At 46.8% G+C, this 136,171-nt stretch overlaps 3 protein-coding genes and 1 long non-coding RNA gene across 8 annotated transcripts; 1 reads left to right on the top strand and 3 right to left on the bottom strand.

Moving 5' to 3' along the window:
• Positions 1-24,222: 24,222 nt before the first annotated feature.
• On the bottom strand, positions 24,223-32,314 carry POLL (DNA polymerase lambda). The gene is made up of 9 exons (XM_036264935.1): positions 32,286-32,314; positions 31,295-31,435; positions 30,256-30,550; positions 29,907-30,066; positions 29,205-29,522; positions 28,239-28,412; positions 27,547-27,675; positions 25,540-25,708; positions 24,223-25,120 (listed from the first exon to the last, which is right to left on the bottom strand). Exons 2-9 carry the CDS (start codon positions 31,407-31,409, stop codon positions 24,756-24,758), a joined length of 1,725 nt encoding a protein of 574 aa, XP_036120828.1. The 5' UTR covers positions 31,410-31,435; positions 32,286-32,314; the 3' UTR covers positions 24,223-24,755.
• An 87-nt stretch (positions 32,315-32,401) lies between these two features.
• On the top strand, positions 32,402-51,158 carry DPCD (deleted in primary ciliary dyskinesia homolog (mouse)). 3 transcript variants are annotated; one of them, XM_036264933.1, is made up of 6 exons: positions 32,402-32,491; positions 37,233-37,313; positions 43,158-43,282; positions 43,608-43,741; positions 50,353-50,455; positions 50,871-51,158. In XM_036264933.1, exons 1-6 carry the CDS (start codon positions 32,428-32,430, stop codon positions 50,973-50,975), a joined length of 612 nt encoding a protein of 203 aa, XP_036120826.1. In that variant the 5' UTR covers positions 32,402-32,427; the 3' UTR covers positions 50,976-51,158. The 3 variants fall into 3 exon arrangements, with proteins under 3 accessions (XP_036120826.1, XP_036120825.1, XP_036120827.1); XM_036264932.1 differs by having other exon boundaries at positions 32,402-32,530; XM_036264934.1 differs by lacking the exon at positions 32,402-32,491 and adding an exon at positions 36,583-36,615.
• Positions 51,159-51,861: 703 nt separating this feature from the next.
• Positions 51,862-134,669, bottom strand: FBXW4 (F-box and WD repeat domain containing 4). Of its 3 annotated transcripts, none has more exons than XM_036264928.1 (9): positions 133,817-134,669; positions 118,800-118,895; positions 116,207-116,392; positions 115,361-115,493; positions 109,382-109,476; positions 64,355-64,420; positions 53,435-53,575; positions 52,824-52,965; positions 51,862-52,626 (listed from the first exon to the last, which is right to left on the bottom strand). In XM_036264928.1, the coding sequence occupies exons 1-9, from the start codon at positions 134,602-134,604 to the stop codon at positions 52,507-52,509; spliced, it is 1,767 nt and encodes a 588-aa protein (XP_036120821.1). In that variant the 5' UTR covers positions 134,605-134,669; the 3' UTR covers positions 51,862-52,506. The 3 variants fall into 3 exon arrangements, with proteins under 3 accessions (XP_036120821.1, XP_036120824.1, XP_036120823.1); XM_036264931.1 differs by lacking the exon at positions 133,817-134,669 and adding an exon at positions 129,579-129,602 and having other exon boundaries at positions 51,881-52,626; XM_036264930.1 differs by lacking the exon at positions 133,817-134,669 and adding an exon at positions 121,945-122,018 and having other exon boundaries at positions 51,881-52,626.
• On the bottom strand, positions 99,337-101,485 carry LOC118632148. Its single transcript, XR_004959972.1, has 3 exons — positions 101,446-101,485; positions 100,542-100,748; positions 99,337-99,453 (listed from the first exon to the last, which is right to left on the bottom strand). It is a non-coding gene; the product is annotated as an uncharacterized LOC118632148 (long non-coding RNA).
• Positions 134,670-136,171: the final 1,502 nt, after the last annotated feature.

The following is a 136,171-nucleotide window of genomic DNA, read 5'->3' as shown; positions in this document are numbered from 1 at the left end:
TTTTCTCTGTTTCTGTCCCTCTTCCTCTTTCCACTCCCCTTCAACCTGTTTTTCTGCTCCACCTGAGAAGAACAAGTATGAAGAGAATGTCCTCAGTTAGCATGAGGCAAATCAGCTAGAAAATGCAACACTCGGGAGAGTTCAATGCTGTTCAGTCAAAATTTCAAACCGAGGTTTTTGCTGCAAGTGACCCTATATGACAACAACAGGTTCTCAGACACAGTGTTCATCATATTTACAACTTTTCTTCCTTCTTCTAACATCCCTCCCCAAAGTGGGGGAGCAGAAATTTCCTGGGCTTCATCAATGGCCACATCTTTTTTGGACTCAGCAGTCTCCTTGATTCCATGTAGAGTGTGGAAAGGAGTTGCTGATTGCATTTCCTCTCATTAACAATTAGATGTGTACTAAAAAGCATTGTACTTCATCTTAAATCACTGGTAAGGCTCAGCCTACAGAAAGGCTTGAAATGGCCAGATTGCTGGTGCATTCTGCAAAGTGGTTCACTTCTCTGATTTCCTCATCAGGCCTGTGAGCGCCCAGGCACCTGCCAAGACCATGATCAGAGTAGCTTAAGAGAGGTGGTCAGGAGTAAAATGTGATTTTTTTTTTTTCATTTAGGCCAGTAAATATCATTACTCAAAAATCAAGCTAATCATCTCAACCTTGCACTGCAGAATCTTCCTTCTGTTTTTCCCAGGCCTGGTATTTATAAAGGGCAAAGTTGCCAGAGAGAGCAGATCAGGGTGAAGTTTGGCACACAGGGTTTATTACTGGGCAGAAACTGCCTTCTCTTTCCTTTTTTTCCTCCTCCTAGTCTTATTTTACTTTCCACTCTCCCCCATCCAGTAAAATTTCTCTGGGAGTTGATTAATAACATAAACAGATGGACCTCAGCAAGGGCCAGGCTGACCTGGCCACTTGGAAGGCAGCTGTATGGGAATCAGGTGCAGGGCATGTGTGCCACCCAACCTAGGAGCACAGGGAATACCATCAGCATGTGTTCAGCTTGTTTCCTAGGGCGAGAGTAGACCTGCACCAGCCATTTCTGGTGGCATGGGCACACCCATCAAAAGCCTTGAAGCCTCAGTGCAGTCTCAGGTTTCCCTTGGAAGCTGAGCTATCCGGCCCATTCCTGATCAAAGCAGTTGAGCAAAAGAAAGCCCCTCTTTTTACTGGATGCTGCAAAAACAACAGAATGGGAGCCAGTTGCAAGTAACCTCAAAGCCAGGCCATCTTCACTCCTCTCTGATTGCAAAAGGGTGTCTGTCCTAATGTGCCCAGACTGAATGTTGTCAGTATATATGAGGAGGCAGGTTATGCGTATGCATTTTTTCTTTCCTGCCTTATGAGTGCTTTTAAGCTTTTAGTTCCAGGTTATATTCAGAAAATACTTCCCAGGGTAATGATATGACACTGCCTAGGAAATATTTCTTGGGTATAATTCCCTTCCCAACTACTCATATGCTACAGAGAAATGTTATCATTGTTCCTTGTCCATTGTATTAATTGTTAATGCTTTTGTGATTGGTTGAGGATTTTGCTACAGATGAGGCATAGGACCATCAGCCCTGAAAAACACACAGGTCAGGCATTAAAGAGGCATGGGTTTTAAGCTCTTTAAAAATATTTTCCAATAGCCATAACTTGACTAGCCCTTCTGTGATATGCTGCTGTTCTAAAGTGAGAGCTGTTGAATATTCACTGGTGCCCGGAGTTTTGCTCTCCCATCTAGGTTCAGTTGAAGGTAGATTGTTTCTGAGACTGTTCTGAAGCATGTCTAGTACATCATAAATGATACCAAGATGGGCCCTGCAGTCTGGAGCTGTTAGCTCCATCCCGGATATTCCCCAGTTGCCCTCTGCTGCTGATGGAGATGGGAATGAAATTAAGTGGTCTGAAAAACTTGAGTCAGTCACATTTCTCAGCTCGGGGGGTCATTTACCAGTTCATTGTAGAAGAAATAATCAGGTAAGTAGAAGTTCATTTCCAGAGAAGGTAAACCCCACTTACCATCTCTGCATGATTTCAGTGGGAATTGATTATCACTAATCCCCAACTGGGCTAAAAGAAATGTAAAGTTTGACCTTTTTAAAAAGAGAAACAAAGAAAATCTCAACACATTTAAAGGAATGGTAGAAGAGCTGAAGGTGTCTCTGGGCTCTGAAATGAAATGTCTCCATTGTAGATGAGTCTCTTCTCACTAAAATTCCAATGTGGGCCTGAAAGAAATGTTCCTTTAAGACAAGAGGAAGCCCCTTCAGAAATGATAAAGGAGCATGTTCATGTACCTGCACCTGGGAGCTGTGTGGGCATGTGCAAGCTTCTCCATTCACACGGGCTGCTTGGACAAAACCAGCATGCCTTGCTGCACATTATACTCATGTCTATTTCCACTGCTGAAAGTAGACATGAATTGTGAATGGGAAGCCTTTTACACTTGTCATTCAGCAAAATTCTTTCTGGTAACGTTTCACCAGAAACTTTAGAGGCAGGGACTCTGGAACTCTATTGACAAATAACAAAGTCTGCCCCTCAAAACTTGTTTATGAACTGGAAAAGACCCTAGGACCCCTAGATAATCTGTGTTCTGCTTGAGTAGGAAAAATCCTGTTTTATTTTTCTTTTGTAAAATCAGCGGAAGAGAAGAAAATATGCACTCTTCTCCTTTGCCATCTCTTGGTACCCATTGGTCTGAACACTGGGGTTGGTCTCCTTTCTTAGTACTTGATTGTGTTTGGAAACAAAGGGCTTGGGGTGGAGGGGTGGGGAATATTGGAAATAATGAGGGAAATTTTTTCTTTCCCAGAATTAAATGAGATATATTAGTATTGTTGACCTTCTTGGTGTCCTCCATTTACCTTAGATGGTAATACCTTCCTGCCTGAAGTGGGACCAGTCCAACCCAGAATAGTGCAGGCTTGATTATGGAGGAATCCAAGGTCGTTTTAGGTAGAAAAAGGGATGCTTAGATACCCACCACCTGTGACCATGACATTTTTGATGATTGGGTTTACCATTTGACTTTAATCCACACTTCTGATCTCCTTCCCCATTTGAATGAGTTCAACAGACTTTCCAAGAGCTGAAGAACACGAAAAGGTGCCCTTGACTCTTCCTTGCCTTCCTCTCTTCCCTCCTAGAGTAACTCTCACTTCTAACAGGTACCCAGAGCCTGCAGGCCGAGTCCTCCCTGTGTGGGCTCCGTCCACACAGCTGTCTCTTAGGGGAATACGACTGCTTCTTGTTATTTTTACCTATACATTTGTGACCTCAACATTCTTGGAACTGAGGAGAGAAACTGAAAGAGCATGATTTCAGGTGGAACTTAATGCATTGATATCCTGAAACCTCTTCTGTTGGAAGTTGAGTACCTATGATTAGGTACTAAAGTTTCCTGGAGGCAGATGACATCTATACTGCTCTACGGCACCCAGCCTGCCCTCTCAGCTCCTGATTGTCTGTGTGTGTAAGGGTGAGTGCAGTAAATGGCATTATAAAGTGTCACCACCTCCCCTCTATCCCTTTTCTTTCTTAAAGGAAAAGAACAACAAGGAGGCTCAGACCTCTGGGTACCAAGGAAACTAACACCTTCCCAAATAAGTGATCACTTAAACCCAGCCCAGACTGCTCTGAGGGATGTTCACTGGACTCCACCATGAGGCAGGCCTGGCAACAAATGTGAGCTTCCCTGAGAGCTTTTGGTTGGTTCAGCTCTTTGTTCGCTAGACTCTTAAGTACTGACTGCTTTGACTTTTGTGATTATGTTTTGGTGATGTATAGTCAATGTACCAATATGTTCACAACCTAGAATCATGGTAATATAGTGTGTTTTGGTTTTTTTAACTGTTCAGAAAAAAGTAACTTAAATTACAAATATAAGATTAAAGTAAATTTTCCAAGTGTCTTGTCTCTTTGCCCCAACACCAGTAGGACAGTGAGTTTTTAATATACAAATTGAAGGAATGCACAAATAACCTTTTAAGATAATCTGACATGAGAAAACAACACCGAGAGAAGTCAGGGCCCATGGTATGAATAAATATGGGGCCCCGAAATACAGTTAATGTTCCATGTTGAATTAAATTGAAGTCATTCTAATGTCTAATTTCGGAACTGGTCCCCATAGCCTCAGCCTACCACAACCCTACCTAACCCCAGAACTGTTAAGTTCTCTGTCTTTTGAGAGGGTAAGAATACTTGTAGACAGATGAGTTCACACTTGGAAGCGGTTTCTAGAGAGACTTCAACAAACCATAAAAATGGAGGGAGCATTGACCATCTGGAGGAAACCCACCTGCCTTCTTCCTTAAACCAAACCTGGGGAGATGGGTGCAAGGGTTGTACATCATCTCCCTCTTCTCCTCCCCTCCTAGACTCACAAGCAGGACCCTTGTCAAAACAAACCCATCCTTGTTTTACATCTGTGGGCTCTTAGTAGGAGTACCCTCCCTGCGTGACCAGGCTCCCTGGCCTGTCAGCTCTGTGGTCTCGGTGCCTGTGTACCTGGACCAACACTGGTCATGAGAGTAGTCTCAGACTGAGGCAGCAGGGCCCTAGTGCAGAGAGCTATTCCTGCTGGGACTGGTGGCATAGCAGAGTATCAGGCGCACCCAGCATTTTGTAGATGGGGAAAATTCATGGGGAAAGGGGGTCCCCATACTGCCCAAGACCATGCCAGATCTTCCTAACAACTAAAGAGGGAGTGGTTAGCAGTGACTACTCAGACCTCTGGCATCTAATCAGTTGTCACTCACCAGCTGGGCTCCTGAGCCAGTATTGAACAGAGCCTGGGTCAGGGGGGTTATGGTCTCACCTTCAAACCCAGTGTCAGCTTCCTCCAGGGCACATCCCTGGAAGACTCAATCCTGAAGTTACTGTTTCCCAAAGCCAGGCTCGGCCTGGAATCCCTCTCCCCTTGAAATCTATAGCTGCGCCACCATCAGCAATGACGAAGGGGAGGAGACCTCTTTTCTTCCTGATTGGCTCTTGCCAATTAAGAGCATTTTATTAGGCTGCTAATTAAAGGCACTTCGTTAGCAGCGGGAGAGGCCGGGTGGGTGCCTGGTGAGATGGAGCTGAAGCCAGGAGAAATCGTTTTCTTCCCCCCATGGAAGCAGAGCCTCTCAGGGAACCCTCTCAGTCCCCCCGCCTTTCCCGCTGCGCCTACCACACCCCTTGCTTTCAATTAGCAGCTCTGAGGGGAGTGAGGTCATTACCAAGCCCAGGTGGAAAGCCCTCCCCTGCTTCAGGCCACACAGGCCTTGATGGGGAGGGGTGTTCTGTCCTCAACACCTTTGGAGTATGAGCCGCCCAAGGGGTTGTGTTTGTTCTAGCTGAGGAATGGCCCGTGGGTCCCATCTCTGAGCCCATCACTAGCAGCCACCTAGTAAATAGGATGACCAGTCACTTGGTCACATGGTGTGAACCTCCATGTCCCCTCAGAACGAAAGGCTCACAATGTTATTAGGAAATGTGACCCTCCTACCAATCCCTTTGCAAGAGCTGAGTCCTCAGACCCTAGACCCCAAGTTGGTTCAGGAGGAGGAAGAGGAGCTGAGGAGGGGCTCATGGTTTTACAATCCCAGTCTCAGGGACCCTGAGACTCCAGAGCTCATCACACATTTGAGGCACTTCCCTGCGTGGTTCAAATGAGCCCCTGGCCAGTCCCCTTTCTCCAGCAAGAGAGGGGGCGCTGGCCATGACTTAGCAAGAAGGGGGCTGGCATCAGGGTCAGAGATAACCCCTCTCCAGAACGCTCCCTGTCCCATCTTGCTGCCCTCCTCGCCCCCTCACTTAACTGCAGAATTAGCACCAGTCCAGGCTGGGAGGGCAGATTTATGGCTAGGCCGGCCTCTCTCCATTTAACCTGAGGCCGGCCTGGGCTCCAGACACTAAATTAGATTTTTGACAATTAGAGAGACTAATGGGCACATAGCCATCCCCAGAGCCAGATATCCAGCAAGGCCGTCCTTTAATATCCACTGCTAGCTGGCCAGCCCCTCCCGACCGGCTTCCTCGGTGGGCATTTCTCTCCCATGGCCTGCTTGTCTCTGCCTGGGGCTTCTCTGGTGTCCTCTCCCTTGATTTCTTGCCCTTTCCTTCCCAGTCTTGCCCAAGGGCAGCTCTGCTCTAGGGCTCTGCCCCTCCTTGCCTTTCTTTCTTGTCCTTTAGCCCCCTCACCTTCCTGCCCCTTCTCCACCTCTCCCTTCCCCAGGGTCCATCCCTCTGTAACCTTTTCATCTGCCCCTAGCAGACTGCAAGCCCCTTGTGGGCAAGGGCTTGTGCCCTATCCCATCCTATGAGCTCAGCAAACAATGGGTACAAAATAAATGTCCTGAGCCTGCCTCCCTACCTCCTCCCTCTGAGCCTGAATTTCCAAGGCCTGCCCACGCTACCCTCTTGGCACCAGGCCCAGCCCTGGCTCTGACCTGGCTCTGCTCCAGTATGGGCTGGGTCCCTTTCCTGCAGCCCCTCAGCTCGGGTCGGTCTTGGGCTGGGTGGGTAATGAGATTGCAGTCAGTGGCGTTGGGGGCGGGGGGAAGCTGCTCACATTCACTCAGGCAGACTCATAGCTCTGTCAGGCTGATTGGTCCTGAGTGGAGGCACAAACGGCCCCCCATGGACATGCTGAGATTGGTTATAAAATTACAAGCATTTGTTCTGCTGTCAGTGGCCTTCCCTCCCTCCCCTCTGCCTGCTGCCTGGGCTCCCCACCACCCTCTTTTCAGCCCTCTCTCCCTAGGGGTCAGCCCACACACCCTGAAGGACCCTGGCCATGGGCCACCATGGCAGATGGGACCAAGAGGCCGAGGCCACCAAGCTCCCTATCTGGGCAGGCCTTCATGCCTTGGCCCTGGGACGGTCACAGCTCAGGCTGGCCTCAGAATGACCTGACCCTGTGCTCAGGGTTTCCTATTCCCTACGCATAGTGGGGATGGGGGCCCAGGGCAAACAGGCCTGGCATCCAGATGTGCAGATCCAAAGTGGAGGAAGATGTCCCGAACCCAGGCAACCCTGGGTAACCAGTGCCCACACCTTTGAGGGGTTCCTGGACAGCAGGTGGGATGAGGGCAGGAGGTGGCTGGGGCCTTCCCTGTTGAAGGAGGGCACTGCAGTAGCTAGGGCAGTGGGAGAAGCCCACCTCTAACCCCTTCATATGGCCAGTCCCCTGCCTTGTACCCTGACCCCCAGGACAAATCAGACCTTAGGAGAGTCCCTCACCACCTAGTCCCCAAAACCTGGGCCAGACCTAAAAGCCAATATGGCCCACCAGATCCCTGCTATGGTCGCCCTTTGTAGGCTGAGTCCCCTCAGCCTGGCCCCTGCACTCACTCTCTAAGCCCAAGGGTCAGTGGCCATCAGTCCCTCTGGCTTTTGCAGGTGCTCTGTTATCCCCCACACCCTAATCAGGGGCACTTTGAAGAACTGTTTTGTGCTCTAGTGATGCTCTCACAGAGATACCCACTCCTTCCTGGCCTGCCCCACCCCCCACCCTTGCCTGACAGACACACCAGCCCAGGCCCTCTTATCTGGCTTCTCGTCTTCATTCCCTCCCTCATTTCTCCAACAAGTATCCCTGCCCTGGGCCCTTGCCTGGCCCCTCAGCTCCAGCTTCTGTTCCTACCTGTATGCCACCATCCTGTCAGGAGGCACCAGGACACCCTGTAACCAGCTTGGGGGGCATGAGTGCTGAGGGGAGGGTTCCCCAACTAGGAGTGGAGAGCTTCAGGTAGCAGCTTCTCCTGGTTGCTGGCTACAAGGTGCCTTCCTGCCATCCGTCATTCATTCTCGGCCCAGAATGTATTTGCTGTAATTACATCTTTAATTAGGGTGGTGACGGCTCATTGTTCACCAACAATGATGGATCAGATCCTCCTGCTTGCCATCCTCCCTCTGTCCAGCACCCTCCAGGTCAGCTCTCCCCCAACTCTGGGCTCTCAGGTTGGGAAGGATACAGAGAACATGGTCTCTTCTCACTGAGTCCTGGGCACTGAGTCCTGGAGCAGCCATGAGCTCCATCCCAAGGGTGGTTATGTCCTTTTAGACCCCTGAGCTCCCAAGGGACTGGTTGGACCCTGCTGCCTCCACCCAGGGCTCCCTGCAAAAAGGCTGCAGATCTCCTGATGGCCACCAGATGTCTCCTTGGTCCAAACTGACCAGGTTTTTTGGGGGGGCGGGAGGTGTTGATGTTGCCCCATTCACACACATGCCACCATCACCACCCCCAGGCTGGTCCCTGGACCCTGGGCCATACACTCCTCATCTGAGGAGCAGACAAACTCAGAAAGCCTCACAACTTTACATTGTGGGGCAGGTGGGTGGATGGCCCTATGTCCGAGGTCTCCATTCCCATACACTGATGCCCACCCCAGCATAGGTCCAGGCCCAAGTGTGCACATGGTAGGTGTTCAATGACTCAGTGAGTGAACTAAGGTCGGTCAGGGAGATTTGCTACGGGAAGGTGGAAGCTATGGGCTGGTTGGAGGCCATGCTGAGCAGAGGGGCCAGAATGGGCAACCAAGGCCCAGGACCCTAGAGAAGGCCTTTTGGGGGTAACAGCCTTAATCTGGGTTAAAATCCCAGCCTGGCACCTGCTGGCAGCATGACATCAGTGAGTTCCCTAACCTACGTCTCAGTTTCCTCATTTACCAAATGGAGATGAGAGCAGTGACCTCCCTACCTCATCAGCTGGCTATAGAGTCACTGAGACAATGGCGCATTATACAAAGAGGCCAGGCTAAGGTGGTGGCAGCTGCAGGGAAAGGTGGCAGCTGAGCAGCTGTGGCGGACCATCTCTGCTGTGGCTGGCTAATGGCGCCAGGAGCTGGGAGGTAGTCTCCGCTGTAGTTTGAGGAAGGCCCTGCCCACTCCAGGCACCACTGGGCACAATGGTGGGGGTGGTAGGGCTGTGACAAAGCTGGTGCCAGATCAGGTGCATAGTAGTTGCACAGGACAAGCTTGGTGATAGGGAGTGGCTGACTTTTCAGAGCTGTAAGGGACTCTTCCTCAGTGTGGTCAGTATCTGTTGGATGGGGACCCTGGTAATGGAGACCACCATGCCCTGGCCTGGTACAGAGGGAGGGACTGGGAGGGAGAGCCAGGAGGTCCAGTAGGGAGTTTAGCCTGTACCTTATCTTTAAGGAGGCTGGGTTTCAGGAAGGATGGAGGGGGCAGGGGTGCATCCTCTGCCCTTTCTACCTTCCAGCTCTAAAATTCTGATGCCCCTCTCTCCGTGGGATGCTATAATCTCCCACAGAGTCTCCCTACTCCCAGAGGCAGCCCCCTCTGCATTCCCTCTTCCCAGTGACCCTCTCCACCCTGCAGGGGCTCCCCTCCCCAGAGTGACTCCAAGGCCCAGGCTGGAAGGATGAGCTGTACCTAGCGGTAAGTATGCGCAACATTACATATGTATATTGGAGAGTAAATAACCCCAAAAAGCGCCTTGTAAATAGACTCCGAGTTTATCCTTTATTAATGAGGCACCGAGTGCCCCGCTGTTTTAGAGCAGCGAGACTTTCATAATATCAAAACCTAAATTACACTTGCGTCTCTCATCCCAGGGACGCACATCTTTCGGCTCCGTTTGCAGAGTGAGTAAGCAGGGATCTCTCCTTGCCTGCCTGGGACTTGTTGACACCATTTTTTGACTAGGGGGAGAGCAGGAGGATGTAGGTGCATGCCTGTGTTCCAGTACACACCTGGGTCCCCAGAGAGCCCCACATCTAAGGCCTCAGGGTCCAGGGGGTGAGGGACGCCTGAGACGCTGCCTTTCATCCCATGTATGTCATTTACAGGATAATGGGTCGCCACGGGTTCTGACATTTGGAAGTGTGGGATGGGGCAGCGGACATTTACAAGCTCTGTGACCAAGTTACTTCCTGTCTCTCAACTTCAGTTTCCCCATGTATAAAATGGGTACAAACACCATCCTAGGATGGTTGTGAGAATTCCACGGGTCAGAAGTGGGATTGGTGCTGATAAGTGCTCATTAAATGTGAGCCATGATGGTAACGATGTAAATGATGATTAGCCGCCTTCCTTCTTGGGAATGGGACACCATTGTCTTCTCTTCAGTTCATGGAATAGACCACATGTGGGCCACAGCCCCATCCTGTCACCAAGGTCCTGGGCTGACAGGGCCCATCTCACCCCCAACAATCAAGACCTGACCTTCCAATGCCCCCCAACACTGCTCAGCCAGGGCAAAGAGCCTGGACCCTCTTAGTCCCTTGGTTCTCCAGGTCCAAGGCCACTCTCGGGCCCTTTGGGAATTTTGCCCACCCTACCCATACCTGGGCCAAGCCAGGATAGATGGGCAGGTGGGCAGGTGGGCACCATGTGAGCAGGATTTACAGCCTGACCAGCCAGGCTCCTGGTGCTCCGGTGGGCGTCATGTTGAATCTGTCCCATTATATGGACAGTTGAGTTTAATAGTCATTGTGTGCTCACTCGGAGCCCAGCAAACATTGCGGGGCGACACCCCCTCCATGCGAACCGCCCGCTCCCCAGCCACACGGCCCATCCGTACAGTAAATTAAAAATATGAATCACTTCTCCCCACTGCCTCCCCAAACGCTCATCTTGTCAGCCTCTATGTTGCCTTCATTTGTATTACCTTAATTTAATGTTAATTATGGTCTTCATTTACAAGGAACAAGCAAGCCCTACTCTGCCAGGGGACCTTCCCCTCCCCCTCCTCCTCAGCCCAGCAGAAAGAGGCTGGGGGAGAAGGGGAATTTGGGGGGCTACAAAGGAGTGAGGGAGGGTGTTAGGGGGAGGATGGGAGGGACTAGGAAGACACCTCCCACCTCCTCCACACACCCTATCTTCAATTACTTATTCATTCAACAATTATTTATTGAGCACCTAATATGTGCCAGACAACCAGGGACCAGAGAGATGGGGTGGGGCACTTCTTCCCTGATAAGGGCTAAAGTAGTTCTCTCTGCCATCCTGAAGAGAATGCATTCGATTGCAGCAGCAGGAAGACATATTATCCATGCCCCAAATGGGCAGGTACCTGATGCTGCCCAGAGGGCACAGGACATAAACAAGAGATCTTTTCTCCCTCCAAGCTCCCCTGTTGGCTACTAGCACCACCCCTACCCCTAACTGCCTCACACGCTTTCCAGGCAGGAAGTTCTTTCTTTAATCTCTCCTGAGTCCCTCATGCTGTACATCAGCCTAGGCTTAGAGCCTGAGTGGGGCCAGGAGTGGAAGGGTGACTCCCAGGCTACACTGTCTCTGGAGGGTTGAGAGGAAGGTTGTGGGGACCACCACCCCATAACCCCACTACCCAGTCCTGCTATCTTGCTCAAAGTCCTTGTGTCTGAGAGTTCTGGGTATGACCATTTGGCTGTCCCTGTGCTGCCACACTCTGCCAATGGGACACACAGTCATACACAAGCCTGTAGAGCCTGGGGTTGGGGAGGGCTCCATAAATGTTGGTGGCTGATGTCACATGTGTGCACACAGGGAGCTGGCAGAGGGCCACCTGCACTCAAACTGCCATTAACCACGAACACCAGCCCTTCCCCCCAGTGCAGGTTTCCTCAACTGGGGAAAGGACCTCCAGCTGGGAATATCTGCTTGACAGATGAGGCTGCTCTGTGTGTATGTCTGCATGTGTGTCCGTCTCCAGGGAGCCTTGATCCACACACAGGGACATGTGTCCCACAGGTTCAGCGTGCCCCCTCAGGTTCTGCGTGCCTGTTTATATGTGCATGAGCGTATGTCCAGCAGGCCCACATGCCTGTGTGCGCGCCTGTGCTCATGCACGTGACACCCCCCACCCCCGCCTGTCAGCGACGCTGATGACATTGGCGCAGAGGAAAGTGATGACAAATGCCCGTTATCAGCGAACGAGGCCGATGACAAATGGGCGGGCGCCCGAGCAGCCCCATTACGCTGTAATAACAGAAGATGGATGGCCTAGCGCCCCCCCTCACTACCCCCCTGCGCCGGTAACGGGAGCCTATCCGGCTCCACCCTCCCGGGAGGCAGCCAAGCCGCCCGCCCGCTGCCAGTCCGCCAATCACGATGGACCAAGCCGAGATGCCCAGGGAGCCTGGAGCCCACGCGGCCGCCTGCAGCCGGAGGAACAAAGCGGTGAGCTCAGCGGGAGCAGGGGGCGCACTGGGCGTCCTGCTTGCCTGAGGCGAGGACACGCAGCTGTGCACACACATGGCCTGCACACGCGCCAACCGCCTGTGTCCTTGCACGGTGCACCTGCAGCTCCTGTCCAGGCACAACCCCCATCTCACCGGACCACGGACACATGCTTTCCTGCCATGCATTGGCATACATCGGCCACCAGGTCTGGGTACATATCCATCAACAAATATCCACGCACAGAGCCATGCATACCCTTACACCTGCAATTTGTGCACACGTCTACAGAAACCACTTATGTCTGGGCACATGTATGTTCTCAACATGCCTGCACATGCATGGATAATATGTATACACATAAGCAGAAATGCTTGTGCATAGACACAAGCCCTTACACACAGCTCGGTGCACACAATTCTGGGCCTTCACACACAAAAGATACCAACAGCTGTATCAACAAATATTAACTGAGCCCCTACCATGCACATGTCAACTAGGTGCTGTGGAGTTACAATGATGAATATGACACTATCCCTGTCATCTAGAATTTTAAGTCTACTAGAGGGACCAGACAAATGACTATGAGTGAAGGCAGAAGATGATTTGCACTTTGACCCTAGTACATAGTTTGTGATGTGAGATTTCCAACTGGAAAATCAGAAGAGTTGGTGGCTAAAGGAAGAGTAAATTTTCTAAAGGAGTTGAATTTTGGGGGTAAGGGTATGAAATGGGCAAGAGTAGGAAGTGTTTGGGGCCGAGTCTAAGAAGCCAGAAGTCCAGGAGATTAGTGTTGGGAATGTGGTGGGAATGTGACCTAGACGATTGAGGCCAGGAGGCTGGAGCCAGCAAGTAGGCAGGTCCACATGAGAGACCCATGAGGTGGGAGCTAGCCCTGGACAGCAAAGGAGAGGACCATGAGGGCAATAAATGTGAAAATAAGCATGTGGCAGGTGCAGACAGTGCCAACTTTGAAGGTGTGTGATTTGTGCAGTCCATGGGACCCTGCATTTAGAAGGGCCCTGTGCTGGGTTTAATGCTGTCTTATATTTTTTATAATTTTATAATAAGGACCCTGTGTTTTCATGTGGCACTGGGCCCCAAAAATGATGTAGCCAGCCCTAGAGCCAGGGGTCTCTCAGGTTTCCAGGTTGGTTGAGTAAGACACTAGAAGGAGCAGGTGGAGGAGAGACGGTGAGTTTGGCTAAGGCCAGGAGTGTGTGAGAGTCTGGATGTGGAGAGAGGGGCTGAGGTGATGGGTGACGATTCAGTAACTCCATTCCCAGAGTGGGAGCTGGGGCCTCACATATGTCTCTGCCGTGCTCATTTCTACTCTACAGTGAGTCTACACATGGCTACACGCCACAGGGGTGCCTCCTAAAATATATTTATCCTATGTACTCCCCTTGCTAAAATATAAACTCCCCGATGTTGCCCATTTATCCCAGCACATGGCATATGTTTGCCACTCAATACCTGTTTGTTGAAGGAATAAGTGATACATGAATGAATGAGCATACATGAGTACACACATATACCACCATGAAGAGTACATGCATACCTGAATATGTTCCTCTAACCCAGCAATTTTCAACCAGTGTGCCCCAAGAATTTTTAAAACATGCAATACCTGACTGTTTAATCAGGGGCACTCACCTCTTTTCCCTCAGATTGTTTTTAAAAAAAATTATTTAATGACAACAGCAGACACAACAATAGCTGTTGGTGTGAATGAATCAAAATTATACCTTTTTATGTGGTCGTTGTTGTTAAATCAGCAAAAATATATAGTTTTTGGTGTGCTGCAGAAGTTTAGTAATTAGTTTATATGTGCCATCAGATGAAAAAGGTTAAAAATCGCTGCTCTAGCCCATTGCCACTGCACTATACTGCCTCCAGCCAGGGTTGTTCTGTCACCCAGTGTCTACTTTGAGGTAAGAATGCCCTTGCCTTAGTGGCCCCCACATTGGATATCTCCTTTGCAGACCAAGCTGGGCATGAGTTAAGGAGCAGCCTGCAGAAGGAGAAGCCCAGGAGCCTGGGTTGATGAGGCAGGAGAGGCTATGATTTGGAGCCAGAGGATCTGAACTCAAGTCTCAGCTCCTCTCTTTCTGCCAACTATCCCTCTCTGAGCTTCAACTTCATCCACAAACTGAGACTATAAGATGGAAACACATTTACACAGGTACCTTGATGCTAACAGAGATAATATATTTTGTCAAGTCAGGTATTGAGAGAGCTGCTTCCTTCTCCTCACTCTGGGTTCTCCGGGGTGCTGAAAATAGACTGGGCACCTGGGGACTACCTAGGTGACCTCAAAAAGAAGAGGGGGAGCTGGCAGACCTTGGATGAGGAGGCTTTGGTCCACTCTCAATAGGGCCAGATGATCTAGAAATTGAGACTGGGGCCCCCCACCTCCCACAATCCACCTGCCAGTAGGAACACAGGGCAAATATGAGGTGTCCCCACGACTAAAGTAAACACTCTGACTGCAGGTAGCTTGGGGTAGGGGTAGGCAGGGGGCACCTCCGGAGATGTAGGCTGGAGGAGGGAGCCTGGTGGGAGAGGCATGAAGAGGGGTAGAGCTCACCATGGTTTCTCCCTGTTTCTCTCCTATTTCTGCCTTCTGCCTGAAAGGAACTCCACCTGCTAACTTCTCAACATGTGACCTCCTGCTCCTGTGTACAGAATGGGAGGGAGACTTCTCAGGACCCTCACCTGTCTCCCTCACTCTCATGTGGCCTACTTTGGGTCTCTCCACTCTGTTCTGGTCCCTGTCTCCTCCCCCACTGTTTTAGCTGTGTGAACGATCCCCTTCTAGACCTGCAAGAGCCCTGCGGGGAAACCCCCAGCAAGGGGACTGCAGTGAGAGGCAGCAGGACTAGAGAGAAGACGCAGGGAGGAAAGGGACAGTCGGCTAGTGGGCCTCGTCCCTCCTTCCTCACCAGTTCACTTTTTCTGTAGCGTTATTGACCCGTCATTAGTTATCCGTCCAAGGTTGCCGGGCCTGGCCTGACCATAAATCATGGTGGCTGGAGGGCTCTCTGGGCAGAGCGATGGTTCCCGGGATAAGCGACAGCTGGGCCCCGCGCGGCGTCGTCGTCGGAGGCTCGAATGGCCCCATTCTCAGGAGAGCTTCCCCGAGGGTGCTGGGCCGCTCTTCTTGCCCACCACCCACCTGCCTCCCCTTCCTCCTCCTCTCCGCTCTCCTTCCAGTCGCATCACTCACTTATTTCTCCTTTCCCCATCCTTTTCTACCCCCAAGCTCGGCGTACGAGGCTGGGGCACTGGGGACATGCTCTAACCAACTGGGCTACTACCAGGCCAGGGCGAGAGAGCAGGTACATTGGGCCGGTTCACCCCACCTGGTCTCAGTGTGGAGCTTCCAGGAGCAGGAACAGAACTCAGCCAGGGTAAAACTGAAGCACACAGTTCAGACCAAAGGCGGGTCTGGGAAAGGGGTCCCACTCGATTCGGCATCAACATCACCAGTCCTGGATCCGCAGACCTTGCTCCTCTGCCGGGTGAGGGGAGGGTCACCCCACCCACGGCGGGGCGCGCTGGGCCACATCCCCATAGGCCGCCTCCTCCAGAGGAGCGAGGGGCCTCATTGCCACAGCGTAGTCCAGACCCTTCCAGACCCACTCCTCACCGCCCCCCCCCCGAGCTCAGAGAGGAGCCCCCAAGACAGTTCCTCGGCAGCACCTGCGCCCCCTCTACCGCACCCCATCCCCATCCCCGGCACGCTGCGGGACCTCTTTGCCGGTCCTCGCGCGCCCTCTGCTGGCGTTTCCCGGGAAGCGCGCTCGTCAACCTCAGTACCCGCCCCACTGCCCCGCGCGACACACTTGGCGCCCGCCGCCCACCGCAAGTTTCCGCCGGCCGGGGGATACCAGTTTGCGGCGACGCCCCTGCCCCCGATGATACCCCGTGGAACATTCCCCTGTTCCGCCATCCCCCTGCTTCGGAGCAGTCACTTCCACTCCAGATCCCAGAGAGGCCCATTAGTCTCTCCTATGGGGTAGAGGGAGTGCGATCCAGAAAGACAAAACTTGAAGCATGGAACTTGAAGCTTGCAGTGGAGAGAGTGTTGGGTTTTTTGTGTGTGTGTTTTTTAATTTTATTGATTGGTTTTAAGGGGCATGGGGGAGAGAGAGTGAGAATGTTGTTATGTTGTCCCACCCATCCATGCATTCACTGGTTGTTTCTTGTATGTGCCCTAACAGGGGATCAAACCCACAACCTTGGTGTATTGAGCCAATGCTCTAACCAATTGAGCTACTACCAGGCCAGGGCTAGAGAGCAGTTTTCTTGCCCATGGAGCCAGGTTCTGGAGGGGAATCTGCAGTCCACGAATATACTTCACAGGGCAGTAGGTGGGGTTCCTTCAGGCCATCCCCCTGGGGCCCTCCTTCATCACTTGGACCTGGGGCTTCCACAGGAACTTGGGTGGGGAAGGCTCAGGCAAGTCTTTAAGGTGGGGGATATTGGTTCTCAGAGCTCTGAGGTGGGGACTGCGTCCTTGGCCTCTGGGGTGGGCCACTGGGGCTGCCCGGAGCTCCAGGACTATTCTCTGGCAGGGAGAGGAAGGGCTTGGCCTCCAGGTCCTCACTCCAGGACCAGACCCTAAGGGTGCTGGGTTTTCTCCCCATTACACAACTTGAGAGGAAGGGGGGCAGGCAGGGAGTGATTCCTTTCCAAGAAGGTATCTGGCCTGGCAGGTAGGTAGGGTAGCCTGACCAGAGGTCCTTGTCAAACTGGCCCCAAAATGCTCCCATACAGTGCTGAGTTTAAGGTTATGGTGATGAGAGATGATTCCTCAGGGGAAGCCTGGAGGTGGGAGGGGGGAGGTGTCTTAGGCGAGGACCAATCAGATCCTGTGTGAAGTCCATGTGGCAACAAATCAGGCATGTTGGGGTGGTGAAAGTGGGGCCACGCACATGTATGGACATGTGTAGAGAATGAAAGAAAAGAGTCAGGTTTGTATAGGTTGTATAGGGATATGTGGGGGGAGGGGGAGTCAAAGGGGTCAGGTGAGGCATGTGTGGAGACATATGTAAGTTACAGAGCCAGGACCCTTGCCTCCAGTAGGGCTGGAGCTTAGGAATCTGTGCCCCACCCCCAACACACACACACACACACACACACACACACACACACACACTAATTCCCTAATAGAGGTGGGAGGTCAGGGCAAGTGGGCATTTGTTGATTCAACCCCTCCCCCCCCCAGGTTTCAGGGCTAGGAACTGTGCCCTTCAACATCAGCATTAGGACCCCACCACACACTCTGAAAAGCTCAGGATTCCGTGCTTTGCATACGTGGGAGAAGGAGGAAGAGAGGTTGGAGAGAAAACCTAGTTAGATCTGTATTGGAGATACTCCCAGAGGGGAGCCAAGGAAAATGGCTGGGCTTCCTGGGTCAAAGAGTCTAAACTGAAACCCAGCTCTGTTCTTCATGTATTGTGTGATTTAGCACAAGTAAATGAAACTTTCTGGGCCTCACTTTCCTCATTTGCAAAATGGAGATAATACAACTGTCCATAGGACTGTTGGGAAGGTTACATGATATCTTCCATGTGCAGAACTGGGTTAAGGGTGACTGACCAGGCTCAGGAGTCAATCAATAAACACTGCTTAAACCTCGCTGAAATAAACCAGAAATCTGGTGCAGCTAACCTGAGTCTCCTCACTGGAGACTCTTTCCATAACTTGCAAAATATCAATTGGTGTTCCTTGACCTCCAAAGACGTTGGTGCTTTCCAGTAGGAATCAAAACATCTTTTACCAGTACCCATGCAGGCCCCATGAATAATTTTTTTTTTTTTTTTAACTCTGGTTTGGGAAGGGGAGGAGAACTCTGGTTTGAAAGAATACCAAATTATCAGCTGGCCCGTAGTGCCCACGTCCTAGAAGGCTCTGCCCAGCCCAGTTCCATAGAAACTCCTCCTGTCAGGAGAGCTCACTGCTCCTCATCACCCAGGGGTCCAGATTCTGCCTGTCTGGAGTCATAAAGGTAAGTGCTTTACAAGGGTTTGGTCCCAAGGAAAACAACAGGGAGTGCCGAGGACTTTGACAACTGGGGAGCAGCTCCTGTCAGTTGTAGCCATGTGGGAATATGGAAGGAGGGACATGGCATTAGGATAGAGCCCCAGACCTCTCCTAGCTTCATCACCCCCCCCCATCAGTGGAGCCTCCTAAGACACCCTTCTGCTAAGTCCCATGTATTAGTTTTCTATTGCTGCATAACAAACTTAGCTCTTTAAAACGAGACCCATTTACTATCTCACAGTTCTGTAGGCCAGAAGTCCCTGCAGGCTCAGCTGAGTTCTCTTCTTAGGGCGTCACAAGGCTCAATTCAAGTTGTTGGCTGGGCTGAGCACTTATCTGGAAGTTCTGGGGAAGATCAGCACCCACGCTCATCTTTGTTGGTGGCAGAATGCAGGCACTGTGGTTGTAGTACTGAGGTCCCCATTTCCTTGCTGGCTGTCAGCTGGGGGCTGCTCTCAGTTCCTTGAGGACTCTCCCTGGTCCTTGCACAAGGCCCCCTCTGTCTGCAAAGCTGGCGAAGGCAGGGCAAATCCTCCTCATGCTTTGCCTCTCCCTGACTGCCCCTTCTGCTACTGGACAGAGAAAACTCTGCTTTTAAAGGGCTCATATGATTAGACTAGGTCTACCCAGATAAGCCCCCTTTTGCCATATGAGGTAACAGAACCACGGAGTAACATCTCCACATAGTTGAAAGGCTCCACTTACACTCAAAAGAAGGGGGGCGTTCTACAAGAGCAAGGGTCACTGGAGGTCTTTCTTAGAATCCTGCCCACCACACCCAGCCTCCAAGGTGGGGTGGAAGCACCCCTCACTTCTAGTCTCAGCCCCCCTAACTTCTATGAGACCTGGGGCCAGTCACCTCCCATCTCTGGTCCTCAGTTTTCTCATCTGTAAAATGGGGCAAGCACCTGGATGAAGCCTAAAGTTCCTTCCAGGTCTCACATATTAGTTAGGATGCAAGAAGACAGACCATTTTGATCTTTTGGACTCCGGAGGCCCCATTGCCCAGAGAAAGGCAGGACTGCATTATTCTCCCAGCAACACCCTCCCGCAGGCCTCCAAAAGGGCCTTACTAAGGAAGAGCAGTAGACGGCACAGTCGCACAGCACAGCCAAGATACCCAGTGCAAGGGGCCTGGCCATCCAGCTGGCCTGCACTGTGCAGAAGCAGAGAGACTACTTCTGTTGGTCAGAGATCATCAGTGCCCATGAGGCCCCACAGGTGAGGATGGGTCCCCCCTGGAGTCTGCAGAGGGCAAGACAACCTGCACTTGGTGGGGTAGTGGGGCAAAGACCAGGTCAGGTGGGAAACCAACCTCTCAACTTAAGCTAGACTTCAAAATTCATCTCCCAAATCCATTCTGTCTGCCCCGTCTCAGCCACTGAATCTCCAAAAGAGCCTTCTCAGCTCTTCCTGACCCTCCCCCCAGCCCTAGCTTGGCAGGGGTAGTTGATCCCAGCACCCGGGACTCTCTGGGCTGTCCCTGCCCAGGGAGAAACAGGGGCCTCAGGAGCCTCTACTCTGGGAGCCCCAGTCAGTCACCCCCACCCCCCAGAGAACAGCCACCTCTTCTCCCAGGCTCCCCCTAGACTTCCCCAGACTCCACTTTCTGTTCTGCACGCCAGCTCCCCTCAGGGTCCCCACCCATCAAGGCCTGGCAAAGGGTCTGGAAGGAGACCCTCCCCAACTCCATCCATGCGCGGGAGCTGGATAAGAGGTGGGGAAATGAATATTAATTTATCATGATTAGGCAAATCCGGCAGGGAGAGCCGATTCCGGAGGAGGCTAAAAAGATGAATTTCAGCAATAAAATTAAATAAGGACGGACGGGCAGCCCCTCCTCCCTCCCGCTTTGCTGATCTCTCTCTTTCTTACAATTTATGAGGCCAATTATGAAGATGAGGTTGGAAGTTCCTGGAACTTCACTAAATGCAAACGGCGGTCCCTGCTGTTCCCATCAAATTAATTAACCGCACGCTATTGATGGCCGCTCAAGGCTGACGCAGGCGGCCCGCCCTGCGGCCGCCTCCACGGACACAAGGACCCAGAGTCCAGAGCCCAGCTGGTGTTCCATCACCTTCTGCAATCCCTGCCTGGCATCACAGGGGACTCCAGGGACCCTCCTCCCAGCCCCCAGGCCTTGCCTGAGCCCTTGACAACATGCACACAGAGCTCTAGGTAGACATACTGACATATAGCCAGTTGCCCACACACATACGCAGATACAAAATCATGAACACGCAGCTCACACACAGGGCCTGGAAATGCACCGTAGGCACACAAACAAATGAACAGGCTCAAGCACAGTGACAGCCCAGCTGAGGGAACTGGAGCCCGCATGGGTGAGGGCAGTGGGGCTGAGGAGTCTCACTGAAAAAGGAACACTATGTGTGGGGCCCTGAGCCTGCTCCGTCAGGGCCGGGCAGAGGTTTCACTGTCACTCAAGCAGTGAGCAGTGACCCTTCACCTGGTGCCTGTTCAGTGGTCCCTCAGTATCCATGGGGGATTGGTTTCAGGACCTCCCATGGATACCAAAATCTGCAGATGTTCAAGTCCCTTATAAAATGGTGTAGCATTTGCATATAACTACACATCCTCTGGTATACTTTAAATCTCTCTAGATTACTTATAAGATCTAATACAATGAAATGCTTTGTGAATAGCTGTTATACTGTATTGTTTAGGGAATAACCACAAGGGGAAAAAGTCTGTACATGTTTATAGTAAGTTGCAACCATACACATCAGCAACAATGTAACTTTAAAAATATTTTTCATCTGCAGTTGAATAAATCTGCAGATGCAAAACCTGCAGATATGCAGGGTCAACTGTACTGTCTCCAGTGGCATCCTCAGAGCCCTTTCCAGTCTCTTAAGCCCTGGTCCTCTCCTCATCTTCTGGCCTTTTTCAGGACTGTTTCCTCTAGGTCTTTTCTGGCCTGCACTGACCTCCACTGTGGGGGACCAGGGCTTGCAGTGCCCCTAGTTCAAATGATGGGGATGAGGCTTTGCCGAGTCTCAGGCCAGCTTCGGGTTTTAGCTTGGGGGTCCCCCTGTCCCAGAACTCAGATACAGGATTGTCCTGTGGCTCAGGGATTCTGAAAAAACCAGCTGGCTGGTGCCTTGACTGAAGGGACAGTGGACATAGGGCTAAACCCATAGGGCTGAGCCCATTCTGGGCCTGGCACAGCTCCTGGATGTCTGTAGAGTGTGGGTAGCATTAGGTACCCCAACAGCTGTCATTTCCATGTGAAGTTGATCTCTGAGTGGTAGGGAGGGCCTGGAAAGGTGCTCTCCTTATGGGGGAGTGAAGAGTAAGTAAGGCCAATGTCTTCTCCAAGTTGTAATCCCTAGTCCTGCCAAGAGGCATCCCATTTCCACTTAAAGGAACAGGAATTCCATAACTCTCCTGGAGATGCAAGACAAAGGGCCGGTTTTCCATTCCCAGCCCTTAGATCCTGGAGGGCTGGACATGGCTGGGCTTGCCCACCTTGCCATGTCCACTCCAGACCAGGAAGGCCCCTGACCCTGTCCCTACAGCTGCTCCCCAATGAGCAGCCAGAACCCAGGCATAAACTTTGGCTTTATCTTGCTCCCCTTTCAGTGCAAGTCTTGGGCCAAGGTCAACGTCATCACCCCAGGCCTTGGGAAAAGATCAGGCTCCCAGTTTGGCAGGGTAGGGGCAGAGCAGCCCAGAGAGGATTGTATCTTGGACACAAAGTATGAGACAGAAACTGACATTAAGGGAGGTTCAAACTGGCAGGTGGGACCCAGGGCTTTACCTACCTACTGCATGACCCTCCCCTATTCCAGGCATATGAGGCTTCCTCCCCTTCCCCACACCCCACTGCACTTAGGGGGCCCTTCCACCTCACAGCAGGGCCTGCTCACTTCGTACAGGAGAAACCAAGACACCCGTCTACTTATTGGTCCTCTATTATTGCAGTAACAGATTGCCACATATTTAGTAGTTTAAAACAGTTATTCCCACAGTTGTTGTTTTGAAGCCTGACACTGGTCTCACTAGAATAAAATCAAGGTGTTGACAGCTGCATTCTATTATGAAGACTCTAGAGCAGAATGTTTCCTTGCCTCCTCCAGCTTCTAGAGGCCACCCACAGTCCTCAGCTGGTGGCCCCTTTCTCTATCATGGAAGCCAGAAACATTGCATTCTCTGACCTTTCTTTGTTGCATCTCTCTCTGACTATAGCCAGGAAATGTTCTTCACTTTTAAGGATTCATGATTAGATTGGGCCCCTGGATAATCCAGGATAATGTTTTCTCCAACCTTAAGCACATCTGCAAGGTCCCTTTCATCAGTAAGGTAACATATCCACAGGTATCAGGGATTAGAACATAAGACATCTTTGGGAGACCATTACTCTACCATACATGTGATCTGACCATGGACTTTGGCTCAGGGACAGAATGACAATGGCTGGACTAGGGGCAGGAAACAAGATTGTGATGCCTGTCTCATCTTCCTCAGGACAGGTGGTGATTGGATGGTGATTTTGGGGTGCTCAGTTGCTAGACAGAATGTCAGTTCCCACCAGTGCTCTGAATTCAGTCTCCCTTTCCAACAGGACAGGGCACTGGGCTGAAAACCAGGTTCAGGCTCTGAAGTGGCTGGGGAATCCCCCAATCACTCTGCTTAGTTTGGACTCAGAGAACCACCCTTCCCCCAAACCAGGCAGCCAAGAGTATGCTCCTCTCAGGATGGATCTCTCTGGAAGATATGGGCACTCTCCCTTTGTATCCCATGATTTCCTGTTGCCCTTGCCAGACAGTGGAACCAGGAGTTTCCTCTGAAAGTGGTCTCTGGAATTCTGGGTCTCCTATGGGACCGGGGTGGCAGGAATGAGGGCCCCTGGTTTCAGACAAAGAAGTCAGCACTATCCCTCCCTATGGCTCTGGGGACATCTTGTGTGTAGGAAGGGGTTAACTGGCCAAGTTCCCTCTTCTAGCCCTGGAGGCTCAGGAAGTGGGAAGTAAAAGGAGTGGAGAAGCAATGGCCACATTTGGATGCCAACACCCCAGGTTCTGAGCTTCTGCCAACTCCGTCCTTGCTGGGGATGAGGGCAGGCACCAAGGGCACAGTCCAGAGTAGAACTAGCAGACCTGGAGCAAGGACAAAAGCAGCTCTAACACCTGGGGGGGCCCAGGGATTTCCCAGTTCCTCTTGTCCACTCCAGGGCCTGGACAGCCACACCTCCCTGGGAGTAGCTGAGGGAGAGGCTCACGTCTTAGAGGTTTCCAGGATTTTGATGGTCAGTACTGAGCTGGGAAAGGGGCCCTCAGACTCCATGGGCTTTTGGTTCCTTCCCTGCATGACCCATGCAGACAAGGCCCCATCGCTTGGACTTCAGGGATCTGAACTAGAGTTAGGGGACCCATTCTAAGACTGCTGGGATCCTGACAAGCCACGCCACTGAAGGTCGGCTCTAGAATTCTGCTCTGCCTCAAAATCCCCCATATACTTCCACAGCCCTCACCCAATTCTCCATCCTGCAAGGTCCAGCCTCTGAAAATGATCTTGATGCCACTCGCTGGACTTGTTCCTATCTGCTCTATCAAAGTAGCCCTCAGCTTGACTCTCAGTCCTCCCAGCCCAGCCTTCTCCTGACACCAGCACACAGCAGCTCCTCCAAAGTGGGTTCCTTAGTTACCTCCAGAGCCTGCTTGCCCCTCGCAAACAGGCTACTTCCCTGCCAGCACGCCCCTCCCGTCCTCCAGGGAGCCTTCCCGACTGCCTCAGCCCTGTCGATGGCAGTCACCATTTAGTTGTTCTTAATGAGTCTTCGTCACTTCTGTTCATGTCCTCAGATAGCCTGTCCTAGGGCAGGGCCCAAAGATGCTGATGGGGAGACAGGCACTTCTAAATGCCTGACTCCATGAATTCTCCCTTTTAAAGTCCACCAGTGCCCTTCTGAGTTCAGGAGCTGACTCAGGCCTAGTCTACTTGGAGAGCAATTTACTGGCCTTTCTGGGCTCCCATTTAGCTCCCACCTCCACCCCGCCCAGGTGGAAGACAGGCAGGGGTTCATGGACACCAGGCAGGTTGAATGTCAAATGCACTTTACTGGGCCCCTGGGCCTTCCAATGCTGTCCTCGTGGAGCCTGGGGCACCCTCTCCCAACACCTCCAGCTGCACAGGAAGCGGGTGGGTGGAGGGCGTACATGGAGTGGCTCCTTCTCCTGCTCCACAGGATCTTGGGTAATGCTAGGCCATAGCTGCGGGCCTCTGCCCCTGCAGCCCCCACTCCACCCCCCGCAGCTAGACCCTCCTCAGGGTAGAGAAGGGGGATGCCTGGGCCTTCAGTACAGGAAGCCGGTTTCAAACCAGCCACCTGTCCCTGCTTCAAGTGAGGCAAGGGGCCGTGTGCCGAACTCTACCGGGAGCAGTTATGTAGAAGGAAAAGCAGCCTGCTCGTGTCAGAGGCTGGCCAGGCAGACCCAGGAGCCAGGCTGGCCCTTTTCCTCAGGCTCAGGGAGCTGCTGGTTGAAGTGGTGAGGTTTAGTCAGCTGAGGCTAGAGGGGCGGCCAGGTGGGGCAGCGGGTCCAGCTGGGTACCCCCTCCAACCCAACCATGGGTCACCAGTCCCGCTCAGCTGGTTCTCGGTAGGGGAGGCCCAGGAGCCTGAAGACATCTTTCTCAGTGGGAGTGGGAAGCACTCGGCCAGGCCCCACCTTGAGACCTCGGGTGTCCCGAACCACAGCTGTGCTGAGGGCATGCTCCGACAAGCTCATGCCCTTGGTCTTGGCCAGGGCCCGCATGGAGCGGTTGAAGTGGGCAGAGCCGGTGAAGTAGAGCAGGGCGCATGCAAACTCGCTGTAGGGCACAATGATGATGTCCAGTCGTCGGTGCCGCTGCCCTGGTCCTGGGAGCTGGCATACACCCAGGTACTTCTGCTGCTGACCATTCTCCTCCTGGCTCACCAGGTCATCAGTCAGGAACCCTGGCCCAACACAGGACAGCTGCTGAGAGGTCTAGGAGCCAGGCCTCGGGCCATCCCATCCTCCCAGCTCTCTTGATTGTCCTGGGTCATCTAGTCCCAGGTCACTCATTTACTTGCTGGGTGACCTTGCCCTCTCTGCACCTGTCTCCTTACCTATAAAATGTGTATAGACACTCCTCCCATCCCCACAGTGTCGCAGAAAGGTAAGATGAGACACTCAACATGCAGGTGGTACTGTGTGGTATGGGGCTGTCTCATCTCTTCCCTGAAATGTCTCTAATCACAAGGTGCGAGTCACGTGAAGCAAACTTCCCCTGCTTCCTGTCTAGAGATTTCAACTTTGAGGCTCTCCCTCTTGGGGGCCACCCAGATCTGCCCTGCCCCCTGCCAACCTGCTCACCCAGAGATGGAGCTTATACCTCTCTGCCGAAGGCTGTCAAGGAGGCGACTGAAGATGCCCTGGTGCGATCGGCCATCCGGGTGAGTGAGCAGCACATCCACATCACCACAGGTTGCCTTCCCCCGTCGGTAGGAGCCACATGCCACACACAGCAGCCCAGGGTTGATGGCCTGAGCTGATTCCCGGACCTGGGAGAGAGCAGTGAGGGCTGAGGGGCTGTGGACCTTAAGCCCCCAAGGAGTTCCTCTCCTGTATTAGCACAAGGGCCTTCCCTGGCCCAGGAACCCACCTCCCAGCTTATGCCCTAGACGTTCCCTGGAGTGTGATGAAGGCCTGAGGGCATGGGCCCCGGGAGCAGAGGCCGATCTCCCGGGAGCAGCAGTTCTCTAGCCTCACAGGGCAGAGGAGAAGAAAATGTGCTCGCACTGCGGAGGCCGCCTGAGAAGAGATGTAAGGAGTCTACTCTGATTCTGAGGGGAGGCGCTGATCTCCCCTCTAGGGCTCCTTCAAAGCAGAGACACACCTTCTCCTGGCCCTGCTCCAACCCTTGTGCCACGTCTGTCAAATTCCACCTAGGACAAAGGGCTGGATGCCTGAAAGTCCTCAGCCAGGCCTCAGCCCCAGGATTTGGTACTACAGGCAGAGTGTGTGAGTTGGGGTTTGAGGCCTGGTGGCTGGCAGGGTGCCCCAGGCCCAAGCCTGGGGGAAATGGAGCCCAGAAATATAACTACACCTGTGATGGTGAGAGGGGAGACGAGGGGAGAAGAGGGAAGGGGACAGGAGAGGAGGCGAGGGGAGGGGAGAGAGGAAGGCAAATCTAGCCAATGTCCAAATCCTTACTTGGAGGAATGGGGCTGCATGAGAAGCGAGCTGTGACAGAAACTGTCCGCTGAAGGGTCATCCCTCATTGAGAGGGATAAGCCCATTAGCCCCTATCCCAGAGACATTAGGCCTTTCATATGCAGATAGACTCCCGCCTCCACCCCAGGACACTGAGATTTCTGGGTCTCTGGATACCTTCAACCATGACACCTCAATTTTCCTGACAGGAGGCTCTGCTAATCCCCACACTCCTTTCTTGAGCCTCCCAAGAAGATGGGAGGAGGCCTAGGGTGAATAATCCCATCAAAAACCCCTAACACTGACACCCTTCAATGGGGGGAGCAGGCAAGGTGGGCAGGGGTCCTGGAGGCTCACTGGGGCATTATCCTTGCATGGACACCTTGGCTGAGTGATGGTGCCGTCACTAACAACACAGCCTGGTGACGGGTGAACAAAGGGGCCTGTTCATCCATCCTGCGCCAGCCTCAGATTCCTGTGGCTTGAAGAGCTGGAGGCTAATTTCAACTACGCTATCCATAGTTTCCGTGGAGTCCTACCCTATCCGAAACCTAGACCAAAGTGAGCAAACCTTGTCCATAGCAACCAGTCCCTAATCCTAACACCAATTATATGAACTTGATCCGTAACCCAACTCTAAACCAAACCCTAATCTTGGCCAAACCTATTTCTAGGACAACCGTGAATCTTAACTAAAAGCATCCAACACTAAGAGAACCCTACTCCTAATTCAGGCTTAACCTTAACTCACCTCTTGATCTATCCTTCCTCTAACCCCAAACTTAATCCTACCGGCACTGGGCTTCTTCGCCATCTCTCCAAACAGGTGGGCTTCAGAAAGCCCACGTGTCTGGAAAGAGATATAAAACTTTGTACATTTGTACAACTTCGGGAGAGAAAGAGTCCATAGTTTTCACCAGGTTCTCAAAGAAGTTTGTGAATCAAAAACTGTTAAGAATCTCTACCCTAACCCACCCAAACCTAGCCCAGTTCAAACTCCAATAGCCTTAAGTAGTACCCTACCAAAGCCACCTACCCCTCCTCTGGGCCCATAGCTTTAGTCTCGACTTGCTCTTTCCTCCCTGGTCCTAACCTCTGGTGGCCCATAGCTTCCTCTGCCTGCTAGGCTCCCCAGCTGAAGGATCAGGAGTTCTTGGCTCCTCACTGCTCTGAGACACCTGCTTACTGTCTGCTCGATCTTTGTAGCTTCCTCCCTGGGCATGCGTTCCAGAAAGTCATCATAGTGCTTTAGGCCGATGGCCTGCTGGGTAGTCAGGGAGGCCTGGTTGCGGATATCTTCTAGGCTCCGGAAACCCTGGAGAAAAGAGGCCAGTGGGGACACTATGAGGATCCAGGACCAATGAAGAGGCAGTGATGAGCATACACACAAGGCTTCCATCACCCCCAGCCTTCAAGGAAGGCCTGAGGCAGGACCTACCCCAGGAGCAGTTGGGTCTGTAATCAGTGGAACTCTGGAAAGGCAAGCGGCATGGAAGACAAGCCCCAATCCAGCCCTGCCACAATCCCAAAATACTGGTTCATGATTCCATCGGTCCAGGGGTGAATCTGGGCAAGCCAGATTTGGGAATCACTGCTCTGCGTACTCAGCCCTGAGGCCTGGTCTCTTCAGAAAGGCCCTTGCTGGTCTGGGAGACAGAGAAACATACTTCTCATCTCTGCCAGATTAGTGCCTCCACCATACCAAACAACAGGGCAGTTCTGGGAGCTAGGAGAGGGGTTTACATGAGCCCTGGGCCCTTTAAAAAATGGTCTCCCTATAGTCTGGGTTCATTCCTATGAGAGTGCAAGGTAAGAAAGTTGTAGGTCAGGAGTTCTGAGACACAGCAAAACGGAGAGGGGGATGGGCCAAGGTATGACCTGATGGTACCACATCTGGGCAGTCTTGGTTCCAGCTCCCCAAATATTAGAGAAGAGTTCCAAGACAGGCACACTATCGCTGATGTGGTCCAGCTTGCGCAGATGTCCACTCTCTAGGATCTCTACAATCTTCTCAGCCATCCGTTTCCCAATCCCAGGGATATTGCAGGCCTCCTAGAGGAAGGGGTTGGCAGAGGCATGAAAAAAGAGTGAGAAGATGGGAGAGGTAGGGCCAGAGTGTGGGGAAGCTGACTCTTTTAGCAGATGTCTGAGTAAAAACCAGCCTGGTCAGTTGGCAACTAATGGCTGTGTAATGGCCAGTTGGGCACAACTGAAGATGAGAAATTTGGATGGAATGGGCTGTTTAATTTGTCTTTTGCTTTCCAGAGGGATGGAGATCAGCACAGGAAGTAGAGAAAAGGCAGTAATGGTGATACTAGTGACCATCATCATCACAACAGCGAGAGCTAACATTTACTGAGGCCTTACTGTGTAGCAGGTCATACACTACAGAGATCATCTCATTTAGTCCTCATAAAACACTGAATTGTTACTATTCTTAGTCCCTTTTTACTGGTGAGGAAAACTGACGCTCAACGGTTTACGTACTTGCCTAAAGTCACACAATTAGTGAATAATGGAAACCAGAATTCAAACCTTGGTCTGTTGGCTTCCAGGGTCTGAATGTTTTAAAAACTTTATTATGGAAAAAAATTCCAAAGTAGAGAGAACAGTGTAACAAACTCCCAAGTATCTGTTACCCAGCTTCTATAATTATCAAAATTTTGCCAATCTGCTTTCATCAATCTCCCTATTTTTTTTTCTTTTGTGCAAGGATCAGACATCATAAAATCTTAACCATTCCACCTGAACCTCACTTGTGAATGGTGCCTCCACCAACCTCTAGCCAGTAAAGGGAAGACCACATCCCACCCCTCTGCATACCCTGTCCTGGCCCCCAGGTACCTGGTAGGAAGTGACAGGCTTGTGAAAGCTCTTGAGGGCATTGATGGCCTTGGCATAGCCCAGGGCCCTCCACTTGTCTCCCTGAACACTGTAGGCTTTGGCCAGCACTTCCAGCTTTTCTGTGATGTGGACATTGTGGTTGGTCACCTTCTGACTCGAAGGCTGTGCACAGACCCACTTATCCAGACCCTCAGGGGCTGGGCTAGGTTCACCATCTCCCTCAGGGGTGATGGGGTAGCGGCCACTGATCAGGGCTTCCAAATCAGCTGCGCTGATCTGGGTCTCTTCCCCATCACTGGTTTCATCATCGGAGCTGGACTTGAGGTAAGGAAGAAGAAGAGACAATAAATGCATGCCCCCCCGCCCCCAATGGATGCTCCTCGAAAGTAGGGGTTGAGTCTCCTAGTTAGACCCAAGAATTAGGCTTGGTCTTCTGCATCAGACTTGGGTTTCCTTAAGTGTGGGGCTTTGTTCCATTTGACTTCCTCAGTCCCAGCCCTAGGATGCCCAGTGACATTGGTAGATATGATCTGGGCAAAAATAGGAGTGATTAAGTATTGGGAAAAGCTAAATGGCTTCACAATAAAGAGAGCCCTCCTCTCTTCAGGGGCCTTGGACTTCCTGAATGACCACGAGGCCCTCCCTGTTTCTGTGATCTAGTTCCCAGGGAAAGGGAACTGTAGGGGCTGAAGGACTCCTCACCTGGGCTTGGGTGCTTGGAGCTTCTTCTGTCCTGTGAGGAGGAGACACAGGTCTAATGGGAGTAGGAAGAGGAGAGAGAGCTGTCCTGAGCTGAGCCTCACAGGATCCAGGAGTAGAAGAGTCTTGGTCTGCTTTACTGAGCTGTTGTTGGTCCAGGTACCTGGAGGGATGATGATGGGAAGTTAAGACTCCAAAGGTCTAACCCTATCTGTTCTCAATCCTTCTCTACTCAGACACCTTGGTTCTCTAACATATTCATTTAAGACAATGAGAGTTCTTTTTAATAACCCAAGGAAAGAGCTGAAGATGCTGCTGGAAAGCATTTGAGGAAAGACTGGGACCAGCCCACCTGTTGGGGATGAAGATCTTGAATCCTGCCGTGTCCACCAGCCTTCTTTCCTGCAGGCACAAACTCAGCCAAGATGACTTTACCAGCTGAGCACCTGGGGGCAGCTGGGGCAGTCTAAGGAGGTGGAGGGCTCGCTCACAGTCCATGCCATCATCCACCACAATGTGGGTGACCCCTGGGGCTTGGGCAGGGTATATCTGGCCGCCATGTTGGACAATCTGCTTCTCAAAGAGTTCTGCTCGGGCTCGCCCAATGCCAGTGGGCACAACATGGGCCCGCAGGGAGCTCAGCCACTCTGTGGAGGAGATACCACATGCCTATTGTTATAACTTTCAGACATGATTGGAATGATACTGTTATAGTCTCCTTCCCCCAAAACAATCCTTTTCCTTCTATTCAGACTACCTGCCTTCTGGGGGTTCCACCAGAAGCACACAGTTCATTTCCTCATGGGCCATCACTTGATGTAAGGAGCAAGGATTTTGATAAGTCCTGTTCCCTCATGTAAACTACAACAGTGTCTGGCACATTGTAGACATCCTACAAATCACTTTGTTTATTTACTCTTTCAATAAGTATTAATAGATACCTACAGTAGACCAGGCACAAGGCATACATGTCTTGGCATTATAGGCTGCACAGCCTAATAGATACTCCCTTCCCAACCGATGTAAACTTTTGTCATCTATTTGTTAATTTGGCTGCAAAATATCTTATAACTCTGGGGGCCTGAGATGGATTTCTGGACCCCAACCCCACTCCCCACTGCAGGTAACCTCCTGGAGAGCAAAGGATTCTGCTGGTCATTTCCTTAGGGATCAGGAAGTGTTTTCTGATTAATGGAGTCCCAGGGTAGGGTAGAAGATAACAGCAAGTGGTCTGTCAAAGACCTGGAACCAAGCCTAGTACAAGGCAGGCATAAACCAACCTGCAGGCCCTGAGTGGACAGAGTCAGCTCTAAGATCTGATTTTGGCCATGAACAACGTAGAAAGTCTAGAGGTTCGAGCACAAGAGGTTTCTGAGATTGCATCCACTCACCTCTCGCTCTTTTTCCATCTTCCCTCTTGGGAATCTTTGCAAGTGCTTTTGATGATGGATTGGTGTGAATTTTCTTCCGCTTGGGAAATGCCTTCAAGATGCCCCTGGGGTCCATTGATGTATGGCTGGATCCTGGCCTTTCTGAGGATTGATCAGGGCAGCTGTCATGTTGAAACCCAGAAATGAGGTTCCCCAACCCCTTTGCCTATGGAAGTGAGATCTCTACTGACCAGGCCTTGGGAGCAGTAGTTCAGTTCCCCAGGGTCTCTCAAAACTCATTTGAACTTCAGTGGTTTAGTCTAGCTCTACACTTACCAGCCTTTCAAAGTCAGAGTACTGGGGGAAAAAGGAGTGAAAATGGAACTACTGGGGGCACTTTTGACGGGTGAGACACGGTATCATTCCTCAGAGGGGTTGCTCTAAAGATTCAGTGTAGTATCTGCCCTGCTATATCCCAAAGGGGTTTACCAAAAGGGGATGCCAAGTTAGGAAATGGAGCTACATCTTTAGGAAGGGCTTGGGCTCCCAAGAGGAGTGGAGATTGGGTGGATCTGCACAAACTCCACCTAACCTTTTTGTATCCCCGTCACTGACCCACAGAGAAAAATCTGAGGGTGTGGGTTGGGAAGTGAGGGAGGCAGGGGGAACACCCTGCACCTGCCGTCCTTGAAGGCCTCGCGGCATGGGGGTGCTCAGGCCCGCAGCTGCGGGAAGATGGGGCAAGGCCACAGCAGGTGTCTGGCGCCTTCCGGTGCTGGGGGAGTCTCGGCCTCACAGCTGGGGGTGGAGAAGACTCCGGCAGGTGAGGGGCACCCACCGCGATCGCAGCTGGAGCGTGCTCGCGACTCCCAGCTGGAGGCCAAAGGAGGGGTGACGCGTCTGGACCCTGTCCTGTGGTCCCCCTCCCCCCTCCCCGCATTCCGTTCAGGGTAGGGTCAACTTCAGGCCCAGAAAGCCAACCGGGGCGTGAGCAAGAAAAACTGCTACTTACTTGGCGGAGCAGTCAATGAGTGCAGATGAAAGGGGGGATGGGGAAGGAAAATGACCGGAACAATTTCCGGGTCAGCCGGAAGTGACCCTAGGCAGGACGGTCGCCATGGTAGCGGTCGGGCGCGCGGCTGGGCGGAGGGAAGATGGTGGTGACAGGCTGGCTGGAGAGTCTGCGGGCGGCCGAGAAGACAGCACTGCTGCAGGACGGTAACTCGAGGCCCCGCGCGAGTTCCCTCCTTCCCCAGGGTACGCCCTGCGCGCCGGCGCCTCCGGGAAGGGCCTCAGAGCCTGGACCGCAGAGTGGAAGGGTCGCGGCCGCCGCCCAAGCCGGGTCCTGGTTTGCAGATGAGGAAACTGAGACCCAGAGAGATGACGTAACTGGAACACGCATCTCTGGACACCCCCTAGTTTCCTGTAGGCCACCTCGCTCCTCTTGGAGTTCTGCTACGTAATTCCTTTCACATTCATCATGTCATTTGCTCCTCATCAGAGTCCCGAAAGGCTGTTAATTTTCCACCCCGTTTTACAGAAGAGGAAACTGATCCAAGAAGGTTTTAGACCAGCTCCAGATCCCCCAACCAGACAGTGGTACAACTGCATCTTGACCTGGGATCTCACGAACCTCAGTTTTGGGGTTCTGTTGCTCAAGACAGCCTGGTGTCTTGGAAGGGAGGGAGATCTGGGTTCTAGTTAGGACTCTGCCATTAAATCACCAGGCTCTCCAGTCATTCTCTGTACTTGTTTGGACCTCACTTTTCTCACCTGTAAAATGAGCTGGATGGGCTCCCTGCTATCTCTGAGGTCCTTTCAAGCTGTGATATTGTTTGTAAGCGAACCTCTAAATGTTTCCTGGGTTTTCAGTGGAGACAGAGCAAGGGCCTGGGGCTGTGCCTGGAAAAGATGGGCACAGGGCTATGGAACCCTAACGTTCACTCTAGGATCGGCCAGTGTAGGCCCCTCCCTGTACTTCAAGGTCCCTTTGTGGACCCACTTGGCAGCCAGAATGAATTAGGTCTGAATTCCTGTAGCTTTTAGGATACCAATTAGGGACTCACATCTGCAGTCAGAGGCCAATCAGGGAAGCATGGAAATTAAAATCAGCTGCTCACTTGCTCATTCTTAAACACAGCATTTAGGAAGGCCTTACTATGTGCCAAGCTGTGTACTAGAGCAGAAAGAAAAAGACAACAACAACAACAAACAAACCAATATTAAATATATGGCTATGCTTTGGCAAACCTCCCCTGTAGATTTACCCACTTGGTGTATGTGTGGGTGCATTGGGGATGTCACCTCCTTCCCACCAAGAATTACTGCTGTTGGTAATGAAAACCCAATACACTTTATATTTTTCATACTGGAAATATGAAAAATAAATAAGTCACCTATATTCTTACCATCCAGAGATAGTCATAATTTATATTTTATACATAAACTTCTATATTTTTTCTTTAAATTTTTTTCTATGCATATACACTCATTTATTTTTTAACAAGTAGTCATACTAGTATACTTTAAAAGTTTTATATCTATGTACATACCTATATAACAAATACATTTTAAAATAAAGTATACACAGCCCTGGCCGGTTTCCCTCAGTGGTAAGAGCGTTGGCCTGCAGACCAAAGAGTCACAGGTTCAATTCCAGTCAAGGGCACATACCTCAGTTGCAGTTAGATCCCTGGCCCTGGTTGGGGTCGTGTGGGAGGCAACCAGTTGATGTGTCTCTCAGATCGATGTTTCTCTCTCTTCCTCCCTCCTTGCTTCCCTCGCCCTCTATCTGAAAAAAAAAAAAAAGGGGGGGGGGGATATATCCTCCGGTGAGGATTGAAATAAATAAATAAATAAAGTATAAGTAACTATTATATAATCTTTGGGTAAGGGAGGGTATTCTAAGTACAACTTCTGGGTAATAACCACAAAGAAAAAAAAAAAAACAGTTGACTATATAAAAAGTAAACACTTATTTGGGAAAACTCACTTTGCTTATTTATTTTTTTTATCCTCACCCAAGGACATCTTTTGATATTTTGTTCAGATAGAGTGAGAGGGAGAGAGAGAGAGAAACATCGACGTGAAAGGGACACATGGAGTGGTTGCCACCTGCATGACCCAACCAGGGGACAAACTGTAACCAAGGTACGTGCTCTTAGTGGGAACCGAACCCGGGTCTCTCTGGACCGCAGGCCAATGCTCTAACCGCTGAGCCAAACCAGCCAGGGTGGGAAAACTCACTTTAAACAAAATTAAAAGGCAATTGAAACAGGATATTTGTAGCGTATATGACACATGGTTAATATATACAAAGCTCAGTTAGATTAGTAAGAAAAAGATGAATACCCAAGTAAAATAGGCTAAGGCCTAAACAGATAATTCACTAGAAACAACCAGTAAACCCATGAAACAGTGTCAACCTTAGAAATATTTAAAGCCATACAAATTATCCTAGTATGGTTATTAGAGCATGAACGTAGGTATCAAGTGAATTTAAGCCTGGGCTCATCGTGTCCTAGGCTTTATGACCTTGAACAAGTTGTATGACCTTTAAGTCTCAGTTTTCCTTATTTGCGAAATACAGGTAATGGGAACACTTAGGATTATTGTGAAAATTAAATGCAATAAAACATGTAAAGTACCTGGCCAGTAGTAAGCACTGCATCCTGCCTGGACTCAAGACTGGACTCCAGGGGGAGAAAAGGGTCAGGCCAGACACCCTCAGCTACTCACAGGTGACACCTTGTACCCCATTCCTGACAGGAAAACCCCTTCCAGCTCTTTGAGCCATCCAGATGATTAAGGGTGGTGTGACTTAGGGGCCTGCTGAAAGACACACAAATTTGGCGGGTGAGTTTCCCCAGAATATATTATATTAGGAACAACTGTAGAGATCAATGTCCCAGAGGAGTGAATTGGACAGGGGGAAGGCCTAATAGATCGGATACAATTGCAAGTTTTGGCTAGTGGCACCATTAACCCTTTGGTTAAGGGCCTTGGAGGTTTTATTCATCAAATGTATGGTGGACTGACCTACTGGGCATTAGTCCTCTGTTATTAGTCTCACTGAGGAGCCTACCTGTATCCACTTACCTATCTGTAAAAATAGGGGAAATGGCATAGCCACTTTTTTTTTTATTCTCACCTGAGGACATTTTTGCATTTATCTTCAGATAAAGCGGGAAGGAGAGAGGGAGGAAGAGAGAGAGAGAAACATTGATGTGAGAGAGAGACATCGATTGGTTGCCACCCACACAACCCCAGCCAGGGCTGGAGACAAACTGCAACTGAGGTACATGCCCTTAGCGGCAATCGAACTCGGGACTCTCTGGTCCACGGGCTGAGGCTTTAACTGCTGAGCCAAACTGGCCAGGATGGCATAGCTACTTTTATGAAAATGCTTATGATTGTACTACATTGATGGAAGAGATGGGCTAGGATAGTCCCTTGTGTTCTTCCATTCTTTCAATGAAAGGTGAATCAATGTTCATCCATTCTTTCAATGAAAGGTGAATCAATGTTCATCCATTCTTTCTATCAGTACAGTCAGCCCTCGTTTATCATGGTTAATCAGTTCTAGACCCTACTGCGATAAATGAATTTCTGCAAAGTAGGATTTTTTATTTACACAGTCATCCCTCGCCATTTCGCGCTTCAACTTTCGGGGCTTCGCTCTATCGTGGTTTTTTCAAATACTACTGTTTAGCTGAGCTCCTAATATATGCCAGGTACTATGTTTGGTATTAGGGAAACCATAGGCAGGGAGATAAAACCCCTCTTAACTAGTAGAAGATTCAGGCAGTAATTAGTCACACAGATGCAAAATCATAACCAAAATAAATGCTATGAAGAAAACACATGGGGACTAACATCATGTGACTTTGTGATAGGAATGGCCTAAAGATGTGCAGAAGGCAGAATGATAACATGGCTAGAGGGAGTACTTAGTTGGGAAACCCAGTTTAATATCCTGAGAATATAAACTTGGTTTTAGGAACTTGGGAGAGAAAGATAACTGCTTTTATAAGGATCATACTCTGTGGTAAATGCTTCACTATGGATATGAATAAAGCATTAGAGAGGCACAGACAAGGAAGCAAATTTTGCTAAGGTGGCCTGTGGTAGTAGTTTGGGAATACTTCCCAGTGGAAGTGATATTTGAGCTGGTTTTTTTGTTGTTATTGCTAATCCTCACCTGAGGATATTTTTCCTTTAATTTTTAGACAGAGTGGAAGAGAGGGAGGGAAGGAGGGAGAGAGAGAAACATCGATGTGAGGGAGACACATCAACTGGTTCCTGCAGAACCTGACGGGCTGGGGATTGAACCTGCAACTCAGGTATGTGCCCTTGACCAAGAATAGAACCCAAGAACCTTTGGTACAAAGGCCGACACTTTAACCATTGAACCAAACTGGCCAGGGCTTGAGCTAGGGTTTTTTTTGTTTGTTTGTTTGTTTTTTCCTTTATTGATTTTAGAGAGAGAGGAAGGGAGAGGGAGGAGAGATGGAAACATCCATGAGAGAGAATATCGATTGGCCGCCTCCTGCATGCCCCCCTCTGGAGATCTGGCCCACAACCTGGGCATGTGCCCTGACCGGGAATCGAACCGGCGAAGAGGTGCGTGGATCGATGTTCAACCACTGAGCCACACTGGCCGGGCTTGAGCTAGGTTTTGAAGGGCGTGAAGGAGTTCAACAGATGGAAAGAAGTATGGAGTTATTGCTGGTAGAGGAAATAGCAGAGCAAAGAAAGATAATGTTGAAAGTTTTAGAAAGGAAGAGAGTCCGAGGGCATATCTTAAAGCAATGGTGGGCCATGGTTGGCAAGGAGTGGAGGCTCGGGAGTGTTTCTCAATACACCCAAGGCTGTTGGTGTTTCCCAGGTAAACCCCTTTATCTGCAAGGTACAGGCAAAAGGAGGTTTGGGGGTAAGGCACTCTCTGCTTTGTGCGTAGGGAGAAGAAAGGTGCACTATTTGTTCCCAGACGGGAAGGAAATGGCTGAAGAATATGATGAGAAGACAAGTGAACTACTTGGTAAGTGACTGAAGCTCCCAGTGGGCCCTTAGGAACACTTGGGATGACCTGAGCACACTCCTAGCCCAAGGCTTGAGGGAGGAACCCTGTACTAAATGTGGAAGCTAGGGCAGACTAAGGCCCTTGAAGCAAGATTGTTCCAGAGAATAATCAGAGGTCCAGTGCTGGACACCAGAGGTAGAGTGGGATTTGACCAGTAAATCCCATTGAACTCCCAAACAAATGAGAGTGAGTAGATTTTCTATGGTGGGAATAGGGATGTAGATAATCCACTGGGAAAAAATTTACAGAGAAGGTGGAATTGGAAGTGAGCCTTGTAGGCTGAATAGTGGTAAGGGCTGGCTTCCACTGCAGTTTTTTTTGAAGCCACACTAAAAACAAGCAAGTATCAGAGGCAGCACAATTTTTTTTTTTCAATCCTCACCTGAGGACATACTTAGAGAGAGAGAAAAACATTGATATGAGAAACATTGATCAGTTGCTCTCTATATGCTCTCCAACTGGGGATCAAACCCACAACCCAGGCATGTGCCCTGATCGAGAATTGAATCGGTAACCCGGTTGTGCACGGGACAACTCCCAACCTACTGGGCCACTCAGGCCAAGGAGAGGCAGCACTATTAAATATGACCTTTATCTTGGAGAATGTCTGAATCAAAGGCAGTAGGGGTAGAAATGGTAATTTTGTAGCATTGTCATTTGTGTTCCTGGCAGCTCTTTTCCTCTAAGAATAGGCTCATGAATAGGGGCTCCAGCTCATATTTCTGGGAATTATTTGATTTGTCCATTCTATGTTCCCAGGTCCACACATCAGCATTAACCGACTTCCCAGGGCTAGGTGGCTGGTTCTTTGACCCAGGGCCTGAGGCTGTCATCAATGGGAGTTAGTCTCTTTATTAAGTTCTACCTGAAATGCTAAGACCAATGATGGAATCATGGACTGGGTTATTTTCTTGTCATTATTCTTGACTTTAATTTCTTCCTGGGTCTGATCGGCAGGTAGTATTGGTGAGGGAATTTCTTTTCCCTTTTTCTGACAGCTCATAAATGTCCAGAACCGACAACACAGATTACACTGGTTTGCATTCTCTTAGTCTCCAGTCTTAAAATGTGTGTCTTGCGCATGTTCAGTCGCAGAGTGAAGTGTTGATCCCTCCTTATTATGAGCTGCTTGGGCTCTAGTCCCAATTGGTTTAGTCTGGTGCTATTAAAAATCTTGATGTGTTTAGCATATGACACTGATTTGGTGGAAACCAATACAGTAGTAATATCCTCACAATGCATTGTAATTTATAGCGTTCCCAGGGGGTGACAGCCTTGGAATGCCTAACAGGGGCAAGCTTATGAAAGCAGAGGTCACGTGGGCTAACCACCACCATCACCAGACCAGAGACTAGTTGCAGCTCCTCTCCCCCAGCCGCCAGTGTCACCTCTCTTCTCCACACAGAGCAAATCAAACAGCTGTAGCTGCCGTGCTATAAAATAAAACAAACAAACAAAACCTAGGCCTGTTAGTTGTGCTTGGACATGAAATTAAAATGAAAAAAGTCCCGGTTCCTTTATCTGTAGCATCCCATATTAACCTGTCACTTCTCTTGGCAGGTAGGGAACAGGCAGTGGCCTCCAAACTCCTGTTTATTTTTATATATTTTTTATTTTTCTTTTATTTTTTCTATCACTATTTATCTCCTCTTTCACCTCCATGCCCCCACCCTGCTAAACTCCTTTTTCTTAAAAGCACAAATGGAGGTTATTAGGAGAATATTGTTTGGCTAAAGTTTACCTAATAATGATATTAATACCATAACTTTTATTGGGCACCATGCTAAATGCTTTGTGCGAATTATCTCATGTAATCATCCTCACTACAACCTGATGAAGGAGGTACTATTGTCGCCATTTTACAGCTAAAAAGGGGGAGGGGCTCCAAGAGGTTAAGCACCTTCTTGAGAATCGCATAGCTGGTTAGTTTCTGAGCTAGGATTTAAATTAGGTCTGTCTGATTAAGAGCCCATGCTTTAGTCCACAACAACATACTGTTGGGAGTTGAGAATAGTTAATTCTGCTTTCTTTTCTTCATACTAAATTTTGTGCTCTTCAGAAGGACCTGTGTTGGGGCTGGTAGGAGCAGGACAGAGATGGCCAGACAGGACCGCCAGGCCCTTTGAGAAGCTGATCCTTTTCTTACCCATCTCTAGCCAGCCCCACTCCCGGCAGCTGCCCTTGCAAAATACTTTCATTATTAACTTTTAAATATAAATATTCCTAGGGCTTGAGCTGACTTTTACTTGTGCTTTCTGTGAAGTAAAATATGAACAGAGTTTTTGTAGCCATAAATGGGAATAGTTTCTGTTTTTTCAAGCTAATTACATAAATTTGATAATTGGCTAAACTGGTTTTCTGTTAGAAAAACCCAGAAAGTAATTTTCTGAGGAAGAGTTGCCAATAGTGCATCTGTCTAGGACGGAGTTCTTCCAGTTGGTGTTAATAAACATATTAGAGTCATATTTTTTTCTACCCTGTTTGTGTTATTCATTCCTACCCCCCACAATGAATGCTGTATGTATTCATAGAGGAAAAAACTGAAGGGCCCTATAACAATGATCGGAACATCAAACCAGCCCCAGAAGAACACAGCATGTCCAGGGGGGCAGAGGCTGAAGGGCAGGCCATCCCCCAGCGATTACATTGGGATTACCGGCCTAATCTGCTTTGGTATTTGACCGCCAGCCTAACCACCCCAGGCTGCATTTCGAGGATATTGAGCACTTTCATCCCCAAGCACTTCACCAGCTTTATAAATGACCCACTCGATTCCCTTCAGCCTCCTCAGGGATGGGACATGGCAGCTGTTTAATAGCCACATAGCAATGTTGCAGTGTTTTAGGGCAGAAAAGAAGAATCCTGCATCCAGTTTAAGCTGCAGGGAGTATTTAGGAAGGGGGAATGTAATTATCCACGTTGGAAATGGGCCAGGGCTTGGAGCTTCGGGGAAAGAGGCCTTTAGGACCTCCACTTTCCAGCCCACCTGAAAGATGGGGCCTCCTTTCAGCAAACAGTCTTGGACATCAGCCTGCTTCGTGCTGACTTAGGAAAAAGCCCCCAAGCACTGCTTTCGTCATGTATTCCCCATCAGACCCTCTACAGGGTCATTGAAAGTCTTTCCAAGGACTGGCCCTGGCTCAGCTGGGAAGATATGACAGCATCCCAGGGAGCTGCCTCGCACACACCAGTTTGGGTTTAACATATAATCAAATCAGAGTGACAGCAGGTGGAAACAGTCTTCTGTTGCCACAGGAGCTGTCCTTGAGTTCAGGAACAAAGACAGGACAAGAAAGACAAAGTGTGGATCTGCACATGTGCGTTCATGCCCACGTCCATGGGGAAAAAAATAACAAGGACTTCATCAAAATCATTTATTGAATCTTACAAGGGAATGAGTAGAGAGACTTTCTTCTGCATTCTATCAAAGAATTTAATCCCCAAATTGTTTATTTTTTAAAGAGGTGAAACAGCTAAGGATTCTAAGTTCCTGTGACCTGGGTGGCTTTTAAGGTTGGTGGTAATGAAAGGAGTAGCTGATTTTTCTTCTCCTTAGTGTGCTTCTTGGGAAGGCTTCTCTGCAAAACCCAAAAGTCCTTGGAGTAAAAGAATAGACAGAAAACCCTGGGGTTGGAATTGCCTCTCCTGACCACACTGGTATCAAGCTTTAGGACATGATTTAACAAGGCCCATGATTAGAGGAGCCCCAGATAGTTAGGTACTCCTCATACATTATATTTTCAAGTAACCAAAGCTTTTCTTTTAAAGGCTAAAATATAAAAAGAGAAGTAGAGCTACTTAAAAAAATAGAAATCTTTTACAGTATCATACATGCTTATTGAACATTTATAGAATATAATTTAGCCTTTTATTAATGATTCAAATTCTGGACTTGGAGTTAGGAGAACTGAATTTTATCTGTGGCTTTACAAATTTTATCTCTGAGCCTTGATCATTTCTTATACTCTGTCCCCTAGAGAGTGGTGGCAAGGGAAGAAATGCTATTTCTCATTTAAAAACCACAGGCATTGGACTAGCTGCTTTCTGAGGGAACCTCCACGTTTAAGATCTGTGATGACTGTATTTCATTATATAGCAATCCCCTCAGGGTTTAAGGGTGCTTATTTGTCCTCACACTGAATGATCCCAGGTGCTTTGTAGTTCTGACATTGCCCCTTGATGTGATCTGTCCCCTCATGCTATTGCCAATATGCCTTGGAAGACAATTAATTTACTTCTCTATTCTACATGTAGCATTTTATATACATAGTCTGAGTGAGAATCCAGGAGTGATCTTTCCTACATTATAGAGTGAGGTGTGTGGGTCTTGTCACAAAAAGCCACTACTTGGAGGCATTTGTCACTTCTGAGTTTGTGACTATGACAGAGGTCCCCAGAAGGCTGGCTTCTAGTTAAGCAAGGTGCTGTATTACATGATTAGATTTGGATATACTCCCGGTCACAGTCCATTCATTTAAAAGAGTAGAAGTATTTGTGGAAAAAAAAAAAAAAAAAGTTGCCTATAAAGCATATTTCCAAGTTTTACTCTTCCATATTAATTTTCATTATAAACTTGGAAATGTGTTTCAAGGGAGAATTTTTGGCCCTAAGATGTAATAAAATCATACTGCAGAATGCAGCAGACCTTATAAAAGCACATATTCAAGGGAAAATTCTAATTTTACAGCACACTTTTGTGTTCAACTTTTGTGCCTTACTTGGAGCAGTGAGGGTGTTTGGATTTGGCACAGCTGCTCCAAACATCTCAAAGAAACCCGCCGCTCCCCTGATTCAGAGAATCAGACTGCAGCTCTCATCCCCCAGCCCAGAAAAAGCAGCTAACTGGAATCCATGGCCCATTTTGGGTTGTTGAACTCCTAACAGCAGCTTTAGGAAGGCTGCTGGCCTTAAGCAGCACCTGGGCTGCCCAGGTTGGAGTATACCTCTGTGCAGCAGGAAGAGAAAGGAACAGAGAGGTTACAGCTCTGGAGGGTCTCTTGCAGTGATGGGCTGTCCCATGACCACAATTCCCTGATGATACATACAGCTGAGTGGGGTGCCTGGCAGAGCTTTTTAGATAATGTCCATTAAACTAGTTTTCTCCCTTATAATTCCCATAAGGTATGTTTGGCAAAAAAAATCTGGCTTGTAAAACAAAGTAAAATAGAGATAGTTGTTTGTATTATAAAAGGATGATTCTGCTTCACAAAAAAATTCACATTAGATCTTCTATAAATAATGAATTTAAAATATGGTGTGTACCTGTGTTTTGTTTGAATACAACTTTGAGGGCTGTTGTTTTAAGCCGGGTATACCTGAAGTGAGTGAATTTCTACATTTGGACTTTCTGATTCATGAGGCAAATCTGCCTATCAGCTTTCACCCTCAATTCATTTTTCCTTTATACATTTTTAGAGGGAAAAATGCATGTCAACTCACACATTTTGGGATCCAAATTTTCCCAATTACCAGTAGCTACCCTTTTCCTAACCCTCGCATCTTCCCCTTACTGGAAGCCACAACTGGGGGGTTCTTGTCTCCACTTGACTTCTTGCAGAGCTGTGTTCCAGTTCCTTTTGTCTGGGCACTCATGATATGGGCTTTATAAGTTGTCTAATATTGAAACGCTCAACTGAGATTTCAGAGTCTGAGAGGTCCCTGCTCAGATGGACAAAAAGCCAGTATAAAGGGGCCTGTAGCTCCCACTTTTATCCTATTCCACCTATTGATGTGAAGTCGATGATTCAACAGAAAAGAGCAAAGCCCCTTTCCCATAACCCCATTGCTTTTTTCTCTCCCCAGTAAGAAAATGGCGTGTAAAAAGTGCCCTGGGAGCGTTGGGCCAGTGGCAGATTGAGGTGGGAGAGCCAGCACCCCATGGAGCAGGGAATCTGGGGTGTGAACTCATCAAGGAAAGCAATGCCAACGTATGTTTATCTATCAGGTGTCTTGTGGAGGGGGTGCTAAGTGGGGAGCGGGCTCCTGGTCCTTGAGGAAAGGGACCATGTCTTGTTCACCTCTTCATCTCTAGTTTGCCCACCTGGATACAGTGCTCTAGAAAGTTTTGCCTGGAGTGGTCATCTCAGGGCAAGGGCTTCAGGCCTGGAATGTCACAGTGATAAAAGCATCAGAGGGAGCTGAGAAGAGCTGAGCATCTCCCATTGAGCCCATGGGCAGAGATTTGTGGCGGGGGAGCCATTCCTTTCTATTCCTCTCCAAGAACAGTCCTGGAGTTGGATTTGTCTTTTGCAGCCCATCTTCATGCGCAAGGACACCAAGATGTGTTTCCAGTGGCGGATTCGAAATCTCCCCTACCCTAAGGATGTCTATAATGTCTATGTGGACCAGCAGGAGCGCTGTGTTGTCGTCAGAACAACTAACAAAAAGTAAGTAGCGTGGGTGATAGTGGCCTGCTTATGTTTGAGCAGGGTGGGGGTGGGGTTGAACCTGAGTTAGGGCTCAGACTGCTACCTACCCTGGGTGGGTGGTGGTGGGGAGGGCAGAGAAGCCTCCTCTTCCAGCTCTGAGGGAGAGAAGGAAGAGGGCTTTACTAAAACCCAGTAGGTGATTAATGCTGAAAGGCTTCCTCCCTGCAGGACCAGCTATAATAATGTAATCAGCTCCATCAGGTCGGGGAAATTTGAAAAAGTGTCTGGTCTAATACCTGGCATATACTAGGGCTCAATAAATATTTTTTGAATGAATGAGGAGATGAGGGAATCACCAGGTTATTAACTTGTGATCTTAGGTGCTTCTGTTAAAAGGTTATTGTGACCTTGACCTCTGGATCCATGGGCTGGATCCAGTCCACGGTGAACTTAGCCTGGTGATACCACTGTTGGAGCTGGCAGGGAGCTAGGGCCTGGAAGGCACACCTGTCTGGGGTGGCAGTTACAGGACTTTCAAGTGCTGGTTTAGGAGTAGCAACCCTGACCCCTTCCTGAACTGAGGGACAGTGGGCAGGTGCTTTGGCCTCTTGAAAGTCTCTTGCATTATGTTTCAAAGGGCGCACTCCACTTCCCTTCTCTCTTCTCCTTGTGACATTTTGGTGGAGAGAGGCAAAATGAGGGGTTAAGGGGACAGAGGTAGCCAACATGGAGATTCGATCCTGGCAAGGCTGCTTCCAGGCTGACCGTCTTGGAAATGTATTGATCCTATTGGGTTTCTAGAGCTCTGACTAAGTACAGGAGGAAGAATAGCCCTGTAATGAATCAGTTTTACCATGGGCCAGAGGGATTGCAGTGTAGGGCCAACTCCTATGACATCGACTTGACATCGATTGAAATGGAAGATTTTATGAGTTACTGGTCCTGTGAAGCCACCCACGCTGGGTGCTAAGCTTAGTTTAGCTAACCTTACTGGTTTACATGCAGTAAGGAAGACCCAGCTCTTTGTCCATTTTCTTACATGGTGTGGTGCCAGCCTCCCCCCGCACCCCCCAGACCTCAGGTCCACCAGGCCCACAGGGAAGCAGCATGGTTCCCAGGCTCCCCCGGTGCAGCCCTGGGTCCTGCCTACTTCTTATGACCCTCCACCCCCCACTCTATCACTTCAGCAGTGTTAAGGGGACAGGGAAGGGGTAGAGATGAATGAATTAATTTCGGGATTATTGCTGTACATGCAGCCAGTAGCCCCTGCAGTGGGCCTTGTCTATAAATATAAAGTCATAATAATAAGGGTTTGCGTTTATAAAGCACTTTGAAGCCCTCAGACAAAAAGCACTTTATTCCTGTTATTGTTCTCATCATTAACAGGAGGCAGTGTCTAAAGTAGAATTTAGCAATTTCAGACAACAGAGAAATTGCCTTTAGGAAAACAAATTCCATACTTCAGCAAGCATTCCCTGGTGTAAGAGGCCTTGGGTCCAAACTGGGAACAAAAGTGCTTCTGATAGCACTTGAATCTGCAGCCCAGCAGTTTGTGGATCTGGCTGCTGCCTCCCTTTTGTCCCCCAGAGGTCACTGTCGAATACAGATATCAGGCAGAAATGTGATTACCAGGGAATGAGAGGAGAGAGACTAGCTAGCTCACCAAAAAATTCATCAGAGGGCAGATCCTCTGGGTCCTAGCTCTTGCACATATGCAGCCATAGGTGGCGCTGTTGGCCAGGAGCTCCATGGCTAGAGGCCCAGTTCAGGGCCCAAGGCAGGGGGGAGACATTTTTGAACTGATGGGTGAGGCCAGGAGGGATAGGAGTAGTGCCTTGGGATGGGGCAGGGCCAGGGATTGGAGGGGAGAGGATTTTGTCAGTACCACTTTGGAGCTAACACTGACCATCTGGTTCAGTGGCCCAGCCTAGCTCAACCCAGCTTTCCTCGGGCGCTTCTGCTGGGAGGTAGGCGAGAAGGGTCGCTAAACCCTTAATCCTGAGCTTAGTGGCATTTTCAACTTTTACCTGGAGTAGTAATGTGTCCTATACTTTTATTACCACTAATTAAACAGAACTTTATGGCTATTCCTTTGAGCAAGTTTAACTTTCTCAGAATACTTTAAAAATGTGTTTTCTGATTATCACTCCTCCAGAGGTGGGCAGGGTACATATCTTTATTCTTGTGTTATATAGTATTATATAAGTGTATCTGTAAAGTCAGCACAATGGACTGACTTGCCAAAGGTAAAGTTAGTGATGGTCTCAATGCCCAGGCATCTGCGGTTTCCACCACACCATGGCACTTCTGTCTGATTTTACTTCTTCACTCGCCTGGAAGTTCCGTGACTGCCCATTCGAATACGCTGGAATGTGGTTACTAATAAAAGCCAGAGTTCCTTTGTCCATACTTGCTTGTCCCTGAAGAACTGGGTTGGCTACTTTTCTTGAAGGAATTGATTCCAGTGTATCATGTCCTTGGCCTCAGGTATTAGTGAGGGAAGGAGGAAAGTCTTTTCCAAGATCCCAGTGTGGCACCATCTGTTCCTGTTAAGAGAGTTTGTGCAAAAAGAAAGTTCTTAGCCTCAGCCTAGAAGCTGGCAGCTGTAAGTGGAATGGGGTGCTGGGGTGGAAAGATGTCAGCTTAAATCTGGCCTCTCTCATGTATTAGTTGTAGTATTTTGATTTCTTTATTGATTTTAGAGAGAGAAAGAGAGAGATAGAGACATCGATTGGCCGCCTCCTGCATGCCCCCCACTGGGGGTTTGGCCCACAACCTGGGCATGTGCGCTGACCAGGAATCGAACTGACGACCTCTTGGTGCATGGGTTGACGCTCAACCACTGAGCCACATTGGCCGGGCTAGTTGTAATATTTTGGACAAGGCTTCCTCATCTACTACAGAATACTCATACCTACTTCACAGATTGGGGAATTTGATGAAATTGTATACATACAAATGGCCAGCCTTAAGCAGGTCTTCAACAATTCTTTGGAAATTAGAATGTGAAGGGAGGTTGGCTGATTTGGCATCAGTGATAAGTGACACTGTAGGAGGTGTTAATAGACATTGCTAGAAAAAAGTATTCTGTGTTCAAATAATTGTAGGAAACTGGATTAAAGGAGTTTCTCTTCAGGAGGACTTCTGAGAACCTTTAGTATGTGAGTGTGTATTGTGACTGTCTAGGAGGGCAGGGTGAACAGTTTTCCCAGAGCCTGATGTTTAAGAAAGAAGGAAGATTTGCCTACTTGTTTTCTAAGGGCTGGACTGGCTGGAGGCTTCTCTTGACTACTCTGGCCAACCCTGTGTGCCCCGTGGTGTGTGGAGCATGGCCCGTGCGACTGTCCACAGTGGTTCTGCTGCTACTTTCAGCCTTGTGTGTCTTTCTCTCTGAAGACCTGACTTCTGTGCCCTTTCTCAGTTGACTGCAAGGGAGAATGGGTTGGGAAAGGACTGGGAGTTGGGAAGGCGATACAGTGGGAAGACAGTGATGGGGTGTGGTAGGTCATTTCTGAGAGCCAAAATGAAGGAGCTGTCCTTTGGCACACATAGAGGAAAGTCAGCCTGCTCCGGCCTGTTGGACTGGCACCTGCAGACTTAAAGTTTATCTAGGACAGCCCCTTTATTTGAGGAGGAAACTGAGGCTCAAAGTTAAATGGCCTGTCCTACTGAGAGCCTTTGCTTCCACATGTCTTTTGAACACTTTTGAGGTTCAGAAAGAAAGACGACCATGTGTTAGAGAGAGTGCTGTGGAGACCTGCAGGGTGGCTAGATCCCTGAGGAGCCCACCTCCCATATCTGCCCCATCCTTGGACAGATGCAGGGAACGTAGACCAGGTGGTCTGTTACTTAGAAGTGAGAATGTAGAAAGATAGAGGGGTCAGGAGACTTGGGGAATTATCACTTGTTATTAGAGCATCACCATTTACCAGATTTGTGACTTGGGCAAGATCCCTAACTTTTCTGTGCCTGTTTCCTCTTCTGTAAAAGAGAGATAATAGAAGTAGTAACCAACCTGAGAAGGTTGTTTTGAGGAGTCAATGTGTAGAACAGCACCTGGCACAGAATAAGCATTAATAAATGTCACCTCTTGCTGTGTGGCTGAGACAGAGAGCAATGAAGGGAGATGAAAATAGGGGAGTGTTGGATATCTGCAAGAAGCCAGGAACCACCTGCTATGAGAGTTTAACTTTCAGCAGAGACACAACATGGTCTCCTAAGGCAGGGATATGGCCTTGTTTCCTCTTCATCCTTAAGTTCCGAGGCTCACAGCTCAAGGCCTGGGACACAGGTGATGCCTAAGAAATGTTTGCTGCCTACCTAAGGCTGCCTGAGGCTGAGTATTTTGGCTTCTCCGAAAGCACAGTGGGTCTCTCTCTAGTCCAGGTGCTGGTGAGAAAGTCAAGTGCAGTTCCTCTCAAGACAAACCCCAAGGTCAGGGAATGGCAGGGAGAGGGCTGCTTCCTGAAGAGAAATGGCCCATACTCCGTTGAACACTGCCCATCACGTGCTTCTGAGGAAAATTGTTTAACCTCAATAAACTAAACCCATTCAAATAGACTCAAAATAAAACTGCATCTCCAGACCCACTGCCTCCTTTCCTCTAACCTCATGAAAGATGGGATATAGGACAGAGGAGGCAAGCCACGCACCTCAAGCTCCCTTCAATCTTTTTTTTTGTGTGTGTGCGTACCCCTAGCGGAAACCGAACCCAGGACTCTCTGGTCCGCAGGCCAATGCTCAGTTGCTGAGCCGAACTGGCCAGGGCGCTCCCTTCAGTTTTGTTGCCATTTCCATAAGGCCAAGCTCCAGGATTCTTTTCCTCGTCCCACTGCCCCAGTCTGGGGAATGTGGCTTGAGAGTGCCCCTCTGAGGGTGCACAGGTATGTCCCTGTCCCTGCAGCACACAAGCCAGGTTGGCAGAAAGGCTGTCCCCATGCTCTACAGGGCAAAGCCTTACACAGACCCCTTGGGTTCAGCTGGGCTACAAGTGCCTGAGCTGCTTCTCTTCCAATTCTGCTTCTGTGTATATTTGCAAGGAAGATGTTAACACTTCCTAACAAGCCTTTGTGTTCATCTAATCTTTGCTGTTTAACCTTTGACTCCCCCCTATTATCAGTGTCTGCCACCTTTGCTGGCCAGACCAAGGGCCCCAGGAAAAGACCTCAGCCTGGGCTGCCTAGGAAGAGGATGAGGCCAGCATTCCACTCCAGTTTGCAGGCAGATGGATCACCTTTCCCTGGGGCAGAGCTTTGGAAAATAAAGCAAACCTGTAGTGCCATTAGGAACTCCCAGCCCCCACTCCTTTTGAACTGTCAGCCTTTAAGTAAACATTCTTTTCCTGCCATGGGTCCCAGCACCTTGGTGGGGAGTGGGAGACCTGGGAGGAGAGGGGCCCTGAAGAGCCTCTGCTGAACTAAGGGATTTGGGTAGGGAGAGCAGGGCAAAAGTGCTGCATTGATGTCAACTCTCTGAGTCCCCAGGGCATCAGGGCTTTTGAAGTGGACTCGAGGTAGCTGTCACCACAAGGACCAAGCTCCTCTGAAGTATTAAAAGCCCCATCCTCTCCAGCGCCTCACTTGAGTTGTTTGTACCTGCCTGCAGCGTTTCCCTTCCCAACCCACACATCCTCGGCAGCTGCAGTGATGCTCTGCCTGGGTGACAGGTCTGGCAGCCATTGATCAGAGTCTAGCTACACTTCCACCAAGGAAAATGCCATGCGGACCTATGGCTAGGGACAAGTAGGCCATTCTCTGTGCTCTGGTGTGATGAGAACCAGACAAGAAGCAAGGAACTTCAATCCTGACTTCATTGACACCAGGCAAGACATTTCACCTCTGAGCCCAAATTTCCTCTTTGGTAAAGGTCAAATTTCCTGCAAAACGAAGTCCAGTTATACACATTATGGTCTGGGTGGTACTGAGTTTTGCTTTTTGTTATTTTTACTAAAAGGGATCATTAATCTCTGGACTAGCACCTGCAGATGATAGTTGTGTGTGTGGTGTGTGAAAATAGAGGAGTGGGGCTCGGGGTCAGCAATGTAGTCCTGAGCCCCAGAGATCCAGCTTCCTTGATGAGTCACATGGTTCATCTTCTCGGGGAGTTTTCTCCTGTGGATGTACTTCCCTCTCTGGTCTACAAGTAGAGTCAGCTAATAAGGCCTTGAGAGATCCCAACAGAGGAAAAGGTAGCTGAGGTCTTCAGTGGAAGTCCCATGTAAATGTCAGCTGTCAGTCCCCAGCTTTGGGGGACAGCCCTAGATGTCCTTATTCTGCCCCTTGTTAGCACTTGGGGTAAAGAGGAGGTCTAGCTTGCTTGAGCTATCTGTGTATTCCATGTTTCTTCTACATGTCCTCGGTGGTCCCAAGCCTGAAGTATAAGTCATTCTAACCCATGGTCTAGTCAAGGAATCATGACCAATTCTGCTCTTCTACTGCTAGGCTGGTCATAAGGCCTTTCCTCTTTTTATTTCAGGGCCACTAAGCTCCAAAATAGTGGCTTCCCTTCTTCCTCTCTGGCTGTTGGAAGGTGTGAGAGAACTGTGCAGAAGCTTGGCAATACAGGGCCTGATGCCCAGTTGTTGGGGTAACCTTGTCAGGTGTCCCCATGATCCCTTTATGTCCCCACAGGTACTACAAGAAGTTCTCTATTACTGATCTGGAAAGATACCAGCTACCTCTGGATGATTCTTTGCTGAGCTTTGCTTATGCCAACTGCACCCTGATCATCTCCGTAAGATTCACACAGACTTCTTAGCCACTGCATCAGGGACAAGCTCCCTTTTTCCCTGCCCAATTCCCATTCCATGGAAGTCCCCAGTTGTAGCCCTAACCTCTGGGGTATACTTATCACAGAATAGGCATCTCTATTTCAGCATGGGGAGAGCAGAGTGGGGGCTCAGGGAGGAACCTGATCTTATGAATGACAGCTATTAGAGGATAGAGGGTAATGGGGTGGGGTGGAAATCATAGACTGGGGTTCTGGTTCAAGGGCTGCTCTTACCCAGCCATGTGACCTTGAGCAAATCATTCAACCCTGTAGGCCTCAGTTTCCTCACCTTTGAATAAAAGGATTAGAAGGGGCTGTAAATGTGGGGGGGGGGGGGTCAGATAACTGAATTATGTCCTCTTCCTGGCTCCATCTACAGTACCAGAAGCCAAAGGAGGTCCTGGTGGCTGAGTCGGAGCTGCAGAAGGAGCTAAAGAAGGTAAAGATGGCCCACAGCAGTGACAGGGACTGCAAGACCCAGTAGTGGACACCTGCACCTCTGGCTTGGAGGGTGGATAAGGCTCTTCCTGTCACCTGAAAGACTTTGCAGCCTGGGCCTTTCTGGCACCTCTTCTCTTCCAGGAGCTAACCAGGCTCTGTAAGAACTAAGACTCGGGGTACTCCGGCCTCCTGCATCATGGTCTTACCTCCTGAGTAAAGTCATTCTGAGTCACTGTGGGTAGACTTCCCTCTTATCCACTTCTGTGTGCTCCTGGGGAGGCAGGGTGCTGGAGTTGACATTCCCTTCTCTATCCTAGAGACCTTCCACATAAAGCTTCCATATAAAGGGAGGTATGGGCCTTCGATGGCAAAGGTGACGGGGGAACCCTGACCCCAGCTAGAGAGGGCCAGCATCTTCCCCAGCCTGTTTGCATAAACTCAGAAGACAACTAGGCTGGAAGGGGCCCTACACTACCTTAGCTTTCAGATGTGTCCCAGAGGAACTCCCTAAGTAAGATAGGGTGGGTGAGGGAGAAGTTTTTATTTAAAAATGCAGAAACCTTGGACACAGAGCCCAGGATGTGAAGACACTGTGGGTGAAAAGCCAGAATAAGGGTGGTAGCCTTGTGAAGAGTATGTGCATGTTGTGTTCGGGTGAGGAAGGGTCACTGCAGATGGACAGCAGCTTAGCCCCTGGCCACCTGGAGTCCTTTGATGGTCCCCTCCCCATACCCTCCAGATGACACCCACCCCACCACCAAAGGGGTAGGCGGGCAATGAGAGGGTTTCCTGAAGAAAAGAAACCTTTTGTTCTTCGGGACACTGGGCCGTGAGGCTGGTCTTACCCTTTCCCCAGCATGCACATCCCCAAATTTGCATCTGTTAGATTCAAATCCTCCCAAGACTCCTCAGCCAGTGAGAAACCAGACCTGTGAACAATCAAGCTTTATTTTTACAAAAAAGAACATTGTAGCATGTCTCAACAGCCGGCCTAAGGTTGGGCTGGCTGAGAACTCACTCAAAACTGCTGGGTTTCCTTTGTCCTTTCTTGGTTTCAAAGGGAGACAAGCCACAGTGCCTCAGAAATGAGTCCCCAGCCCCAAAAGCTTGGTCAGAGGTGGGATCTGACTTAGGAGGTAGGGGCTGGTGCCAGCAGGGGTATTGCCAGCCTCCCCTCCATCCAGGGAAAGGGCAGAAAGGGACCATTGGAAAGGCTGGAGCACGCACCTCACTCTACGCTGTCATGGCTCTACAAAGGGGTGGGGTGGAGGGCAGGGCCTCTCCAGGCCAGATCCTTGCTCTGGCCAACAGGAAAGCAAGCCCTGGTGGGTTCAGCTTCACTCTTCCAAAGCAGCAGGTCCCTTCTCTCCAACTGGTTCCTGGGAGGGACTGTGCCTCTAGGTAACCCAGATTCCCAGGAGTCAGCAGCCTTTAGCCTAAGGGCCTAAGCACTGTGGTCCCAGTTCTGAGAGCACAGGCACGGGGGTGGGGAGAAGTTATCACTGCACCCTCCAAGCAGGAGAGGTCCCTGAGTAGCTGGTTCCCTGGTCCACAGGCTAGGGTGACCCTGACTGTCACGGGTTTTGAAAGTCCAGGATGTGGAGGTTGTAAGACAGCGCAGCATAGAGATGCTTGGTGGTAAAGCGCAGGCAGTACACAGGACTGCTCAGGGGCGTCGACGTCAGCGGGAAGGCCTGCAAGGGAAGGCACAAGAATGACATGTGGCTCGAGTAAGATATGGCGGAGCCCGGACCCAGGATTTCCAGGCCCAGTGCAATAGGCCAGGCGCCATTGTGGGCTTCCTCCTACCTCTAGGCACACCCGCTCTCAGGTGCAGCCTGTAAAAATGAGTCCTGGCTTCCTAGGGGTGTGAGGTAGGCTGGATGCTTACGTGTAGGCAGGCCCTTTGGCGCCGATCCCACAGTCGCACAACACCATAGTAGGAGGAACCTGTGGCCAGCAAATGGTTCCCATCCGTCTGCAAGCAGTACAGGGTGCTGTCATGGGGCTCTTCCCACTCCATGACACACTTCCTGTCCAGGAAGAGGAGATGCAGGGGAGTTTCAGGGTGACCTCCACCTCCACCTCCACCCCCACTTCCGTATTCTAGCTGGGAGAGAAAGAAGCTGAATCATCAAATTCTCTATAAAACCAGCCTTAATGGGTAAAAGTCTCCTCAGTAAAGGTCTCTTTTTCATCAAGTCCCAGACCCCAGGGTGGATCTGTGTTTCACATGGCTGACTACATGTCATAGAACTTATAAGGCCTTGGGACAGGTAGAAAGGCCTCAAGAAAGACTGGGACAGAATGCTGAGGGGTGACACCCTGATGGTTCCCAAGGCTCTAATCGGCCTGGTGGCTACAGTCTCACAGGCCTCAGGGCCAAGACTGCCCAAGGTGGGGAATCTAAGCTTGATCTGACCTTGGCAGCTGCCCCCGACCAGTTCCTAACGTGGAATCACTGCACAGGTTTCCCACCACCTGTCCTGCCAACGCACTCACCTGACACTGGCTCGGAGGTCCCAGTATCGAACGTAGGTGTCATAGCCACAGGACAGGAGTGTGGAAGGGGACTCATACATCAGGTCCAGCACCCCAGCCCCTGGGGGAAAGTCACTGCCCAGGTGCGTCATCAGCTGCCCACTGGAGAGAGATGAGGTGCAGAGGATAAGCCATTGTCCCACATTGGCCAAACAGATTCTTTGAACTTCCAAATGGCATCAGTCCCTAAGGAAGTGCAGCTCTCCTTCCTGAGCTAGAAGTAGACTCCCTTAGGATGATGGGGCTGAGGGAGGAGATGGCCCAGACTCCCTCCCCTCGCATCCCAGTCCCTCCTCCCAGCTATAGGCCTCAATCAGCCACCATCAGCCCCTCCATCACACCTGCACGCTGGCCACCCGCCACCCAGCTCTCCTCAGGACGATGAATGGGCCTTGCTGAAGGGGTCGGGGACACACACACACACACACACACACACACACACACACACGGTTATTTTATACTCCTTGATCCTGCAGGTCATGCAGTTCTGAGCTGCCTGAGTCCAATGCCTTAATTCCCGCCTGTAATCTGGGGCTCAAACCTCATTGGGGATAAAGACCACACAAAGGGAGAAGGGGAGTCTCAGGAGATGTTAAAACAAGTAAACACCTTTGTGTCTGGGGAGAGAAATCGCTGAGAAAGCAGCTTAGCGGGCTGGTCCCTGGTGTTCCTGGCCAGGCTGGCCCCCAGCCCGGGGCGAGCACGCCTCTGTGATCACAGCCCCCAGCCTGCTGGGCTCCAGCTTGCTCCCCCACCCTCGCCCCTCCCGGTGGCCAAGAGCAGATTACTGAGAAGAACAATTTCTTTGTGACTGTGTAATTCCCTCCGTGACCGCGGCAGTGGGCAGACCCCTTGCCTGATGCCAGACCCCTAGCAACCATGTAGGGGGGCCTCCTGGCCCTAGCAACTACCCCTCAACATCAAGTGCACCAGCTAATCCCTGATGTTAGGGGACGGGTAGAAGCAGTGAGTTTGCAGAATGACGGGGAAATGAAGGAGAAGAGGGGCACCCTCCAGACTCCATTCCTTAGCACCCAAGAGATGCTGAATGCTGAGCTCTCCTCCATGTCATGACAGGAGAAACAAGGCCTTGGACACTTCACAGGGACACACAGGTAAGAGGCCTGGGCACAGAGTGGGGAGGACTCATGGTCACACCAGCCCAGCTTTGGCTGAAGCAGTGTTCATCAAAGAGCTTAAGGTAGACAAGGCTGCCAGTCACATGTGTGAATGTGGCCCTCAGTTCTAGTCCTTCCACCTCACACAGATGCTGATCCTCAACCTCTCTTCACCCCGGTGGCGCCTCCCTCTTCCCTGAAGGCTGAAGGAGTAAAGGAGGAGGCTGTGGGCTCCTTTCCCCTTGAGCCCTGGACAAGGAAGTGACCCTCAGTAAGGAACACTGTTGCTGTCTGGTAGGGGGTAGGCCCTAAGTCAGCACCCCTGCCCCCAACCTCCTTCCCAGGGCAGTGCCTGGGCCCCCAGGAAGCCCTGCTTCCCAGATGGGCCACCAGCCATGATTCCCCCACCCTGGGCAGGCCAGAGCCCTGAAAGCAGCTGGTCTCTCTCTTCCTCTCTCACAGTTACATGTGCGCACACTGGATAGGGGCTGTTTTGCTCCACAGTTCTCCCTCTCCTTCCAGATTGGGGGCCCTGCCCCCTCCATTAGTGAGGCCTTCAGGAATGACCGAGGCGCTCTCCCCTTTAATCTATAGAAGTAATTTCATGTTTGTCTGTTTGAAATAGAAGATGAAAGGCAGTGGGGTTGGGGGCGTGAAGCCCAGCATGGCTCTACCTGCCCACCCCTGGTCCCAGGGTTAAGAGGGAAGGAGAGCTGGGCATCCATGGCTAGGCAGGGTCAGCAGCATAAAGGCCACACCCAGCCGCTCAAAGCCTCTGTCCCAGCATCTGAGCCACCACTGTGAAGTGTCATGCCACAACATCTGTAATAAGAAATACAGAACTCTGGGGGAGACCCACGGTAAAAGAGAGCATCAGTCAGCCCCCCTGGGGGCCAAAACAAGTCCCAAAAGCTCCTCGTCTGCCAGCCTAGCCAGTGGCTGAGGGGTTTTCTTTCTGCTGCCCTGTTCTCTGATTCTCTGAAATGGCCACACACACTTTAAATGGGCCAGTAAAAAGATACAATTTCTCTTGCCTCTGGGCCCAGGACCTCGAGGCTCTGTTATGCAGTGCCCGTGAGGTTAAGTTTAGAGCATAAACTGACACACCATGCTCTGGGAACTGGCCGGTCTCTTCTAATAGCAGCCCAGCGGTGCCATAGGAGCCCTGCTGGGGTTTTGATTTGGGAAAACAAACAGAAATGGCACCATGGGCCCTTTGTGGACCCTACCCCAGGGCCAATTTAACTAGAAAACTCTAGCTCAACTGCTGTGGTGGAGGGAGAGAGACCTGCCCACAATAGCTCCAAACTTTGGGGGGAAGGGGGACAAAACAAGCTGTCTGTCTCCTCAGCCCCTCCTCTAAGCTGCTTTTCTTACTGCAAGTGTATTCTTGTAAAAAAACGATTAGATTGCAATTTGTATAACATGGTGACCCCCAAATTCAGACATTTCACCCCTTTTCTCTGGAAAGAATGTTAAGAATGCCTCTCGGCCTATCACTGTGGGGGGCGGGAGGGGGGCATTGCCTTGGCTGTCGAACAACTTGTGTGGGAACAGGGCTGCTGCTCAGAGCCCCGGGCCAAGACAGGAGCAAGGGCCGGGGCTGTCACTGTAGACTGCCAGACAAAAAGTCCATTCCCTTCCAACTCCTGCTCACAAAGCCCAGGCCTCCAGGAGCCGCTGAGGGCTGGGGGGGCCTCCACACCCAGCCTCCCCCAAGCATGACTCCAGCAATTCTCTCTTAACCCAGGGAAAGATAAAGACAGATGGGGCCGCCCCTGTGAGCTTGATGAATGCAACAGGCTGGAGGACAGCCTGAAGGAAATGTGTTCCCGCAGCCTGGTTATGTGGGGCCTCATCCCAGGGACCCTTGAAGAGGGAATCAGGTCTTCCTGCCCCAACCCACCCTGCTACCCAGGCAATTCCACTGATACTGTAGGGAAGTGGGAAGACAGAGAGGAACTTCCTGACAGGGAGAAGAAAAATTTAAATAAGACACTGACTACCACCCCCTGCCCCATGACCATCTTTATGGGGAACACTAACAGAAGGTAGGTGCTACCCCTGAAGACCCGGTTGTCTGACCTGGGCGAGGCTCTGAGTGCCATGCTGGAGTCGGACAGAGTGGGGCAGTCCCTGGCAGAAATAGGCCCTGAAGAGCCAGGAAGCCTGGTGCCCTGCTCCCCTCCCCCTGCCTGGCTTGCCTGAGCTTCCACCATAGCCATGGCCCATAGCAAGTCCTCCTGTGCTAAAGTGCCCTGAAATACCCCTGGCTCCCACCTCCCTGCCCACATCTAAAAATGCCTGTGGCCCACACACCATTTTACAGCCGTTGTTAACATACTGGGTTCCTGATGATGCTCCATGGAAACCCTATGGGTGCTCATTCCTGAATCTGTTTGGGTGTGAGGACACACCATCTTGCATGTGCTACCCCAAAACGCAAGAGTGGCTTTTGGGAGAGAGAATGGATGGGAGGGTGACAAACAGTTCACCTTTCTACATCTCTTCTGTTCCCAGGAGACAGATGGCCTGAAAGTATAAGCTGGGCCCAAAATGGTTTCTAAGAAAATGGGAGGTTTTTTCCCCTCCCTTCCTTTCTTCCTCTCCCTCCTTCCTCTCTGCCTTTCTTTGGCCAACAACCGCTTATTGAGCACCTTCTGTACACAAGACATTATGCTTAATAGAAACTTCAGAAAGATGTAAAGTGTGACTTTGAAGGAGATGATGTCCCTGTCCTCAAGGAGTTTGCAATCCAGTGAGGGAGAGAAGTTTGTCATGTATTCAACTAACAACACAAGGTATGACCTGGTGGGCACTAGAAAGAGATGAAAGAAAGTTTTATAAGGGCACAGATAAGAGAACATTTTTAGCTGCATTAAGCAATTATTCAGTGAGTGACAGGATTGTGACAAGCAATGACAGGAGGGGGGATAGCCCAGGTGAAGGCCCAGCAACAACGAAAGTGCAGAGCTGGGGCAACTAGTTGGCATTTGGGTTTAGTCAGAGGCTTGGGCCTTTGAGTGGAGCAAGTTGACATGACCTGGTTTCCAGACAATGGTGGGCACACTGCTCAGCTGGCATGAACTCTACGAGTGGCAGAGAGCTGCAAGGCTTTTGAGCAAGGAGTGGTGGTTGTGCTAGTCCAGCCCTCTGGTGGGGAGGGTGAGAGAATCAAGGAGGCAGACAGGTCCCAAATGTAACCACGAAGTGGTGGAGATGAGAAGCCCATGAAAGCTTCACCTGCCCCAGCCCTCCAGGTGAGAGAAGGGCCCTTGCCAAGCACACAGCCTCTCACATGCATGTGCGCGTGCATGCACGGCCCCCAGCATCACCCGTGCACACGTGTTCAGACACAGTGGCTCTAAGGCCAGCCAGTCCACTTTGTACTAACAAGGGGACGGTAATTACAGGAAGGGGCAGCCGGGCAGATAAAAGGATACAAAATTTCAACATCTGTTGCCATAAAGGGATAAGGAGAAGTGAAACGCAAAGTATCAGTTTGGTGTCAGTAGGCAGAGAGCCAATTTCAAAGAGTTCAGGGGGACAGAGGGGACAAGAAAGAAAAAGGAAAGAGGGGGGAGAAAGAAAGAAAGAAATTACAGGGTTCCTTAAAGAGGTAAAGAAAAAAGAAAATGAAAAAAGCTGTCAGTAATACTTTCAAAGGAGAAGGCAGGTACTTTAAAGAGGGGCAATTCCCATAATCAGCCTGACTGAGGGCCAGGCCCCCTGCCTGGGTGGAGGCGGAGGGCCTGGGGCAGAGACAAAGCCACACCTGGGCAGGATGGGCACTAATAGTGCCCTCAGAGCGACCCAGCCTGCACTCAGGACACCAGTTCCTCCTGCAGATGGTTAGATAGGCCGCAGCCAGGCGCCCTTGCCATTCCAAATGCCAGTAGATGCCTTGATATTCAGCCCCTGTGCTTAGTCCAGGGTCCCAAGACAAAGTTCCCGCTGGAGCGGGGAGCTACACCAGGCCATACAGTGGCTAACAAGGTGGCCCTTTGAGTGCTCTAAGAATCACCAACTCCAGCCACAGGAGTCAGGATCAGGGTGGACTTCATGATGGAGGTGCTCTTTATGCTGAAGTGTGAGCAGGGTTTCAGGAGGCAGAGAAGTGTTAATCCAGGCACAGGGATCAGGTGGAGCAAAGGCTCAGGGGAGAAAACAGAAGGTACCTGTCAGAATGTATGAGAAGCCTATCTGCCCAGTCCTCGTTGAGAAAGGAGACTTAGGGGCTTTAGGATGGAAATGGGAGAGTAATGGGGAACAGGGGATGACCCTGGCCAGAAGGGGAAGGGGAAATGAGAGAATGTGTGCAGGGGCTGTGCCTATGGTCACACACATATAGGGCAGCATAGTACCTAGCCAAGGACTCAAACCCTCAATGCCCTAGGAGTAGCCAGGTCATCAAAGCCCACCCCTACCCCCCCTTCCCTACCTGAGAGTCCCCAGGCTAACTGAGAGCTACAGCTGGACCCACTGTGATACCTCCAGGTCTGGGATCACAGGCCTGTTCATCCTGTTTCCCAGCTGCCCACCACCACCAAGGTGATAACTGTGCCCTGCTCTCAGGACACCAATGCCAGATGCAGCTCAAATGCTCCTTGGCAGGAAAGTAGAACCCACAGCAAGAATAAGCCCTGGGAACCCTGGCCGGTTTGGCTCAGCGGTTAGAGCATCGGCCTGGGATCTGGAGAGACCCGGGTTCGGTTCCCGCTAAGGGCATGTACCTTGGTTGCAGTTTGTCCCCGGCCCTGGTTGGGTTGTGCAGGTGGCAGCCACTCGATGTGTCCCTTTCATGTCGATGTTTCTCTCTTTCTTCCTCTCTCTCCCTCCCACTCTATCTGAACAAAAAAAATGGAAAAATGTCCTCGGGTGAGGATAAAAAAAATAAAATAAAATAAATACCCATGTTATCATTAATAAAAATAATATTAAAAATAAAGAAAGAAAGCATAAGCTCTGGGAGAGGGGTGTGTGTTATGTTAGGCCACTCAAACACCCTCCCCCAACAACCCCAGGCCTTCCAGCAGGTGAGAGGCAGTCCCCACACAGACAACACCTTCTCTGAGGTCTAGCCAAGGTCCCTGCTCAAATGTGGACAGAACACAAGACAGAACTTGATTCCTCTAGACCACAGGCTCAGGAACAGGATGGCTTTGGCATAGTATCTTGAGTCCTGATGGGACTCTAGGGCCTAGCTAAGGACACTTCAGTTGCTGGCTGTCAGCACTGTCAAGATGGAACCCTCGGGGGCTGAGGATTGGGCCTAAAGACCATCTACCCTCAGTAGCAGGTACACACTGGCACCTCCGGGTTAGATGAAGGATTCCATCTTCCTGCCTGGTTTGGACAGGTTAGAAATCCCATCCTTGAGCCTGCCTATGGTCCCCAGCTCCAGGCAGAAAGGCAGAAAAGGAGGAAGGGAGGGGTGGACAGCCAATTCCTTGACATCTAGGCAATGGCTGTGTGCCACAGCTGCCCTCTGACCTGTGTGCTCCAGCCAGGACCTCCCCTTTCCTAGCCCATGGGGAGAACAGAGTCTCCAGGGGCTCTTGATGGAATGAATGGCTGAGGGAATCATGGTGACCTTGAAAGGAGTCCCCAGGCATAAGTAGCCTAGGCTGCCTGAGGATGGGTACTGATAGACACATGTGGGTGAGGAAGCACTGATACTCAGCAGAGCGCCCACACTTCCAAGGTGTGTCCCAGACCCCCATCATCCTGAGGGAAGCCCCTGAAGGGGTGATGCTCAGAGCAAAACTGCTCCTCAGTGCTCCTCCCCTCAAGTCATTGCACACATAAAAGAGAAAATCTCAGTGCTCCTCAAGTTTCAGCGGTGACAGGTTAAAAGCAAAAGAATCCACCCAGCACCACACACCGCCCGGCTGCTGACTCCTACCGGAGATGTTGCTCCACCTTCCAGATTGGCCTGTCAGTCAGGCTTTGGCGTTATTGAAAGATCAAACTTTGTCCTGCCTGTTCATTACCTTAATCCTATTTTCTACATGGCTTTATTATCTGCTCAGGCTTCTCTGGGAAAGACAGCTACAGACAGTCGTCCTGTCCATCCATTTCCTCTCACCAAAAGCAGATGCCTCCACCAGGGCATCTTTCCCTCAAACCCTGCACCACTGGGTCCTCCAACCTCCCCTGGGGACAGGAGAGATGTTTAAACAAAGCCTGGCTCCTCTCAAAGCCTGATGAGGAGGGGAGTTATGGGGGGCTAGAGAGAAGGCAACACCAACTGGCACAAAGGGCAGCCCTGCCACAGGCTAGCCAGAGAGTGCAGTGGCTGTTTCTTGTCTGGATCGAGTGAGAATCGAGGCCATTAACTATCTTGTACCCACTCTCATTTGGGTTCTTTCTGGGTTTTGTAAAAACCATTTCTAGTGTTAGTGAGGTCTAGGAATTTCATAAGAGAATGCTGTTCAAGGATTGGCGCCTTAGAACTCTGTCCTGATCATAAATCTGTGCCCAGGCATCACCTACCAAGGCAACCACAGACAAAAGAAGATACACAAATGTGACTCAACCTTCAAGACAAAGCCAGACCACAGCGGTGCACCTCCCACCCTGCTGGCTTGTCCATCCTCCTGGGCTCAGGCCAGTGATGATGCCAAAGACCAGATCCTGCTACATGACTAAGTAAAACTGACCTTCAGCACAAATGTCCATTGTTGTGACTTACAGCCTTACTGTCAAGAGCCTTCTCTATGCCATGAAGTCAGCAGGTTCACCCTTCCCCCTCCACTGGTCACAGGCCACAGATATTTAGAGGATTGAAAGGATGAGCCTCCACAAACTCCATGGTACCAATGTGGAAGACAGATGTGGATGGGTAGGAAGAGAGGGAAGGAGACAGCTTAGAGTGGTTAACTGCCCCCAAGGTGACAGGCACTGTGTGGGTACTTCTTTTTTTTTTTTTTTTTTCTTATCCTCACCCGAGGACATTTTTCCATTTTCTTGTTCAGGTAGAGTGGGAGGGAGAGAGAGGAACAGAGAGAGAGAGAGAGAAACATCGATGTGAAAGGAACACATCGAGTGGCTGCCACCCGCACAACCGACCAGGGCTGGGGACAAACTGCAACCGAGGTACGTGCCCTTAGCGGGAACCGAACCCGGGTTTCTCAGGACCGCAGGTCGATGCTCTAACCGCTGAGCCAAACTGGCCAGGGCTGTACTTCTTGAAATTAATTTTTTTTCATACTGGTTCTGTTAGGTAGGGATAATTAAATCCCATTTATAAATGTGGGAACTGAGGCCAGAGAGGCCCCTCAGATCATAGAATTAATAAGCAGCAGTCAGTTCTAGAACTCACAGCCTGTGCTCCCTCTGTTGCTCCTCACAGCCTACCCATCACACACCAGAGGAGGGGCCCCTTCTTCCCCAGCCCCATTCAGATGCAAGAAGTTGCCAGTAGCAGGAGTCTGGCAGAACTAGCCATGGGAATAACTTTCACAGACTGCAGGACTCTGACATCCCAGGGGCTACAGAACAAAGGAGCTCTTGGAAGCTATGCTGGCAATAGTGTAATGCCATCGGCTACAGTAACGGAAGTAGATGATCTGGAATAAAGCAGTGACAGCACCTGCCACTCATCAGCCCACACTTGCTATGTCCAGTACTCAGCTGTGAACACTCCATTTCAAGAGGGATCAAACCAGAAAAATTAGAGAAACTTTCAGGTGAGAATGGTCCTGAAACCAGTGTGACACTATAGGTCACTGACTTAGCTATTCTTCACTTTCTTGTTGACCAAACCCTGATTATGTGCCTACTTCCACCTCCCCCATGGCCAATGCGCATGGTGGGAAGCTGAGCTCTTCCCCAGGCCCAGAAGGTGAATCTTGGCTGGTCATTCCATTTCCCTTGACAGAGTTTGGTTTAGGGTGAGTACTGAAATACATTTTTGTCTCACTAAATATAACAAGTCTGTCTGGGGGCTCCTAGGAAGGGCTTCCTCATCTTAAAAAGGGACCCCACGCAGGTACACGTCCTCTTCCTTCTTCCCTTTGGATATTGCCTTATGAGTTGGGAGGGCATCTGTAAACAAGCCTGTGAGTAAGGCAAAAGCCACCATGACTGGGGTGGCATAGCAGAAAACTGAGGAGAAAATAGGCTTTTCATGGTCTCATTGGGTTACTGAACCCATCAATCCTGGAACCAGCCAACAATACAACTTCTGGACTTCTTATCATGTAAGACAATAATAATAATGCCTTTATTGTTTGTTTGAGCCACTTTGAATTAGGTTGTCATTACTTACAGACAAAAGCACCCTAACTGATCTACTATGTTTATGAGCAACAACTAAAGGGCCTTAGACTTTTGGCCTGGAAAGGAGAAGACCCTGGAGGAGCAAGACCAAAGTTCCCTGAAATCTAAAAGGGCTGTCTTCGGAGGAGAAGTTCGACTTGCTTCTTGTCAGGACCACACCTCCAGGAAGCAGATAAACCCTCAGTGACGGGGAGGCACTCTAACTCTCAGAGCTGTCCAAAGATGTAATGTGGTATCTGGTGAAGTTGCCAGTTTCCTACCCCTGCAGTTAGATGATCATGGAGAGAATGTTGTAGAAAAAAACGTATTTAATTAAAATATCTTATGTATTATAAAAAAATATTTTGCAAAGACTGACAACACAATAGTTATTTCAGAAAAAAAGATATGGCTAACACTTTCCTGGGGAGATGGAGAGAAAAGGAGAAGATAAGCTAGAACAACTGAGGCTGGAGAAAGGCAAGTTGAGCACACCCTCATTGCTAATTATGGCACTGAAAACCAGAGTATAAGGTGCCTAGGGTGAGGTGAAAAGTTCCTAGACTTGATGCAAAAAAAAAGTGGTGACAATACCAAACGCCATTAAGGATTATATATATATATTTCATTTATATAATACTTACTTTCAAAATGGCAAAATTACAGAAATGAAGAACACAAGTGGTTGCCAGGACTTAGGGACAAGAGGGAGTGGAGTATGGGTAGGACTATAAAGGGTACATGAGGGATCTTTGTGCTGATGGAACAAACAGTTCTGTATCTCGATTGTGGTAGTGGTTACCTGAATCTACACACCTGATAAAACTGCAAAGAACTATACCTACACAAGCACGCACGCACACACGCACAGAAATGCAATCTGAATAAAGGTCTATGGACTATATCAATGGCAATTTCCTGGTTTTGATATTATATTATGTAAGATGTTACACAGGTACCTCGCTGTCCTATTTTTATAACTTCCTGTGAATCTACAATTATTTTGAAATAAAAAGTTTTTTTAAAAACCACACAATAGAATGGCAGATAATCAGAGGAGAATGTGTCAAGCCTGCCAAGGCAGAGAATTGTCAATAAAACCTGGGTGTATTTTAACTGTTCTGTATAACTCTGTATTTTAACTGTTCTGTATATCTCTGAGGATAGATGGAATTTTACATTGTCACATCATCAGGCATTCCTTGGGAAAAAAAAGTATTATAAATCCAAGTTGTTGTTATCATAAATTTTACATGAAATTATTTACCAATTATAAATTATTTCAGCAGTCTCCTCAAGCTAACAAAACAATTCCAAGTGAGAAGGTGCCACAGTAGAGGCTGTCAGTGGTTTTCGAGGCAGAGGTCCTTCCCAGACTCCTCCTGGACCACTAGGCAGCCAACTGAGGTAGGGGCTGGCTCAACCAGCGCTCTCCACTGCCTCCCTGGCAGCTCCAACCCCACCCCCACTGCAAGCCATGGTGGGCTCAGGAATCTCTTACCTGTTGAGGTCCCAGATTCTTAAGGGTGAGAAGTGCCCACAACAAGCCGTCCCTGTCACAAAAGAGCTGCCAAACAAAAGGAGAGCAGAGTCAGGTCTGGCTTGTCCAAACTTGTGGCGGAAATGGCTACTCAATTGAAGGTGCAGTGCTCATTCTCCAGGGGTTTCTGGGGTTAAGCCAGGATGAGAGAAGCAGCTAAGAGAGCCATCAGAGGAGTTGTGGGAAGACCAGTGGAAGCACGTAAGAGCTGTAACCTCCCAGAGCTGCCTGGCTAGAGAAGCCACAGGTTCAACAACGGCTGAGCTTGCTGCTCTGACCTAGTTGTATAGTCTCTGCCCACCATAAAAAACAGATCTCGAGGTGCACAACTCTGAGGCTAAAGGAGAGCAAGCCTGTCAGGCTTCAGTTATATGAAGTTCACAAGCCATGGCCCAGAAATGGTCTCCTAGGAATAGGCTGTTGAGTGCTGGAAGGTAGTGCCCTTCCAGAGCTGAGGGTGGCTGGGGGGCATTCCTGAAGGTTGTCAGAGCTCAGGGAATCTGGTAACATGGTACAAGCACAGTGCAGATATAAAGGCACCAATCTGAGAAAAAGAAAATGATGAGAGGTGGGTAACAACATGAAAAAATGAAATGGGCGGAGTGCTAGCTAGTATATGAAGGTGGGAGAGCAGGGAAGGTGAGGGGCCAGGTAGCCAGGGCTGCTGTGGGGTGGGATGGGAGTCAGGCAGAGTTTAGAATACAATGACAGACATCGCCAAGAGGCAGTTGAGAAGAAACACTCTAACCATATTTCTGAGTGTCTCTTAAATCCTTAAAAAGTTCAACAAGTACAATCTGCAGTTTCATTGTAACTGCAGGCACAAGCCAGGTTGGTTGTCGTGCTAGGACTAGAACTTGAACCTATGAGCCAGGCCACTCCTTTGTTAGAGGATTTGGCAGGGTTGGGGAGGGGAAGCCTACAGGAAAACCCAGGGCTTGAAAACCTAAACTGCAAGCAAGAGAGCTGAAAGCAGCTGTGCCACTCAGGAGCCCCGGGCAGGGAAGAACCATGTCCCTACATGTCAGGCATGGGGGGAGGGGGCTGGACATACTAATGACATGTTAGCAATGTGGGGCAGCAACCCATCTGCCCTGGCCCTGCCCAGCACCTGTGGCTCTCTGATCCCAAGCATGTCAGTGGGGAGATGGATTTCCACAGAGAGGGCTCTGAAGAAGCCAGGGGCTTTGCCTGGGGGGTGGGGGGGGTGGGAGTTGGCCTCCAAGTTACTGACTGGGGAGATGTTAGGGCAGGCATTGGCCAAGCCACTGATTTACAATCAAAATTGCAGGGCAGGTGTCTGCTTTTCAACCCCAGATGGACAAAATGGCTACGTGAGCCATCCTGTGGTTTCCATGCCTCAAGCCAAGACTTCCTCTAGGGACATGCTTCATCATCCTAGCTTCCTCTCAACCCACAGGAGTGCCAGCAGCCACTAAACTAGCATGGTGTGCCAAAACAGCCACTCTGTCATGTCCCAAGTGACTCACAGCCTGGGAAGTGGCCACTGGACAGTGAAACCCCAAACTATAAAGCCAGGAGGTGTTGTCCTCACCTTCCCCCAACATTTTTCTCTTGAGGGTAATCCATTAATAACTGGTAAAGCCAATTACCTTGGGTTGGAAACATAATAGCCACTTGGAAATCGTTCAAGCGGGCAATTGGGCTCTCCAGACTTTTGAGGATTTGGGGCCAGGTGAGGGGCTCCAGCAGACATATCTCTTAAGGAGACCTGCCACAGGCCTAAATTAGCATTAGGTAAGTCAGTAGAGAAGATGGTAGGCACCTGGAACCTGAATCCTGCCACTCCCACAGCTCTGACCTTCCAGCAGGCTGGGGTGGGGATGGAAACACCTTCCCCTGGGACTCCTGTGCTTCTCTATTCCTGCCCACCCACCCTCTTTGGCCCTGTCCATCTGCTACCAGGAGGGGTGCCTCTCACCTTCATACCCCACAGAGGCCTTCCTTAATTGCCTAGATAGGACACCCATGAACGTTTCTTTCCATAAGCTGATTTTCCCCTCACTTCACCATGTAAAGCAGGAAAGAAGAGAAGGAGGGGAAGTAGAAAGTCCCCCTGGCACTTATGAGGACCTAAGAGTTTAATCAAATTTGACACTCAGCAAAAAACCACATAAGCAACAGTCAAGCAGAGTTGGAGCCGGGTTTCACTGGGGACACTCACCAGGACTCAAACCCAAACCATGAAGACTACCAAGGACAGGGACAGCAGACCTGTGCCAAACAGGCAGAGGCAGAAGCTGCTGGCCCCCAGGTGGCTTGACCATGCTTCTTCTGAGTCCATATCACATTCTAATCTCACCTTCTTGGGACAAATTATATTTTGGGTGGTTATCTTCCCATGTTCCCTTTGAGATCATGAACCATCTGGTAGCTCTTGTGTATTCCAATGCCCAGCATAGTGCCTGACCCAGAAGAGGTGCTCAGGACAAATCTGTGGACTTGAACTGAAAGGGCCTTCCAGAGCTCACAGCCAACAAGGCTGAGAAGCTAGTCACATGGGCTGTGAAGGGGTCCCTCTTCTTCTTCTGTTTGTTGTTGTTGTTGTTGTCGTTCAGATAGAGTGGGAGGGAAAGAGAGGAAGAGACAGAGAGAGAAACATCGACGTGAAAGGGACACATTGAGTGGCTGCCACCCACACGACCCAACCAGGGCTGGGGACAAACTGCAACTGAGGTACGTGCCCTTAGCAGGAACCAAACCCGGGACTCTCTGTACCGCAGGCCAACGCTCTAACCGCTGAGCCAAACCGGCCAGGGCCCTCTTCTTCTTAAAGGAAAAATTCTCAAATCACCAGACTCAGACCTGAATGACACATGACACAGTCCTATGTTACTGGGGCTGTGAAGTCCCTCATAAGCACCACAACCAGATAATAGATGGGAAATATCAACAGTACCCAAAAATGAATGTTAAAACTCTCTCTCACGCTGACTGGTGTGGCTCAGCAATCAGACTGTGCACTGAAGGGTCGTGGATTCAATTTCTGGTCAAGGGCATGCACCTGGGTTGCAGGTTCGATTCCCCCCACCCTGGTAGGGTTCGTTCATGTGGGAGGCAACCAATCAATGTGTCTTTCTCACATCAATCTTTCGTTCTCTTTTTTTCTTTTCCTTTCTTTTCTTTTTTCTTTCCTTCCTTCCTTCCTCTTTTCTTTCTCTCCCTCCCTCCCTCCCTCCCTTCCACTCTCCCTCTAAAAAAAAAAAAAAAAAAATCCTTTGGTGAGGATTAACAAAAACAAAACAAAAAAAAAACTCTTCTCTTTCTCTCATCTCACACAAGTGCACAAACTCTCTCAGCTTGAGGGTCTAAAAGTCATTCTGACTCCATAAACTCAACTCTTTCTGGACAAGAAAGCCCTTACCAGAAGCCAGCCTTCTCATTCTGTGCCCAGATCCCCAACCTACCTTACTGGCCCCCTGGCCCCAGCTCAGGCAAACCTGGCATCACAGAAATCACTATTAGGCCCAAGCAGTAGATGTAGGAGCCCTCACATCCGAGAGAGACACCAGGAGAACTAGGGATCCTGTTATTTGTGTTGAGGAATAGAAAATAACAAAATATAGAAAAGAGAGGAAGGTAAGAAGAGAAATTAGGCCCCATTTTAATTATTATTTTAGGTCCTCTTAAGTACATGAGTAATTTATTGAGCACTTACTAGGTGCCAGGTTGTGAGCAAGTATTTCAAAAGCATCAGTCTGTCTAATCTTCATAACGCCATGGAGTAGGTTCTTCTTTCCCTATTTTACAGATGAGGAAACTGAGGCACACAGCAGTAATGTAAGTTGCTCTAGCTAACACAGGGAGCAACTAGGAGGACTGGAATTTGAACCCAGTCTTGATTCCAGAGCACAAGTGATTTTATATCCCTTGCCCCATAAGTTCTCTCCCCAGTACCTAGTATAATGCTTGACACATACTGAAAAATCAAATGCTTGTTGAATGAGAATGAATGGACAAATGAACAGAATGACTCCACCTGGAAGAAGAAAGGAGCGCTGGAGTGGCTCTGTGGAGGGGCAGCAGAAGTGGTGTGCTCAGCAGCTGTGCCCCGTGGCTGGCCCAGAGCCGCCCAGCTGGCCCAGTCCCCAGCCGCCTCTGAGCCGAGGCTGACACACTTTGGCAAGGGAGGCCACCAGAGCTGTCACATCATTCACCAACATGCCCATCAAGTGTATTCAGTTCTCTTCAACCCGCATTGGCATTTTAATTACTGTTGGGTAAACTAATTTGTACAAATGAAGGCTGGGCTGCCTAATAGAATATGCAAGCTCTCTGACCTCTGACAGGCACTGACACGAGATACAAAGGCCGCCGAGGAAGGCTTTTTATCTGAGCCTTATTACTCTCTATTACTCCAATTAGTCAGGCTCCAGTGCTCCTAATTGGAGGAAAAATTGCAATTAAATCAATTTTTGATGGGCTGCAAGTGGGCTCCTAAACCGCCCCGCTTGTGAAACACTGATATTATAGCAGCAAAGGTCACAGGCCTCATCAGCACCTGGGAGCCCCCCAAACCCAATTTCCCTTGGCCCCCTCCTAAAATGCTTCAAGGAAACTCATGGCCCTCCACAAGCTTGGCCAGCAAGGATGGGAAGGAGGGAGTCATTAGAACATGTCAGGTCTCATTGCTGCTGCCGCCATCTGCTAACCTGCACCACTGACATCATTGCAGCGGCTAAGTCCCAAAGCATGAATGCGGTGCGAAGGCCACACAAACCCACTCTGTGAGGGGAAGCCAGGAGCAGTAATGCAATGACAGTGCTGTGAGGAAGGGACCAGTGGAGTGGGAACAGGAGGTCAACAGAAGTCAGGAAGAAGAGAGACATAGGCCAGGGCAGGTGAGATGGCCAGTTTCCAACATCAGCCAACAGGGCACCCTGTGCCACCCAAGGGGACGGGAAATAAATGTGCAGGGGAAGAAAAAAAAAGAGAGGCAAAGAAATCTTGTTCTTTCCAACAAGTATCTGATCTTGAAGCTGGGGAAACAACCACCTGAATACAATACACAGACCAGAAGACTAAGAGGCACATCAGTGATGAGGGCAGGAGCAGACTTGTGGGGCCTGCCATCTACAGTACCATCTGCCTGTAAAGGTGGGGGATACTCAGAACAAAAGCTGTAAGACTAGGGAGGGGAAGGTAAACACAATTTTGTGCATCAAGCTAAAAGATAATAAGACCTTTATTATTATTTTTTTAAACAACAAAGGAGGCAAGAATATATAAGGGGGAAAGGATAGTCTCTTCAATAAAAGATGTTGGGAAAACTAGGCAGCCACATGCAAAAGAATGAAACTAGACTATTATCTTACACCATATGCAAAAATTAACTCACAATGAATTATAGACATGAATGTTAAGACCTGAAGCCATAAAACTCCTAGAAGAAACATAGGTGATAAAGTCCCAGACATCAATCTTGGCAATCATTTTTTTTTATCTGACTCTCAAAATGAAGGCAACAAAAGAAAAAATAATCAGGTAAGATTACATCAAACTACAAAGCTTTTGCAAAGCAAAGGAAACAATCAACAAAAATTAAAAAGCAACCTACTAAATGGGAAAAATATTTGCAAATCATATATCCAATAAGGGAATAATAAGGGGTTGTATCCAAAATATATAAAGAACTCATACAACTCAACAATAAAAACAAAAAACAAACAGACACCAAAAAATCTGATTAAAAAATGGGCAGAGAGCCCTGGCCGTTTTCTCAGTGGTTAGAGCATCAGCCCATGGACCAAAGAGTCACAGGTTTGATTCTGGTCAAGGGCACATACCTCAGTTATGGTTTGATCCCCTGTCCTGGTCAGGGTCATGCAGGAGGCAACCAATCGATGTATCTTTCACACATTGATCTCTCTCTCTCTCTCTCTCTCTGTCTCTCTGTCTCTCTTCCTCCCTCCCTCCCACTCTATCCAAAAATCAACAGGTAAGGATTTAAAAAAAAAAATTGGGGCAGAGGACTTGAGTAGATATTTTTTGAAAGAAGACATACAGATGGCCAACAGGCATATGAAAAGATACTCAACATCACATTCATCAGGGAAGTGCAAATCAAAACCACACTGAGATATCATCTCACACCTATTAGAATGGCTATATAGCATCAAAAAGACAAGAAATAACAGGTTTTGACAAGGATGTGGAGAAAAGGGAACCCTCATACATAGTTTGTGGGAATATAAATTGGTGTAGCTACTATGAAAAACAGTATGGAAGTTCCTAAAAAAATTAAAAATAGAACTACCATATGACCTAGCAATTCTACTTCTGGGTATTTATTTGAAGAAAACAAAAATGCTTACAAAAAGATATATGGCCCAGCCAGTGTGGCTCAGTGGTTGAGTGTAGACCCATGCACCAAGAGGTTGCTGGTTCGATCCCTGGTCAGGGCACATGCCCAGGTTGTGGGCCAAATCCCCAGCACAGGGCATGCAGGAGGCAGCCAATCAATGTTGTCTCTCAGCGATGTTTCTTTCTTCCTTTTTTTTTTTTAATTCTCACCTGAGGACATTTTTCAATATCTTGTTCAGATAGAGTGGGAGAGAGAGAGAGAGAGAGAGAGAGAGAGAGAGAGAGAGAGAGAGAGAAACATCGATGTGAAAGGGACACATCAAGTGGTTGCCACCCACACAACCCAACCAGGGCCGGGGACAAACTGCAACTGAGGTACGTGCCCTTAGCAGGAACCGAACCCAGGTCTCTCTGGACCACAGGCCGACGCTCTAACCGCTGAGCCAAACCGGCCAGGGCTCTCACCAATGTTTCTATCTCTCTCTCTCCTTTCCTTTCTCTCTAAAATAAATAAAGAAAATATATATCTTTTAAAAGATACACGCAGTCCCATGTTCACTGCAACATTCACAATAGCCAAATATGGAAACAACCTAATGTCCACAAATGGATGAATGGATAAAGAAGTTGTGGTACATATATATAATGTAATACTACTCACCCATTAAAAAAAAAAAAGAAATTTTGCCACTTGTAACAACATGGATTGGCCTTGAGGGCATATGCTAAGTGAAATAGGTGAGACCAAGAAAGAAAAACACTGTATGATTTCACTTATATGTGGAATATATATATTTATATAAAAAGATAAATGTTAGCTATAATACATATTGTTTTAAAATATAAAATGATGGCATCTTGGTATTGAAAAACTATGGTAGGTTTTTAAATAACTATTATAAGTTAAAAAACAAACTAAACTAAACTAATAAACAAGCTCATAAATACAGAGAACAGATTGGTGGCTGCTAGAGGTGAGGGGGGTTGGGAGTGAAGGATGTCAAAAGATACAAACTTCCAGTTATAAAATAAGTAAGTCATGGGGATATAATGTACATCATGGTGACTATAGTAAACAATACCACATTGCATATTTGAAAGTTGCTAAGAGAATAAATCTTAAAGGTTCTCATCAGAAGAAAAAAAATTTTGTTACTATTTATGGTAATGAATGGTAACTAGACTTATTGTGGTGATTATTTTGTAGTGTATACAAATATCAAATCATTATGTCATATACCTTAAACTAATATAAAGTTATATGTCATTAAAAAATATAGCCTGCACATAGAAAAGGAAAGAGTGGAAGAAAACATACTAAAATGCTAAAAGTGATTGTGTTTGGGCAATACAGTGATTAGCAATTCTTTCTTCTCTTAAACTTTCTTTTTTTTCCCAAATCTTCTTTAATGAGTGTGTGTTACTTTTTAAAGGAAAAAAACATTAATATCTTGTAGGAGAAAACAACAAAACTGGACACTCCTCTCCACTGACTCATGGCCAAGAGCAGGTGAACCCAATAATAAGCTGCCTGCTGGAGCAAGTGTCAGCAAAGGTGGCCCTGGCGCAACTTGGAATGTAGCTTTGGAACTGACCAGTAGCTTAAGACAGGAAATCCCAGATCACAAGAGAAGGGCTCTACTGGTCTCTTTCTCCCAACTAGTCACTGGCCAATAGGGAGCAAGACTGACTCCTGATCCCTACAACTGGCAGAGGCCTGAAGCACCTCTCCCAGTCATCCCTCTGTCTCTCTCTGTCTCTGTCTCTCTCTCTCTCTCACACACACACACACACACACACACACACACACACACACACACACACCAGGCCTCTCTCAGCCCAAGTGCATCAGGACAGGTTGATGTTAGTAGCCACCTAGATTAGACGGTCAGGCTCTGGAGAGAGTATCCTGAGGCTGAGGTCCCCAATGCTTACCCTTACACTGCAGCTCTAACAAACAAGGGCCAACAAAGCAGGATTTCTGCTTCCCCATAGAGGAGTGCAGTCCTAGAGTTGGGAAATGCCTCCACAGAAACACAAAATGGTTATTTTCCACTTTCACCAGTGGTAAAAAGTCAGCCTGGTCAAGACCCTGGTCCAGGCTAGATAAGAGGAGGCTTGAGGCAGATAGAGGTTGCTGTTCCCAAATGTACTCCGCTCAAGAAGCAGAAACTTAGAAACTTGGGGAATGGGAGAACAGAATTAATAGAGAGAAAAAAATTAAGTACATCAAAACAAAAACTCACAGTACAATGGAATAACATACATTTGTGCAATCTATTGAGTTTAACAAGAAATGTGTTGGGGCCGCAAGAGGAGGAGTTTCAACACTCTATTCTCCATCTACATGGCCTCTACACACAACAACAGCTTCATCCACTCCCAAGAGAAAGAAATGGTAATATGTTCCAGTGCTAAAGGAAAAACTGACCAGGTCAGACTTCCTGAGAAACGATGATGAGATATTCACAAAACTATGTACCCAACAAGAGGCATGGAAAAAGAAGAAATAAAAATGGTCGTTGCTTACACATAATATAATTATCTACCTAGAAAATCCAAAAGACTCAACTAAAACACTATTACAACAAATACCAGGGTTGGATGAGGTAGCTGGCATGCTGCGATGGATAGTGAAAGAAGTGCAGGCTCAGGGCTACTGGCTCTGCCACCTAGTGACTGTGATCTTGGATGAGTTATTCAACCTCTCTAAAGCCCCGTTTCTTTACCTGTAAAGCAGAATAATAAAAGGACCTATGCATAAGCTTGTTGTAAAAATTATATGAGAGAAGATGCTCAGAGAGAGAAGATGGAACACAGCAAATACCATAGAGGTTAGCTATTATGCACCAGGAATCACCAACCAAAATGTAATTAGAAATCAATTCACAAGGAAGAATGAAGAAACCGTAAAATAGCCAAGACTAATCCTAACAAAAACAACAAGACAGCCACAATGAAAAAAACTATAAAGTTTTACTAAAGGACAAAGAATTGCTGAATAAGCAGAGAAATATAGCATGTTACTGGATGTGAAGCCTCAAGATGATAAAATTGTCAGTTCTCCCCTAATTAATCCACAAATTCAGTACTGTCCATCCAAACAAGATTTTACTTAATCGGTTATAAAATTCATCTGGAAGACAAAATACACAAGAATAATCAAAAAATACATTTAAAAGAACAAAGAGAAAGAAGTTGCTTTATATCAAACATACTACAAAGCTGTATTATGATGGCATGCTGGAATAAACAAACAGATTAATGGATCAGAATCCAAAAGTCACACTCATATATTTGTAGGAAATTAGTAGATCCTAAATGTGGCCTTTAAAGACGATAGAGAATGACAGAGTCAATAAATGGTATAGGGACCATAGGACACACATTTTGGGGAAAAAATAAAATTAGAGCCCTAACTCACAGCAGACATCAATTCCAGATGGATTAAAGACATAAACATTTTTAAACTACACAAAATCCATTCAAGTATTAGAAGAAAATATAGAAAAATAGTTATAATCTTGGAGTATGAAAGACATTATTAAGACCAAATAATACTTTGAAGCCATAAAGGTGAAGATGAGAGAACTAATCTCCAAATAACAAAAACTTCTACACAACAGAAAACACTGTAAGCAACAAGCTAATAGGAACTACCAAAAATATGTATTAGTGAAAAGATGAATACCTAGCCCTAGCTGGTTTGGTTCAGCCAGTAGAGCATTGGCCTGAGGACCAAAAGGTTGTGGGTTCAATTCCCAGTCAAGGACACATATCTGGGTTGCAGGTTCTATCCCTGGCCCCAGTCAGGGTCATGTGGGAGGCAACCAATTAATGTGTCTCTCTCACATCAATGTTTCTCTCTCTTCCTCTCTCTCCCTCCCTTCCACTCTATCTAAAAATCCAAGGAAAAATATTCTCAGGTGAGGATTAACAACAATAACAAAAAGATTAATACCCAGAACATATTTAAAAGATCTTATAAATCACAGGGGGCGAGAAACTAGACCAATGAACAAAAAATTTCAATAAGAAATTTATAAAAATAAATATACATGGCCAAAAATTATATGCAGTAATGTTAAACTTCCAAGTACTGTTCTAAGTACTTCATATAGATTAATTCATTTTTCACTCTCAAAACATTCCTACATACTTGATGATACTTTTCTAGGTATGATAATAATATTATAAATATATTTTAAAAGCATCACTATCTGTCCAGCTGGTGTGGCTCAATGGTTGAGTGTCCACCCATGCACCAAGAGGTTACCAGTTTGATTCCTGGTCAGGGCATATGCCCAGGTTGTAGGCCAAATCCCCAGTGGGGGGCATGCAGGAGGTGGCCAATCGATGTTCTCTCTCATCGATGTTTCTATCTCTTTCTCCCTCTTCTTTCCTCTCTCTCTAAAATCAATAAAGAAAATAAATAAATAAAAATAAAAGCATTGCTATCTTTTAGAATATACACTGAAATATTTATTTATATGTCTGATATTTGCTACAAAATAATATGGAAGAAGAAAAGTATATGGACATTATTGAAGCAAAGTTGGCCAAGAGTTAATAATTATCCTACTTTAATATATTTTGTAATTTTCTATGATAAAATTTCCATGAGGAAATTGAGGAACAGAGAGGTCAAGTAACTCACCAAGGTCATACAGCTAGTAGTTGGGAGGGCTCATGAGTTGACCTCAGCTACTTAGGTTCCAGAATCCAGATCTTAATACTATTTTGCACTCACTCCCAAAATTATATATCATTTTTTACCCTTCAGAGAGGAAAAAAAAAAATTTTTTTAAGCTGATATTACCCAGGAGGACTGATAAGTGTAAGAAGAAATGGGTACTTGTATACGCTGTTTATAGGCATATAACCCGATACAGTTCAACTGGAGGGCAATTTGGCAGCATCTAAAAACTTTTAAATGCACTTACCACTCAATCCAGCAAGTCTTTTCTAAGTATCTCTCCTAGAAAAATACCTGACTATATGCACAAATACGCAAGTACACAGATGTATCCTGTGGCATTGTTCACAATAGCAAATCACTGGAAACTACCTAAGTGTCCATCAGTAGCAGGACAGCTAAGTGAACTATGGTGTATCCACCTTACTCTGAACTAGATACAGCAGTCAAAAGAATGTGGTAGAGATATGAGTTCTGACAGCAAAGGACCTCTGCACCACATGGGTAGAAGGAAAAATTCAAGTTCCAGAAAAAGTGTGTAATATGAGACTAAAAGAGAGCAAAACTCTACATTTGTGTGTAAATATACATACATACACACATATTCATAAAGTTATATATGTCTGAGATTTACTTCAAATTAAAAGATCTAGAGTGACACATACCAAACTTCCTACAAAAAGAAAGATGTGGAGAGGGGCCACAGGAAACTGAAGTGGATTTTTATTTTATATTCTATGTATTTTAAACTGTTTGAATTTTTTACAATTGAATATATTTATATATTACTTAGGAAAAAATATAAAACAAAATAGAGCCCTGGCCAGTTTGGCTCAGCGGTTAGAGCGTCGGCCTGTGGTCTAGAGAGACCCAGGTTTGGTTCCCGCTAAAGGCACGTACCTCGGTTGCAGTTTGTCCCCGGCCCTGGTTGGGTCGTGCGGGTGGCAGCCACTCGATGTGTCCCTTTCACGTCGATGTTTCTCACCTCCCTCCCACTCTATCTGAACAAAATATCAAAAAATGTTCTCAAGTGAGGATAAAAAAAAATAAAATAAAATAAAAAATGAGAAATTAAAAGAAAGATGGTAATAATATTTATTTTGAAGTTGCCTAAAATAAGGGTTGCATGTTGGTGGTACCCTAAATTCTGAATATCTGAATTCAGATTCTGAATTTCACACTAACCAAATAGTCAGATGGCTCCATCTTGAACCTGGCTGATGCCCCTGACATAGACCCTTCACCTGGAGGGCTTCTGAATGGTTAGGGCCTGGAGACAGTTGCCTATGAGAATTCCATAATTTCACCTTGCTCTTACAGTACTTTCCCCCTAAACTTCTGCTTCACAATCACTCTCTCTGTAAAGAGGTAAACAACAAGCTTTTTCAAACAGGTGAGCTTATGAACTCCACTGGAAGCCCAACAGAAGCCAAGGTGACAACTTACCCCACAACAGAGTCCTGTACATATTGGACACTCAAATGACTATTGCTGCTATGGCTACCTTCAGACTAAAGCACAAAATATTTCCAACTTCAAAACAAATCACTTTTTCCTGTTAGGTGGTCAATTTTGGCATTGTGGTAGTGGTCAGGACCAAGGTCTAGGCTACCATGCTGTTCACATCTCTTGGGCATGGGTGGCCCACATGGTCTGGTGATTACTGGGGAGACTAAGGCCACTGGTGTTTTTCTTCAGGTTTGCTGATGAACAAAAGTGGCTGGCATTGGACTAAAGGCATAAGATGGAAGGATGATAAGAACCATTAAAATCAACTGTGGCTCTAGTTTAGAGAAAGTGAAGCTCGACTGGCAAGCTGCACAGATAATCATTGATACCAACTTAACAAATTTATTTTAAAATTTGATTCTTATTTTATTTTATTTTTCTGAAAAGAGAGAGGAAGAAGGGTCAAATTTGGTTTTTTAAACATACCCGTAGCCCTGGACAGTTTGGCGCAGTGGCAGAGCATCGGCCTGCAGACCAATGAGCCCTGGGTTCGATTCCAGCCAAAGGCACATATCTCAGTTGCGGTTCATCCCCGGCCCTGGTCAGGGTTGTGCGGGAGGCAACCAGTCAATGTGTCCCTCTCACACTGATGTTTCTCTCTCTCTCCCTATCTCTCTCTCTCTCTTTACCTGAAGATAAATGGAAAAATATCCTCAGATGAGGATAAAAATAAAATAACATACTCACATTAACAAATCACAAAAGAACCTTGAGATTCAGACTTGATCTAGACTTAGGCAGGAGCAATAGGGAAGAGATGAAGACAGGTCAAAGAGAAATCACTGTGACCTATGATCCTGAGGTCCTACAGCCCTGACCCACTGAAACATTTAGGCCAGCAATGGAGTCCCTAAATATTGGTTGGCCTGGCTCTTATTTTTATTCTCAATGTTTCATAAGCACCAACATGGGGCAGTCATTTTCATGTGATAAGCATCAAAGTACAATCAAGACCTTATAGAAAGAGGTTCTCTCTGAGGAACCAAAGGACTGAAGAGCCCATCCAGACTGCTCACCACATAACTGCATGACCTTTCTCATCCACTGGCCTCCTAACTCCTGCCAAGCTTAAACTAAGACCCACCAATGAAAAGGAGGCCCATGGTGACATCCAGCAAGTTGAAAAAAAAGGGAGGCAGAGGGTGTGAGTGTCAACCTGATTCACCACCACCATGTATATCCCTGGACTGCTTCTCTTCCATTAAGACAGAGGAAGGAAAAGGCAAGGTGAAATTCTACACTCCTCAACCTGGTCCAATTGCTGCAGCATTTTCCACCATTACCCTGGAGGCTATTGCAGGGGATGAAGTGTGTTGAGGAGAGGAAAGGGGGTATTATAAAGGTTGGTAGACCAATAGAGCCTACTATGCATCATAAATTATACACAGCAGGGTTATAGATGTATAACCCATGACAAGAAGAAAAGAGAGGACTGTGTGTCTATATATATATGTGTGTGTGTGTATATAGACAGACAGACAGATAGTAGATAAAACCTATTCCTCAAGAAAAAGGTCTCCATTGTAGAGGAGAGCCAGCAGCAAACCTTGGTGTGTAAATCCAACCAATAACTCTTGTGTCAACTCCTTTCCTGCGATGGGAGACAACCAGGGCCCCAGAGTCCTCACATTGGCCACACAGATAGAAGCTTACATGACATTACAGGGGAAAGTGGAAAAATCATAAAGCTGGAGATAGTATAAAAGTGAGGGTACTGAGGTCCTTTTATAAAGCAAGACTTCCATCATAGGGCTTTTCAGGAAGGTGAAGTTCTGAGGAACTTACTTATTTCCAGATTAGTTAGCAGCACCAGGAATTTTGACCTTGAACTTTGTTCCTCCCCAAGATTTCTGGCCCTCTTGACAATGGCACTAAGAAGAGGCAAGAGTTTCTGTCTTCCATCCTGTTCCATGAGGTAAACTGTATTCTTAGAGTCTAATTCAGGCTGCCTGCTAGTCATTTTCCTCTGGAAGAGGACCAGCCAGGTCAGGACTTGGCTCCAGTCTCTCTTTGCCCCACTGGGAAGGGTCATGGGTTTGATTTTGGTCAAGGGCACGTACCTGGGTTGCAGGTTTGATCCCTGACCCTGGTTGGGGTCATGCAGGAGGCAACCAATCGATGTGTCTCTCTCACATCAATGTTTCTCTCTCTCTCTTCCCCTCCCTCCCTTCCACTCTATCTAAAAATTAATGGAAAAAAATGTCCTCGGGTGAGGATTACTGAAAAAGAAAAGAAAATAGTAAACCCTATTATTCTGTCTGCCCTACACTATCCCTCCATACATGTGATTCCTGAGAGTTCTTATACACTCTCCTCTCTCTGGACACAGTTAATTGATCAAAAGGTGGGCAGCTGACCCAAGATGGGCCGATTACTCTCTGCCCTGAGATTTTTGGAAGCCAGTTACTCTAAATGACTTAAGTGATGGGCTGCCAAACTCAGGAGCTCTTGGCAGCCTTTGGAATAAGCTGGTCAGCTGGGAAAAAGGAAGGAGCCAAGATCCAGGAAGAAAGACGGATGAACACCCCAGAAATACAAAGTCCTGGCAGCACTGTGGCTTTTGGGTCCAGTTACTCCTTAACCTAGCCGTATTTGTGTTCATCCTTTGATTTGGTTGCTTAGCTTTGCCCTTGGGTTCCATAAGCCAAACATTTCCAGTTTTATTTAAGTTAATGTGAATTTGGTTCTGTCACTTACAACCAATTTGTCTGGACCACTACAGTGCCTTGTTCAGTAGCTGATGGGTTTCTCATCCATTTTAATGTCCTCATTGACAGATGAGCAAAGGGCTTCATCTTGCACCTACTAGACACCTTGAGGCTTGGCTAAGAACAGACACCCCAACCGTGAAATCAATAGTTGGTGGGGTCTGCTAGAAAAGCAGGTAGAACTTCAAAAGGGGGATAAAGTGTTCTCCTACACCCAGGCCAGGAAAATAATCTACTCTCCCACTCCCAGTAGTTGGTGAGGAGTTGGTCTAGACAACAGCAGAAAACAAGGATGCTGCTAGAGGAATGGGATTCTGGTTTCTAAGGGAGAAAGCCCTGACCTTCAATGAGTTGATCTCTTGGATCCCTTTTTTTGCACACTGATGAGAGTGGAAGTTCAGCTGGAAACCACAAGTCTCACTCTGATGAGAAAGAGTTTGGTCCACTTTCAGACCCTTCTATTTTCAACAACAATAGTGCCAGGCATCTGAGAAATGGGTCCCTTAAAGATACTCTCCAGGTATGTATCTAGTTTGCATTAAGGACAAATAAAATAATTAAGATAGGGACGAAAACACAGGAGTTCATTTTACCATTTTCTCCTTATGCATGTTTAAGATTTTCAGAATTGAAAGTTTAAAAATAGTCCTGGCCAGTTTGGCTTAGCAGTTAGAGCATTGGCCTGTGGGCCAAAGAGTTGCATATTCGATTCTAGTCAAGGGCACGTACCTCAGTTGTGGTTTGGTCCTTGGCCCTAGTCAGGGTTGTGTGGGAGGCAACCAATCGATGTGTCCCTCTCACATCAATGTTTCTCTCTCTTTCTCTCTCTCTCCCCATCCCACTCTATCTGAAGATAAATGAAAAAAATGTCCTCGGATTTAAAAAAAAAGTTTAAAAATATACACATATACAGTTAAAACTTAATCCCAAGCAACTCCTTTGTTACAACTTCTTTTATCCCCTTCCTACCCTGACCCAGTAATAATGGCCCGAAAACCAAGGGAAAAATAAATCTGACCATATGAGCAAACTTGAATATTCCACTGCTGAATCCCTCTGTGTGATTCAGTAACACACAAGCAAAAATGCAGGAGGAATCAAAGAGAAAACTCACACATAGCATGTAAAATTTTGTTTTTCTTAAAAAAACAAAACAAAAGGCCCCACACAACCTAAAGCAGTCCCAAAAACCCTCTCACTCTCTTTTTTTAAATAAACCTGGCCCTAGGTCAGAAAGACATTTGAAGTAATAAATCAGAAATTAGGTGTAAGGAAACCAAGGCCCTCCCATACATGGAAAACCACATTCTGGAACATAAAATAAATGATATCATGTCATATAAAAACTCTATAAATATATCACTATATATCACATAAACAGACACTTATATGTATGTACCTACATATATTTAGATATATATAGATACATACATATAAAATAATTGAAACAAAACATGACAAGTATTTGAATTTTAGGTTCCTCTGAAGACTCAACTCCTTATACCACATGGAGCCTGCTACAGTGAGCTGCCCATTCCTGCTCCTCTCTGAGCTACTTCACACATACCCCTAAACTCCCAAATTCTAACCAGCTCTTGCACTCCATAAAACCTTACCTCCATGCTCCTGCTCAGGACTTTGTCAACAGCCCTCATCTCCCCACTGGCAGGCTGTAGGCAGCAAATTCTACCTCCTAAGGTCCCTTGGTAGGCAAATAACTTAGCATATTTGTTTTCTGGGAAAAGTCAACCCCTTGATGTTTAATTTCACCTCTTTGGAACATTGGAATAAAGGCCAAACACATAAGCCACAGGGAAGCACTGGGGCCAGGGCAGTGCCTGACTCAATGCTATGCCCACCATCAGAGCCACCAGGCCCTCCCCTAAAGTACCAAGACTTTGGGCAGGGTGAGGTGTGGTACTTATGCTACCTGTGATCTGTGGTGCGCATGTACATTCGTAAATGACCAAACTATAGACTTTTGATGCATAAATCTACCTTCCTCCCCACCACTCTCCCCAGATAAGATAAAATAAGATCAACCCTTCTTTCCAACCTGTACTTCTCCTCAGAAATTGGGGTGGGGGGCAGTGGGTATCAACTGAAGACTCTCATCATAAGGCCCTTGAGCCAAGCTACAAAGAAAACATCCCAGGCCACTGATTTCTTTTCTGCTGAGTCTCCACACCTCACCCCCACCCAAGCAACATAAGGAAGAACACTGTGAAGATTAGCATGTCCATCCATTACTTCCCCCAGATCATTCCTAGCCCAGGGCCAGTAGGTGGCTGCTGGCCATTTAGCCATTAGTTGCTGAATATCCCAGATGGGAAGCTATGCTATGACTCAACTCCTGGGTACTGGTACTGGGCTCCTGGGAGGAAAGAGTACATAGGCCCAGTCACAGCCTTGGGAAGAGGTGCATGCCCAACTGGGCTGTCTTGGCCTTGCCATCCTTTGCTAAGACACTGTAAGCAGGCACACACACACACAGCCTGTGTTTGTTCCTTTTGGTAAGGGGGCACCCAGGATGCCACACACATACTCACATAGATGCACCCACTGCTTGAGGAACAGAGGAAAGCAGGTCCGTGGGCACATGCACATCCCACACATACATGCCCACCTGTGTTGTGAGCACTGCACCCATAGGAGTCTCTTTCCCCAACCTTCCTGGGCAGTTGTAATTTTTAGTCAGCCCAGGTGTTGAGTCCCTGCCATTTTTCCCCACTTTGGCCTGTCTCTGTCCCTCCCTCTGCCCTCCCACAGTAAGTGCTTTCAGGCCACACAATGAGTGGGAGGAGGAGAAACACTTCTATTGAGGAAGGCGTTTTGTTGTTTCATCCCCAAGGAGGGGGGGGGGGGCTGAGGTAGGGAAGAAGGAGGGACCCACAAAATTTCTAATAAGCAGTTTCTCTCCTCAAAGCTAAAATGATTTTCTTTAATTGCTTAGTGGGAACAGTTTATTGTGGGGGTCTCTGCCGTCCCCCAGCCTAATTGACTTACTGAAGTTTAACAGGGGCTTTCACCTGGAGAGACTGCAATTACTCCCCCCATCCCACATTCGTACCTGGGCTCTCCCCACAGGGGACCTTTGTTCCCCCTAAATACAGCAGTGACACAAATGTCCTCAGCAGCAGGGGAACCCATGCAGGGAAGTGGTAATTTTCAGCCCAACGCAATTAGCTGAGGGCTTTTCAGCCTTCCCAGTGAATGGTGGGGAAACTTTGGCATGTGGGAACGGTGAGCTGGTGCTGCTCTGTGCAGGTCAAACAAAAGAGGCCTCTGAATTGGGCCCCGTGGTAAGCCAGACCAGGGCTGGTGGGGGCAGCTGGGACTGGGGCCTGGACGAGAGACCTACATCATCACCCACTCAATCTGTATCTTCCAATCAAGGCCAGTGGCCCCAAATAGTTTTATGGGAGGCTAGGCACACAAGACAACTGACAAACCTAGCACCCTAGCTCTGCATTTATGAAGCAAAGAATAGGTGGGACTGAGCTGGGGCAGGATGAGGGTGGCCAGAAGGTCACAGTGCTGTGTCGGTCTGGCTCTCCCCAGAGGACCTGGGGCTAGAGCTCACATGACAGTTTGGACCTTAACAGATACCTCTGAGTCGGGGAGCTTTACAGCAAGAGACTCTCCTGGGAGTTCAGGGACAGGGAGACCCAGGGTTCTAAACCTATTGTTGCCACCATAACAGCCTCTACCACCTAGCTAAGCAGAGGAAATAGAGTTCTCTGCTTAGGGATGGCTTTGAAGGAAGGGAGTCACAGGGTGAAAGCAGCAAATGGCTTATCTGGGGCCAGTGCTGAGGTGTCCAAAGGCAGCATTATGGGTTCCAGCAGTGGAAGCAATGTGGTTACTACCAGCCTCCCACAACTGGCCCCAGGAGAGCCCTGACCCCAGACCCAGGAGAGAAAGAGAAGCAGCTCTGCTGGAAATAATAAAAAAATTAAAATAAAAAACAGAAGGGCTGGTTGACAAACAGCCGTGCCCAGAGAGAGAGGATGAGGAGTTGAGATCACTGCCAGGTAAGAACACAGGCCAGGGCAGGCACCAAGGCAGCCAGCACTGGGTACACTATAGAGGTCCCGGAGCTGGGACTTGGCAGGCCAGTAGTTGGTGCCTGATGAGTTGCTCACAGGCTGTCTAACCTTGGGCAAGCCTGTAACCTCCTAGGCCTCACATTTTTTGTCTGTAAAATGGGAAATAGTTATACTAGAACAATGTTTTCTAACTTTTATTTTATTTTATTTAGAAAGAGAGGAAGGGAGAGGGAGAGAAACATCAATCAGTTGCCTCCTATATAGGCCCCAGCTGGGGATCACACCTGCAACCCTGGTATGTGCCCTGACCAGGAATCAAACCTACGACCCTTTGGTGCAGGGGACAATGCTCAACCAACTGAGCAACACTGCCAGGGCAATGTTTTCTAACTTTTAAAACAGCCACAGAAAACTTGTGAGCCAGAATCTCTAATAGATTTATAAAATAAGAACCAGGGGAGCTGTTCCAGTTAAGCAGAGGTGGGGTATGGAGGGTGAGCCCCACCCACATGGCCTCCTTTGATGCAGACCTTCAGATCTCTGCCTAGAAACCCCAGAGCCAGATACTCTCCAGGGCTACTTCACTACTAGCATTCCACTAACACGATGGCCCCGCAGAACCCGGGACTGATGAAAAGGAACAAAGCTGAGTTTCCCCTACTACAGGCCACTCTCTACAGCCCTGCCTCCTGGCTGCCCTCGTCACACCAACAGAAGTGGGATCACACCCCCATTTGTCATCAAAAACCTCACCACCCATGAGCCCAGGTGAATTATATTCAGGAGCAACTATGGCTGGGGGCATTTGAAGCAATTAGGCATACAGCTTGTAGGTGGCGGTCAGGTCAAACTTTTTGTCTGTTTATCCAACACTGAGATCTAGCCATAAAAATGACTGCAATATGATGTGCTACTCCACCCCGCTCCTTCACTGGCCTGTACTGTTGCAAAGAAGTTCTGTTCCCACCCTCACCCCCACCTCAAGTCCTGCCAAAAGAGATTCAAAGTGATTCTCTACAGAAGAGTCTACAAAGTAAAATGTGGCTATTCCAAACACCCACAGTTCAGAGATGTGAAAGCAGATCCTCTCCTCACACCCCACTGCTCCTGGAATAGCCTCGTCCTCCTGGGAGCAGCCCAGACCAATAACCTGCAGGGGACAAGCAGGCCTATCAGCTCAAAACAACTGGCTCAGCTCCAGTCACATCTGGCCTGCATTCTGTCTTCTCAGCTTTTGTTGCCCTTCCATCAGCCTTGTGTCCCCTCGGATGGAAGCTTCTGCTCTGGAACTAACCACCCTGCTCACAGAACAAGGTCTAGCCTGGGCATTTCCTGAGATGAGGCGGACAGAGGTGGGGGCCTCATTCCTTCAACAAGTACCTCAGGGGTATCCAAGCCAGCCCTGTGCTAGGTATTGGGGTGTTCGGAAAAAAACAAAACTTGCATAGGCTTGCCCTTAGGCAGCTTAAGGTTCAGCCAGAGAGTCTTCAATTCATTTTTTTTTTTTTTAAATTGGAAGCAATTCAAGACAATCAAGAAGTTCTAATCCCAAATAACAGTGAGATCACCCTGGGCCAAGAAAGCAGACAGTTTAGGACAGTAGTTAAAAAGCATACGTTCTGTAGTCAGATGCCAGGGCTCAAACCCTGGGTGTATCAATTACCAGATGTAACTTTGGACATGTCAATTAAACTCTCTTAGTCCTTCCTTGTAAATTGAGGGCAGTGACAGTACCTATTTGGGAAGATTAAGTCAAATATAAAGTGTTCAGCATAGTGTTTGGCATTTAGCTGGCACTCCGTAAGTGTTAGTCAGCCTCATCCTCGTCATTATCACCATCATTGATTAGGCAATAGAGAGGCACTAGGGCCTCTGATCAAGAAGGGGCCTAGTAAAAGAACCTATATTGTTCCTCTCCTGAAACTCCAAGAACTGGGTAAGAAGAGAGACCTCAGTTCCCTATCCCTATCCTTCAGAAAGCTACTGTCAGTGCTGATGACAGACAGGACAAATTTATCCTGGCCAAGGGCCACAGGAGATCCTGAGCCAACTAGGGGCCCTAAAGGGGCAGACTGGAATTTATGCCCCCTAAAACTGACCACAGCCCCCTTAGCCCTCTCCCACCCCTCACTCTACCATCAGCCTACTGGCTGGAATGCAGGGGCCCCTGTGCCAAAAGGCCCAAGCTAGACAGGAGGCCAAGAGGCACAGGTGGTTCTCAGAGGAGATCCCTGGGCTCCAGAAAGCATTTCCCCCACAGGCGCAACAAAACTGGGGCTTGTTGTTGGTCAAGGCGCCTTTGCTTGTTTGGGCTGCAGCCCAGACGGTGAGGCAGCCGGGGCAGGCCAGGGGACACAGAGCTGGGGTGGGGGGGGCAGTGGCAAGCCCTTTTGGCACCACTTTCCTCCTTCCCTGGGTTTCTCACTTTGTTCAGCGCAGCAACCCAAAGGAGGCTGGGGAAGCACTTTTCACTACCCAGCAAATACAGCCACAGGGAGAGGGAGAAGGATGAAAGGTGTGTGTGTGTGTGGCGGGGGGTAATTTGGTTTGGGGGTATTTAGGTGGTTTGAAAAAAATAATAAAAATAAGTTGTTTCTGTAATCCAATTAATTTCAGGCCCAGGATTCAGATTATAAACAGCCAACAGTGATCCCACAGCACCTAATACCTATTATCCCTCTTCTGAGACAAAGTCCTAGTAGAGCCAGAGTTGGTCATAAGAGGCCTGGTGGGATTTTTTTCTACCTCCTGGTGACAGTGGTTAAGAATGGGGCATAAGCATGGCTTCAGTCAGCCTAACCACAAAAGTCTAGGGCCTTAAGATCCCCAGGTCCACACAGACCCACGCAGTCCTGCTAGTCACAGACATGCATGGTTTTCCAAATGAAGGCTTGACACCAGAGGCTGCCAAAGCCCACTTCTTTCCAAGAACCATGTTCTCCAGGCCCTGGGCCTGGCCAAGGCCTCCTGCAATGGGCACAGGAGATTTTGATGATTAACTTATCTGTTTCCTTCATTATTTCCAGAAAAGGAGTCCCCACCCACAGGTAATTCTGCCTCTGTTGGTTAACTTCTACTGGGCTCCAGAGGACTCCAGACCTTCCGTGGTCCTACTACCTAAGAGAGGATGAGGGGAGGGACTCTTTTCACTAGGTCTTTGATATAGAAGAGGTTTCCACATAGGAGTTTAGGGCAATACTGGGCTTGGGAATCCCTTTCCTAAGCAGCTGCCTGCCATCCCATCCAATTAGTCAAGTTTAGCCCTACCACTCACAACATCCTCTCAATGCTTGCTTTGGAACAGATTTGTTCTGGTGGCATGGTTTGTCTGTGTGGTTTTCTTTGTTTCAATTTTTTAAAAATTTATTGTTGACAGTATTACAGATGTCCCGTTTCCCCTTTTGCCCCCCATCGCCCCGCTCCCACCCCACCCCAGGCCTTCACTGCACTATTGTCTGAGTCCATGGGCTATGCATATATACAAATGTTTTTTGGTTAATATCTTCCCATTCTCCTCTTTCCCCTCTGAGATCTGTCAGTCTATTAATTTTGTTCATTAGATCCCACATAAAACTGAGATCATGCGATATTTGTCTGGCTTATTTCGTTTAGCATAATAATCTCCAGGTCCATCCATACTGTAACAAAGAGTAAGAGATCCTTCTTTTTTTTTTTTAATCCTCACCCAAGGACATTTTTCCATTTTTTGCACAGATAGAGTGGGAGGGAGAGAGTGGGAGAGAGAGAGAGAGGGAAACATCGATGTGAAAGGGACACATCGAGTGGCTGCCACCCGCACAACCAACCAGGGCCGGGGACAAACTGCAACCGAGGTACATGCCCTTAGTGGGAACCAAACCCGGGTCTCTCCGGACCGCAGGTGGATGCTCTAACCGCTGAGCCAAACCGGCCAGGGCGAGATCCTTCTTTTTTTAGAGCTGCATAGTATTCCATTGTGTAAATGTAACACAGCTCTTTTATCCACTTATTTACTGATGGGCACTTGGGCTGTTTCCAGATCTTAGCTATTATAAATAATGCTGCTATGAACATACGGGTGCATATATTCTTTTTGACTGGTGTTTCGAAATTCTTAGGATATATTCCCAGAAATGGAATTGTTGGGTAAAACGGCAGTTCCATTTTTAATTTTTTGAGGAAACTCCATACTGTTTTCCATAGTGGCTGCACCAGTCTGCATTTCCCTGGTGGCATGTTTTTGTTAATGCATTTTTTGAAATCACAAAAACTATGAATTTCTCTCTGGAAAAACATTAGTATACCAACAAGGTCATTTGATTGGAAGTTTCCTTTCTTTACCACTAAGCCACTTGGGACAGAATACAAACTTTTTGGAAGAATAAAAAAAAAAAAAAATGACACAAATTTGCAAACACATTTGACAGTGGTGTGGGTCCCTGATTTACCGACTGGTGACCCACCCTGCTTTAGACTTTCATTGCTAAACAGTACCTGTGCCAAATATTGGACACTGTTAGCTGCTGACTTGAGGTATCCTCAAGAAGGTTTCTACAGAAAACCAACCCCCCCACCCCAAACTTCCTCAGTTTAGACCCTGATGATGAACCTGCTCAGAACCCGCAGGTCAGCTGCCATCTCACAGGTCTGAGCCCTCTGCCAACTCAACAATACCTGCCCTCGTCCATGCTGAGTCGACATTCTCCCATAGGGCCACGATCACCCACTGTGACTTGCTTGGAAGCACACACTTCTTTCAGAAAACAACATTTCCTTGCACTCCACCAATAAGAGTAAAATTCACAGGGAAGGGGAGCCCCAGGGAGAAGGCTGGGCAAGATAATCTAGAGAAGAAAAAAAGGACTTCAGGAAACAGTGTGATTGCCAGAAACTCAGTAACTAAGCTCTTAGCTCCTCCTTCATGCTCCAGGGAAAAAGAAACAAGGGCCCAGTAAGAATTCACATACATGCACACTCACTTACATTTGAGGATTCTTCTCAAAGGACTCTCTGTACCAGGAGAAGCAGTGACATCAACAAAAAGTAATGAAGGTAAAAAGCAGGGTCCCATGTAGGTCATCTCAGGAGAGGTTGTTCTTGCTTAGGGGGAGAGCACCCAGAGACCAAGGAACATGCCTGCCACCCTGACATACACAGATGCACAGGCTCTGAGACAGGTGACAGATACACACATTGTTCAGTTAATTTCCATGCTTCCTCTGATCATCTCTTCTCCTTTTCTTGGGGAAGTAGAAAGTACCCAGAGGAATAGAGGGGGAAAGAGGCAGATAAAATAAGCTGCCTCCTACAGGTGCTCAGTAAACTCATAAATCCCATGTTCACCCAATCACTAGGGAGGTCCCAGGCAAAGAACAGGATTGGGCTTCCATTAGGGATTAGGTCTACAACCACAGAAAGACATCTGTGTATTTAAAGTCCCAGGAACCTCAGGAGGTTTAGCTAAGAAAAGACTTGTGCTAAAAGCAAGGGATGTTGTAGGTAAGAGAAAGGAAAAAATCTAGGCCTTTGATGAAGTCACAACAAGCATTGATTCTAAATGAGATTCTATACCCCAGTCATGGAAGAAACTCTCCCATGACAAATCAGCACCTTTTCTTAGCTTCCTTGAGAATGAACACCAGATACACTCTGAATCAGTTTTCTTGGGACTGACTGACTTCAGACATGAGCCCTGATGGTAGCAGCAGGAAAAGGAGTCAGAACTGACAAAGAATACTGCATGGACAAGACCAGGCCTGGACAGAAGTTAGTATACATTCAACCAGGCTCAGTTAAAGGCCAGCCCAGCCCACTCCAGCCCTTCCCTGATCCCAGAGGTGAAAGTCTGGTGCATGCTGGGAAACAACAGTTGTCAGACCATTGTACTACATCTGAATCTCACCATTTTGTACTTTTTTTTTTTTTTTTTGCATTTATCTTTAGTCAGAGCAGGAGGAAGAGAGAGAAACATCGACCTCAACCGGGGCTGGGGACAAATTGCAACCGAGGTACATGCCCTTAGCGGGAACTGAACCCTGGACTCTCTGGCCGCAGGCCGACACTCTAACCGCTGAGCCAAACCGGCCACGGCAGTAATTTTAACATTTTTGGCCCTGGCCAGTTTGGCTCAGCGGTTAGAGCGTCGGCCTGCGGTCCTGAGAGACCCGGGTTCGGTTTCCGCTAAGGGCACGTACCTCGGTTGCAGTTTGTCCCTAGCCCTGGTTGGTTGTGTGGGTGGCAGCCACTCGATGTGTTCCTTTCACATCGATGTTTCTCTCTCTCTCTATGTTCCTCTCTCTCCCTCCCACTCTACCTGAACAAAAAATGGAAAAATGTCCTCGGGTGAGGATAAAAAACAAACAAACAAAAAAAAACACATTTTTGTTGTTGTTAATCCTCACCTGAGGATACTTTCCATTAATTTCTTAGATAGAGTAGAAGGGAGGGGGAGAGAGAGAGACATCGATGGTTGCCTCTGGCACGACCCTAACCGGGGCAGGGGATTGAACCTGCAACCCAAGTACATGCACTTGACCAGGAATGGAACCCCTGACCCTTAAGTCCATGGGCCAATGCTCTAACTGCTGAGCCAAACTGGCCAGGGCAACATTTTTTTGAGAAAAAAAAAAAAAATATATATATATATATATATATATACACACATACATAATTGATTTTAGAAAGAGAGAGGGAGAAAGAAAAACATCAGTCGGCTGCCTCCTGCACACCCCCTGCTGGGGATCAAGCCCACAACCCCGGGCATGTGCCCTGACCAGGAATGGAACCAGCAACCTCTTGGTGCACAGGACAATGCTCAAGCAACTGAGTACACACCATTTTGTACTTTTAATACAAAAATTTAAATGAGCAAATAATACCTGAAAACTATAATTTTATTAACCAATGTCACCTCAATTTTTTTTTTTTTGAAGGTAAAATATCAGGTCTCCCAGGAAGGCAGGGTTTCTGATCAACATTTTTATTGTCTGTCCAAATTCCTCAATCTTATTCCAGAAGTGAGGTTCCCCACCCCAACCAGGGCTTTTCCACTTCTTTTTCATTGTCAAGGAATGAGGGAACACCTCCAAACACCCTCCTCCCAATGGTCCATCTCTCCCTTCCTCTACCTTGCTCCAAGCTCTCCTTTAAATCCCGGGGTGCTCTGCAAAGTTACCAAGAGCAACTCCTGACTTTTCCTCCAACTAAATATAATTATGCTTTTAAAAGGGAAAAAAAACAGTCCAGGGAATCCCCAAAGAGGCCTGCTGTACTCTTCCCCTTGTAATGAAGCTTAATAATGAAATGCTCTGCACTCCAATGAGTAAGAAATGCTCTTCAGCTGAACAGCCCCTATTGATACATCTAGTTTGTTTCCATTATTCTTTCTTTCATCAAGTTTGCATTTAAAGGTTATAACCTGATATTTCCCTCCCTGCTCTAGCAGGATAGTCTCAGGGAGCAACAGTGTTTTCTTGGAGTTCCAACATGACCATCCCAACACCCCTTCCCTCCATTATCAATCACCTCCATACACATAAGCTCAGACTCTTCCAGGCTCTTTATGAGAATGGAAGAGAAGGGTAGGAAGAAACAGCATTTGGAAAAATTAAGTGAAAAGAACAGTAAAGAAAAAGGGGGGGTAGATATTGCTGGGAGTGAGTGCCTGTTTCTCAATGAGAGAAATGTTCTCTGCCACAGAGTGGCCCAAAGCAGAAGCTGCTCCTTACTGGTAGGCCCCTTTGGGACTCAGGACCCTCAAAGGCCTTAGAGCTCCAGCTTCTTTCCCCTCGTCAGGCCTGGCACTGGGACTGGCACCAATTCCTGAGACAGTCTGAAGGGTGCCAAAAGCAGCACAGAGGAGCCGCTGTGCTCTGGGTACCGTGGCGGGATGCCTCTCCAGGGCCACCTCATCTCAGTGGCCAGCTTTCATCTCTGCCTTCTGATCATGTGGAAAGTGAAGACACAGTCCCTTTCTAAAAACCGGATTCCTCAAACAAAGGCCCCACCCCAGCTCCTTGACTCACAGGTACCCCTGGGTTTCCCTCTCCCCAGAAGCAGAGCAGGCCACAACCAGACTGATGCTCCCAGTCTCCGTTTTCAAGTCACGCATATGCATCTTCTCTCTCGGCAAGACTAGGGGCCCAGAATGGGTCAAGGCTCTTTCCTCCAGCTCCTGGCATAAGACTAGAGTGCAGTGATGCAAATAATAAAGGCAGAAGTCATCCTGTTGGACAGTCCCTAGTGGGTCTACCTGAGGTGGGGCCCCAGTTTTCCTTACTAGGGAAAATGCCTCCCATTTTGTCCTAGTTTGTAAGGACTCTCCCCTCAACTGATGGAGATAAGCATTTGAGATTTGCCAATGCTTCCCCAGACATTTGCCTCTTTTCTCTCTGATCCTGTTCTCTTCTGACCCTTACTGATTGCTGGGTAGTCATATGTGGCAGACTTGTGCCCCCCAACACCCCTCCTGTCTGTCCACACCTCCTCCGAACCCCTGCAGACAAGGCCCTGCCCTGGCTCCCTGAAGCTCACAATCTGTGCTCCTGCCACACTCAGTCACAAGGAGGGTAACTCACTTCAAGCTGGCAGCCCTGTGTGGTAGAACTAACCGCCCCCTCAAGGGGGGTTGGGGGTGGGTGGAAGGCCAAACAAGCGTGTGCCTGCACATCCCAAGGTGCTCTTGTTTTCTGGGCACCCCACATGGTCTGTGACAGACGCATGGATGGGGGAATCCTCTGCCAGCCAGAATTGGCATCTCACCCTACCTCTCAAATCTGCCACTAGCCTCCAGGGCTGAAGACCCTCCAAGAAGAAGAGGCCCTGCAAGACAAAGACCTGAGGCCCCCCAGCCTGGCCCCCCAGCCCAACACAGGCCCGCATTAAAATCAACACTCCGTGAACACACAAAACTGACAGGGCAGAGGGGGAGCACACATCGGATACAAAGATCCGGCTCTCGGGAGACGCGGCCTGTCGGTCTCCCATGTTAGCTCCGAGTGACTAAGCTCAGGGTGGGAAATAACGCCGTCGCAGCAGCCGAAGCTTCCGCCTGGGATCCAGGTTCGGCAGCCTTTTCACAGGGAAGATGCTTCTGCCTGGAAAAAAATGCAAGCATTGTGTGGGGGCCATTAATGCATGCGCCTCTGCACATTCCTTCAAGAAGCAGGAGCACACTAGTCCCTGAGCCCCCGGCCCTGTGCCCCAGCGATTGTGCCGGCCCACAACACACTGCACATGCCACCTGGTCCTTCCCCCCAGGCCTCCGGCTCTATGAGCGGTGGGAAGGGGCCCCGCCAAACACCCTGGCTTCATTGTGCCCCAGAAAGAGGGGACTAATTACTTGCTTACACTCTGGAGCGCCCAGGGAGAAAACAGAGGCCAGTGAGGTGGAGAGGGTGGGAAATGGGGGGGCGGGGGGGTGAAGAAGAGAGAGAGAAAGCCACAGGATACATTTCAAAGTTTCTCTAGCAATTTGGGGGTGGAGGAAAGAAAGCCTGGTCCTGATGTGAAATCATACAGAGGTCAGAGCTGGGTCTCCCACCCTTGTGAGAAAGTAGTGAATCAGGGACGGTTTATCAAACGATCATTTTTTTCTTTTGAAACTGGGAGGCAGCAGCTTGGACAATTCTGCAGATGTGCTTGATGAGTTAGGGACAAAAATGGCCCTTCTCTGCCCCCCTCCTCCCCTCCTTCTATAAGGGCTCCCATCGGGGGTTGCTTCTCCCTCCACTGCCTCCAGGACCCTCCCCTCCCTTCTTCAGTGGTCAGCTGAGACCCCCACCCACTGCTTGCTTTTGTACTCTTGGCCTTTGGACATACTGACGGGGCCTTTATGAGACCCCAATCAAGACCCCCATGTCACAGGTACCTAGTAGAGACACCAGACCTTTTCAAACAAGGGACAACAAGGAAAATCGGCTAGCCCATTGTCTCTCCTCTGTGCTAAGTGAGATGAAAGGGGCCCGCGGCCCCCTCCCCACAGCCCGCCTGCCAATCACCTCTAGTTATTAAGGTCACAATGTGTAAATTCTTTTGACCTGCACCTAATCAAAGATTCACCGGCCCTTTCAAATCCGAATGGGGAGGAGGGGAGAGATTCCCTCCCATAAACCCAGCAAACTCTCCCTCAATAAAATTTCTCTCTCTGATTCCTTCTCAGCTTCCCATCTCCACCCCCTCGCTTCTCCTCACTCCGCCCTCCTTACCACTAGCTTCAAACACAAATGACAAGCCCAATGGAATTAATATCACCCCCAAAACAGAGGAAGATTTGTAAGTTTCTATTTAATTCTCTTTAAAAAAAAGTTTTCAGACAGGCACAGAGACCCAAGCAAGCTGAGAACCTGGGCAGCCCCTGTGGTTCTGGTGCCGAATCTCTCCAAATGGCAAAGTGGTCGGTTAGTTTTTTTCTCTCTCCTAAATCTGCTTCTCTTGCTCTCCCCTGATACCACTATACATACATAAAGAAAACTACTGGGATTAATGATACTCCTTCATTTAGCATCTCTAGCTCAGTTGCTGACCTTCCACTATACTAAGCTTATACTAAGTGGTTTTGTGAGCTGAAGGGAAAAAAAATTGCCAAGCCCAAAATAGGAAACGTTTGAGGAAAAAAATTAACCATAGAGTACAACAATAGAGAACAGAACAAGAGCCAGAGGAAAGAACTGGAGAGAAAGCAAAACTTGGCATTTATTGTAGTTTGAAAAGTACATAATGCTTAAATCAAGCAAGGAGAACAAAATGCTTGCAAATCTCCATGCATCACTATCAAGGTTGTGCACTATGATTTTACCTCTCTTATCATCACTTAGAATAGGGAGCAGGCCTAGCAAGCAAGCTAGTGATGAGTGAATATATGTAAGTTGTCTAAAGCCTAGTCTTACTAGATGCTATAATAGCACTTTTCGCCTCTTGGTTTCTTCTTGCCTGGATGTCTTTATTTCTTTCTCAGCTTTCATTTGGTGCTAATCCCTCATGTTATTTCAACTCTTGTCTCCATACTGATGCCTTCTGCATCCTGACCCCATGTCTGAGCTCCAGGCCACCTTCCTGGCGATCTCTGGCCATGGCTACATGACTGTGCCATCATGGACTCCAATAAAAATGTCAAAAACAGAACTCAGCTTTCTCAAAACTAGCGTCCCATTTATTTATTTATTTATTTAATCTTCATCCAAGGACATTTTCTCATTTATCTTCAGATAGAGTGGGAGGGGGGAGAGAGAGAGAAACATCGATGTGAGAGAGACACATGGTTTGGTTGCCTTCCACACGACCCCAACCAGGGCCCGGGACTGAAATGCAACCAAGGTACGTGCCCTTAACCAGAATTGAACCTGCAACTCTTTGGTCTGCGGGCCGACACTCTAATTGCCGAGCCAAACTGGCCAGGGCAAACCCAGCGTTCCCTTTAATCAGCAGGCTCATAGAACTCATGTGGGTCTCTTCCCTCTCTCCCTCAAGTGCAGTTATGACTGCCTACAGACAGTTCACTCTGTTTCTCCTGAATCCAGATTGTCTTCCCACTGTCTCTAGAAGTCCAGTTCCTTACTGCTAAGAAAGTGTACTCCCAGAAAAGACAAACAGCTTTAGTCTATATACCCTTCCAAAGTACACTATATACTATGCTACCACATAAACGGTTTAATGGCTTCAATCTGGCAAAAATCTTCTATCGTTCCCTATTATACTCAGGTTAAATTCACATTCTGCTCTTCAAAGCCTCCCAAAACTGGCCCCAAACCTCCACTCCAGACTCATTGCCCACCATGTCTTTATACAAACCCTCCACCCAGGCAGCCAAATTGTCTGCTCTGAACTCCCAAATTTACATTGAACTTCCCATCCCTTATGTGTTTCATACCCATCCCCTTGCCTCAACTTCCATTCTGCAATTTAAAGATAGCCATCCTTGAAGTTCCACTTCAAATTCCATGTCACTCAAGAAGCTCCCAATTTAACAAACAAAGGCCACTGCTTTCTTCTGATTTCCTGTCAATAATCCTGAGAATTGATGGCTCTCACACTGCATGTATACTGGAACAAATCTGAGGACGTGCAGATTTATTGAACTATAAGCCCCTAGATGGTGAAAATGGTCTCTTGTACTTCATACTCCCCTTGTGACCTTACACAACACAGCATTCTTGATACATCTATAAGGCAAGCACTCAGAAATTTGCATTACAAATAGAAAAATGTTTCTGAGTTTACATTGCCTCTTTAAACAAATTCCAGTAATTTATTTCTTTCCCCACAAAAGGTCCTAAGCATGGCCCTGGCCGGTTTGGCTCAGCGGTTAGAGCGTCGACCTGCGGTCCGGAGAGACCCGGGTTCGGTTCCCGCTAAGGGCACGTACCTTGGTTGCAGTTTGTCCCCAGCCCTGGTTGGGTCGTGTGGGTGGCAACCACTCGATGTGTCGCTTTCACGTCGATGTTTCTCTCTCTCTCTCTCCCTCTCACTCTATCTGAACAAAATATCGAAAAATGTCCTCGGGTGAGGATTAAAAAAAAAAAAAAAAAAAAAAGGTCCTAAGCATGAAACCATATTTAATGCTGCAAAAGTGAATGTAATGAAGGATCTTTTTAGGGTGATAGAAACACGCTATAGTGAATTGTAGTGATGTTTGCACAGCTCTGTAAATTTGCTAAAAATCATGGAATTGTATACTTAAAATGGGTGAATTTTATAGTATATAAATTATACTTCAATAACATTGTTTAAAATAAAAAGTAAATGTAGGTCCATGTATCCTTAATTTAAATAACTGTAAAAAAGAAAAAAGGATTCTCTATACAGCTGCATGATACTAAAATAGACATTTAAATGTAATTTATGTTTTTCTAATTATGAAAATAGGCTCATTATAAAAAATTTAAATACAAAAAAGTAAAAAGAAAGTAAATGTCAGCAGAAATCCACAACGTAAGATATAACTCTGATGAGATAGTCAAATAACTATCATACTATTTTGTGGCCCTTTTTTTTGCATTTATCTTCAGATAGAGTGCAAGGGAGAGAGGGAGGAAGAGAGAAAGAAACATGGATGTGAGAGAGATACATCGACTGGTCGCCACTCACACAACCCCAATCAGGGCTGGGGACAAACCACAACCGAGGTACGTGCCCTTATCGGGAATCGAACCCGGGCCTCTCTGGTCGGCGGGCTGACACTCTAACCGCTGAGCCAAACTGGCCAGGGCTTTGTGGCCTCTTTTCATTTAACAATATGTTATGACATGTTTGGGGATCAATAAATATAACATCTATATCACCCTTTTAATGACTATGTAGTATTCTATTGAATGAATGAACCATAAAATATTTAAAGACTCCTATTAATGGATATATATGTGTTCATAATAGAAGTCTTTTTTTTATATTCCTCACCCGAGGATATTTTTCTATTTATCATCAGATAGAGGGGAAGGGAGGGAGAGAGAGAGAGACAGAGAGAAACATCGACGTGATAGAGCCACATCAACTGGTTGCCTCCCACACCACCTGACCAGGGCTGGGGCCGAACCACAACTGAGGTATGTGCCCTTGACCGGAATCAAACCCACAACTCTTTGGTCCACAGGCCAACTGCTGAGCTAAGCTGGCCTGGGCCTTAATAGAAGTCTTTATACACATATCTTGCATACTCGTCTGGTTATTGCCTTAGGATACATTCTTAGAAATGGAATTTATGTGTCAAAAGATTTTCACATTTTGCCTGGTCAATGTGGCTCAGAGGACTGAGCATCGTCCCGTGGACTGAGAGATCGTGGTTGGATTTCTAGTCAGGGCACATGCCCAGGTTGCAGGCTCAATTCTCAGTAGGGGGAGTGCAAGAGGCAACCGATCCATGTTTCTCTCTCATATGGATGTTTCTATCTCTCTCTCCCTTCCTTTCTCTCTCTAAAAAAAAAAATTAATTAAAAAGAAAAGGTTTTCACATTTTTATTTTGATACTCCCAAACTAATACAATTTAATTATTATTATTTTGTTGTTGTTATTAATCCTCACCTGAGAATATTTTTCCATTGATTTTTTTTTTTAAGAGAGAGTAGAAGGGAGTGTGGGAGGGAGGGAGGAAGAGAGAAACATTGATGTGAGAGAGACATGACTGCTTGCCTCCAGCATGGGAGGGAGGGAGGAAGGGAGGGAGGGAGGGAGGGAGGGAGGGAGGGAGGAAGAGAGAGAGAAACATTGATGTGAGAGAGACATGACTGCTTGCCTCCCGCACAACCCTGACTAGGGTCAGGGATAGAACCTGCAACCCAGGTATGTGCCCTTGACTGGGAATCGAACCCACGATCCTTCAGTCCAAGGGCCAACACTTTTAACTGCTGAGCCAAACCAGCCAGGGCTCAAACTAATACAATCTTAAAACCCTAACTTTCCCTCTCCTTTTTCCTGGAGATAGCCCACCTTTACCACCTTTCCTGGAGATAGCCCACCTTTACCAGAGCAAAGAAGGATTTTCCTGGCCACAGACCTCTAACAAATGGAAGAATCCTTTGAACAACTTATATTTTTGTACTAATTTTTTGTTTTTATTCTCAACCACAGCTCACTTTGGATACTAGTGATATTCAAACTGGCCAGGAAAGTAGAGTGCTCCAAAAGCATTAATCCATGTGTCTCTCTCTCTTTGCAAAATGTTACAAATCTCACCCTTGTGCTCAGCTGACCTTTCTCTTAGGTCATTTACCATAGGACCTCACTCCAGTCACTCACTTGGTCTCCCTCCATTCAGACCCAAGAGGAAAAGAGGCCCAGGCTTGAGCAGGACAGCTAATGCTATAGCTGCAACGAGGCAGAAAATAACTGGAGAAAGAGAAATATCCTCTATGAGTCGTGTTCTCAGCAGAAAGAGACACAGTGGGTCATGTGCTCTGAGCCATACCATCTCCTCAGTCCCTGCAGCTGCAGTAAGTTCAGGGTGAGGAGCATGTGCTAGGTGATTGCTGATTAAATCTGGACAGCATGCAATAGGGAGATTGTGCTCCTGAGAATCCAGAGTTTTGACCAAGCACCATAGCAATGACCTGGGGAACTCAAGATAATCTCGCTTTCAAAATTCCCCAATCAATGAAGAAGGGAGGGAAAGACACTCATGGTGGCCCCGCCAGACAGGGGTTCATTTCCATTTACTCCAAACATCTCAGCCTTTCCTTCCCCATCTGTTCAGCTGGTGCATATCACATGTGCAACAGAGCCACACATAAAGGATGAGATGCAGCCCCCACAGCTGTATGGGGTCTCTACTACTAAGGCACATTTTTTCTTAAAAAGCTCTTCCTTCTATTCTAACCTTTGTGTCTTTCTGTCTAGTTCAGCTCCAAGAAAGAAGCCGGTCTGAAGCTTCTCACCTGACCCCTTACTATGCCACCATAATAAAAGTGGTGTCCATTCCCTACCTATCCCCACCTCCAGCACCACCAGAAGTAGAAAGCCACATTTCTCTAGATGGGGTAGATGAAGCATGGGGAATCAAGAAAGGAAAAAGGCCTGCTGGCCCCATATTCTGTTTCATCAAGCCTACCCACAGTGTAAAGAGGATCAGAGAAAGCATAAGATGAAGAGCCTTGCCTTTAATGCTGTCTATAAAAGCAGGCAAGCTCCTGCCTCAACATGCATGCTCTTCAGCCTGTACACAGTGGCTCCAGCTCCCAGGGCAAGTGTGCACATTTTCTAAAGTGTACTGACCTTAGATGGGGCTGCTCTTTCCAGCCTGCTGTGAAAATCAAAATACTATACCATGACCACATGGCCATTGTTCCAGAAGCTGGATTATGGCTTTGCTGTAGGAAGGAGCAAAGGAGGAAACAGCATGGTAAGCTGAGCAGGACTAGAGAGAAGTCTGGACACAAGAACATGGAAAAAGAGTGAGTGAGTGAGTGAGTGAGTGCGTGCGTGAGTGAGTCTGTGTATGGGGGGGTTATCACAGGAAAATATGATTTATAATTATTCTAATCACATAACAGGTTCTCTCTCATTACATGAAATTCCCATTTGCAAATTAAGACACTAGAAGATTTTGAATGTTATCACATCCCAAATGGCACTCCTCCTGCCCCTCCTATACTTTTTTGTTCCCCATCCATGGTTTAAATTTGCATTGCAAACTATGAAAAAGGAAAGCTTCTGTACAAAACAATTTCCTGGGCCAGCAGCTCTTGGACTAATATTCACTTTGCAATTACCATGGCTTCTGTATGCACATACACCCTTCCCTCCTCTCTCCACATCTCCCTCCCTTGCCAGCAACTTGTGCCCAAGTCAAACCTGTCTGTCAGATCATGTTATAAACTACCCCCTGTGAAAATGCCCTGGCCTGAGAGGAGCAAGAACCAGTTGCAGCAAGAAAAACAGCAAGAATCTTGGGTAGCCAGCTTAATAGGGCACCCCAGAGGCACAGGGGTTTCATCTGTAGCACACAGGCATGTAACTTTTACAAAAGATGGCAAATAAAATCCCTGCCCCCCCAAAGTTCACAATCTGAAACTTCAAGAGTCCTATTACTGCTAGAAGAAGTAACTGCTGGAGAGGCACAAGGATTAGCAGCTGTCCAATTCATAAAGCCAGAGATCTTCTAATACTGGTCTGAACAAAGAGCCAAATACATTTGTTGGCTTGCTGAGGCATAAATGTACCTCTATGGTCATTATACATAAAAACTCTAGTCAACGCAGAATTCAGAATCAACACAGACCTTTATGATTCATAGCATCTTTACAGCCAGTTTGCCATATCAATGGTGTCGACATATTCTATTGGTGGTATACATGGATGTCTATTCTCTTTCTTGATGGTGTGAGGATAATGTTCCAGCTCTTGGGTTCCAATCTCCTAACCCCTCAAATGGAACTACTATAATAAAGACACTTACTGAGACTCACTGATACAGGGAAATGGTCATGGGCAGCAGAATTCCTGTTCTTAGGTCTTAAGCCCATGACCAAGTAGAGCCATGTGTGACTGTCCTGAACTTGGAGAACAAAAAAAATATAGCTGACACTATGAATTGTCATCTGGAGATCCAAGGACAAGGACTCTGACCGATGAAAAGTAGGAAGCAAATTTTCAAAAAATTTGGCTTGAAATTAAAAAGAAAACAAGAAATTTAAGATTAGACTCCAAACTAAAATACTGAAATTTGCCCCAAATTGCCAGAGCCCCCCCTCTAATTGCAGGAGGATGGGGCAATCCCTCCACCTCTGACATGACCCCCAATACACAAACATACATTAATGCTACTGATCCAGCCACACCCCCACCATTGCCTTTTCCACTCAGGCCCATACCAACCCCCAGTCTACTTACAAGAGTAAGCTCCATGGCTCAAGAAACTAAAAACCCAGATATTTCATGAAGATCCCTCCTTTGACTGATCTGAGTGTTATAGCTAACAGGTGGGGAAATCTTCTTAAATATATGAGTATTATCATGACAGAGCCACTGGAACGGATCGGTGCCATAAGTCAGACAGGACTAGAAGTTTCCGCCCCACCATCAGGTTCCTCTTTAGCCTTGACAGATCAAACTTAAGCCGAAGCAGGCAACAGAGATCAGTTCAGTCTCCGAGCCAAAGGTCTTCACAGTGAGGGACCAAAGCTGCCCTGGCTGGGCCTCTGCCGGCCCGTGTGCCAGATTAATCACCACTAGGCAGGGCCTGGACACCAGGCTGCAATCTGAGCCCAGCAGCACCTGCACAGGGGTCACCCTGGCTCCTCCCTCACTCCCCTTGGGCAGGACTCCAGGGCATGAGGGTGTCCACCTGTTGACTAGGTTACCTGGAATAAGAGGGCAAGATACTCAGCCATCTTCAATCCTGCAGATAAGTCAGAAACTGTTTGAGTGAATTAGTGAAGGGAAAAAGAAAGATGTCGTGACTCAAAAAGTGAAGTCAAGGTTCCAAGAGAAAGAAAATTCTCAGCCTCTGAACAAAAAGAGAAAAAGGCCCAACGCCCCTCTCATTACTGTCTAGAGAAGAAAGCCAGCTCAACACCAAAAATGGGTGAACTAAACCCGCAGAGGTTATGAACTAACGAGATGCTTTGTGAGTGGTTTAGTGCACATTCTCATCATCTACAGAACAACGGGATGCTAAAGAGAAGCAGAGAGACCAGAGCAGGAATATCTTTTCAACTGCAACCCTTCCACAAATGCTGCCAGATATGCTAGTGTAAAGGGAGCTTAGAAACAAATTCATTCTGTGAGGTGTAGGAGAGCTTCCTGTGAATGCCAAGACCTGGGAAATGGTTTCCTCAAAGATCGCCTAAATCAGTATGCCATTTCACTCAGAGCTGACAACTCTGGTGTGTGCACACATGTCTGTCTATTCTAAAAGGCACTTTATAGGACCGAAGAGTCCTATTATATTGTAAATTCTTCTCAGATGGTAATCTCTTTTATATTGTTGCTTCTCTGAGTAGGAGGAAGTATTCTTGAGGCTCAGAAAAATAAATAAATAAAAAGGAGGAAGATAAGCATGAAGATCTGTATCTTAGAAGAATCTATCCCAGGCCCTAACCTGTGATATAAAGAGAAACCACTCATGGATGCACCCTTTCCCACATGCCGCATGGCCCCAGGGAAAGAAAGGTGGGGAGGGGTCAGAGTCAGATTGAAGTGTGTGTCCCTTAAAAGAGCAAAGAAAAGCACAAGTCAGATAAGAGGAGAAAGAGCTCCTACACAGTGCCATCATTTGAGGAGGAACACCCACATCCTGACTGTTACACCTTGTACCTCCAGAGCTCCATCTCCAGGAATTCCCTTTGAACTCCAGCTGCAACCCAGAGTTAGGATAGAGCAGTGGCTACAATTACACACTTGCTTGGAAAAAAGGGGGGGGGGGACACGCATGTGACAGGCCATGAAAGGTCCCTGCCTATAAAACAGACTGGAAAACAAACCCTTAATTTAAATGTTAATGAAAGTGCTGTGGAGACATCAGAGGCTTCCCGGCTGCTCAGAGAACAGCTACACCAGCCACAGAATTTATGGCTCCCCTTCACCCTCCCGCCTCCCTCTCTGCCTCATCACCCACTAAAGTTTAAAGAGTAAAAAAAAAAAAACAACAACTAATTTTAACATTAACTCCATGCTTCCACCTTGGGATGTGATTGCTAAATTATCTGTCGGCAGAACAGTGATCAAAGGTGGAAAAACACAGGCACATTGCACACACAACCCAGAAAAGTCATCCATAGCTGCAGCAGGAAAATTACCTTCTCTCTCTCTTCCTGATGCGAGAAGAGAAGAAACAGCGGTGCAGGCGGGGACTGGAGCCGGAAGGTGCAGGCAGTATGAAGAAGAGAAAGAAGATTCTGATCCCTCCAGTGTGCTCTGTTCCCCCATCTGAGAACTCAGCACACAGATTACCCATTTAACTGGTCTGTCTCTCCATCAGACTATGCTGTCTAGTTCACTGCTGTTTCCCCAGGGTCTAGCACATAATAATGTTTAAGTATCTGGAGAGAGAAAGATAAACTGGGGAAGGGCGGCAGGTGGGAGAAAGACAGAGACAAGAGACAGAGAAAGAAAGAACTGAAACGCTGAGACAGAGTGGAAATGTATCCCTGCTGGCAGGGACAGGGTCTCCATGCATGGACTCTGTCTCCAGCCTTATGCAGTAGCCTCTGTTTCTATTTGTGGTATTTTACTTAAGTCAGCTCTTGACAACTGAGCCAACCTTGCTGGCCAGGGAAGGAGTTGCTCCCACAAATGGGTTCTGGGCCAGCCAGGGCTGGCTGAGTGGCTGGTCTCAGGCCAGCAGCTCAGCACATGAGCCTCCCTGTGCCCATCCTGGCCTGGCTAGTGGCAGAAATCCAGAGTCTTGAGGAAATGAAACCCACCCCTGTCCCTGTGGCATTTCGTCCTTGCTAATGATGGATATACCCACCGGAGAGGCTTGGCTTAGCACAGGCAATGAACTCTAGGGTGGCGGGCACTGCCCTGAGATTCAGCAGGACCAGACTCTGATCCAACTGTATCGCCACACTGATCCTTTTCCAATTTTTGGTCATGTCAGGTTGGACTAAGGGGTCCAGCTAGCATTACCCAGAGCTTCCTTCTTTTTCTAGGTGTCATGCCTCCCCTTCCGGCTATGCCAGCCTCTGGCCCCTCCATGGTGCCTTTGTGTGTTGACTCTCTCATCTGGGGGCACCACATGCAGGAAGCTCCGTCCTGTGTGTTCTACAGCCTGGCAAAGGGGAACACTGAGCCTCCTCTTGTCTTAGGAAGGTCTCCCTTCCCCAAACAGGCCCCAGAGGAAGCTTCCCTCTTGCCCCAACTCTGGGAAGGAGCCTTCAGGAGAACCAATCACAATGTGAAACATGACAAAGTCAACCATCAGAATATTTTTTCAGGTTATCAAGGTTAAGGATCCTCTTCAAGACCCAGCTTTCCATTGCCAACCAGAAAAAGCAAAACTCAGAGGTACAACCATTAGTTTTGATTCGTCTTCTCCTAAAGCACTGAGTGAGTTATGAAGCTGACAGCCAAAGGGTTGCTGAACCACTAGGAACCAAAAGAATCCAAACTGAACGCTGGCTGCTTCTTTTTCCAATCTTTCAAACCTCTCTGTCAGGGAAAACTCCAGATGCAATTACCTTTCACTAAAGAAAGGTGCATTTCAGCAGGCTAGTGAATATGCATCTACCCCACACACAACACACAGTGAACCCTGTAGCCACTGGAACAAACACCCTGCTCTCCCAAGAAACCCACCCCCTTACCAAACAGTACACAGTGCCTGCTTTCCTTCCAGACTCTCCCTCACCTCTGGGAAAAATGAAGCAAGAAGGGGCAGCTGCTCCATCAAAACCCCCCAGAGGCCGCAACTCACTTTACGAATTTGAATCGGTACATTTCATGCAGACTTGGACTAATCCGCCAAAAAACAAACAGGCCACCACAGTGAGCAAAGTAACACAAAATTATATTGTATATTTAATAACACAGCTAAGTCATGTTTCTACACCTATACCACTCATATATTTCCCTAATGATAGAAACAAGAAAGAAGGGATTAAAACCCAAGTGTCCTGGGAAACCTTCCTGACCACACTCACTCACACGATAGCAAGCATTGTTTGGAGATGGAGAAAGGATTCTGTTGGGCACCTCCTTTTTCTTGAAGGGCAAGAAATATGGCATTTGTGGGCTCCTCTCTCTTTCTCTCCCAGGCAACCAAGGCAAGTAGGTCTACATATTTATTTCGCCGCCAGGACCCCCACAGCTGACTTAGAGTGAGTGGGTCCTGCAAACTGAAAATCTGTGAGCATCCACACTGCTGAACTGCGGCAAGCATTTACAACTACCTGCGTGAGCCCAGGCCTCGGCCACACACTTCCTTCCACCACCTCTCTCTATCTCAGCTCTAGCCTCCAGGAGACGAGAATGTTCCCCAGTCTCTACAGAGCCCTTCAAGGGTCACAGCTACTAGCCAAGATACTAGTGGTGAAAACATGGCAATGATCTAGGGCCTGCCTCGTGGTTCTCCCTCAGTCCACAGGGCATGCAACAGGCCAGAGACCTTGGCACCAACTGCTGCCTCTTCTGCCCCATCCCACATGTGCCCTAGATTGAATGTCTGTAAGCCTGGATTTCTCCCTCTGCTAGGAATGGCACCCCTCTTTCCCCACAATCAAAGTCAGCCTAGTTTCAGGCACTTAATATCGTCTGGCAACCATTACAGTTATGTACCCATCTTGTCCCCACCACTGAATAGGATCTTTGAGGGAGCTGCCTCATAGCAAGTTTTCAGTCAGTGCACAGGGAGAAAGGAAGAAAGAGAGAAAGAAAGGAAAAGATGGAAAGTAGAAGGAAATGAAATTAAGTCTTTAACAGTTCTGCATTTCCTCACCCTTGAGTATTTACTAACTTTATCCAGCTGGAAATAATTTTAAATGGCAACAAAACATAGTTCACATTTTTAAAACTCTGTTTTTCCGTGTTACTCATAGAAAAGTGCTCAGAATCCAGTGTGACCTCAGGAGGTTATATCTCTGAGACCACCTGGACTGAATGTACTCAGTCCCACAAATACACTCAGACGCATGCCCTTACACCCCAGGCATGCCTCCAGCATCTCACTTCTGTTCCATTTCCACCCACTCTTCTTTCACTCACTGACACTTCTTTCACTGAGCCTCCTCTACAAGAGGAGGGCTTCCTCTATAAAGTCATGAATTTTAAAAACAAGATTATTGCTATAAGAGCAAGAAGATGAGTAAGAGGGTAGAGTAAAAGGTCCTTTTCTGCTATCCTGCTGTGGAGACTACTAGTTTTCCTTCTGTGTTTTTTGAGTACCTAAACACAGCTCTTAGCACATAACTGGTGTTAAATATCATCTTCCATGACTGTTTACGAATCGAGAACTCCAGGTCATGGAAGGAAGAAAAGACGACATTTAGACATGGGAAAAAATACCAGCTTTCTTCTAGTCATGAGCACCTCAAAATAAGCCTAGTGCTTGAGGTTTCATGTTTCATGCCCCAAGTATCTAAAACACACATAAAGAAAGAAGACAGAAAAGCCCCAGCATCAGATAAATATGATAAATAACTCAGACATACTGTTTTAAATAGAATAAAGAGATTAATTAAGAGAAGGGATGTGCCAGGTCTCCTAACTGTCCAGGTAAACCAGGAGTATCTGCCCTAGAGGATAGCTGCTCCCCATGTTCCCCTCCCATGTTCTTCATGAGGGGTTCAGAGTCTCATCACATTAGTGACACTGATGACTATATTCAACAGGGAAGGTGGCAGGGAGGGGAACAGAAGGAAGCCATCAAGGGCAGGAACACTATAGGAGGAAAAGGAGAGGAAAGAGATATTCCTGCTGAGTCCCCACCTCAAGAAGACTGCAAAAGAGCAGTGTAACTCCACCAGGACCAGCCAAAGCCCCTGGCAAGGGTGGAGCTGTGAGAGCAGGTAAAGCCACTATACAAGTGCTATCCCAGAGAGGAGAGATTCTGGTTGGCATCATATTATAGCCCTTTCAGCTTTGCAGAATATTTTCTTATTCACTACTTCAGGTCATCTTCATAATAATCTGGAAAGGTCTATAAAGGAAATAGTATTTATATTTAATAGATGAGAAAACTGAGGCTCAGAGAAGGGAATGACTTACTTAAGGCTACTCTGTTGGCTGGTGGTAAAGCAGAATTTCAGTCTTCCAGAATAGTCCCCAAAGCTGAGAGGCAGAGTCTCCGAGACTGGGATAAATGGATGAGTTTATTGAAAGGTTCAACTTCATGGACACGGAGAGAAGAAATTGCTCTCATAATAAGATGAAAAGGTCGCTACCCCAGTATATTTGTAGATAAGAGAAAAAGAAGCAGAGATAACACCAACATATACCCTGGTCATCTACTGTAATGACAGAATCCTAAATGCAAGCTATTTTTAAAGAGTCTAAGATACCATCTGTGGAGTTGAGGAGAAGGTCATTTTAAATAACTGTGGGTGAGTTGAACAGCCAGCCAACTCTGAGTGAAAGACTCATCCCAGGGCCAAGAAAGTACACCAAGAGGACAAGAAGACTCTGAAGGAAAATGTAAAGAAAACACAAGACCCAGGTTTTCACCCAAGATGAGGCACATCAAGGACATAGCAGAGGGTCTGGCATAGAGCTAATGACTAATAAATGTTTGCTGCTAGTAGTAGTAGCAGTCATATAAGCAGTACAGTAATAGAAATCTAGGTCTTTCCTCAAAGTCAATCTCCAAATTATAGCCAAAAAAACCTCAAACCCAGTTAATTGTAATCAAAACTGAAACTTAATAGTGAGGGCAGACTCTATCAACCTCTTACTGGCACCATCTTCAACAGTTGTCATTAACAGGTAGCCTAACACACTCCAGAAGAGGTAGCTAGAGCAAAGGAATATGGGTGAGGGTGCTGGGAGAGCCTGTCTGTATTCTTTGGCTTAAACCCATGAGCAGGAAGCATGTGGACCATCTCCAGCCCTAAAGAACTCGCCCTACCACCAACCCCACCCCACCCTACCCTACTCCTGAAGCCAGCAGAAATCTACAGGTAACCACTAAGACAAAGTCACCAGCCCACCTGTCATCTTCCACAGGCTGTCCCCCCTTCTTCCAATCCTTACACATATTCAGCCCACAGACCCCAAAGCCCACATAACTGGCTTAAAAAGGGGCAGCACTAGGAAGGAACTGAAGAGGGGACAAAGCTCGATGGCTCCATTTTCCACCCTCCGCTCCCACACACTTAGGTCTCTCTACTCCCTGTTGGTCTTTCCTTTCCTTTTTCCTAGGATTGCTAGAATGATTTGTTCTGAACAGCGACAGGTTTATAGGTTAGCCGACACCTCCGCTCTGTGGAATTTTAATTAACTTCTCCCATCGTCAATATGCTAAGGAACGGGGTCTCCATTCTCTGGGGTCAGCAATGTGTTTCAGGTCCTGCTATATCAGCCGTCAAATTGAAGAATTAATGACGTGGCTAATCGGCTCTAATTCTTTAGGAAGAAAAAAATTTGAAAGGGAGTTGTAGAAGGGGGCGGGGGGGCGCAAGCTCCATGGGGTGAAGAGAAAAAGGGAAGGGGGCTGAGCAAAGGGGGGCACTGACTCTCTCATAAAACAAATGACTGACTCAAACCCAGTGTTGGAGGGTGGCAGCCCTACAGCTTTCCTATTGATCATTTGGAATGGAGAGTGAAGGGTAAAGGAAGTGGGGAAGACCCTAGGTAAACACTGTGATGGAGCAGGTGCAGGAGAGGGCATCAATGTACCCTGCTGAGGAGGAGAGAGGCTCTGCCTTAGTACAAGAGAGCCTAGAAAACAGAAGTCAGGATGCACAGCTCATTTATTGATAGATAAAGCTACAGAAATCCTAGTCACTCCAAAGGGTAGGGTAAAGCCATCATAAAAGATTTGGCACTTCTACAATGGTCAATGCATCTACTTCACATACACATCTTTGGATGAGGACCCAATGGTACACAGGCCCCAAGTCTAGTCTGATGACTCAACCCTGTAAGGGATACTCCAGAAGACATTTTCCAAGGGGAACAAACCTCTGATGTAAGTTGTGAGAAAAGTTTAGCTGGTGCTGTCACCTCCCGGGGGTGCTAAGAGGCCTCTGCTTTAGTAACAATCTGAAAAAGCATCTGTTCCGGAAAGGACACTCTTGTTTTTATTTTTGTTTTGTTTTGTTTTGTTTTTATCCTCACCCGAGGACATTTTTCCATTTTTTTGTTTAGATAGAGTGGGAGGGAGAGAGAGGTGGAGAGAGAGAGAAACATCGACATGAAAAGGACACATCGAGTGGCTGCCTCCCACATGACCCAACCAGGGCCAGGGACAAACTGCAACCAAGGTACGTGCCCTTATCGGGAACCGAACCCAGGTCTCTTCAAACCACAGGCTGATGCTCCAACCACTGAACCAAATCAACCAGGGCCAGAAGGGACACTCTTGTAACAGCTGGACTCAGTTACATTCTAACATAATATATTTTCCGTCACATTCCTAGGCTGGATGCTCAGGAAGTTGGCTCCCAGAATATATATCTCAACCCCATGCATATATGAAGTGAGCTTCAGACCTTAAGTCTCTGGGGGATTTCTAAAATCTCTAGGAGAATAACTCAAAGCAACCTAGAGTATACATGTAGAAGATTTTCTAGCCCACCTGACCTTGTAAAATAAAAGCATTATTATACAGGACAAAACCATATCCAAAAATGTCTACCTTACCTCAGTAATGGGCTGATGGCAATGGACCAGACTCGGTCTTCAGTCTGGATGGTGTGTAAGCACTGTCCAAGTCGGCCTGAGGACAAAGACCATACCTGAAAACAGGAAAGAAGATGCTCTCGTTGGCATTGCCTGGGATGGGGATGGAGGTGAAGGAAAGATGCACCAGGTGGGGTGACTGTCCTAGGGCAGGGAGGTGGGGCTGGGAATGGAGAATACTTTCTGTCCTGTATACAGAGCTCAGGGTATCAGCAGAGGGGCCTCTCTGGCTTCTGGACAGCCTACCACCCAAATAGACCCTGGCTCTCACTCCTAACCAACCTTTCTTACTTCCACCCGACAGGTCTTACTTCCCAGCCAATTTTATACCAGGGAATCAGAAATTCCGCATTCCTCAGCTGAGACTTGACTGAGACAAGTGAGTAGATGGGGCTTGCCTCTCTTAGCAATCTCCCCATGTTTGTGGATTTTCCTTTCTCCTATCTCTCACCAAGATTTTACTTTGGGGAGGGAGAAGGAGGGAGGAAGATCAAGGCACAGTATGGGAGGACAGAGATAGAATTAGAGTAGAACTAGGGAAAGGAGTAAAAAGAAAGATACAAGAGAAGGAAAGAATGGAAGAAGAAGAGAGATTTCAAGGTAGGAAGGTAGTGTGTTGTTGTTTGTTTGTTGATAGTGCCCAGGATCCAATGCTATTCATGTCAGCACGGAATTTAGCACCTAGTGTCACCAAAAGTAGCAGAAAAGCTTAACTCTTTTAAGCTTCCATATCTCCTACAAGTTAAAAATATTGCTTGGAGCACATTATCTGGTCCCTATCAGTCAGGAATGTACATTAGCAGCCACTCTGGGCTTAACTCTAATCAACACTCACAGAGCCCTCTCAGCAGTCAGGGCATTTAGAAATCTCCCATTAAGCACAAGGGCCCCCTACCTCACCCTATCCCAGATGACACACACAAGGAACTAAGCCCCTAACTAAACAGAAAGGAAACCTCAAATATACAGAGCTGTCCCCAGACAGCAGCCAAGGAGGGATCCTGAGGCAGCCAGATGGATCAATGACCTCTCAAGGTCCCTGCAGTGCTATAAGGGAAACACACAAGTCAGTTAGGACCTTAGATGGAAGAACTTTCAGAAAACATTCCTTGAGTTTAAGGGGTAGGTAATGGAGTGGGAGTGGTCCTGCCTCCTTAGAGTCATATGATTCCTCTTCCCTATAAAAGGAGAAAGTGTTTTAGATTTTGTGTGCATGATGAGGGAAAGGTATGAGTTACTTTTCTCAACATATGAAAAGAAAATAAATTTAACAAGAAGATCCTGAACAAGATCCTGAACAAAGGGCAGAAAACAAAGGTAAATACCACAAATTTCTTAGAGTGCCATGATTCTGGCTTACGCTTCTAGATCCGTAGTCAGGCCACTTCGGTAGTAATTAGATGCACTTCTAGTGTCCTCTTTAGCCAGCCAAGGATGGAAGAGATGTCTGCATTTTCCCTGATACAAACCCCCTAGAAGGCATGTTCTTGCATGGGTGATGAGAAGATACTAAGGACTCTCATTACAAAATCTATGGGGAAAGCCTAGGCCTGATTTCACTAGTACCCTCCAGGGAATGGGCTGGTGGATTCCTAGTTTATGCAAACCACAGAACAAGGTTCCTGGTCTCCAGAAGTGGCTCAGGCAGCACACTGTGAATTCTGAGCATCATCCTGGGAATGCAGCCCTCCTGACCTGCCCCAGCAGCACCGAAACATGAGTATGCTGATCATGTCTTCATCCTCAGTGGCCAAATCCAAAAAAGACCCATCCCTGGAGAAGATATAACAGTGGGAATGGACATTGATACAGTCCTTTTAAAAAGCAAGTGGCTGTATGTATCAAGACCTTCAAAATGACCAAGGCTTTGACTCAGTAATTCTATTGCTGAGACTCTATCCTAAGAAAATCCTAACCCTGGCTGGTGTTTCTCAGTGGTTACAGCATCAGGCCAAGTACACCTAAGGGTCGCAGGTTATATTCCAGTCAAGAGCACATACCTTGGTTGCAGGTTCAATCTCTGGCCCCAGTCAGGGTGTGTGCAGAAGGCAACCAACTGATGTGTCTCTTTCACATAGATGTTTCTTTCTCTTTCTCTCTCTTTCCCCTCTTCCTCCCTCCCTTCCACTCTCTAAAAATCAATGGAAAAAATATCCTGGAATGAGGATTAAAGGAAGGAAGGGAGGGAGGGAGGGAGGGAGGCAGACAGGCAGGCAGGCCTAAATGATAAAACTATTCCCTGCAGCAGCCTGTGGTAGAAGAAAGGTCATGCATGGGCTTTGGAATCAGACAAATCTTGGTTGAACACTAGTTGTTAATTATTATGTCTGATCTTATGGATGTTTCATAACTTCTTAGCCTCAGTTTCCTCATGTGTAAAATAGGATATAATAACTATCTTTCAGGGTTGCAGTATGGAAAAGTGAAGATAATGTATAAATTATCCAGCCCAGTAGCACAGTATTTGGTAGATATTAGGCATCAATAATGGTGGTTCTTAATACTGCAGGGAAAAAACTAGATATAAATATCCACCAGTAGGAAAAACAGTGAATAAATTATGGTAAGTCCATTGTGAAGCCATTAAATATGACACTAACAAATAATTTATAATAGTAATGGAAAACCTTATAAAATAAACTAGATACAGTAGTGTACATTGGATATCTAAAATATATTATAAGCATAATTATGTAGCAGAAATGACCCTAAAAGATAAAATAAGAAAATAAATAAATGTATAGTGCTTAACACAGTGCCTGGTTACTGTCTATTATATCATTACAAATCAAACAAGCAAACCTATGCATTGAGAAATAACTAAAAGAAAAAAAAAGTTCAAATGTTCCCTTTTCATAGTCTCCCCTTCCAAGCCAGATGTGATCCCTCCACCCTCTCAATTTTCTGGCCCTTTCTCTACAGCTTTACACTTCAGTTTTTGGCCACTTCTAATCACCTTCCTAGTGCACAGGTCTCAGCTCCCCTTAAAGCAGCGGTTCTCAACCTGGGGGTTGAATAACCCTTTCACAGGGGTCGCCTAAAACATAACAGTAGCAAAACTACAGTTATGAAATAGCAACGAAAATAATTTTATGGTTGGGGGTCACCACAACATGAGGAACTGTATTAAAGGGTTGCAGCATTAGGAAGGTTGAGAACTATTGCCTTAAGGGGAGAGGCTGTATCTTCCTCCCCTTTCAAGAGCCCCGGTGTCTTGTATAGACACATACCAGAAATGAATGAAAGAACAGAGAAAAAGGAAGAAATGAAAGGATGGTCAGTACCAGTCTAGGCCCACAAAGAACATAAGCAATCATCCTGTCACATCTGAGGGTGAGGCTGGCCCCACTATAGCCCAGAGAAGCAACACAAGCTAAGTCACAGAAAACTGGAAACTAGGGTTGGGGGAGGGGAAGGAAGAGGGCTCTCTGGGCAGTCCCTTGCTCAGCAGTCCTACAAAGAAAATGTTTTGACCCAGCTGGCTGGTGTGGCTCATTGGATTGAGCTACCTCCCATGGAATAAGAGGTCCCAGTTCAATTCCCAGTCAGGGCATATGCCTGGGTTGCAGGCTTGATCCCCATTAGGGGGCATGCAGGAGGCAGCCCATCGATGTAGCTCTTTCACATTGATGTTTCTTTCTCCCCTCCTCTCTCTCTAAAAAAATAAAATAAAATAAAAACTTTTTTTTAATGTTTTAGTTTCCTTTACTCTAGTAAAAAAAAAAAACCTCTTTCCTGAGATGCAGTACATATTTGGGGGAACTCCCTCAAAACAGGCTATAGATATTTACAGACAAACATGATAGTTCTTATGTAGGTTCAGGTGCATTAGAAGTCTGAAGAAGCAGCTGTAGAATTGAAAATGCCACCAAAAGAAAATGGAGAGTCAGTTACAAAAGACTAATTGTGTGCCCTGGCTGGTTTGGCTCAGCGGTTAGAGCACTGGCCTGTGGTCCAGAGAGACCCAGGTTCGGTTCCCACTAGGGGCGCATACCTCGGTTGCAGTTTGTTCCGGCCCTGGTTGGTCGTGCGGGTGGCAGCCACTTGATGTGTCCCTTTCACGCTGATGTTTCTCTCTCTCTCTCTCTCTCTCCCTCCCACTCTATCTGAACAAAAAATGGAAAAAAATGTCCTCAGGTGAGGATAAAAAAAAAAAAGACTAACTGTGGGTGCCCTGGCCAGTTAGGCTCAGCAGTTGAGCATTGGCCTGCGGACCAGAGTCCCAGGTTCGGTGCCCGCTAGGGGCAAGTACCACACACACAAAAAAAAAACTAACTGTGGGTAATGTCAAAATGGACCAGAAAGACAAAGGTGGCGAGATGCAAAGACAGCAACTGAAAGGAAGAAACGGAAGTAGCATCCAGAAAGCCAGAAAAGATGAGCTAGCCTGGACATCACTGGGAAGGCCCAAACAGTTGACTAGCTTTCTGAAGTTGAAGAACGAGGAAGGAGAATTCTGTCACTGACCTAAAAGAAATCCTCAAAAGGAACAGAATACACTGTAAAGACAATTTTAGAATTAAATATTACCTATTTCGATACTTTTTAAAAAAACTAAGTCACTATGTAGGGCTGAGTTGGTACTTAAAACATGACACTAACCCAGTGTCCCAGATAAAACTGCTATCATTCTTTGACTGTAAGCAGTCCATAACCTTGAATTGCTACGTCTGGTCACAAAGCTTAGTTTTATACTGCTCAGGGTATCAGAGCAGAGAACAGGATAGAAGAAAGGGATGTCACTGAAAAAGAAGAGCCAGGGGAAGCTTGAAGCTATGACAAGAACATGCCATGATGAGACGGGATGATCTAGGTCACATGTGCCACAAAAAATTTCTATGCAAATTGACTTCTAAGCAGTACAGCAACTTAAGGCCAGTCTCTTTGCAAGGAAATATACAAAGACAATAACCAATCAGAAATATGAAGTATAGGGTGGAAGAATGGGAAGCAGGTGATAGGAAATTCAGTTCCATTTTTCCATGAAGGAGTAGTCACCAGAGGGTATACAGAGTTAGAAAAGTCAGTGAGTAAAGACTGAAACTTCCCTCTCCTGAGTCTTCTCTCCCTATGTGTCTTAGAGGCCTGTTTGCTGACACGAACAAGTCTTTTGCTCCTGTTAACACCACAAAGTTTCAGATGCTGGGAAATAGACAGGCAAGATACTATCAGACCTCCTGCATCATCAGGTGAACTGTCAGCAAAGTTCCCCCCGCAGCCCCAAAGGACCAGGCATGTGTGGACCCTGCCTAGGGTTGCTAGACACAGGAATGGAGAAAGTTCTCTATCTCATGGGTAGGAGCCTATTTGACCCAAAAGTGGATGAGCTGAGTCCACAAAGCAGGGGTCACACTAACTACATATCAGTGACATTCTTTTAGGTCTTGGCAGATGTCTGACTGTAGACCAGGCAATTTGACAATGATGCAACAAATAACACCCTTTTCTTGTCCTCTTTCTACTGCTTACTGACCTCATCACTCTCCAGAGAAGCAGTAAAAAAAAACATTTTAATTATCAGCCTGATTGCTTACAAATAAGGTGGTGAAAAATTAACCTCCCTAAACAGAAAGCAAGTAAAAAGAGGAAGATTTTAAAATAAAATACTGGGGTCAGAACTCAACCCACAAACTTGAGGAAATTCAGCTCAGGGAGGAAAAGCTGGCCAGGCCCTCTGTTTTTGAGTTCACGCCACATTTCAAATGAATGGCAAGCTTCCCAGCCACTGTCCACTCCTTTCTCAGGCCAGCTGGCAAGGATACAACCTGGCATGGCAAGCTGCATGCCACAGGCACATAAGTGAGTCCTTTATTGTGTTATTTCCCCCGCCCTTACCCACTGCTCTCAGCCAATCCCGAGACTGAGGCCCTATCCACCCTCTCCCACCCCACTCCCTATAGACGGGGGGGATAACTGTATGTAACAGAGTGACCATCTCACCTTGGCTGTCCTGTCCCTGGAGCCACTCACAACGATGCCCCCTTTGCAATCCACACAGTTCACCTCCTGTTCATGAGCCGAATACTTGACAGTGAAGGTGCTGTGAATCTTATGAACACCAATCTTCCCATCTCTAGGAGAGAAATAAGGAGCCCATCCCCAACAACCAATTATTATCTCTGTAAGAAGAGAACACGTCTACAGAAACAGCCTAAGACTCCGATGACATCCAAATTTGCTAAGCTTTAGGCAATTCAGTCCAATAACCTTTACTTCTTCAGTATACTTGGGGCTGAACAGAGCTGAGAGACAAAACAAATCTCCCCCCCCCCCTCCTTGAGAGTATCAAGACCACCTTCACTTTTCATTAAAGGCTCTTCTTGTTTTCCTTCCCCAGCTAACCCTATTAGGTGCCTTCAGTAAATCTCTATGCTTTAAATGGGGGAGGGGAGGGACAGACTATACTCCTTCTTCTAGTCTCCCTCCTCATCCTTTTGGAGCTGAGACAAAAAAGTCAGAAACAGCCCTGGCCGGTTTGGCTCAGCGGTTAGAGCGTCAGCCTGCAGTCCACAGAGACCCGGGTTCGGTTCCCGCTAAGGGCATGTACCTTGGCTGCAGTTTGTCCCTGGCCCTGGTTGGGTCATGTGGGTGGCGGCCACTCGATGTGTCCCTTTCACATCGATGTTTCTCTCTCTTCCTCTCTCCTTCCTGCTCTATCTGAGTAAAAAATGGAAAAATGTCCTCGGGTAAGGATAAAAAAAAAAAAAAAAAAAAAAAAACTCAGAAACAGGCAGATGGTCCCTGAAAAATCCTAAGAGGGTAGATAGAGAAACCTGTAGCACTTACCCTCCTGCACTGATAATATGTGAGTTGGCCAACACAAAGTGGCAAACGTCCTCATCATGCCCAGCAAAGACTCCCAGGGGCCGACGGTTCAAGCTGGCACCATCTGGGCGGAACTGATAGGCCAGGATGAAATTAGCCTGGGATATGTACAGGGAATCACCCTCTAGCTGCATCCAGGGCATCTGACTACAGAAATGAAAAACAAAATTTAAGGATCATCAAGATACAGAATGAAAACCTAACTCCAGTCTTTGGAGAGGATGACCCATTCCCAACTTAGCAAGGATGACCTGCAAGGCTAAGTCCATACCTCGCTCTCCCCTTCTTCAAAATTACCTTAGACTACCCTCAGAAAACTAGAGTGAGTGAGCTTCATGATGACCTAACCATCTTTGGACTATCTAAAAGAGAGTGAGAATTAAAAGACCAATTAAATATCACTTTTAATTAGAGAATGCTTAAGACTTGATTTACTAGGTAGGCAGAGTTTAGACAATGTAATGATTGAGGGGGTGGAGAGGGGCAAAAAGAAACTTTCCACCCTGATGAAGTCATTTTTTTTCATTCTGTATCCTCACTAATTTGAAGCGTAAGTGGTAAGTTTTAAGGCTGCAAGATTCCCGTACATGCCTCTTTCCCAACAGATTGGTAAGGATATAGGATATGATAGAGAAAAGAGAAGAGTGATCCCACGAAAACTCTATTCCCTTGTCCTACTAGAGCAAAGGGGCCATTTATAAATGAAAGAAATAAAGCCCTTTAGGAAAGGATGCTAATAATATACTGATTAGATACCTAGATCCTCACAGGGGTATCTACATTTCTGTATGAGAGAGTACAGGGTAAGAGTAGCAATGAAAAAACAAATCTGTAAGGCAGTTTACAACAGTTCAGGGGCTACAGAGAAACAGCTCTCATAGGCAGCTGATAAAAGAAACCCACACATAGTTAAGATTCCCTCTCTAATCTGGCAGGAGAAATAAAGATTAGAAGCCACACACCAGTACCATGGCATGGAGTGAGCTTTAAGAAGAAAGAAGACTCTGCCAAACACCAGCTCTCTGATGGGGACTAAGCCCCTTTCCAAAGTGGACATCTCAGCAGCCTGTCCTACTCTACATAGGGGTTCTGGAGCTACCAGGTCCCAAGCAAAGCATAGGGACAGCTAATTCATCCCCATTTACAGAGACACCATCTCTCACTGCCAAGCTTGTCTGAGCAAACTGGACTGTTTCTTACCCAGACTCTTTAATACAGCGTCATGGGAATGTGGAAAAGTTCTGCAAATTGACTTGACGGACCATTAAATGCAGCTTGGACTTTGTAGTAACTGAGTTTCTATTCATGAGATTTTTACAAGTGTGTGCATATATTATATAGAACATGTGTAGAGTGTGTATAGATGCCTGCGTTCTCACTCATTATGCACATTCCTCTTCCATCCCCTTGCACCAGTTGGTGGCACACTCAAGTGGGCAGCAAGCAGAGGGGTTTGAAATTCATGTTAAGAAACATCTGGTAAACAGCCATTGCCTAGGACAAGAAACCAGGTTCACGCCAGGTGAACAGTGGAGAATCCTGGGGCAGCCTGGTAACTGTTTTGTGTGTTTATTTGCCAAACTGCTTTAAACCAGCCAAAAATAAAAAATAAAAATAAAAATGTCAGGGATAAAACCTTGATAGAGAAATAAACTCTACTTTCTGGCATTAAAAGACAAAAGTTGTAAGCAAAGGGTAAAGTCCTTAATCATAAAAACCCACATTTCTCCCCTGTAGTTTACCATCACTACTACCACATTAATTCAAAGCAACTGATGTCAATAAAACCAGTAGAAACTGGACACAAGCAAGAGAGAGAGGGTCATCAGATGAAGAAGCCTGCCTGAATCTATCAGCACAGGTATAGGTCAACCTTGAACAAAGAATCACGATATTCCCTATCCATTGCAACCAATCAACAAGGACCACTTTCTGGTAGGGAGTCATATTATAACTCCGAAATAATTTAGCACTGATAAAGCATAAAATCTGTGGCATTAGCAGTGCCAAAACCATTATCTAAATCTCCTGGCATTTATTCTAAGCTCTGCCTCTTGTAACATATATATCCAAACCTTTAGATTCTATTTTGCTTTTTAATAAATAGGGGAGATAACTATAGGAAGCCAGGAGTAAAGGTGTAACTAGAGTAGAAGATGTAAAGAAAAATAACTGTAAAACAAGATGCATTGAAAGATTGGCTTCATTTATTTCTTTTGATGAGATACATTAATAGTGGTTACCTGTGAGTGGTAGGATTATAAATTATATTTTCTTATTTAAACTTCTCTATTTTTTCAAATTTCTACAATAAACATTTATTATTTTTATAATAATAAAAATATGGAACTCATTAAAATAAAGTAGTTTCTGTAATCCTTTTGATAAATATGAAAAAAGTTGTCCCTCTGATACCCCCTTTGTGGTATTTAAAGGATTACCAAGCCATACTATAGCCAAGACAGGCTATTCACACTCTAGCTACAACCAGATTTTTCACTTTCCAGCATGCTTTTCTGTCCCAGGTAGCTTTAATATTCAAGAGGCTACTTACCTGCATCTCCACTTCAACAGAACCCCCTCTCTGCAGCGCCCCAACCTCCAGTTTTGAGAAACCTTCACTCGTTCCTTCACTGGTACACTGGCCATCCTGTGTCCAGACAGAACAGATAATCCAGTCACTACAACTCACTGCCAACCAAAGAAAATTCCATGGGTATACAAGTCAGGACTCATGACATTCAGCATATATCTGGATATATTTAAGGGGCTAGGAGACAAGAAAGGAATAACTCTTCTCTCTCCATGCTAGGATAAATAAGAAATCCAAGGAGTATAGCCTTTCCTTTAAAGTATCTATAGTGATGCTAAAGAGATTTAATAGAGAAAGGATGACAAACAGTGCTGGGACCACAAGTTATCCATAAGAAAAAAATTAACCCTGACCCCTACCTCACACCATACAGAAAAATTAGTTCAAAATGTATCACAGACCTAAACACAAAATCTGTTGATAAAATTGGATATCAATAGAGCAAAAAACGGATTTAGATTATTATCTCATACCACAGAATAATAAACTCCTTGAAAATAAAAGAGTAATTTAAAATAGTTTTTTAACTAAAAGAGTTTAAAGTAAATTTTAAGTACTGCATAGAAGAAAAAGAGATTAAAATGAAAGCAACAGAGTGGGGGAAAATTAACAGTTAATACCATAGGTACAAGTTTTATACTTAAAAATTTTAGGGTACTTAAAAATCTACCAGGGTAACACCCTGTCTCCAATACCCTTTTATCCATATCTTACAGCAGGTAAGAATAGTCACACAGTGTTCACATGATAAAACACTTGGGCAATATCCCACAACAATAATAGTTCACAGACATGCATGCACATTAAAACAATTATTAAGGCTCTCTTACCCTTTGAGATAGCTTGGAGGGACCTGGCGAGTATTAGGCTAAGCGAAATAAGCCAGTCAGAGAAAGACAAGTATCACATGATCTCATTTACATGTGAAATCTAATGAACAAAATAGATCCATGGAAGCATGGCACAGGCTGACAAATCTCAGAGGGAAGGGGGAAGGAGGAAGGGGAGAGGGAAGAGATTACCTAAAGAACTTATATGCATATATGCCTAACCAGTGGACACAGCAATAGTGCAGAGAAGTCATGGGGGCAGAGGGAGTGGGGTGAAGGGGGGATCAATGAGGAATAAAAGGGGAACATCTATAATACTGTCAACAGAAAAATAAATTTTAAGAAACAATTATTAAAAATAAATAAATAATAAATAAAATAAAATTTTTTAAAAAAATTATTAAAGTACCACCTCACAACTATGAAGTGGAAAAAGTACACTAGTTTTTGGTTTGATAGAAGAGTTTGGCTATACATTGCTAGCAACATGCTAGTACAGCAAAGGAATTCTGTTGAAAAAAAATTGTTAAATGACAGCTTCTGACCCAGCATTCCCACTTTGGGCACTGCATCACAAATAAATAATTCAAGAGAAAAATATATTTTTTACAAAGATATTTATAGTTGCAGTTACATATGAAAGCTAAAATCTGGAAATAGCCCAAATGTATGTCTGTAAGGGAGAATGGTATACTAATGCAATGGAATATACTGCCACTAGAAATGATAAATGTGAAGACTGCAAAATATTTTTGAAATGACTATAGCAAAGAATGGTAACTTTAAAACTAAGTCAAATTTATAAAGTAGAGGAGAGGAGACATTACATAAAATTATGTCTCCATAAGCCCTGGCCGGTTTGGCTCAGCGGTTAGAGCATTGGCCTCCGAACCAGAGAGGTCTGGGTTCAGTTCCCGCTAAGGACACGTACCTCGGTTGCAGTTTGTCTCCGACCCTGGTTAGGGTTGCATGGGTGGCAACCAGTCGATGTGTCTCTCTCACATCGATGATTCTCTCTCTTCCTTCCTCTCTCTCTCCCTCTCACTCTATCTGAAGATAAATACAAAAATGTCCTCAGGTGAGGATAAAAAATTTTTTTAAAAAAATTATGTCTCCATAAATAACAGATCAGAAGAGGTAAATAGATGGTACTTTAGGAAGTGAGCAATTTTTAAAAATATATCACATAATTATTCAGAGTTAGGTCTTTCAATTTACTTTTAAATAGTAGATTGTATGCAGTTATAGGAAGAGCACAGAATGAAGACTTAAGAAACTGGGATCCAAACCTGGTTATCTAACTTCTCTAATTGTCAATTTCTTCGCCTATGAAATGGAATAATATTTCACACAATTGTGGTGTTTTAAAGATGACAACTAAAACAAAGTACAGTATAAGTTATAAATCACTACAAAAAGGTTATTTTTACATAAAAATATATGTAGTGATTAATATCCACTAATGGTGTCATCTCTAAAGCTAATTCAATAATCATTTGTTTTTCTTCTAATTCAGTTATAGTTTCACATTACTAGCCTGTTAACCGAGCAGGATGTATAAATACGTCAAACGTTGCATACAGTGAAAAGGGAATTCCCCGGTTATTCCCCGGTTAACAGGCTAGATAGAGAACTGAGGACAGTAAAAGATAGTCAACAGGAGGGACCAAAAGAACTGAACACTAATGAAAAAGATTAGACTTCCTGTCAAATCTTATTTGCATATCCCTCCCAGATATAAAAGAAGAGATTATTTGTAGCTAACCTCTCCTCTTCAGTTAGGTCTAAGTTCATAGGTGGAGGTGAAACCAAAATTGAATGTTCTGGATCATAACAGGAAGGAAACAAGGGGGAAAGAGTCAGTATATTTTCTGAATTGGGATAAGGACAACACTTCTCTCATCTCCCTGGTCACTTAACTGCAATTTGGTGACACTTTACTAAGGGTCAAAGCACTGCCCTGAGGGCCTGATCACAGCAGCAAGAAACTTTCAAAGTTGAACTTTAGAAGCTGCTACCAAACAGCAGGTGCTGGCTTCCTCTCCCACAATGAACACCATAATCAAAATACTGGCTCTGGTCTTTCAAATCAAATTTCAACTTTTTTTAAACCACTCCATTTGGCTTTCAATTGAGAAATAGTACTACTTTGTTACTATGTTAGAGCAATTTAACAACTAGGCTTTTTCATCCCTTTTTTTGTTGTTGTTCAATCACCTCTGATGGTTTCCTAGCTGGTGGACAAATTATATTTATGTTCTTATTGGCTTCAGTACCTGAAAAATCAGAAGAAATTTTTTTTTTAAATCTTCTTTCTCTTAATGCAGATATCCCTCCTTCCCTGTGAGGACCTGTAACAGTCCAATCAAAGGAGGTCAGTAAAACAAGGCAGCAAAAGTGCCTGAGAAGACAGGAGAAGGTGCCCCTGGGAATTCAATAAGGACCCTTGTTCTCATCCTTGAAATGCTCTCTGGTTGGCTGTTTCTCCAATAGTTATTGGTGTAAAGTGAGGGGTACTCCCTCCAAAAATGATTGGTGCCCTATAACTAAACCTCTTGCGTGGCAGTTAATGCACGGAGGAATCTCTAACCTGGCCTGTGGGCCTACTGGAACTTCCATTTTCCCAGCCCTCCTTCTCTTGCCTCAGGCTCATTTTTCCACTTGGGCCCCCTCCTTCTCAGCTTTCCGGCACTTAGTCACCATTATAGTTTGACTGCATTCCTGGGCACATGACCTATTTTAAACAAAAACAACACAACAGACACCCACAGTAAGCTATCGGGCCCCTTAAAATCTTGGCAACAAGTGAGTTCAGAGGGACAGAAATTAATCTAAGCAATTATCATTTCACCCCTCCTCACTCACACCCCAAACCAAAAGCAAATAAACCTAGTCTGAAGAATAATGGCAGGGGGTAAAGGAAAGGGAAATGTGGATATATCATAGAGGTCTTAAACCTGCATAGTTCCTAAGATCAGAAAATTCCTGAATCACGTATCAATTTCCCTCCCTGCTCTATCTTGAAGTTTGATTCTCCTTGATGCCACCCAAGCTGCCTACCTGTGTGACTGGCATGATAACCAAATTCAGAAAAGGAGGGTATCTCTCCACAGGTGATGAACAAGGGCATCTCAAGGAGTATGGCAAAGTAGGGGGAACAGGACTATGCAAAATGATGCCTAGGGGCTTGGGATTTTAAATTAATACTGTCTCTTGACTTCTTTGATCTTGCTCTCCCCCATACTGCCTATACCCATCAGTTCTTCTACTAAAACTAAGAATTTGGCTTTAAATACAAGTTGTTTATTTTTTTAATCCTCACCAGAGGATATTTTTCTATTTATCTTCAGATAGAGTGGGAAGAAGGAAAAGGAAGAGAGGGAGAGAAACATCAATGTGAGAGAGACACATCAACTGACTGCCTCCCGCATGACCCCAACTAGGGCCAGGGAATGAACTGCAACCGAGGTACATGCCCTTGACCGAACTGAACCCGTGACTCTGGTCCACGGGTCTACGCTCTAACTGCTGAGCCAAACCAGCCAGGGCAAGTACAAGTCCTAAATAGCCTAGGACAAGAAACTTCTAACTCTTCATTGAGCTAAATCCTCCAATGGCCCTCAGCAGCAGAGGTCCATAATTAAGATTCAAAAAAATCAATGAAAAATCATTATATCATGTCAAATTGCTTACTCTTTTGGTCAGGGAACAGGGAATAAATAACCCAAACATGCAGGGTGAAGTGAGACTGTAGGGAACATGCCAGCATGAGGACAGAACCATGCACAAGGAGAACATGGAGCAGATCCACATCTCCCGTGAAAGGCCTCCAAATTACAATTCACCTTACTCATTCAACCTCACCTCTCATGGCTCCAGACTATGTAAGTGAACTCTAGCCAAGCCCATCTCTTCTACATTTAGAACTATACCCATACCTTCTCCTATATTGCCAGCACCAGCCTACCTTTGCCCTTGACAAATGCCTCCTTCCCTCTCCTGGGCACTAGTCAAATTCACCCATTCTTCAAGACCCAGCTTAAGCCTCTGCTTCCTGAACCCTCCAAACATTCCTGTCCCTCTCATGTGAACCCATAGACTGAACATATAATAAACCGAGGCATGTTAGCTTTTCACAGTGGTATCTCTTGTTTGTCCAATACAATCATAAATTCCACAGGATCTAGTCCTAAGCCTCTTAGTACTTCTAAAAGTGGATCTCAATCAGTGGAATACCAAGAACCCTGAATAAGTGTGCCATCAAATTTTAAACAATTTATAGAGTCCATTTTCATTCAACTAAGGAGCCACACTTTTATAAAACTCTGTCAGACACACCACTCAGCTATAATATGACTCATGACACAGTTGCTACAAATAAGAGGAAGACTGTATGTTTAAAGGAATAGATACAAACCTTACCTCAAAGTATATTATAAGAGAACAAAGTCAGGGCAGTAATCGTTCTATTCAAATAGGTACATACATACCCGATGGTGAGCAAGTATATAGACAAGTTTTCAACTCCCTAAAACGTACTTAAAAAAAAAAAGACATCCACCTTTTAATCCTTTAATATACTATAGAAAATTCTAACGTCACACAAAAGTACGTCTTAGACACAAAAGGTGAGAACCATGGTCCTAGTATTTTGATAGAAACTGCTTAAACAAGTTCTCAAAAGTTCAGTTCTCCCTTTGCCTAGTCACAGTTTTGACAATATCTGCAGATTTTCTGGAGTGTGGACACACTACTTTCAAACTCCAAAGGCCCTTCTAAAAATGTATAATACAATACATCTTCAAGAATTCAACCAAGGCTTCCAAATTCTTATGCTAGAGAGGCTCCGGGGAAGGAATCTGAGCAGATAAAGTATCTTAATGTGGCATTCACATGTCAAAGCTGTTCAAAGCAGTTTTAGAAACACTGGGCATAAACCTGATTCCTTACGTAAGCTTAAGCTTTATGGTCATGTTCACATTCACACTCATGTCCTTCTGCTGTTGGTCAAGTTCTGTATTTGCAGGGCACTTGACCAGTGTGCGTGTTCTACAAGATGTTAAGAGATATTAAGCAGTGAAAAAAAGAATTTTATGGATCAAAACATTTTGGATAATGCTGGATGAAACAAAATTAAATGGGTCTATCATAGGAAATCTTGGTGCCTTTAATTTATCAATGGGTACTGTGAATCCCCAAGAGAGGAGATGTGGAGCATAGCACTTGCCACACTCATTTGATCAATGAATCAGTTTTTCAAGAATCCTACAATTCAAGACTGACCTAGCATTTTCTGAAAATAAACAACAAAAAAAGATGCCAATGTTTGTTATTTTTTGAATAGGCCATCCTCTAAGTCATCAATTGGGCACTAACAGACTCGGAAGTGGACTTTTTTCTTATATATTCAAAATTACTTTTCCTTGGGCTCCCCATCTGAAATGTGAGGAATACACTACTCTGCTTCTCAGGGTTCTTTCATACTTTTTATTTATTTATAAAATTTCATTTATTTATTTTCTTTATTAATTTCAGAGAGAGAGGGAGGGAGAAGAAGAGATAGAAACATCGATGAGAGAGAATATCAACTGGCCACCTCCTGCATGCCCCCACTGGGGATTTGGCCCACAACCTGGACATGTGCCCTGACCAGGAATCGAACCAGCGACCTCTTGGTGCATGGATCAATGCTCAACCACTGAGCCATACCAGCCAGGCTCTTTCATATTTTTTAATCTTGTAACTGTGTTCCATATTAATCACCAAAGCAGATTCTCAGTCCTCATGGCCAATTTAAAAATCCCTGGTGCCCTACCAGCCTGGATGAAGGGATGGAGAGAACATGAACCAGATGCCACCCAGAAATTTTTTACATCTCTAGTTCCTAAGCCATTATGATAAAGCCAAACTGCAGCCAAGATAAGTGATGAATGAGAGGTTCTCCTTTAGTAACTCACTCCTAAAGGAAGGCCTCTCAAAAGCATACACACCATTCATATCTGAATCTTGTCTCACCTTTTCAATATGGACTTTCTAAATGAAAATTCAAAGAAATATGGGAGCTACAGGGAAGAAAGAAAAAGAAGTACTGGAAGAACCCATTACAGAGTTAGTCAGCAGGGGAAATATCATTTCTTTCAATGAAACAGCTTTCCAGGAACAGTATCTCAACATATTTATTATAAAACAATTTAATTTCCCTGTCCCATCACCTGCCACCCCATCCCCATCCCCCCAAAAAGCCCACAGATTGTGGATTTCCTCTCATTCTTGGCAGAGTTACCAGAAGAAATATAATACCCTCTTCGGACTGCTCCCAACAGCTGCTAGAACAAGAGGGGAAGCTGGGGGTAACCTTCCAAAGCTGCCTCTAAAAATGACCATTCTCCCTGCCAAACCATGCTGCCAGTAAGCATAGCACTTCTATTTCTCTACTACTTAAAACAAGAGGAGACCCCCCCAAAGCAACAGTGTCCCCTAGTCCAAAATACTTGCCTCCAGCCCATCTGTTCTCAACTTGACTCTAAGCTGAAACTTCTCTACGGTAAACCACCACGCTTTCTTCCATAACATTTATTTCTTGAAACAATCCTCTACTACTTCACAGGACTAATATTTTTGTTTGTTTGTTTGTTTAACCCACCCATATTGCAAAGTAGGGTTCTTTTCAAATTCTTATTCAGTATAATTTCCTTATTTCTGTCCACTTCTCCAATACCTAGTACACAACACACACACACACACACACACACCCCTCTTTTCAGGTCCAGAGCATTGAAAAACAAAAGTCTAGGAACACATTCAGCAGTAACTACACTGAACCCTGGCCCTTTCCCCTTCCCCAACATCATACACTAAATGTGCTTTTCTGTCTAGAAAAGTCCCATCACTAGGCGGCAAAGAGACTTCCAGTTAGCCTTCAGCCTCTCAGCTGAGACCACCAACAAAGAAGTTCACGAATGTCAACTGGGGGCAGAAGCAATATCTCTCTTTGGTGAGGAAAAACTGGACAGAGCCTCCAGCATCATTCCCCAAAGGTGACAGCCGGGGTTGAATGAAGACCGTGAAAACTGTACAAGAGCTGGAGGAGAAAATATAATGTAAGGAATGATTTGGAATTAGGGGCAGGAGAAGGCGGAGGGATGAACTGGCTGACCCCAAATGTCTTTTCCATCTCTAACTCCTATGATTCTTTGACCTCCAATTTTGTGCTGCGGACAGGAATGGAAAGTCAACAGACGTGGTGATGTTTTGAAAGAGCCTGGCAGTCTGCTCTTGTCATTTAGTGGCCTTTGCATGTATTTTTTAAGGTGTCTCCAAGCCCTGTCTTCATTTCACAGTTGTCACCTTTCTTAGCAATTTGAACTCATGTCAAATACCAAAACGAAGGAGAAAAAGAAAGAATGTACTGGCAATTAATTGTGGGCTAAACAGGGGCAGGCATGGGGGCCCATTGGGTGGCCCAGACTTCCAGGGAGGGCAATGTGGACAGTTTGGATATAATGAAGAACTGACTCAAAGTTGAGACAAGGCAGCCAAAACTCTAACAAGAAATAAATTATTTCTCCAGACAGTCTCAAACTCACTTTTAGATACAGTTCAAGCATTTACATGATTCATGACTCATAAACAGATTCTTAATTAGCCCAACCATCTTCCTTCTATGAATTACAACTGAAGTTCCATCTGAATCCTGGTCAAACTTGAGCAAGACTGCTGAACAGAAAGGATAAAACAAATCTTTAGATTCTCAACCTCACCTGATGGTTGACACACCTGAGATAAATTCTGGAGCTTAGCAAAAATCTGTTTCTAAGAATCAAAGTGCAGGTAAGCCAATTTTCACTGAAAATTCAAAACTGAACTTGCTCATTTTTTTCAAACAGTTTATCTCATCTTAAATTTTCAAAATTTACTGGAGCCTGGCATCAAGAAGAGTCTACCTGAACTTCTCCCTGTCCCGTGGTTAATGAGTTGGGACCAGAAACTAATCCAATGCCAAAGTCAACCCAAAGTTAAGGTTAAGTTGTCACACAAAGGTAATGCCTTTCCATGTCAAACATTCAAAAATAGTTCTTTTTTAAAAATCTGTATGTTTCCTCAGTAACCTGTCAGTTTGATTTCAGAAGCTCTAGCACAATTTTTTCTTCAAGTGAAGGTGTTAGGCACAGAAAATTGTAAGTATGGAGTACTGAAATGTTTTCAAAAATCTCATTCCAATAAGAATTGCTCATCTTGTAGATTGTGAGGAACTGAGTTTCTCCGTGTTTCTGCCTTGAAAGCTAGCAAATTCATCCCCTACTATTCAGGTTTTACAAGACTGGAAAAGATATAAGCAGCTTCTATATTCTCACGGTCTTGAAGGAAAAGCCTCTTCTGTTCTTCCAGTTTGCATTTGGAGGCACTGACTGCACTAGACCATTTCCTGCTTCCACAGGTGTACTGTTTTATTTTAAGCATGTAAACTGAACTTAACTTTTATTAACTCACAGAACCACTAAAAATAAGGACTTTCCAAAACAACTGGAGATAAATAACATCCATCCTGGGGTGGGCAAAAGTAGGTTTACAGTTAATACAATACATTATACAATACAAAAATTAATAAATACAAGAATAAATACCATGTTTCGGTATACTCACAACTGTAAACCTACTTTTGCCAACCCCTGTACATGAAACCTTGCAATGAACTGGAGAACAAATAAGTGTCTCCTCCTAGGTAAGGCATAAGGATGAAGAAGAAAGCCAAAGCTACTTTAAATTGATCATTGTTTTCTGAAAATCACTGTTTAGGCCTTAAATGTAACTAGTCAGCAAGGCTTTTTCTGTTCAGAGTTAGGAAAGGAAACTTTATGCTTTCTGGGCAAAAAAAAAAAAAATCCACCCGGGCCAGTTTGGCTCAGCGGTTGGAGAGTCGAGGTTCGGAGAGACTTGGGTTCAGTTCTGCTAAGGGCGCGTACCTTAGTTGCGGTTTGTCCCCGGCCCTGGTTGGTTGTGCGGGTGGCAGCCACTCAATGTGTCCCTTTCACGTCAATGTTTCTCTCTCTCTCTCTCTCTCTCTCTCTCGCTCTCGCTCTCGCTCTCGCTCTCTCTCGCTCTCTCTGTTCCTCTCTCCCTCCCACTCTACCTGAACAAAGGATTGAAGGATGTCCTCGAGTGAGGATATTAAAAAAAAAAAAAATCCTCTTAGGCACAATCATTTTAAAACAAACAAACACACTCTGCTTATCTGTGTCCATCTCACCACTCTGGATGTTAATCATCACTGAAATAGATACTCCAGTTCCCCAGCCTCAAAGTGCTCCAAGCCTACAAGACCCTGTCTGAGGAATGAATGTACATGCCAGGGCAAACACCTCAGAGCCTTACTCCCTAAACACCTATTGTTAGTTGGAGGCAAATCTATCACAGGCCAATGCAAGAGCACCCAGGTATTGCTCAAAGGATATTTAAAATAAAATTCAAGTTTTCAAACATGTAGGACTTAACTTGGGAAGAAGAGGATTAAGTAAGACTGGCAGAAGTATTTTTTAAAAAACATATTTACATACACAGATATACTTTTTCCTTGCTTGGCTCTTGTTAATTTTCAATATCAGAATATCTGCAGATAGCACCTTTGCAATTCACTTGTCATTCTAACTACCTGCATTTAGCCTGTTATAAACTGACAGTTAAATTTCACTGTTTTGTTTTTGAAGACTGAACTAGGCTACTTTTCCCCTGCTCTAGGGAAAACTTAAGACTGCTATATGAAACATTTCCTTGATTGCTATATTAAAGATATTTCTATTCCCCCAGGCTTCATAGAACCTTCGAACAAAATCGATTTTAAACCAGATGACTGACTCAAACTGTCTCTGTGTCTGCTTTAAAAAAATAAAATAAAATAACTCAGGATACCTACCAGTGTTCACTGTTTGGGCAAGAGGCCTAAAAGGAAGCAAATTATTTGTTTGTGGTTTTAAAGTGGTCAAAATGCCTTCAAGCACAAGTATAAGACCATTAACAAATCACAAGGAACCAAAGTAGTTCATCTTACTCAAATCAACAAAGCTATGATCAGTTAGGAACAGCCAAACTGAATGGGACTTGCCCTGGACCGGAAGGTCAGTAAACCTTAGCAGTTTGTGTTTCTGAGAATCAAGAGGCTCTTCGGCAGGGAGGGCAGACCCTAAGCCCACAGGTTCTGCTGTCATGTTTCCAAAAACATTCAGGGCAAGTGAAAGAAAAACTAAGCAGTGTGTGTATTTTCCCTCACCTCCTGTCTTTATTTATTATTATTATTTTGCACTTATCTTCAGATGGAGCAGGAGGGAGAGAGGAAGGAAGAGAGAGAGACACACATCGATGCCAGAGAGACACATCGACTGGCCGCCACCCACACAACCCCAACCGGGCCCGGGGACAAACTGCAACCAAGGTACATGCCCTTAGTGGGAATGAATCCGGGGCTCTCTGGACCGCAGGCTGATGCTCTTACCGCTGAACCAAACCGGCCAGTGCTCACCTCCTGTCTTTAGACAGCATCTCCAAGTCAAACCATCTCCACTTTTGCTATATACAAACTGACTAGAGGATAAGCCAAGCAATTAAGAAGTTCCACTGTACAACGATTTACTGAGTGCCTACTATGTGCTGTATACTGTGCTAGCACTTAACACATTTAAGCCTCATTTTACTAGGTAAGTTATTCCTATTCTTTATAGATGATAAAACTCTGATGAGTGATGTTGTATGGCTTCTAATAAAATGAAGTTTTGTGAAATAATGATAAAAACTTATTCCACTGTCCAGTCTGCAGTTAATTAGCCCACAGCATGAACTACAGCCCTGCCACTATCCAAGCAGCCATACTCTCACTGAACTTTGGACCCTGGCACCCTGATGCTGTAAATCAAGAGGAGTAGGGTGCATGTCATCTCCCTGCAAGGATGACAACCACCTCTCTTGGTGGCTTATCACATCTCTGCAGCTGTCCAGAAACAGATCACACTGGTAAACACTGGCTCCACCTGCTCTCCCCTCAGCTCAGAAAATACAGTGACCTTGCTCTTTATCAAGTGCTGTAGTAAAACAACTTCCCTAGAACTCTGGAGATACCTCATTCTACAACACAGGCAAGAAATCAAAATACACATGGCTAATAAATAATAAAGCCATTATCACTTTGCAGTCTCAAAGCACTATAAATAAGTTTATACTATAAACTCATTTTTATTTTATTGTTGTTATTGCCTATAGAACACACAGTCATTTCCATTATTTCTCATTTAGAGCACTTGAAAAGAAAAAAATAATTCTTTCATTCATTCATTCAATCTCTATAAGGAGAGAGAGAAAGCCACACTTTGCCTTGGCTGGCTTTGGTTCCAGTCATTTTAGCCATCTTCTCTTAGTCAACTGATATATTCTCTGAAAGTTTTTCTTATAAGAAATAAAGGTAACAAGACTAGATCCCCCAAAATCCCAGAACCTCATTATCATCGACTACAAAATCATACCATAGAATTAATAAAAGTTAAACAAAATGATAAGTTCAAAATTTATAAAAGATTAATCTTATACATTATTAATACCCAACTGGCCTTAGCCAGTTGCTCAGTGGTTAGAGCCTCAACCTGCAGACTAAAGGGTCATGGGTTTGATCCCCAGTAAAGGGCACATACCTGGGTTACAGGTTTGATCCCTGACCCGGCCGTGTGGGAGGCAACCAATTGATGTGTCTCTCTCACATTGATGTCTCTCTCTCTCTCTTTCCCCCTCCCTCCCTTCCACTCTATCTAAAAATCAATAGAAAAATATCCTTGGGTGATAATTAACAAAAAAATGTTTTAAATAATAATACCCAACTGGAAAACATACAGAAAAAGAGATTACATTCATAATAAAAGCAAAATGCATAACATATTTAGGAATACTTAGGAATAATTATAACAACAGGTGTGTGGGAACTTTATAGTGAAAACCACAAAAACTTTTGAAAAGGCACAGAATTTATTTTTGCTTGAGTGGTTGAATGGAAGTAGAGATATCTCTGTCTCTCTCACTCACACTCACACACACACACACACACACATCCAACAAGGATAATCTAACCCTAACATATACTAGACTCTATAAAAAAAACAATATTTAAAATATTATGGAAATAGAAAAATATGTCAGTGGAACAAAATGGAGAGTTCATGTATAGATCCTATATATACATACATATGTATGTATGTGTGCATTAATATTTGACAAAATAAGCTTTCTAAAACAAAGGGAAAGACCAGAATTATTTGGCAAAAGATATAGTGATAAATAGGTAGCCATTTAGAAAAATAAAAGAACTGAACTCTCACCCCTTGCACACAAAAGTGATATTGATGAAAGTGTTAACTATTTTTCTAAAAATCAAATTATAAGAAAACCAGTAGCTATTCAAAGAAATTTATCAGTCTGTAGAGGAGTTATAAATTTCTAGGATTTGGGGGAAAATAGAAAATAAACCACAAAAGACTGACAGATTCTGATATACAGGGGTGGACAAAAGTAGGTTTACAGTTGTAAATATGCAAAAGAGTTTAGTCTTATATTATTATTATTTTATTATTTTCCATATAATAACTGTAACCCTACTTTTTCCCACCCCTGTATTTAAGTGTAAAACTTCTGTAGGTGAACTGGGAAAAAACTTGCATCAACGATGACAAACTATACCCTAATAACTATAACCTAGTATCTATGACCCACAGGATTCCGGATTTATAAGAAAAACATCAAGACCCCAATAATAAATGGGCAAAGACTAGCAACAATTTCACAGGTGAAACAAACATATGGGAAAATATTTATCCTAGTCAGTGATAAAATAAATGCAAAAAATACTTTGAGATACCATTATGTGCCCCAAAATAGCAAAGTTTTTTTTTAATTCTCACATGAAATTGGTTTAATTATTCATTGCTGGGGCCACTATGACTTGATATACCTTTACAAACCATAACCTTTGATTCAATAATGCCAATCTTGAGAATTTATCCTAAGTAACCAATTCAAAAAGAGATGTATTAGATGGTAGGTGACTTATATGTCAATAAAGCTACTGCCAAAAGTACATTACTCATTTCACTGTTATCTATAATAGCAAAGCTGGACATAACAAAAACATTTAATATTAGAGGAATGTTTTAATCTCATTATGGTACAGCCCACACATATGTATTATGTACCTATTCTGTTAGGATCAGTAAGATAGCAACTAAGAGGAAGGAAGAAGTGTGTAACTGAAAAGTAATTTTTAAAAATGAATAGTTGTCTAGAGGTAGTGGCATTATAGCTTTTTATGTTTTAAAACGACTTTCTTTAATGTCATCCTGTATTAGAAATTTTTTTCTTTTTTAACCCAAATTGGATGGAGTTAGGTGCAATTTGAAAGCTTTCACTCCCCCAATTCCATACATGTTTTTCCCTTCTATTTAATAGCTTAAGTAGTTCAGGAAAATTGTTCATTCGGTGGTTTCAGATCCTACCAAGAACAAGCCAAATTGCAATACCATGCTTTTATATACAGCCTAAACCTAACGCAGCCTCCTGCCATGAGCAGGCACTCTTTTGTGACGTTCTGCCTGTATCGAGTCATAAACTATAGGTGACACTTGGTCCAAGGGACTTCTTTTCATGTCTGAGCCCTTTTCTCCATAATCGATTTTATCTGAGTCCTGAAGTCTAACAACCTTTAGTAGAGGATGAAAGGATGAATGTCCACAAAACGTTCTGATAGACCACACAGTAAAAACGTTGAGTCCCAGACCTGGACCGAGGCCTCCAAATCCACAGACCAGCCATACTCTCTGGGACTGAGGAACTCAGGGAGTCACCGTCCATGAAAAGGCAATTAAAAGATGAAGGGAGTGCTTAAGATAGCTAATTGTGAGGGGCCGCCCAAGGGGAGGGTGCAGACTGAGGGATGCTCTTGGGAGGCTTCTTCGGATGGGAGAAGAGAAGGGTGCTCGGGTAGGGGTCTCGGCGCAGGCCGGGTCAGGGCCTCGGGATTCAGGGTGCGACACGGCCCCAGGCTGACCAGGCCGCGGCGCCCCGCCCTTTCCCGGGACGCCGGCCGGCCCGGGGCGGGGAGCGGGCGGGCGAGCGGGCGCTTACAGGTCGGTGCCGAGCCGCGTGAAGCCGGAGTTGAGCGAGGCCCGGGCTATCCGGCGCCAGAGCAGGTCGCAGCTGGTGAAGCGCCGCAGCCAGCGGCACACCTGAGCCAGGCGGCCGAGGGCCCGCATGTCCAGGTAGGAACAGATGAGCAGCAGCAGCTCCTCCGGCAGGCGCCAGAGCGCGGGCCCCGCAGCGGGGCGGTCGGCCAGCTCCCGAGCCGCCGCCTCCTCCTCGGCCTCCGCCGCCGTGGCCGCCCCTGCCCCCGCGTTGCGGCCCCAAGCCTCACCCCCTCGACCCTGCGCTCTCCCCGGCCTGGCGTCCTCCCGCCGCCCAGTCCTGACCCTCCATTCCTCCTTCCCATCGTCTCTTCCTTCGGCTTCCTTCCCCGCCCCTGCGCTTCTCTCATCTCCCCTTACGACCGTTCTCGCCCCTTCCTCCACGCTTCCGCCGCCCTCTGCTTCCTCCCCCGGGCCTGCCCTCGATCCCGCCTCGGCTCCCAGCCCCGCTGCCTCCTTCGCCTTTTGCGGCTTCGGCTTCCCTTCCGCCCCGCTTCCTCTTCCGTCTTGCCCCGCTCCTGCTTTTCCCTTCCCGTTCCTTCGCTTCCCCTTCGCGACCCTCCCTTCCTGCAGTTTCCTCGCCTCCCCGCTCTCGCCCTCGCCCGGCCCGCCGTTCCCGGGGGGCCCCAAGCGGCCCTGACTGCCCATGAGCCCCCGCGGGGCCGGCCCGACGCCCAGCCCAGCCCGAGCCGCCGCCGCCGCCGCCGCCGCCCGGTGAGGAGGTGACACCATGTCGGACCGGGTCACATGGGGCGGCGCGGGCCGACACCAGGGCCCGCCCCTCACATCCGCATCCGCGGAGCGGCCTCAGGGTTCGGGCCGGGAAGCAGACCTCCCTCCCCCATCCTTGGGCAGCCTGGAGCGTTGGGTGCAAGCACATGAATTCACTCGTCCAGCATGTGAGGCCCGCTAAGAGCCCGGCGGAAGACCGCAAGAGCAGCTTCCGCCTTCAAGCAGCGGCTAGTTGGAGCTCCTGCCCTCAAGAAGCACCCACTTGGATGGCCTGGGAGCTCTCTTCCTCGGGTGATGCCTCCTTTCCGAAGGTCACATACCAGGCCTCACAAACTGCAGCCCCCTAGAAATGGGCAGATTTCCTAACCTGGGTACTCGCACAGGGTGTGAACCATGGTCCTGCCAGTGAGCTGGTGTTTTAGACATTTGGGGAGGTTTGCAGTTCTCTAGATCCTGAACCCGGAACTCCCCCGTCTTGTATCAGTAAAATGGCAAAGCTGGGGCTTCTTATTAAGCACCACCCGAATGCAAGTGGATTCTCCAAGGTCACCCAGGAGCCCTTCCCCACACCACCCATTCCATTCTCAAGGGCACAAGGGAGAGCTAAGAAAAACCTACTGACGTCTGGACTTGCTGATGCTGCCACGCCCCCAGCCCCCCAGTCACACGTGGCTGTCAGGCATTTGAAATGTGGCTAATCCAAATTGAGGTGGGCCCTAAGTGTGGAATACACACCAGATTTTGAACACTTATACAAGAAAAAGAACGCGAACTATCTCAATGTTATATGGATTATATGGTGAAGTGATACGATTTTTCATACATTGGACACATAAAATATATTTTAATGTAACTACAGAAAATTTAAAATTATGCATGTGACTTACATTTGTGATTTGCATCATTTTTCCATTGTACAGCGCTAGGCTGGACAGTAAGATTTGGAGGGGTGGGAGGAAAATGCCTGTTCCTGTCAGTGTATCCTGTACCCCAAATTCTGACAGAAAGAATTTGAGGGTTTTATTTTGTATTTACATCTTAAGACCCATTTTTAGGTACTAAGAATGAATGAGAAATCAACTCAGGAAATTCAACACCTTAGCATAGCCAAGGAGAGACCTAGGGAAGCAACTACATTGCATTGTGGTGCCGCAGAAGCATCATGTAACAAGGTCAGACCGGAATCTGGCTTTGCCCTAGAATTACGTTTTGATCTTAGCAAAACAACAACAGAAAACCCCACCTATCTTGGCCTTTTAGTGTTCTCAGTCTGTAGCGGAGATAATGCCCCTGCCTTACTTTTGAGGGATAAATGAGATGATCCCTGTAAAATGCTTTGAACTCTACTAAGAAAATTCTCAATAATAGTTACAGGTCAAATCCTGTTACCAAAAAATACCCTTACCAAAAAAAAAAGCGGGGGGGGGGGGGGGGGCATTGTGTAGAAAAAGATTTCCAAATTCCAGCTAGTGGTTTACTTATTAAAAGTAATATTTGATATGACATTTCAGAACACCTAAAGAATTTAGACCATCTCTTTGAGATCATTGTAAAGAAATTTACTTAT

This window comes from Molossus molossus, unplaced genomic scaffold, assembly GCF_014108415.1.
Source record: "Molossus molossus isolate mMolMol1 unplaced genomic scaffold, mMolMol1.p scaffold_m16_p_17, whole genome shotgun sequence".
NCBI lineage: Eukaryota > Metazoa > Chordata > Mammalia > Chiroptera > Molossidae > Molossus > Molossus molossus.
This window is presented reverse-complemented; position numbering and strand designations above follow the sequence as displayed.

Coding starts and splice junctions, on each gene's coding strand:
- POLL (XM_036264935.1), bottom strand. CDS start 31,409: ATGGACCCCAGGGGCATCTTGAAGGCATTTCCCAAGCGGAAGAAAATT. Junction 30,067..30,255: donor AAGATCTTCATCCCCAACAG/GTGGGCTGGTCC, acceptor TCATCCCTCCAG/GTACCTGGACCAACAACAGC. Junction 27,676..28,238: donor CCCAGATGTGGTACCATCAG/GTCATACCTTGG, acceptor TCTTTTCTCCAG/GGTTTCCGGAGCCTAGAAGA.
- FBXW4 (XM_036264928.1), bottom strand. CDS start 134,604: ATGGTGTCACCTCCTCACCGGGCGGCGGCGGCGGCGGCGGCGGCTCGG. Junction 53,576..64,354: donor AGAATCTGGGACCTCAACAG/GTAAGAGATTCC, acceptor ATCTCTCTCCAG/TGGGCAGCTGATGACGCACC. Junction 52,627..52,823: donor GCCAAAGGGCCTGCCTACAC/GTAAGCATCCAG, acceptor CTTCCCTTGCAG/GCCTTCCCGCTGACGTCGAC.
- DPCD (XM_036264932.1), top strand. CDS start 32,428: ATGGTGGTGACAGGCTGGCTGGAGAGTCTGCGGGCGGCCGAGAAGACA. Junction 32,531..37,232: donor GAGTTCCCTCCTTCCCCAGG/GTACGCCCTGCG, acceptor CTTTGTGCGTAG/GGAGAAGAAAGGTGCACTAT. Junction 37,314..43,157: donor GAAGACAAGTGAACTACTTG/GTAAGTGACTGA, acceptor TTCTCTCCCCAG/TAAGAAAATGGCGTGTAAAA.